Below are 144,179 nucleotides of genomic sequence, written 5' to 3'. Positions count from 1 at the left end.
TGTATTATGGTGTATATATATAGAATGTTTCTTCTGGAATTGAATCAGGACCATTATCAGTGTAATATTCAATTAGTTGCTCTTCCACTAGTTTCCACTTATCTGATTCTATTTTTTTCTTCCTTAGAGAACCAAGGGACATGCATTCTAATGTTTCTAAGAGTCCACCAATCTGCTCCCAAGTTACAATCAAACCTTGGTTTTTTATTAGCTTAACTATGCACTCTACACACTTCCCTTGAGGTGGAGAAGGTTCTTTTCTAAGCATTTGACCCATTTCAGCTGAAACACTAGTTTAGCCCTTACAAAAGTTTCCTGCTTGTCTATTTTTGTAATCACTCTATTTCTAGGTCATGGGGGCTTCTCCACTGAACTCAAAACTGTTTCAGTGGAACTACTGAGTGTAAAATCCTTAGCCACACATTGGGCACCAAATGTATTGTCCTATGTAGAGGACCAGGAGGTAAGACTCCATTCCAGGTTTTGAGTCTTATAATAACTTGGCTCACTAAAACTCCTTTATTGAAATAGCAGAGATTGCTTGTCAATATAATAAATTAATAATCTAGCGACTGAATCAAAATCCAAACACTACTCTTTGGATTAAAAGCCAAACCTTTAAATTTAGGACAGGAAAGAATATCTACAAGGAGACTAAAGGCATTTGGGAGAAAGATACCTGAGATAATGGTATAATAAACTTTACTCTGATGTATATCTCAACTATTTATAACTCTGTCTAAGTAACCAAGATCTGGGGCTTAAGGGGTTTACTCATTTACATCATAGAAGAATTTTGTTAGGCTACAGGAATTTTAAAAGAGTGTACTTTGTATCAAACCTATGAGCATTTGAGGTATATGTATATATTTATGTGTCTCATAAATAAACTTCGAAGAGTCCATAAACAGGATTTCTCTACCTGGCCCTGGTATGTCACATCCTTCATAACTACAGGATCTGGACTCAAACAGTGGTGGCCGAAGTAGGGACGGAACATAGACAGAACTTCTGTGGAAGGGTGCCCACTTAGATACGTATACAATTCAGGTAAGTGGGGAATTAAATAACAAAAAATGAGGGTAAAGTGGGGGAAAAGGTGATCACCAATAGGCACTTAATCACTAGAAACAATTTGACATTAGAAATAGTTTATCACCAGGCTGACAAAGGGGAAAGATATCAAATATAAGATATCAGATATCATATAAGAATATATGTAATAAGATAAAATTTATAAGATTGGTTATTGTCCAGCTGATATCAATGCAGTATACATATTGAATTTGGAATAAAGCAAAATCAGATAGCAAAGACTGTGAAATCTAAATGCTGGAAGAAGGGAAGAAGTAGCACCTTCTCCCCTCTCCTAGGCTTCCATTCTAATCTCTCTCATAGACACAGACCCAAAGAAAAGTCAAATTCTTATATCTAGGGAAGTAATTCAGGAAACATTTTAAAAGAGCTAAAAGAAATAGAAAGGGCTATTCCTTTTGAAACACAAATAGTTTTCTAGTTCCTGATTTAAATAATCCAATTTAAATTAAAAGATCTTAGCCAGTTTTTTATCAGTAAAGGGAGGCAATTTAAAATCCCATCGTAACAACCTGCCTCTAAAAATGCTAATGCTAATTTAAGGAGGTATTAGCTGTGGGAAAATCAAAATACCTTATTCCCACCTTTCAAGAGATTGCTTAAAAATCAGAAAAACTTAACTTGAAATATATTTTCTTTCCACTACAGACCCACTCAAGTCCACTTCCTTCTGATAAGCTAGGTCTTATTTTAGGATGCAGTTTACAAGCATTGCTAAGGTTTAAGGTTATTTTAATTTTTTAAGAAAATATGTATTTTTGCTATACCACTTCTCATCATGGTAATTTTTCTTAAATACATAGGGAGAGAAAAATAGCACAGTATTATTAATACCTTACAAAAATAGGAAAAGCACAAAAATAATTTTAAAAAGATGTACACAAAAATAAAAAAAATTGGGATGGTGAAGGGTTTTGGAAGCACAGAAAAAGGAGGTATTTTGGATGCAATCTATCACTGATTTTAGGCCAATTTTAAAATGGAAATTGGAGGGGATAATTTGGTTATTCTAAATGATTATCAGAAGTTAGTGAGGGATATTAATTGAATAAAACTGTAATTGAAATTGGGAACACATGAGTTAACAAAATTATTTCAATTTTACAAAGATTTCCTAATCCAAATCCTAAAAATAATCTTACCAAGTAAACTCGGATCAGTTGCAAGTAGTGGGAGGAGCAATAAATTCTTGTTACTTGGACAGCATGGGTGTATTTGGCTAACCAAGCTCACAAGGGCTTTTTTGTTTGCCCTCAGATAGTGGTAATATTGATTTAATGAGCTTTAATGATTGGCAAAATCTATTGCATAGGTACTAAGGTCCAATTGATAATATTTTTTAGCTACTAATTTTACAATTCGTGATTAGGGATCAATGGATATTTCCATAACTGGCTAACAAAAGTTAACCTCTTTGTATATATATTCCATCTATCTGGACTATATATTGTGCTTTAAATCCCCCAGAAAAAAATGAGTTTAAGAGGCAAAGCTTGAATAAAGCCCTAAACTTAAGATAACCCAGCAATACCAAAACTTTTTTTTTGCTTACCTAAAAGGACCCTTGTCTCTTTTTCTGTAACAACCCTCCTTAGCATAAAATTAGCAATGAAAACTCCATTCAGAATCTCTGTTTCCTACCCTTGTCTTTTGACACTATTACTAAATATGTTTTTTAATACTTCACTTGAAAATACTAGAACACAGTAGGAGTTATATGCAATTATTACTACACTGTCTACCACAAGATTTTCTTAATACTTTTCAGATACCAAATTTTTCATTTTTTGAAACAGCCCAAGTCCTGAATATTCTGCTGGTTAAAAGATTTCTTAACAATAATTTTTGTATGTGAGTATGTTCTATTCTATTATAGTTGATGCTTGTGCAAGCAATAATAAGTGGATAAGATGTTTTATATTTTTCAAGTTTATGGCATTATACAAAGTTGGGACAATTCTCTTCCATGTCATTTTTGTTTGTGTCTATGTTTGTTTCTGCACAGAATGTCCATGTCATATATATGTGTAAGCTAGATTTTGTTACCTGAAAAAGTCATAGGTAACTTGCCAGGAAAAAACCTCTGTCATGTAGTTTGTATGCTGAAAAAGTTCCTAAAAAAGAGTCTAATCTTTTTGTGTGTGTGTGTGAATTTAAAACCTCTGGCCAAAGGTTGAAAAAATGCACAGAAAAAGTGATTAGAAAATAAAATTAAAATAATATCTTACAGATTCTCAAAAGTTTTGTGAATAAAACACTTTAGTAAAAGTCTCCAGTTTTTGAGAAAATTGATTATGGAGTTTGGAAATTAGTCAAAAACAATAATTAGGAAAATAGCAGTTTTTACTAACTTTTCTTTGAATCTTATTTTGTCTGGAGTAATCTCCCACTCCAGGTGGGAGTGAGATTCCTTCTTCTGTCCAGCAATTGCTTGAGAAGAATCTGGATACCCCTGGCAGCACTCAGCATGGCAGTGTGGAGTGTGCAAGACATTCAACATCTTTTCTTTTTTGGTAAATTCACCATTCTTTATTTCAATTACAGAAATGGACTAGCTATGTAATCTCTGGCAAATTAATTTATATCTGATCAGTTTTTTGATTTGTAAAGACAACTAATGTTGATTGTTACTCAACAAAAAGCAAATGATATATGAATGCTAAATTACTTCATATTTTGATAAATCTATAGGTTTTTAGATCTGACCAATTATGCAATGTTAATATTGAGCGATACAATTTTTGGGATTACATTAAACAAATTCAACTAGACCTCATTAGGCCTAGGAAGATAGTGTATGGAATCTCTTTCTCTTTTCTTTTTCCTTCCCTGTCCTGAAGAAGGAATAAGAGGGAGAGAAATAAAATATAATTTGTTATTTGAGATATGATGATAAAAGTGGTTTAAAAGAACTTTAATCAAAGCCCATTACAGGAATATATAAATTGAAATACATTTGCATTAAATTTAGGAAAACAGAAAAGCAGTTCACAGCTAACTTAAAAACTGTCAAAAATCTTCCTGCTTTAGAGTTATCTAGAATCAGATCTCATGGGTCCAGACACACACACACAGACAAAAATACATCTTAACTTTCCTTGCTCACCAAGGAAAAATGATTTGTATAAAATTGGAAAATAATCAAAATGGATATTTAGTTTGTCAGGAACATTTGATTGATATTTAGGAAATTTCATGAATTAAATCATATAAATTTCAAAAATTTATTTTAGCTCACCAAAAAATATATGTAATCATATATATGCATGTGTGTACAAGTGTGTATCTACATACATATACATATATTGCCTTGCCTTCTTTCTAAACAAAAAAAAAAATTTAAATTATTTAAGCAATGAAAATCATCTCTGAAAACTTCTCAGTCAGCAGTTTGGAGACAGAATAGATATGGCAATTATTAAGAATGTGAAAACTCTATTTAGTCTTGTTAATCCTATCTCAAATTTTTTTTAAATGTAAATTAAGAAATTAGGTATGTTTCACTGCTGCTAGAAAATTAATAGAAAATTACAATAAAAACTATTTGATTATTCTCAAAAAATTATTTGGAGCTACTGTCATCATATTAAACCTAAATCTTATAATTATTATATACAGCATAACCCATCAAAACTTGATGAAGGGTGGGGATAAGGCAACAAAACAACTCAGCTCCTTCTCTGGGACTACCACCCAACCTTTTAATTTTAAGCTTGTCAGTTTTTTCGCCAACTTTCAGGATAGATAAGGACATCAGCCCTGAGAAAAGAGCTGGTTTAAGAGATATAGTAACATATATAATAAGGAAATTATATTAAAAAATTCTGTAAATTCATTTAATGTTCAATCCTTTACACCAGGATGAGTTTAACATATGAAACAAGTTAAACAATCTTTTATGTGTTTAAGTTTGGTAAACTTTTGGTGAACTTTGATAAAAGAGATAATTTATCTAGCCTTAAATTGCAGTTAGGAAAATTTGATATGGATGATGAAATTTCTTAGGAAAGCAACTGATATATTATTTCTGAGTTTTGAATTTGATGCCTGATCATTAAGACAGGAACTTACCACTTGAGAGAAATTTAATAAGATACTCAGAGAACTGTTACCTTGAACAAATAGGAATTTAATAGGATAAGAATTGGGAGCTTTTATTCAAAGTGAGATCTTTCTGACTCAGTTTCCCAATTCTGTGTCTTTGTTTCATACTTGATCATTCCTGAGTCTGATAAAGTAAAATTATTAGAATTGGATATCAAGCTAAACTAAGAAAGTTTTATTTTATCATGTGTGTGCTTTCAGGCTGAAGCCTGAAGAATCAGTTTTGATGGTATTATCATATCTCCATATTTTCCTTTTATAACAAATTCCCATGATAAGAGCAAATGATCAACACAAATTCATGTAATATCTTGTCGTTTCCAATATGAAAATATGTAGTCAATATATCTAAATAATTTGATGAATGAGTATTTGGCCTAGTTATCTATTTGTTATAGATACATATAAATGTTTGGTGAAATAAATTCTTTATAAGCTTCCAAAATAGTGTAAGAATAATTAATGTGATTGTCCATAAGAATGAACAAATTAATATAGATTATGAGTTAAAACAAGAATTAAACTTAGTAGAACAATCATTAATATAGTTATGGAATCATGTGAACAATTTGGAATCTCAATTACAGCAAAAAACATGGCAAGAAGCAATGTCAATGGAATTGATCCTGATAGTGTAACTAACCAAATATTTGAGTAGTTAAAAAAGATAAATCCTGTAAAAATCTGACCTCTATGCTTTTGCATTTTGTTCCTCTTGCATGTTTTATTTTGCTACTGATTGGCTTGTGCTATCAAGTATGTTCTGAAATCATTCTCAACTATGAGAACTGAAGTTCACAACTTTATTTTTAATTTAAAAAGAGAAGAATTGTAGAGGGCCAGGAAGTAAGAGTCCATTCCAGGTTTTGAGTCTTACAGTAACTTGGCTCACCAAAATTCCCTTATTGAAATAGCAGACCGCTTGTCAATATAATAAATTAATAATATAGGGACTGAAGCAAAATGCAAACACTACTCTTTGGATTAAAAGATAAACCTTTAAGTTTAGGACAGGACTGAATGTTCATAAGAAGACTAAAGGTATTTGGGATAAAGATATCTGAGATAATGGTATTATAAACTTTACTCTGTGTATTTCAACTATTTACATCTCTGTCTAAGTAACCAAGGTCTGGGTCATAAAAGGTTAATCATTGACATCATAACAGAATTTTGCTAGGCTACAGGAATTTTAAAAGACTGTACTTTGTATCGAACCTATGAGCATTTGATAGATAGATAGAAGTATAGATAGATAGAGAGATAGATAGATAGATAGATAGATTTGTGTGTCTCATCAATAAACTTCAAAGAGTCCATTAACACCTGGCCCTGGTATGTCACATCCTTCATCACTACAGGAGCTGGACTTCAACTGTCCTTGTTAGCTTTATGGAGGTTTCAGGACCAGCCTTGGTCTCAGCAGAATAATCACCACAAGAATATCAGGAACAAAGTCCAAATTCTTTATTATCTCCTTCATAGTCCGTCTCCTTCTCCTGTGGCCTGGGATAGCTCTCTGGGGAACTTCCAAATGGATCTTGGTTTCAGTAGAGAAGTGAAGGAATCAGGAGAGCCACCATAAGGCTGGTCAAGTCTTTTCTTTCTATAGCTAAGTATGTCCCCAGTTTATATACTCTATTGCAATTAAATCATTTCATCATACTGAATATAAATCAACCATTATATTAGTACTTCTTTTTTTCTTATAAATTTGTTTTTTTAAATTTTATTTATAATTTTTTGACATAATATGTGCATGAGTAATTTTTTTATAACATTATCCCTTATATTCATTTTTCCAAATTATCCCCGCCCTCCCTCTACTCCCTCCCCTTGATGACAGGCAATCCCATATATTTTACATGTGTTACAATATAACCTAGATGCAATATATGTGTTTAAATACCATTTTCTTGTTGCACATTAAGTATTAGATTCCGAAGGTATAAATAACCTGGGTAGATAGACAGTGGTTCTAACAGTTTACATTCACTTCCCAGTGTTCCTCCTCTGGGTATAGTTGTTTCTGTCCATCATTGATCAACTGGAAGTGAGTTGGATCTTCTTTATGTTGAAGATTTCCACTTCCATCAGAATACATCTTCATACAACATTGAAGTGTACAGCGATCTTCTGGTTCTATTCATTTCACACAGCATCAGTTGATGTAAGTCTCTCCAAGACTCTCTGTATTCCTCCTGCTGGTCGTTTCTTACAGAGCAATAGTACTCCATAACATTCATATACCCTAATTTACCCAACCATTTTCCAATTGATGGACATCCATTCATCTTCCAGTTTCTGGACACTACGAAAAGAGCTGCCATAAATACAGGTCCCTTTCCCCTCCTCAGTATTTCTTTGGGATATAAGCCCAATAGCAGCAATGCTGGATCCAAGGGTATGCACAGTTTGATAACTTTTTGGGCATAGTTCCAAATTGCTCTCTAGAATGGTTGGTTCTTTCACAGCTCCACCAACAATGTATTAGTGTCCCAGTTTTCCCACATTCCCTCCAACATTCATCATTATTTGTTCCTGTCATCTTAGCCAATCTGACAGGTGTGTAGTGGCATCTCAGAGTTGTCTTAATTTGCACTTCTCTGATCAGTAGTGATTTGGAACACTCTTTCATATGAGTGGATATAATTTCAATATCATCATCTGAGAATTGTCTGTTCATATCTTTGACCATTTATCAATTGGAGAATGGTTTGATTTCTTAAAAATTAGGGTCAGTTCTCTATATATTTTGGAAATTTATTGGAACCTTTAACTATAAAAATATTTTCCCAATTTGTTATTTCCCTTCTAATCTCGTTTTCATTAGTATTGTTTGTACAGAAACTATTTAGTTTGATGTAATCAAAATCTTCTATTTTGTGATCAATAATGATCTCTATTTCTCCTTTGGTCATAAATTCCTTCCTCCTCCACAGGTCTGAGAGGTAGACTATTCTCTGTTCCTCTAATCTATTTATGATCTCATTCTTTATGCCTAAATTATGAACCCATTTTGATCTTATCTTGGTATATGGTGTTAAGTGTGGATCCATATCTAATTTCTGGCATACTAATTTCCAGTTTACCCAACAGTTTTTTCCCAAATAATGAATTTTTATCCCTAATGTTGGTATCTTTGGGTTTGTCAAAGACTAGCTTGTTATAGCTTTTTTGTCCTTTGTATCTAATCTGTTCCACTGATCGACTGGTCTATTTCTTAGCCAATACCAAATGATTTTGGTGACTGCTGCTTTATAATATAGCTTTAGATCAGGTACACCTAGACTACCTTCATCTGACTTTTTTTCATTAGTTCCCTTGCAATTCTCAACCATTTATTCTTCCATATGAATTTTGTTGTTATTTTTTCTAGGTCATTAAAATAGTTTCTTGGGAGTCTGATTGGTATAGCACTGAATAAATAGATTAGTCATCTTTATTATATTTGCTCGGCCTATCCAAGAGCACTGAATGTCTTTCCAATTATTTAAATCTGACTTTACTTTTGTGGCAAGTGTTTCATAATTTTTCTCATATAATTCCTGACTATTCTTTGGTAGATGGATTCCCAAATATTTTATACTCTCAATATTTGTTTGAAATGGAATTTCTCTTTGTATTTCTTGCTGTTGGATTTTGTTGGTGGTATATAAAAATGCGAGGACTTATGTGGATTTATTTTGTATCCTGCAACTTTCCTAAAATTCTGAATTATTTCTGATAGCTTTTTAGCAGAGTCTTTGGGGTTCTCTAAGTATACCATCATGTCATCTGCAAAGAGTGATAGTTTGATTTCCTCATAACCTACTCTAATTCCTTGAATCTCTTTCTCGGCTCTTATTGCCGAGGCTAGCATTTCTAGTACTATATTGAATAGTAATGGTGATAGTGGGCAACTTTGTTTCACTCCTGATCTTACTGGGAAAGGTTCTAGTTTATCTCCATTACATATTATGATTACTGACGGTTGTAAATATATGCTCCTGATTATTCTAAGGAATAGTCCATTTATTCCTATACTCTCAAGCATTTTTAGTAGGAATGGATGTTAGATTTTATCAAATGCTTTTTCTGCATCTATTCAGATGATCATATGGTTTTTATTAATTTGATTATTAATATGGTCAATTATACTAATAGTTTTCCTAATATTAAACCAGCCCTGCATTCCTGGTATAAATCCTACTTGATCATAGGGTATTATCCTGGGGATGATTTTCTGAAGTCTTTTTGCTAATATCTTATTTAAGATTTTAGCATCAATATTCATTAAGGAAATTGGTCTATAATTTTATTTCTCAGTTTTTGATCGACCTGGTTTAAGTATCAGTACCATGTCTGTGTCATAAAAGGAGTTTGGTAGGACTCCTTCATCCCCTATTTTTTCAAATAGTTTATATAACACTGGGGGTAATGTTCTTTAAATGTTTGGTAGAACTCACATGTAAATCTATCTGGTCCTGGGGATTTTTTCCTGGGGAGTTGATTAATAGCTTGTTCTATTTCTTTTTCTGAAATGGGACTATTTAAGCAATTTATCTCCTCCTCTGTTAATCTAGGAAGCCTATATTTTTGGAGAAAGTCATCCATTTCACTTAAGTTATCAAATTTATTGGCATAAAGTTGGGCAAAGTAACTCATTATTTCTCTAATTTCCTCTTCATTGGTGGAAAGATCCCCCTTTTCATTTGTAAGACTAACAATTTGATTTTCCTCTTTCCTTTTTCTGATCAGATTTACCAAAGGTTTATCTATTTTATTGGCTTTTCCATAAAACCAACTCTTGGTTTTATTTATTAATTCAATAATTTTTTTTACTTTCAATATTATTGAAAATCTCCTTTTAATTTTTGTATTTCAGGATTGATTTTTGGTTGGGGGTTTTAAATTTGGTCTTTTTCTAGCTTTTTAAGTTGCAGGCCCAATTTGTTAATCTTCTCTTTCTCTATTTTGTTCAAATAAGCCTCTAAAGATATAAAATTTCCCCTTATTACCACTTTAGCTGCATCCCACAGATTTTGGTATGATGTCTCATCATTGGGTGAAATTATTGTTTCTTTAATTTGCTGTTTCACCCAGCCATTCTTTAAGATGAGATTATTCAGTTTCCAATTACTTTTTGGTCTATTTACCCCTAACGTTTTACTGAATGTAGCTTTTATTGCATTGTGATCTGAGAAGAAGGCATTTATTATTTCTGCCTTCCTAGATTTAATTTTGAGATCTTTATGCCCTAATATATGGTCAATTTTTGTATAGGATCCATGAACTGCTGAGAAGAAAGTATATTCCTTTCTATCACCATTCAGTTTTCTCCAAAGGTCTATCACACCTAGTATTTCTAATGTTCTATTTACTTTGTTAATTTCTTTCTTATTTGTTTTGTGGTTTGATTTGTCTAAATCTGAGAGTGCAAGGTTGAGATCTCCCACTATTATAGTTTTACTGTCTATTTCTTCTTGCAACTCTCTTAACTTTTCCTTTAGAAAGTTATATGCTACACCATTTCATGCATATATGTTTAGTATTGATATGGCTTCATTGTTTATGTTACCTTTTAGCAGGATATAGTTTCCTTCCTTATCTCTTTTAATTAGATCAACTTCTGCTTTTTCTTGATCTGAGATAAGAATGGCTACCCCTGCTTTTTTGGCTTTACCTGAAGCATAATAGATTCTGCTCCAACCTTTTACCTTTACTCTGTATGTATCTCCCTGCTTTAAGTGTGTTTCCTGTAAACAACTTATTGTAGGGTTCTGACTTTTGATCCAGTCTGCTATCAGTCTCCTTTTGATGGGAGAGTTCATCCCATTCACTTTTACAGTTAAAATTACTAATTCTGTATTTCCTGCCATCATATTATCTCCAGATTATGCTTTTTTCCTTGACTCCGCTGAACCCCTTCCCCAATATTTAATTTATTGACCCCACTTGTGACGCGCAGCCCTCTCTTTTTTTAGTCTTTCTCCCCCCTCCTTCCAAGTCCCTTCCCTTATTCCCCTTTTCCTTTTCTTTTTTATTCTCCCCCCTTTTAATGAGGTGAGAGAGAATTCTCTGAAAAACAAATATGTCAATTATTTACTCTTTGAGCTTCTTCTGATGAGAGTAAGATTCACACAATGTTTCTCCCCCTCTCTAAATTCCCTCAGATATGGCATATTTTCTATGCCTCTTCCTGGGATGCAGTTTCCCTCTTTTTATCACTCCTTCCCCTTTTTCTGATACTACGCCCTTCCCTTTACTACTTTCCCCCCCTTTTTTTATATCAGTAAAGTCAAATTATCCATGTGTACTTTCTATATATCCACAACAGAGATACAGTTCTCAAAAGTTCTGTTTACCTTTGTCTGTTTCTCTTCAGTCTTGTGGATGTAGATGAAATTTTTTGTTTAGGTGTGGTTTTTTTCTTAGAAACAAATGGAATTCTTCTGTTTCATTGAATGACCATCTTCTTCCATGGAAGAAAATGCTAAACTTAGCTGGGTAGTTTATTCTTGGTTGCAATCCTTGATCTTTTGCCTTTTGGAATATCAGGTTCCAGGCCCTTTGATCTTTTAATGTGGAGTCAGCCAGATCTTGAGTGACCCTTATTGTGGCACCTTGGTATTTAAATTGTTTTTTTCTAGCTGCTTGCAAGATTTTCTCCTTTGTGTGGTAATTCTGCAGCTTAGCCACAATATTCCGTGGTGTTCTTTTTTTAGGGTCTTTTTTCAAAAGGAGTTCGATGAATTCTTTCCATGCCTATTTTCCCTTCTGTTTCTATTATCTCTGGACAGTTCTCTTTAATGATTTCCTGTAAAATAGAATCTAAGCTCTTTTTTTGGTCATAGTTTTTGGAAAGTCCAATGATCCTCAAATTAACTCTCCTAGATCTATTTTCCAGGTCTATAGATTTTCCAAGGAAGTATTTGACGTTATTCTCCAGCTTTTCTTTTTTTTTTTTTTTTTTGTTTTGTTTGACTGATTCTTGGGTTCTCAAAGAATCATTCATTTCTATTTGTTCCGTCCTGATTTTTAATGAGTTATTTTCTTCATTCACATTTTTAAATTCTTTTTGTATATGCCCAATTGAGTTTTTAAATGAATTATTTTGCTCTATTGAATTTTTTCCATTTCCCTAATTTTTTTAGAGAATTATTTTCTTTTTCCAATTCAGAAATCCTATTTTCTTGAGACTTTTTTATCTTTTCCAGTTCAGAAATCCTACTTTCCTGTGATTTTTAACCTTTTCTAATTCACAGATTTTGTTTCCCTGAATCTCCTGTGAATTCTTTATTTTTCCCAACTCCAATTTCAGAACGTTGTTATTCTCTATCATAGATTCTCTTTCCTTTCCCCATTTTTCTTCAAACTCTCTTAACTTTTTAATATTCTCTTCTAGGAGAGAGTTATGTGATGGGGAGCAGGTATCATTCCCCTTTAGGCTGTTATCTGCTGACTCTCTGCTATTAACTTCCTCGGGGTTGGATACCCACTCTTTCTCTGTGTAGAAAGAATCAATAGTTCTTTTTGGCTTTTTACTTATGGTTAAAAAATATTTTGGATCTGTCCCTGGGGTAAGAAGTTTATTTATTTATTTTTTTACCAGCTTCCTCCCAGACCGGATGGATGCAGCAGCTACTGTGCCTAAGCTAAGAGAGAGCTCTGGGAGAGAGTTCCCCACCCCCTCCCTGGAAGTGCCTCAGAGGTGATTAGCAGGGCTGTGCTTTGACGGCGTTGTGTGTCCTAGAGACTTCCCTGAGGTTTAAGACTGAACAGTAAAGGGGACACAAAGCCCAGCCAATGCGTCCTGTGGGGTGTGGATATCAGCAGCTGACATGAAAAGCCCCTGTGCTCAAACTGGAAGTGTCTGCCCAGAAACTGCCGTCCCTATTTCAAAGGTTCCCCTTCTCTGGGACTTCAGCGGCTGAGTTCCACAGCCTCCAGCAGAGCCAGGCACTATGTGAATTAGATGTTGCCTTGGGCCGTGTTCCCACTTTTCAAGCTCTTAACTACCCCCAGGTGAAGCCCAGGCAGCAGAAGCCAGGGCACTGCCCTGCTGAGATCTGTTAAGTCACTTCCAGATTGGGGTGGTTCTGGGATCTGATTTTATATCTTAAAGTGGCTTGATTTCTCTTCTGGAATGCTGTTTTATAATCAGAGAAGAGCTAACAGCCTGTGCCAGATTCTTCTATCTCAGTGGCTTCTCTGATCCCAGAGCCCTCCCCAGCCCGATAGGCGCAGTGTGCTAGCACCTCACCCTGTCTGTACTGACCTTTTTTTTTCCTCCCCTGGGAACCGACCTTTTCTGTTGAAACTCCAGATTCTCTTCAGCTGGTAAGTCGTGCTTCCAGACCTTATGGTTTCTATCAGTCCGGCATTATTTTTGAGGCTTATTTAACTAATTGGTAATGAGGGAAGAAGGGAGCTCACAAAATCATGTGTATCTTCTCCGCCATCTTGGCTCTGCCCCCCTCTCAGGTATACTTCTCTAGAATTCTGGCTCTCTACAGGTAGTGTGACCAGGACCGTTACTTCCTTATGAACAACCAACAATGCTTCTCACCAACCTATAAATGTGACTCAAACCTGTCATGCACAGCTTTTTGCTGTAGTTGTACAATTGTTTCTGTCATGTCTGACTATTTTTTACTTTATTTGGGGTTTACTCTGTAGAGATACTAGTTTGCCATTTCTTTTTTCAGCTCATTTTACTAATGAGTAATTGAGACACACAGATTTTCCTAAGTCACAATAGACAGAGGTTGAGGCCAGATTTGAACTCATCATCTTCCTGACTTCAGGCCCAACACTCTATCCATTGGGCTATCTACATGCCCTATCATAGTAAATAGCTATTTTTTGTGGCTAACATTTAGATAGCTTGCATAGAACTTTAGGGTTTGAAAACAAATCTTTTGGACAAAACTATCTAGATAAAACTATCTACATTTAGTAATAGTTGCCAATTTCTTCCAAGTGTACCTAGTGCCAGTAAAGGATTCCGTATAATCTCATTCTGAGTTTGTCTCACCCACATTTTCAGTTGTCTAACCCACTCACTTCTTTGAGCTGAGAGATTCCAAAGCTATTGCTGCTGTTACCCACTATTGCTGCTACAACATGTGTGGGCTCTGAACAGACCTTCACCATGGTGTCAAAAATTTCTACTGATCTCTTTAGTTTTCTGTAAGAAAATTATTTTACCTCAACTTTATGTTGGCTCCACTGCTCCAACTTTTGATTTGAGACATTATTTTAAAGTTTATTGGAGAGAATTATCAGTTGGATGACCCATCTTGTCTCAGCCCTGTGTATAACCCCTATTCCTCTTGATGAATAATGCCAGTACTTTTATAATGACACTTATGTGTCCTCCAGATTTCAGATTTCATAAACAGTTACTAAATGAGCATGTGTATCAGATTTGGTAAACAGATACTAATGATATGAGTGCATATTCCCAAGATTTTGTAAATAACTTATGCAAATACTTGCTAATGAAGTTAATTTTAATTAAGTTTCCATCTACCACAAGCTTAGATAATCTAAGAACTTTAAAAAGAATTTGAAATGCCATTAGTGAGAATCCAAAAAAACACACCACCGATATTAGTTATCAGCCTGCTCCAAGACCATGACAAGAAGAGACTCCTGTGTTTCCTGAAGGAAAATTCAAAATTCAAAGATCCTGTATTCATTTGAGGGTAGGACTAATTGATGAGGGCCTATCAAAATCTCAAAGGAAACATATAGAACCTCTGGACAGACAGAGAATCTTATTGTGAGCACTAGTATGAGAAATTATTAGCCTAGAACTTTAGAAATAAGGAATTGTTTCTAGAAGTGTTGTTTTTGTGTTATTAATAGACAATATAATTTGTTTGTATGTATTGATTACTATGGAATTATTAGCTATTAATCTTAATAAGCCTATATAATGATAAATAGATTTATACATGTATAAAGCATTATAATATGTATGTCTTGGAAAAGAGAAGACCTAAGAGAAATAAATTCATTGTCTTCAAGTATATGAAAGACTAACAGACTAATAATAGTCCTTGTGCCCTATGATCAAATTTAGGACCAATCAATGATGTAAAGAAACTTCCTGCTCCAAAATGAATGGTCTTCCTCCTGGGCAGTATTATTTTTCCCATGTTTCATTTCTGCAGATCTCAAAAGAGTGGCTAAAATGACTTTGTCTTGTCTTTTGGAAAAGGAGTTCTTGTCTAAGAATGGCTTGTACTAGATGAAGTCATGATTCATTGTCATATATGACTCTTCAAAGAACATCAGAGCTACAAGAGTCTCAAGAGATCAGATAGCTTAACATATTACAGATAATAAAATAGACCTAAATAAAATAAACTTCCCTAGAGTCACACAAAAAGGGAGTGAAAATCAGATCTTGATCTCAATTCTATTGGTTCAAAGATCTTGGGTATTTTTACTATACCAAGCCAGTATATACAGTCTACTCAGGATTTAGCATGCAAAGTAGAATGTGATGTGAAGTAAGATTATGTCTACACACATCTAGAAAACCTGAGAACTAAGGAAATTGTGTGAATACTTCAGGTCCTAAGATCCACTTTCATTTGAGATAACTGTATGATTGAGGAACTAAGATTTCAGGAGGAATTTTCACACAACATGATGGTAAAACCATGTTTATGCTGCTAGAAGGTACTATGACATTAAACCAAAGAATTTTAGAGGGGAGATTTTAGAGAGGGGCTTTAGAATATGTAAGAGTGTCATAAATGAAAGGTTCACATTTTAATGAAGTGGAAATTGAGGATTGCAGAAAGGAAATGATTTATCCTAGATTACACAATAATTTAATTACACAGCAAAAATTAGGTCTTAGTCACTTTCCCTCACAAGATTTCTCTCTTGTACTGTTCTTATCTCCCAAATCTCTGGAAAATCACATACATTCCATTATCATTTTTATACAAGTTTCATATCCCTAGGGGGAAATTATGACTTCTTATCATATTGTGTTTTAGTGCACCAATAAAATTTTATTTAACTATATCTGGGCAGAAGAGGGAATAAGCACAAAATTGATATCTTATGGTTTCAAAAATAAAGAATAATCAGAAAAAATAGTTCTGAATAAATTTAATCGCTCAGTATACAATGATGAACAGATAAGACCAGGTGAAGTGAAGATGTTTGTCTGCAGTCAGCACTCATGTATTTATGGAATAGAATGGTCCAAGGAGTCATTTCAAAACTATGTTTGATGTTTTTTGCAGTTACCATAATAATTAAGTTGTATATTTCCTTGATATTGATTCCTGAAGAGAGAAAATAATTTCCATGTAGAAGTAAAGCCTCAGCACTTTCTTATGGGGGTCATCTCAAGCAACCATAGTCATAAAAGAAGGGTGAACACTGATTTTGGACAATGGAGTTATTGTTCAATATGGCTCAGTGTGTACACCATCACCATATCAATTATATGTTCCCATACAACATGAAAATGTTTATAAATTACAAGAAGATTATACACAATTGATTAGTCTAAGGGTTATATTATCTTGGCTTGCCCAGTATCCATTAAATACCAGGAATTGTAACTAGGGCAGCCAACAGGGTCATTGAAATTAACTGTGATCAATTTGTTGCCTGGCCTTTTACTTGAAAACTACCTCAGTTATGGCCCTACTATATACACCCTTATTGAAGGACCAACAAGGCTGATCTCTGTATTTGAAATACATTTAAGTAGATAATAAAATAGTAATTTGGATACAACTAAGTTCAAGGATGAAAATTTCATTTCTTTCTGATTCCTGAGTAAATATAATGATATACCCTGGGAATTATGTGGGGGAGGGTGTTTTTCTATTTCCAGAGTCATGGAATTATAAGATTTTGAGCTCAGATGGACTCAGACATTATCTATTCTATGTACTATTTCCATAAAATGCTAATTGGTTTGCCCAGGGTTGCAGAACTAGAATTTGAATACAATTTCTAAAATGCAAAATATAGCATTTTAGGCAGGATGCTAAAAAGTCATCAGGAACCACTAGTGTTTATTGAGTAGGGTAGTGATTTATTCATACTTGTACTTAGAAAAATCACTTCATAGATTATGTGGTAGATAGATTTGCATAAACCATGGATTCATGTATATTGGAAAATCCTGAATAATCTTGTTTTCACATCTATCTTATGATGTATTAATGTCTATATTTCAGAAATTAGATGAGGCAGGAAAACCAAAAAGTATGCTATTGCAATAGTTCATGTGGAAGGTGATAAGGGCCCATATGAAAGTAATGGCTAGGTAAAAGGAGAGGAGACAGGTATGACAAATGTGGAGGAAGGAGAATCAAGATTTTTCAGTTGGTTAGTTATATAGTGGAGAGTGAAAAGTTGAGGATGGCTGACACCAAAGCTTCTAACCTTGGTAACTGAAAGGAGGATGTTTCATAATAGAAAAACTTGGAAGACAAGTGGATTTGGGGTAAAATGATGAGTTCTGTTTTTGATATTTTGACATTGAATGCCTACAGGACATCCAGTTTTTAAAATCTCCCATGTAGCTAATTAGGTAAGACTGGCAACTGGGAGAGATATATTTGGACCTGGGAAGTATCTGACAATTGAAGCCATGGAAGTGGATTAGGCCACAAGTGAGTGTGGGTATAAAACTTATGACAAAGAGCCAAATCAGTCAGGAAGGTAGGAAGGAAATAAGAGAGCATCCTGGTGTATGAAATATTACAGAAATGTAAGAATAAGTATTGAAAGAAGATCATTAGATTTGATAATGAAGAGATCATTGATAACTTGGAGGGAGCAATTTCCGTTGAGTAATAAGGAAAAGAAAGGAAAATAAATATATAGCTTTTTCAAGAATTTTGACTGTGAAAGAGGAATATAGGACAAAAAAATTTAGGTCTGGTAGTAAAATACTGATTAGTGTCTTTTTTGCAACTTAACTCTCTAAAATGTTAATTGTCCCATCTTTGCCATAAGTCTTAGAATTCCTAGTCCTATAGCACTATAGTGCTAAAAGGAGATAAAAGGAAAAAACATTAAACTTGATAGTTAAGGGCAATATCAAAAGATTGAGAGGAAAGGAGAAGTGTGGAATAAAATCAACAATCTCAAATTTTCCTTTTAAAGTGTGAGGTGAGGAATTCAGCCAAGAATATGAAGAAAGAGAGACAGATGATGGGAGTTATCTAGTTTGGGGGGTTTTCTGGGGATGAGTAGTGACAGAAAAAGATAGCAAAAGATATGAAAATAAAAGACAGTCAAACTGGTTAACTAGAAGTATATGCTTGTATTTTAATACCTTGTGGGGTAATTAAGCAAACAGCTTACCAAGAAATACTTGGTAAACCATAAAAAGCTATAGATGGAATTTCAGTTATTATAACTGTCAATACTAACATAGCTAGTTAACTAGATAACCCCAAATATCAGGTTAAATTCAGGAGTAGAGTGTTCTGTGCAAATAAAGTGACTAGACCTTCTAGTTATTTCAGAGGAAACAATAATAATGATAACCACCATTAAGATAGTACTTTAAGGTTTCCAAATGAATTTTGTAATGAACCAGTGATTGTTTCTGGATGAATCTAGTATCCTGCCAACAACTTCACAGGAAAGAGAGAGAACAATCCTGAAACTTTTTTGCACTTACCAATATGCCCAGCAAAAAAAACAGATATTGAGATAGGTGACATCATCTTTGCCACAAACTGGATCATATTTCCTCAGACAAGGTCCATCATTTTTTGTGTACCTCTGACAAATACTCTGTAAGAATAACAAAGGCATAGTAACATGGAGGTCAAAGCCAGTATCTGTAGAGCATTCTGTGCCTGAAATTCCAACTTTTATTGGGATCTGATTTGTGCCAAGGATAGGAAGGAAACTAATCTAAAGCTGCATTTGGTATATACGATTATGCTTCTAAGCCAAAATGTCTCCTTTCCTATCTCCATTCTCCCCATCTGCAAAATATGAGTTAGTATATTATGTCCCAATCTCTAAGATTGCTTCTAGTAGAGAGGTTACTGTTTCTGGCTTTACACTCTATCCATCAATCAAGGAACAGTTCTAGAAAGCCTCAGAAAACACTCCAGTCACTCAGCCTTTAGTTATCTTCCCTGATTCTCAATATCTATAACTCTCTGTTACAATAACCAGTAATATTAACAACAACAAAAGGCAGATGGCAGGAAGGAGAGGGTAAGGAAGAGTTGAACAATAACTCTACCAGGATCAAAACTTTCAATATTTTTTTACACTTAACCTTAGTTGATATGGCAATTTTTTAGAAATGTCTAGATATACTATTCTCTCACCCCCACCTTAGCCCTAGCCTCAAAAAAGACAATATGTGCAGTAAATAGAACATTAAATTTAAGGTCAGGAATATCTGAATTTGAATTCTGTTTGAGACAGTTACTAGCTCTATTATCACAATTCTTTTTTTCCTCATATGTAAAATAAAAGCATTGGGCTTAATGGCTTCTAGGGTTCCTTCTGCCATTAAATTCATAATCCTATGAGTGTCAGGTTTAGTGTCAGAATTTCCTGGGTTCAAGCTCTATCTCTATTACTATACATGTAACTCTGGACAAGTCACTTAACTTTGATGTATCTTAGGCAATCTCCAGAGATTTATCTATTAAGGGAGAGGTAGGTTGTGGATCATATTGATGAAAGAAAATCCAACACCAGGAATTTCACATTTTTGTACTAATAAAATACACGTGCTGACAAGAAAATATTCTTAGAATCAAGACCCAGACAAACCTTACCAGATGTAGAAAATGACTGGGGTGATAGGTGGATATCCCTAGAGAAGAATGCCAGTTATCAAGGTATTTTCAGGATAACCTGATGCTCATTGATTGACTCACAAATGCATCCAGACTATTACTAGGATGCAGAGGAATCTCTCAATAACTGAGAGATTAGGCATTTGCAGGATGATGTCAATTGCTCCCCCACTTTTATGACTCAATGGGTGCAGCCTCAATCAAACTAAGAACTGTTTAGTTGAAGACCTTAGCTTAAAAAGACCAAAGTCTCCCATCACATCCAGGGCCATCTCCAATCATCCTGATCTTGCCACTGGACCCAGATGGCTCTGGAAGGGAAGGTGAAGCAGTTGACCTTGCACAACTCTTCTTCACTTAAATCCAATTCACTTCCATGTCATGGCATCACCCCCTCAATTTCATAGTCCTCTTCAAGAATGAAGGACAAACAATAACAATAACCACAACAGTGCATGATAATGATTATAAAGATGAAAAACAAGCAAGGCAGTACATTTGGGGCATTTATGGAGGGAGAAAGATGAATGATGAGAAAAAGTCTTTCATAAATAAGAAGTTCTAAATTTTGTGAGAATAGGGAATTTTAACTATTAAGTACATTACTAACTTTTAGTAGTCCATATTTCTTAGCTGAAGCTATTTGGACTAATAAAGCATTCAAACAAGTCAGTGTTTGCTTCATATTTTTTCCTTCTCTTTTTTATTGTAATTATTGATTTTTTTGTTTTATCGTTTTATTTTCCAAATATGTCACTCCCCACTGCCTTTTATAGAGAATGATCCCTTTATTGACAACAATTTGATTTTCATCTGATTCCATCTAAATTCAGTCTCCATTTTAGTAATTGTTAAACAATCTTACCTCTGTTACCTCAGGCAATTAATACATATTGTGTGCAAACTTTCATATTCTTGGGTTTTAGTTTGTTTTTTGTTTTTTGTGTTTTTTTTCCTAAAACTCAGACCTCTCTAAGCCTTCACTTGATACTTTGAGGACTGTGCATGTGTGTGTTTATGAACAGGTAACAATCAACTCTGCAGACAAAAAAAAAAGTATACATAATACTCTTTTAAGTTTAATCTATAATATTGACATTTTATCCATTACTTTTTTAATCTTGGCAATCAACAAAGCAAAAAACAAATCAAGTCCTGAGTTATAGAATTTGTAATTTCTGAGGTATTAATGCTCATACCAAAAAATCAACAATTGGTTCTGAGGAATGGTCCTCTTATAGACCTGCTTTCACTTCTCCTAAAGAACCATTTGTTCTAAGCGTTGCTACCCATCTCCCTTCCATTTAGCTCCTAGTAGATTTCAAGAGGAAGTGAGGAAGCAAAAAATTTTACAACCCACTTATTAAAAGTAATGAGTTAAGCAGGAAACTACCAAGTGGCTTTTTGGGGTAGGAGTGGTAAGAGTTGGAGGAAGAAGTGATTGGATTACCTCTCCATCATCAGGTTTAGGATATCCTTGAGATCTTTGTCTTCTCCACAGGATAGTACTTACCCTGCCCTTTCAAATAGCATACTGCTGAAGATGATTTTCTTACCATATGCTAAGGGCATGGTTTATAGTACTTTTATATAATGCAAAAACTCCTAGTTATGCATTTATCTATATCCTTCACTTAAGTATAAATACTATTTCTCATTGTATAGGAGCAGAGAGAAACATACATACATATATCTTGTAACATATATCATGTGTGTGTAAAAATATATCCTTCAATTAATTCTGAATTCTAGTCAAATTAGCATATACACCTGTGTATACATATATGTGTACACATTAAATATACCTATATTAACATATATACAAGCTTGCATATATGTTTATTATATGTACTGACTAAACTGATGACCCATAGATGTTGGGAGCTGCCAGTGAGAAACTTCTTCAGAGAATGAATATTGACATTTTTTCCAAAACTTATTCTGGGGAGTTTCTCAGGACCCTAAGGTATGAAAGAACTTTCCATGGTCCCACAGTCACTATGAGTCAGATGTGGTACTTGATTCTAGGTTTTCCTGATGCTAGTTCTATATCCTTGAATCACATAGCCTTTACCTTGTCTATCCCAGTAGTATCTTGTAACTCATTCTTAATTGTTTTCAGAAGGCAATCTAACCATCCCTCTTCATTCAATTCCTAAAAGGGGCAAGTGGATCTTCAACTGAAGAATGTCAGCCCTGCCCAGCCAGATTCCTCCTTTCTTGACCGTGGACAGAGGGCCCTGGAAGTGGAATTAAAAGCTATGATTCCCTTCCCTCAGCAGTCCAGGGCTCCACCCCTGCTGAGGGCTCAGGGCTGTCTGGAGTTCTGGTTCTGCCCTTGCTGCCACTGCTACCCTTGTCTCAGTCTGAGCACCTGCTGCTGCTACTGCTGCTTCACCTTCTGAGCATGCTAGTCGTTCCACTGAAACTTTTTTCTTGTCTAAATGTGTCAAATACCAAATTCAAGGAGGTTATAAGCAAAGGAATGTTGATGTACCATCTTATATAAAACTATATTTTTTTCCTGCTAATATCAGTATTATTTCTTTTTGAGACTCACTATGCATATATAAGCTCTAGATTAGGAATGAAAATTAAATCTCAAGATTTACTTACATTTTAGAAAAATAATCTTACCTTTTCCTTAGAATATCTTGTAAATTCACTGACAACTACAACCAAGATATAGAAAGCAAAAGTTAACAGGTTAATCTATCATTTTAATTCAGAAGACATGTATTAATACATATTGTGTGCAAAAAAGATAAAATCAAAATATTTTCTAGACTCAAGGAGCCTATATTCTTTTGGGGGAATCTATCATGGTCACAGATAAGTACATAAGAAAGTAATTTCAGAAGGGAGGCAACAGCAATAACTAAGGCATTCAGAAGAAAGCTTCACATAAAAAGGAAAGGTTTCAAAAAAACTTAAATGCCATCTAAATTGAGCTTTGAAAGCAGTGATTCTGAGCAATAAAGGTGAGGAAGAAACACAGAAGTATAGGGAATCCTGAAAAAAAAAAGCATAGAAACAGAAGAGATACTATGTTAAATTTAGCTCACATATAAATCTCAAGTGTAAATTGACTTGAGATTATAATTATTCTCACTCCCTATTGAAGTTGTCATATACACTTGAGAGTATACTCTAGAACAACTTTGGTTGTAGCTATTTTTGGATATCCAGCAATCTCAAAGAAATAGGTAAGATTATCTTTCTAAAATGTCAATATGCCTTTCATTCATAATCTAGGAGCATATATTTTCATGGTTGAGGGTATCAAAAAGAAATAATACTGAGATGTTGGCAGGAAAAAATATGTAGCATTGTATAAGATGTACTTCAAAACTTATTTGAAATTCCTTGAATTCCTTGTTTGACACATTTACATAAGAAAATGTTTTTCAACAAAATGGCTAACATGCTTAGCAAGAGAAGAAGCAGCAGGATTAGGAGAAGCAGTGGCAGGAGCCCAGGATGAGACAAGGATAAAAGCAACAGTAAACCCAGGACTCCCAGCAGCCATGAGCCCTGAAGCCCCAGCAGGGGCCAAAGTCCTAGACTTCAAGGGTGGGGGAAATAGATTTGCCTCTACATCCAGGGTTCCCACTGCCCAAGATCAAGAAAAGAGGAGCATGGATGGGCAAAGCTGACATTTCTCTGCAGCTGGTGGCCCTATTTGCTCCTTTAGGGAATTAGGTGGGGAGTTGCCTTCTGGAACCAATTAAGGATACCAAGGTATAGGCAAAGTAAAGATGTGTGATTTAGCAGATAAAGAACTAGCACCAGGAAAATCTGGAATCAATTATTCCATCTAATTTATAATTACTGTAGTACCAAGGGCAAGTCTCTTCACATCTTAGGGACCTGAGGAACTCTCTAAAATAAGTTATGGGAAAAATATCAGTATTCATCCTCTGAAAAAGTTCTTTACTGGCAGCTCCCTACACCAATGTGAAACATTTGCTTTTTTATATGAGGCTTTCTTTGGAATGCCTTAGTTATTGCTGTTCTCTCCCTTCTGAAATTACTTGTTATGTACTTATCTGTGACCATGATAGATTCCTCAAAAAGAATATCAAGGGAACTTTCCACAGGCATAGAACAACATCTCACAGCCTGTAACAAGATAAGGTCAAAATGAGTTCATGATTTAGATATTAAGGGTGATAATATTTAAAAAAAATTAGTAGAGAGAGGGATAGTTTACCTCTCAGATCTTTGGGAATTTATGACCAAACAAGAAATAAAGAACATTACAAAATGCAAAATAGATAATTTTGATTACATTGAATTAAAAAGTTTCACATAAACAAAACCAGTGCAACCAAGATTAGAAGGGAAGCAGAAAGCCAGGAAACAATTTTTATAGCTAGAATTTCTGATAAAGGCTTCATTTCTAAAATATATGGAAAACTGAGTCAAATGTATAAGAATACAAATTATTCCTCTATTGATAAGTGGTCAAAGAATATGAACAGGCAATTTTTAGATGAAGAAGTTAAAGCCATCTATAATCATAAGGAAAAGGGCTCTAAAATATTTTTAATAAAAGAAATACAAATGAAAACAACTCTAAGGTACCATCTTGCACCTATGATTAACTAAGATGAAAAGAAAAGATAAGGATGAATATTGGAGATGATGTTGTAAAGCTGGAACACAAATGTTGGTGGAGTTGTGAACTGATCTAGCCATTCTGGAGAGCAATTTGGAACTATACCCAAAAAACTACAAAACTGTGCAAACTCTGGGACACTACTGGGTCTATATCCCAAAGAGTTCATAAAAAGGGGAAAAGGACCCACATGTTCAAAAAACATTTGTTGCAGTTTTTTTGTATTGACAAAGAATTGGAAATTGAGTGGGATATCCATCAATTAAGGAACAGCTGAATAAGTTGTATATGAATATAATAGAATATTATTGTTCTATAAGAAGTGATGAACAGACTAGTTTCAAAAAAGTCTTGAAAGTTTTAGATGACCAAATGATGAGTGAAGTGAGTAAAACTAGGAGAACATTGTAAACAGTAATAGAATATTATGTGAGGAGCAACTGTGATAGATTTATCTCTTCTCAGCAATGCAGTTATCCAATTCAATTTTAATAGACCTTGGAGGAAAAAAATGTCATCTGCATCCAAAAGAGGGAATTGTAGAGACTGAATGCAGATTAAAGCATGCTATTTCCACCTTTTTCTTTTCATGTTGGCTTTTTCTTTCTTATCTTTTTTTCCCATTTATTCTGATTTTTCTTTCACAACATGACTAATATGCAAAAAATGTTTAATATGGAAATGTCAACAATGATCGTACATGTGAAAGAAAAAAATGGAACTCAAAATCTTATAGAAATGAATACTGCAAAGTATCTTTATACAAGATTGGAAAAAATAAAGCACTATTGAGAAAAAGAAAAGAAAAAGAAAATTTCTGTTTTGAAACCCAAAGCCAGAGTCCCCAAAGTTAATAGAAATCATATATTCTAGGTCAATTGGGTTTCGTTATATGGCTTCTGGTCCAGGAGAAGTATACCAACCAGGGTTGAGAATATTGTTCACTGACAAACCACAAAGAATCAAGATGAAAATCCATGAGAGAATTTGAGTTGTTGATGATAAAAATGCCATTTAATCTTTTTTAGATTGCACTTGATTCTCTGGAGGAAAAACAAACACACAAATAGAAAAGTTTATATTGATAACTTTTTTTACATCAAAGTAAAATTTTTCATTTTTAATTAATTTATCTTCAACAAAAACAAAAGAAAAAATAACATCATCATGTGTAGCTTTGAACATAATGGAAGATTCAAAATATAAAGCAATAAATTTCAATTTCAAGAAGGCCTATATAAAAAAATGTTACACATTGTGTTCAGAGTTGTCCATTTTTTCTTGCTTCTTTTCAGATTTTTTTTGTCTTCTACTGTAAACATTTTTATTTTATTTCTTTCCTCCCCTCACTTTCCCAACCCCATCCCAAATAAGATTACAATTCAACATTGATATACATAAACACACACCTATACACACAAACACATATATATGTACATAAATATATATATATATACACACATACCTATAATTACCCACATATATATTCATATATATGTATATATATGACCATACTATGATTATTTCCACTTATCTTTTGTTTCTGAGAAGATGGAAACCATCTTCCTTCATAATTCCAAGACTTTTCATATTTTTAAATCCACCTAATCCAATACCACAGCAATATTCCAATTTATATTGATGCAAATTGTGTACCCTTTGATTTTGGAGGGGAAATGATGGGGTGAACCCTGAAAAACTTTCCTATGGGAGAGGTCCACCCTTAGGGAATCAAGATAAGTTGTCTCGTTCAGTTGGAAATCTTGGCCAGGGACTGGTTGCACCCTCTATGGAGTTGAAGATTAGTCCAGAATCACTCCCAGTACCTTATTCAATTATAGATCTCTCTCTATCTGATAGCTTAAACTGCTTCCTAGCTTACAGGCCAAGATTTACCCACATAATCAGGAATTGGTCAAACTATTTTCCCAGAAATCTGAAAGAGGATTATGCCCTGCCAGGACTTTTGCCCACTGTTAAAAATATTCTCTTCTCACTACCAATAAATCCCTTTTGCCACACAGATTTCAGGTTTGCGAATTCATTCACATTGGACTTGTGCCTTTGATCAGAGGGAATTTCCCACCCCAATTCTTGCACCTCATTATAGCTACCACTGAACTCATCAATATCTAGTTATTTCAAATAGTTTAAAACAATATAACTGACATATAATTTAGTTTCTCTATTTTTCTCTTTTAATTAAATCTATTTTAGTTTAAACTATCTGAGATTGTGTTTGCTATACCTGCTTTTTTACATAATAAATTTTACTTCTGATTTTTCTTTTATGTTTATGTGTATCTTTAATTAAAAATGGTCTATAATTGATCAAGCTCCTTCTTTTCTTCCTTCCTTCCTTCCTTCCTTCCTTCCTTCCTTCCTTCCTTCCTTCCTTCCTTCCTTTCTACCTTCCTTCCTTCCTTCCATGCTTCCTGCCTTCTTTCTTTTCTTCTTTCTCTTTTTTCTTCCTTCCTTCCTTCCCTCCCTCTCATCTTCCTTCCCTCCTTTACTTTCTCTGTCCACATACAGTATACCTTACCTACAGATACTCTTAAAGGCATTTTCTTTTCTTTTGTACCTCTGAATCCTCCCAAGATCCTCTCTTAAAGATTACTTTCAACCAAAACCAATCTTATTTTCACAGGCCACCAATATAGGCACTAGCCAATGCTCATTCTTTGGTTCCTGATTGACTCATATTGAATGAAAATAGCACTCATTTCTGCTCTGGCCTGAAATCCTGAGGGTCTTCCTCACCCAGATTCATTTATTCATTCATTTAGATTTTCGTTGGATTAGGTGAAAAGAGGAGATTCTTTGCCTCAATTGCTACCTAGCCTTAATCAGTGAATCAGTGAATGGCTCAGCCTAAGTCAAACTGAGACCTGTTGAAGACCTTAGCTTAAAAAGGCCAAAGTCTCCCTTTGTATCCAGGGCCATCTCTAATCATCTTGATCTAAAACTTGCCACTGGACCTAGATAGCTCTGAAAAGGAAAGGTGACCTCAAACAGCCCTCCCTCACTCAAATCCAATTCACTTTCATGTCATGGCATCACCTCCCTGAAGTTATAGTGATGAGAGAGAACAAAGGACAAGCCACAACAACAATAAGATTTACTGTAAATAACATATTGCTTTGTTCAAATTTTTAATATACTATTTCCATTGTGTGGATGAATTCATCTAATTCACATTCTAAGCTATAAATATTTGTTTCTTTTCCTCCTTCCTATTTTCCTCGCTATGCTTCTTACCCTATTATTATTCCTCCTGACTCCTCTACTTTACGTCTACCCATTACCTTACTTTAGTACTGCTTATGCTTCCCCCACCTTAGGCTCTTCCTCCACTCTATCCCTCTGCCCTTCTCTTTTTATCTGAATTTAGAAGATTTTTTATAGCCTTCCAAATATGTGTTGTTCTTTACTCATTCCTATTATCTATATACCATTCTATATCTTCCTTCATCCTCATTTCTTTATTAATTTAAAGGACTTTTGTTCCCTTCCAAATGTAAATGTTGTTCTCTCTTTAATCGAAATCTGATATGATTAGGGTACTCTCTAAAAATCCTTCCTTTGTCCTCTCCCAATCCCTATATTTTATCTTCTTATTTCTTCTACCTATATACATACATGTGAATGTATGTATGTATATGTACATATGGGTATGAATGTATGTGTATGTGTAATTGCTCTCTTGAACTCATTCCTAATGAGAGCAAGGTTCCAGAACTACAAGCTCTCCTACCCCATCTAATTCCTTTGTCAGTTCTTCCTCTCATGTCTCATTTGTATGAAATAATTACTCTTTTTTACATTTTCCTACGTTTTTGCTTTTCATGTTCAGTTCTATAACAACCTTTCTTTTGAACTACACAATTACTAATGAAAATCTTAGATATTTGATTTTTATTTCCACATTAACAAGTAAACAATTTGTTCTTTTGGAGTCTTTCATAATTAATCTTAGAGATTTACCTCATATTTCTCTTGAATCTTGCATTTTTTTTACAACAAAATCCTGCAAATCTGACAACTCATTGAGTATCTTTTAGTTTCAAGATAATGCTTAACATTTCAGGGTATAAAATCAGTTCTATTTATTCAATATATGACATTCTAAGAATTGCAGTCTTTTAGTGACACTGCTGCTGGATCTTGTGTAATTCTCATTCTGACTGTGCTGTATTTAAATTGTTTTTTTTTTCTTGTTGCTTATAATATTTTCTCCTTAACCTGGAAGTTGTGGGATTTGGCTCTTCTGGACTTTGTTTCTCATCTGTCAAACACAGTGGTTTGACCAGATAGCCTTTCAGATCTTGTCCAGTATTCTATCACAGTAGTCTTATGGAGAGGATGAGAAGTGAAGAGCTTTAGAAAAGTAAGAAAAGTAAGTAAGAAGATGGAAGATTTAAGAGGAAAAAGGGAATACAGAAGAGGAATATTTTAGGAAGAAAGGAGATGAAGTGACTAAGCAGGAAAGAATTCAGAGAATTCAGGTTTAGGGCACCTGAAGAGAAAGGTCCAGAATTTAAATGTCAAAACATAAATGTGTTTTCTTTCTTTCTCAAAGATACCTCCACCTACCAGCTAATCCCAAGTTCATAGGTATTGATTTCTACTGAACATTTTATCTTGCATCATGTGCTATAATTACTAATCATACAGTCCAGTAAGTTTTCCTACTTAGTCTCTAACATTTGAGCCTATTCACCATTCTGATAATCAGTAGTTTTGTCTAAGCCCTGATGAGTTCATTCTTCATGGTTTCACAAGTTTCCTCCTCACCCCTTTAAAAACATTTCAAAATATCTTTTTTTTATTATTTCAACCATTTCCAAATGTTGTCTCTTCCTTCTTAATGAGAAATCTTATACAATAAAAAGTATTAAAAAAGAAAATTTAAAGTGAAGACCAGAAAAATTAATCAATGCACTCAATAAATCTAATATATTATTCAGTAGACAATACTATAGTTCCTTATCTTTACAAAAGGGGAAGGAATATTTTCTTATCAACTATTTAGACAAGTTTTTTTTCATGTATATGTATATGTATGTGCATATATATCATATATGTGTATATGTTCATATTTGTATGGACACACACACACATATATATACTATATACTATTTTAAATATAATGTACTATATTATATATATATATATATATATATATGTATATATTAATTCTAGATTCAGATGTCACAACTTGCTTAATCATTTCCCAGTTATACCTTTGCTATTATAAAAAGTGTTGCCATAAAACTCTGATGTATCTAAAACCTTTCTGTATTTACCCTCCTTGAACTTAACAGCTGGATCTCAGGTCAAAGGATTTTTTAATAATTTTAATAATCTTTAATAATAATAAATGTTTTAATCATTTTAATAATTTTCTTAACATGATTCCAAATTGATACACAGAATAGTGCCTACATTATCTTACCTAAAGTGAACCAGAATACCTGTCTTTCCACAGCCACTTCAGGGTTGACTATTCCTATCTTTTGTTACATTTACAAATTTGTTGGTTGTAAGGTAAAATCTCAGAGTTTGCTTTGATTTGCATTTCTCTTATTAATTATTTAGAAATTTAATATTCAGCAATTCTTTTGAGAGAAGAATTTTTGCTCATATTCTCTGTAGTGATAATCTCTTTGCAAAATAATATTATTAGATTAAGAAATGGGGAAAATGATCCTACCTTTCTGGGATATTCACACAGTGGAACAGTTGTCCTTGATTTTGTGGCTTAAGGAAGCACACCAGATGTCTTTCAGAATTGGTGAGCTATATTTGAACTAAGTGTCTGTGATTCAAAATAAATTAAATTTCTGAATCAAGAAAGCATCATATGCTCCTTTCTGTTGTTCCCTCAGGCATAAAAGATTAGTTTTACTAGTTTAGCAAAGTCTTTGCCTCAATGACCACCACCACTAGTGCTTAGAGGATGCTTCTTATGGTTACCTCTCCCAGAAGAAAATGTTTCCCTTATCTCTTCCCAGAGCAATGAGTCTTCATGAAAGTAAAACCCTCAGGCACATTTCTGAAGGCAACCACAAAGTCTTTATTGCATATTCAATGATGGTAAGGAAGTTTAGAAACAAAACACTGAGATTCCTTATGGCTTTAGAGATTTTTGTCTTAAAACCTTACTTTAGCACATTTTCAGCCATGGAGCTTCAGTATGTTTCATTGAGCTTACAGATCATAAATTTTATGCTATAAGAAATCTAAATGGTAAGCTAATTCAATCTTCCTATGTATAAGGAAACTGATATTCAGAGCAGTTAAGGGACTTACTTGAGTTGAGAGGTGAAATCAAAATGTTGGACAAAAAGTAGAGACTACTCATGTGAGGTCCCCAAATTTCCTTTCAAACAACTTTAGAATATATCTCAAAATGAATTCTAGAGAAGCAAAACCAACAAAAAGTTTGGGTGAAACAATTTTCTAACTCAAGACATATAAGAAGTTTAGCAAGAAAGTTCTGGTGTATAAGTAGTCTATAAGTATGGTATACTGAAGTATAAATAGAGTGCAGTCCAGTGAGTGTGTGTGTGTGTGTGTGTGTGTGTGTGTGTGTGTGTGTGTGTGTTTAACAAATAGTGAGAAAAAGATTGCTAACACTCAGTATAAGATTCTATTGCATTGTCCATAAGCAGTTCTGGGTCACAGCCCCAGTACAAACCTTTCTGTATTCAGTACACTGAAATGTCTGCCTACAAGGATAAAAAGATTTTAGTCAGAGTTCCAGGGCAGAGAAGAGTTCTTGTTATTAATCACATCAGGGAACAGGCTGGTTGCTCAGTGATCACATTTACCTTTAAAGAAGTAAAAACTTGCAGACTTCCAGAACTACCTCTTTAAAAAGCAGAATAAAAATCTGAAGCTTGGGATAATGCCCCTCCACCATAAGGAGTAGAGCACAATTTTGAAATGAAGATAAAAGTCAAAAAATAAATTGGAAAATGAGCAAAATCAAACAGGTAAAAATTAATATGATGGGAGGGAAGAATTGAACACAAACACAAAGTCAAAACAGCTATATTTGAAGCCTTCAAGAGAAAAATGTGAATTTGTCTCAGATCAAAAATTCCCAGAAGAGCTCATAAAAGAATTTTGAAAATTAAGTAAGAGAAATTGGAGGAAGGAGGCATGAGAGATGTCAGAAAATCATGAAATAAAAAACTTGGAAAAGAAGGCTCATAAAAGCGTTAAAGACAATAACATCTTAAAAAACAGACTAGGCCAGATGATAAAAAAGCATAAAAATTCACTGAAGAAAAGGACAGCTTAAAAATAAGAACTAATCAAATGGAAAAAGATGTGCAAAAATTCACTGAAAAGCAGAATTTGCCAAATGGAAAATAAGTACAAAAACTCACTGAAGAAACTAATTAGAACTGGGCAAATGAAAGTTAATGATTCCATGAGACATCAAAACATAAAATAATTTTAGAAAAAATTTTAAAATAGAATAAAATGGGAATTATCTCAATGGAAAAACAACTGATCTGGAAAATAAATCTTTGAGAAATAATTTAACAATTTTTTTACATCTGAAAGACATAATTGAGGAAAAAAAAGGCTAGATATTATCTTTCAAGAAATCAAGTAAGACTGGTGTAGAACCAGAGGATAAAATAGAAATCAAAAGAATTCATCTCCTGAAAGCTATTCCAAAATAAAAACTCCCAAGAAAATTATGGCTACATTCCAGATCTTTCAGATTAAGATTAAAATATTGCAAATAGCCAAAAAAGAAACAATTTAAATATAATTTAGCCACAATCAGAATGACAAAAGATTTAATAGCTTCTACATGAAAGGACTGGAAGACTTAGAATGTGTTATTCTGGAAAGCAAAAATGTTAGAATTACATCACCTACACAGAAAAAGAAAATGGAATATAATCCATTGGGAGAGAAATGGGTATTTAGTGAAATTGAAAATTTTCAAGTATTCCTTTTGAAAAAAAAAAACAGAATTGAATACATGATTTGACTTTAAAATATAAGACTCAAAAGAAGCATAGAAAAATTAAAAAGAGAGTCATAAAGGTTTGTATTAAGAAAAGTTATATGTTCGGATTCACTCCTATAAATAACGCTCTCATACTCAATTGAAAATGAAAGTAAGGTTTTAATCAAATAAGACAAGGTATAGACAGTTTAGATTTGCATAAAAAAAAACAAATAGAAATAAGAACAATTAACAATATGACAATTATAGCAGATAGAGGAAGAGAATACATCACCAATTCAAGGGAACCTCAAAAACTCAAATGGCTGGGAGCCCCGTTTCAGCTTCAATCAACTTGAATTGTGTAAAGATTTTCCCGGGCAAAGCGTCCTTCCTGCAGGTGAAGCTCAACTAGGGTTCTAGAACACAGGCTTTTTATATGTTTTCAGATAAAGAAGGCTCCAGGCCAAAACTAGCTATATAAGGTTTTTTTTGACAAGGACTTGCAACATGTGCAGTTTGTGTGACAAAACTCAATATATTTTTGGGGACATATTCATGTTGACTCATCCCAGACCTCTGAGGCTTGACATATGTCCTTGTTAACTGCATATGATCAGGGAAGAAGCCACCCAGCCCTAAGCATAAGCATTTTCCAAGAATGGCTAGTTCCTGGTATCTATTATCAAGAACATGCAGAGTTCATGGAAAGGTCAAGTTCCTATAATTTAGAAGCTCAGGCCTGTTAGATTTGAGTGAGCTTATAATTCTAATATGAAATCTTAATTTCTTATTCAAGGTTCAATAAAGTTAAACCATTTATATTCCTACATGAAAAGATTATACTTGTAACTCCTAAGAATTTTCTTATTATTAAGGCAATTAGAAGCAGTACACATCTCTTCTCAGCCTTTTGGCTAAAATCAAATGTAAGAACAGTACATACAGAGGACATCAGTGTGAGTTGACTATGATGAGATATCTAAAAATAATGAGATTAATGAGTGAGAAAGAGTGATGGCTTTAATGGGATAATATCTTTTTTTAAAAAAAACAATAAAATTAAGGAGTGAGAAAGAGGAATCCACTAGGAGAAGAAAGAAAGGAGAGATAGAATAGGGCAAATTATCTCACATAAAAAGAGGCTTGAGAAAGTTTTATGGCAAAGGTACTGGGCCTGATCCTATTCTAGCTATGGCCTTTAAGCCATTATATAAAGTAATAAGAGCTAGCAATATGAAAAACAAAGGGCAGAAAGCATTTTCTCCCATGCCAGCATATATGACAAAAGGAATTGTGCAGTGATCTATTGAAAGTGGGCTATGTGTGTGTTTCTTCTAATATCAACTATACAAGAAGAAAACTCAGTAGGCCTTCATCATCAAAAAGTAAAATGTTTGGGCTACATCTCTACTCAAATTATCAGGAAGAATAAAGTAATTATGTGGAATAAAAGAACATTATTCAAAAATGAATCAAAGAAGAAATAAAAACTACTATGTAGAAAGGAATATGATAGAGCAAGAAGGGGGGAAAACCACATAATTAAAGTTCAATAACAAATATACTACTCTTTCAATAGTGAGGCAAGTTGAACTATCTGTACAAAGCAGTTTCTCTTTTTTATTTCTTTTTTTCTTCCTTCCTTCCTTTTTTATTACAAGTAATAATGATTTTAATCCACAGGTATGATCAGGGGAGAGTTCATCCATGGCATTTGTATATATACAATCAAAGGTGATTGGGAGCTCCATTCTGATGAAAAGATAATATCTTATCTGTCAATTTGAAATAAATCAGTTGTCTATTGGTTTCTGGGGGCATATTCACAAAAGGAATGCTAAATACAGAATAGTCACAATGGTACATTTGACAGAAATGAAGTTAAAGAATGGGTGGTAATAATTTTTTAACTTTCTTCCATGAAGCTGATTTTTAAACATTATCTAAACATAAAATGATGGGTGGAGGAAGGACTGATAGAGAGACCTAGTTAATAAATATTACTTCAACTGGATGTTTTTATTCTCTTGATAGATATCTTCTGCTAAGCCACATCAAGGTATGGACTCTCTTTGTTGTTAATCATTTTCAGCAAGAACACTCTTACTGCCAACCAATTACAACCAAGGAACCTATGGATTACCTAAATTTTCACATTCACAAGATGGCCTCCATAGCCTGCAGATGTTTTTCTCTGGGTTTATACTAGTTTACCCATTGTGAGAAAACAACAAAAGAAGTAGTCTGAAATCTAGGATTAGATTTGGCTAGATAGACATAATTTTAACAGTTAAATGTTCTTGGCCCCATAGAACAACTAAAGTGAAGGAAAGAGTAAACTGTCATGGAAGAACTGAAAAAAAAAGATAGCGCAAAAGTTTGAATAATATCTGTTTGTCAGCTCTTCTTACTCAGTGGCTAAGGAAGACTGTCCTGAATCACACATACCAAGAGAAAGAAGATCTAGAAATTCTCAAATAATGAGGTGCTTAGATAGTATGTGATTAACCAGGTTTGGAAAGGATAAGCATTGTCTTTGTCCTATTCAACCCAAGCTTACACTTGTCAGACTTTTAAACCCTTACCCACTGCTGGTTTTTAAGGTGTGAACTATTGATGTGATTAAGGCTACCTCAACAAGCATCTGTGAGAGTGTGCCTATGCTTTGGGATCCTTGTTAACAGGATACCTAGTTGACCTGTGGTCCTCATGGAAGTAGGGATAAGATAGTGAAAGGGAATTTAAAAAAAAAAAAAAAAACAGTAAGCCAAAAGTTGTTTACTCAGAAGCATTCCATGATGGTTATTTGCATATGACATCCTAGATGAAGCTGACTAGATTTGTCTAAAACTAAAGGATTTGCTAAACTAACTTTTAAAAATGAACTAAAAGTTGTGTTTACATACTTCAAATATAAAATGGGAGAAACAGGTTACTATTACATGTTTAAAGCATTTGTTAATGTGTGTTTGAAAATTTTTTGTCTTAAAGTAGATCTGTGTGTGTATTGAAGTCCAGGTCCGGTAGTGAATTAAGGATGTGAAAACATTCTGTGGCCAGGTGGAGAAGTTCGAATTATGAACTCTTCAAAGTTTTTTTGATCAGAGAGACAAATATATATACCTCAAATGCTTATAAACTTATACAAAGTACAGTCTTTGAAGTTCCTATAATTTTCTCTAACAAACAAGATCTACTGAGATGTAAATGATTAAGCCCCAGATCTTGGTTACTTAGAGATGCAAATAGTTGAAATACACATCACAGTAAAGTTTATCATACCATTGTCTCAAGTATCTTTCTCCCAAATGCCTTTAGTCTCTATTATAGGCTATTTTTCTTGTGCTCAGTTAAAAGTTTTGCCTTTAATATAAAAAGTAGTGTTTGCATTTTGCTTCAGTTGCTAGATTATTAATTTATTACATTGACAGTCTCTGCTATTTCAATAAGAAAAGGGAGTTTGGTGAGTCAAGTTACTGTATTATTCAAGACCTGGAATGGATTCTTACCTCCTGGCCCTCTACATGTATGTATACATACACATATGCATATGTATGTGTGTTGGAAAAATAAATAAGTATCCTATACCTGATATTTACTTGATATATGTAACTTTTTTTTGAAAGAATCAATTTTGTTTTATTTTCAGTTTCAAATTCTCTTTTTTCCATCAATGCCTCCCTCACATATTTAGAAGGCAAAAAAATTACAATATCCAATATACATATTTCTATGCAATATACAAATCATACATATTTCTACATCTGCCATGTTCTGTTAAAAAAAAAGCAAGAAAAAGAAAAAGTATATATCATATTCTCCAAAGTCCATCAGTTCTCTATCTAGAAGTGGATAGCATGTTTCATTATGAGTTCCTTGGAACTGTGGTGGATCACTGTATTGATCAATTACTAAATTTTTCATAGTTGATTATCTTTACAATATTGCAATTAATTTGTACCTTATTATCTTTGTTTGACTCATTTTACTTTATGTCATTTCATATGTTTTCCCAGGTTTTTTTGAAACTATACTCTTTATTTCTTACAGCACATATTATTTCATCACATTAATACACAATAACTTGTTGAACCATTTCCCATTTGAAGGGAATCCCTTCAGTTTCCAATTTTCATTACCACAAAAAGAGCTATTATAATTATTTTTGTACATTTTAAGTGATTTTTCTTCATCTTTGACTTTTTGGAATATAGGTAAAAGAAATCCTGATATTGTTTGTTCAAAGGATATGCACCAATTTTAATAGCTTTTGGAGAATAGTTCCAAATTATTCTTTGGAATGGATATACTAGTTCACAGTTCCACTAAAAGTACATTAGTGTATCTATTTTCCTACATCTCCTCTAATGTCACAATAAAGATCTGTGATGAAGAGAAAACAAGATACAAAGTTTCTGAGCATGATCATTTATTTGCAAGGCTAGCAACTGTCAATACATGTGATCAGGAAAGCTTAGAGGAGACAGACCTGTTTTTTATACAATTGGTGAAAATATAGGATGATCTGGCTTACAAGAAAGGATTTCCAAGACCCATTAAATGGGTAAAATACAAAGTTAATTATCATTTTCTGCAGGGTCCAGTGTTAACTAACCCACGAGTTTTGGCCAGGCAGACCATCTTCTAATTCCAGAAATTCATCCCCCTCCTCTGAGTAGAATTATATGGGGTAGTTAATACCAAAATCTCCTTAGAGTCTTCAGTATATATAGATGCTTTATGGTCAGCTGTGGCATCAGTAAAGATGTTGGGGCCACTCACTGTACTATCACCAACTATCTTTTGAGGCCGGGTCACCCGAATAGTTTGATACAATGGTAAGGTAAGGCATGAGGAGGAGAATTTAATATCTGCCCATTGAGAGATTTGAGTCTACTGCTAATGCTCTTGGGCAATGGCCTCTCTCTCATCTGGAGAGAGCAAAAGGGAGATAAAGGGTGGGGGGGCTATTATCAGTCAGGTGTGAATCCCTTTTTAAAGCTTTTAATGTGAAGTCACCAAGAACCTTCATCATTTCTGGCAATATTTTTTGTGCTCTCCTTGGGTAGACATATTCTAAGATAGAGTGCCTTGATGTAATATTGCTATTGGGCTATCAGAATAAACAAGAGACCCTTGAATGGGCTGTTCACAATCTAGCCCACAGGTTTCAGATGTTGACACTAAAGAGACTATCTTCATTGTTGCCACTTGAGCAGTGAGGGATCCACTTTATTTATTTATTTATTTATTTATTTACTTACTTACTTATTGGTATCCCCCTTTAAAATATCACACAATGGTTGCATCAGGGAGGCTGGAATGGGAGTTCAAGCCTGGAGCCATTGTACCTGGCCAATAAGTTTCTGAAAGGAATTTAGTGTGTTAATATCTTCTAAGTTGAAGTCAGGTATTTGATTCGTAACAATGTACACATTCAGCTTAAGGCTGAGGTATGTTGTAGGATAGGAATGTTGTATTTTATAAAAGCTATATATAGCCCTGGGTAAGAGTTTTTGTGGTGCTAGTAAGGCGCTAGAGATAACTTAGAAGCTGCAGATAATAAAATATCATCTATATAGTGTAAAATAATGGCTAAAATAATTGTCTAATAGGAGTCAATACTGTAGCTATAAAAGTCTGGCACAAGGTGGGGCTACAACACATTCCCTGGGGAAGTACCTTCCAGTGAAATTGTAAGTCAGGATTGGCATTATTTATTGCAGGTACTGTAAAGGCAAACCTCTTCCAATCTTCTTTTGCCAAGGACATAGAGAAAAAAGTCTTGAATGCCTAGTATTGTTACAGGCCATCCCTTAGGGACCATGGAAGGCATCCCAGGTTGTAAAGGTCCCATAGGTTCTATAGTACAGTTAACTGCCCTCAGATCTATTAACATTCTTAATTTACTGAATTTCTTCTTTATGACAAACACTGGACTGTTCCAGGGGCTATGGGTAGGTACAATATGTCCTGCTGTGAATTGTTGTTGAACTATATCTCTTAGAGCTTGGGCCTTAAATGCAGGGAGGGGCCATTGGTGCACCCACACCAGATTCTTCCATATTAACAATATGGATTTAAGGAAAGGCAGCTGGCCCAAATCTCCAATGACCCCAACTAAAAATCCTGTGATAGTGGAATATATATAGAAGCTCCATAGGCTTTCAAAATATCTGTTTCCTAAAGATTATATCAAAGCCCAGCAATAACTAATGGCTGAAATGTGTTCTATCAGCAAAATTCCATGGCAATGGTTTTGCAGATATCCATGCATGTTACATGCCCCCCACTCCATTTACTGAAGTCCCGTTTCACATAATGACCATGAAGGGGGCCAGATATGTTGGGCTCTAAGTGACTGATCCACCCCATTGTCCATCAGGCTTTTGAAGGCCCTGCCTTTCATTGTAATTTTAGCCCATGGCTTACTATATTCAATATGTTGTATCCAATTAACATCTGCCTCTTCCCCATTAGATAGAGTAAAAGCTCGAGCAAGAATCTCCCCTTTATCCCCTTTAGTTTTATCATAGGGATTTGTAATCATAATTTGAGGGTATTCAAGGGTCAGGGTGGTAGTATGAGTTGTGATAGGAGTATATGTGGAAACACCGACTATAAGTGCAGGTAGAATCCCATCATCTGGCACTTCTTCTGCTATTTCAGGGGTACAACTCCCCTCTACTCAGTAGGTCCCTGCAGATCTAAGGGGAAACCCAGACTGCAGGGTGCTAGGTGAAGATACTCTTGTAGCAGTCCTGGCTTTTGAGTATTAGTGGCCATGATCTCTGCCTGATAACCTTGTTGTGGGGTATTCCAGGGACTCCTTTCCCCATTTCCCTGGACCTTCTTCCTACATTCCTTAACAAAGTACCCAGCTTTATTACAGTGGAAGCAGATAGCATTAGGCCTGATTCCCTGATGTCTCCTTCCCCGATTACACTGGGCTCAGAGATGACCAGATTTGCCACAATTGTAATACACTTTGATTTTTTTTGCTTTCCAGGCTTCTGTAAAATCTTTTATGAGGACCAATGCTAGGACATCCATTTGAAATACATTAGACCCTATATCCTCACATTTCATAGTTGTATAGTATCTATAAATTTCCACAAGGTCCTCATATCTATTTCTATCCCCACTTTCTTAATTTTTTTTCTTTTCCAATACTTACTGGTTTGAGACCCTCACAAAAGTTTGTCCTATTTCCTAACTTTCTACTCACTAGAGCAGAGTTCTGTCTCTCTTCCCGCCCTGTAGGCCTGCTACATGATGAGGTCCTAGCCAAGTTGTCCCTTTTCAGGCGCCATTTGTAGCATCCCCTTTGGGTTACTCTAAGTGCCCACCCATCAGTAGCATGACTAGGCTAAACTTAACAGTCTTAGGGCACCAACCCAGATCCCACAGAGACAGACCGACCAGGAGGTAGAGGTAAAGCGAAAGAGAGCTTTATTCTTGGGTAGCATATATTTATACCTTCCTGAGGATCCAAGAAAAAAGAGGTCCTCTAGGAACCTAGATGGGCAGCTCATAACAGGATTGGCCCAAGAAGGAGTGAGGCATGCTAGGCATTGAGAGCACTAAGGAGGGAGACATGGTACCTGGGGTCAAGCACTACATATTGGGGCTATACTCCACCTCCACATAGAACTCACCTGTGCCTCAGTTCCTCTCATCCCTCAAGTCCTCCCACATCCTTGAACTATTCCTTGCTCCTAGAGGCTTATTAACCCTTACAATAACCAATAACTTAAGGATCACTTTCTTTTTTCTGCAAGCCCATGTCTTGATCTCTGCATAACCTACGCTCTTCATTATCATCCTGCTTTTTTCTCCTTTCATGTACCCTTCCATGTTATAATGTAGTTCCTACCAGACAAATATTGATTCACTTCTGGGTAGATTGTCACTACTTACTGTCCATAATGCTCCTCACTACCTCTTCAGTATTATGACTCTGATGCTTTCCATCAATGTACCTCCTGGAAAGTTATTTATTTAATGTTTCTGGCCCTCAGTTTCTTCATTGTACTTTACCATGCATACTTTTGGATTTAATAAGCACATATGGAAATGAGTAGGAAATAGACATAAGTGCTGATAACAGGTCATTAACCTAACATATAAAAGTTGGAATCTTTATTCCTAACCTTGGAAAAGTAACAACTTTGGGTAAAAAAAAATACCAGAACAGGGGTATTTTAGAGAAACAGAAACTTGTATGGAAAGAATCACATTTTAATTATTTATTCTTGGGAATTAAATAGATGCTAAGCTGTATTGTTTCTACCTGCAAAAGGACTTCAGGTCCTATGAGCACTCCCTTCAGTACCCTAGGCAAAAACCCTACCTCATATACACATACACACACACACATACACAACATACATATACACACTCATTATGTTTCTGTCTAAATATGGGGAGCCCAAGGACATCTTCATGAAAGCCAGACAGCCATTTTTTATACAGGCTAGAACATGTAACCTGGGATATAGAGTCTAGATAAGTATAGCAGCTATAAAGAAAGTGGACCTCCTTTCAAAGTTCAGCATTTATGAGCCCTTGAATTAGTCTTGACAGAGAGACAGAAATACAGGTAGGTCCCATGTTTCTCAGTGATTAAATAAGCAGAATCATTAAAAGAAATAGATTTTATTATGTAAACTTTCCCATAACCAATAGAATGAATCTGGGAAGAGCTTTGATGGTCATTCTTCTAGGAACAATATCTGGGTACAATTTTTCAATGAACAAATCAAGTTATAATCACAAGGAGCTTCCTGGGCAAAAGTGGAGAAGAATTAATTGTTTTGAGGAATATGCAACGGGAAAAGATTGAGGACAGACATCTTATGAAAGCCCCAACAGTCAGCAGTCACCATAATGCATAAAGTAAATTGTCCCTTGTAAATACCTAAGGAACAAAAAAAAAAAAAAGAAGAAGAAGAAGCTAAAACCAGTGTTATAATCTATGGTTTTAATCATCTCATCTCTGAACCCAAAGAACACTTATAGTGTCCAAAATGAAAGAAGACAAAATATCATAAGAGCATAAAAAATGGAGCTAGAGCTAGAAGCAGTTTTAGAGATAATTAATGTATTCCCCAGAGAGTCACACTATCCTCTACTTTAGTCAAATTCCATCTGAAGTACTATGATCAGATCAGAGAGTTGTTTTTTTAACTGGCATATTCCCTGAGAGAATATAAATCATGTCATATGAGTAATAGTTGAAGAAACTAATCATGTTAATGTCTGAAGAAAATGCAACTGAAAGACATATAAGGGTTATTTTCAATTATTGGAAAAGCAAACACATTGAAGAAAAATAAATTTATTATTCATGATTTCATAAAGCAACATTAGGATCAAGGTAGAAAGTTACAAGGAGACCATTTTCAACTAAGTATTTTCTAAAAATTTTAATTCAATCTTAAGTGTATCATTTAAAACCATTAAAACATCCATAAGATTTTGGAGGGAAGAAGGGAGGGAAACAAGAGAAAAAAGAGAAAAGAAAAGAAAAGGAAAGGACATTATTATCCAATGGAATTATGCAGCAAGGCAAATATCTGCCTTATAAAATAGTGAATTCTTCATCAATAGAAAGGGTCAAGCAGAGGCTGGAGGACTGTAAATATTTTTCAGAGCAAAGATTCCTGCTCAAATAGGGTTGATCTCCTGAGGTTCTTTCTAGCTCTAAGATATTATAGTTATATTTCAATATTTCATATATCACAACACCTGAAGCCCTTACATGGAATTGCAATAAGATGTGCTTGTTTATGCATTCTTGTCTTCAAGGTGCTTAAATTTTAGGTACCTTTCTTACTTATGAGGGACAAGAAACACAAAAGCTAAAATAAGAAATGCAAATGTGTCTTGTAAGATAAAAGAAAGTGTCTGTGCCACTCATTGTTGATGGACAACAGAGAAAAGAAAAAAGAAAAAAAAAAAAGAATCCTGAATCTAGAATCAGAAAACTGGTGTGGAAATCTTTACTCTGATGTATTACTATGTGAAATTAAGGAAGTCATTTGTATCCTCTTAAGGCCTTAGTTTCTTCATCTGTAAAATGAGCGGGTTGGACTAGATGGCTTTCAACATCTACATTTTATGGCATTTGAGAGCAGGGACAAGAAAAGGGCACCTTAGAGAAAGGACTGATATTATGTTAGAACTTTTTTTTTCAAGTAGAAGATGCTTGTGTCAGATCAATTAGGAAATAATTACAATTGTCTATGGTAGAGGGATTGAGGCTCAGACTGTGTGCTGAGTCAAAAATGAATATGAGGGATAGAGTCAAGATGGCAAAGAGTACACAAGTTTTATATGAGGAAAAAGGATTAAACAATATGTATCTCCAAAATGAACCTCTGAAATTTATTGTTGTGAAAGGGACTAATAATCATGCTGTTAAGAAAATCACTCAGATAAGTAGTTGGACAATGTTATAGTTAGTGAAGAGATGAGAGAACAAATGCAAAGTTATTGTACCACATTAAGCTTTGGAAAGAATTCATAAAAATCAAAGTCAATATCTCTGCTTTTTTCTATTTTCCATTTTTCATTATCCAAACCTTGGTTTAATAGTTTATATTGTTTAATATTTAATATTAATTATATAACTATAATCATAATAATTAACTAATATTAATAGTTCATATTGTTGCAATTTTAACTACAGTTCTAACATGGCATCTTTTCCCTTTATCTTTTATTCTAATTTGGTATGATTCTAGTCCTTAGAGGGTGGATAACTGCTGTTCCATATAAATTCTTCATCATTTTGATTCACCAAAATTAACTATAAAGTCTCAAAATATTTGTGAAAATGATCTGTATATGTATTGAGGGCATCCTTGATGAAAATATGAAATGGGAAGAAGAGATAATTGCTAAGAAAAAAATCAGTAGCCAGTGATATCTCCATAATCAGACAATTAATGTGAATGCAGAGATCAATGTGTTTGTTAATAATAAAAAAGCAATTGGTTCCATAAAATAAAATGCAAACATAAAGGCTTTTTATCCACCAATGAATGCTGTATGCATGTTATATAAGATTTCAAGGAAACTGAAGCCACAGAGATAAATGTATTCAACAATTCTGCTTATAATCAAGTAAGGGATAATACAGTGAGATATATGTTCATTGAAGATTTTCATCTTGGAGGGCATCCAAATAGATAAAGTATTTTTGCATATATGGTGAGGTTTGTTTTTTTCAGTTTACTCCTAGTTAGTTACATGAAATTAAAAAAAAACAAGATGATAAAAATTATCTCTTGTCCAGTCTGAGAAAAATAGATTGATCAACAGTACATTAAGTCAGTGTATCAGTACAAATATATAAAAGGTCCTATAGTTGGACAATGAATTGAATGAATAATTAAATAGGAGGGGAAGGGGAAGAATAGATAAGAAAGAATTTGGGAAATTATGTTCAGATTCAATGACTCCAAGCTGCTGAAGCCAAAAATGTAAAAACCTTAATTATTTAACATCAGTGAGTAGTGCAGAGAAAACCAGCATCCTAGTCAGGAAGAATCAGATTCAAGTGCTATATATGACATCTACTGGTGGCAAGCACATAGGATGCACTTGATAAATATTTCTTGAATTGAATTGCTTGTGAGGTAGTCAGAAATACAGTAACAGGGGTGAGCATTTGGATATGAGTTTAATGAGATGCTCTCTATTGTCCCTTCCATCTCCAATAATATAATTATGGGATTGTTTACCAGTGCCTGAGTGAGCACATTACATGCTTTTGCTAATTCTTAAAAGCTCAAAATATTTTCCACATCTATATTTATTAAAACCCTTTCCATTTCTCAAGACCTAATTTAATTGCTATCTATGTACTCCTTCATTCCTCCAAACAGCACTGACTAGGAGGAGAAAGGAATAAGCATTTATACAGTGTTTATTATGGGCCCAATGTAGTGCTAAGAGCTTTATAAATATCTCATTTGATCCTCACAACAATCATGTGAAATAAATATGATTATTTTCCATCTCCATTATACACATCAGAAAATTGAGATAGAGTATAAACTTTCCCAGGGTTATATATATATATATATATATATATATATATATATATATATATATATATATATATAACTGGATTTGAACTCAGGCCCAGTGAAGTATCAATTGGACCACCTACTGTCTCTAGATTACTCCTCTTCTCTGACCTTAGGTAGAAGAATGAGTGGGGAAAGTTTTCTAAGTGGGGTCAAGAAACCTAAGTCCTTAATTCATACTGAAAAACTTACTACCTATACCACCCTGCCAAGTCAATTCAACCTGTCAGACCTTCAGGCTCCTTATCCATTAAAAGGGAAACTAATACTGCTTGACTAATAGGTATATTATGAGTAAAGTGCTTTAAAAGCCGTAACATGCTACAAAATTGAGTTATCTGAAGCCAAAGTATTTTGTTTATGCTGGTTTTTAAAACTGACCAGTTTATGATCTCTGACACAGTTCTCTCCTATAGACTAAAAGCTCCTTGAAGTTAAGGGGAAGCAATAGAGACTGAACTTGGCATTGTATCTGTACAGGAGCTTCCTCTACCAATGCAGGTCTCTACAACATGCACTCTTACAAAGTTATCTCACTCACCAAAAAGTTAAGTGACATTCTCACTTAAGTGCTCAGAGGCAGCACTTCAGTCCAACTCTTTCTGGGTCTTAGGCCAGATCTCTTTCCATTATTCGGTTTTTTCCTGTCTCATTCATAAGATCCATGAGATTTAGAGATAGAAGAGACTTTAGTGATGGTCTGAATATTGGATTTTACAAATGAGGAAAATTATTTTCTGGTTGAAATGATTTAAATTCCCACTGGATTCTTGACTCTAAATCAGGAATCTTTCTCCTTTACCAAACGACCTCCCTGAACATAAGGTTTTCAGAGCATTACATATAATAGGTATTTAAGAGACGTTGATTAAATAAATAAATGTTTGTTGAAATTAGATGACCCAAATATAGGCCTGATATTTTTGAGGTATTATTTTTCCCCAAAAAAATAGAATAGTCACAATTGAATTATTTGATCTTTTTTGCAAAGTGGATAATATTTTACAAGTCAGAAAATCAATAAAATCCATGTATAATGCCCATCAATGATCCTTTGAGTTATTTTTTAAAATTAAAAAAAAAGGAAATTTGTCCTTACTTGTATGCTAAACAGAATTCGCATGGGTTTCTGTAAGTCTGATGATTAGATGCACATATTGGGTCAACATTTGGTGAACATTTCTTTTCTTCCTTACTTTGTTTTTCAAATTCTCTCAAAAATTTTTGACACATAGGCTGGAAAAATAATAAAACATTAGAAAATAAATCAAGGAGCAAGTCCAATGGCCACAGGTTCAAATTCATCAATCTAATAGTATTAATGAGAATTAGTGCCCTTGGCTTCAATACAACCTACAGGTACAGAAAGGCTAAACCTATCTAGGCTTCAGGCTTTAATAGATTAGAGTTCAGACCCTTTTCCCCAAACCATAAAGTCCCTCTATTCTATGCAATCTCAAAGGATTTCAAATTCAACCTCTACTTGAACAAGGTAACCATTAAGAGAATGCCTGAAAAATCCTCCATAGGATTATCTACACAGCTCATTTCACTTAAGGAACATCTCAATTATTAGGATGTTTCCTCTTATATCAAACTTAGATCTGCACACCTATACACCTACAATCTCTGGTTTTAGTGTGTCCCCCACAGTCTCACAACATAAGACTAATCTTTGTTATTCATCATTTCAGTCATGTCTGATTCTATGTGACCCCATTTCTGATTTTCTTGACAAAGATATTAGAGGGGTAAAAACATATTTTCACTTCAACACATTTTACACATAGAGAAAATGAGGCAAATAAGGTTAAATGACTTGCTCAGTTTTACACAGTAGTGTCTGAGGTCATATCTGAATTCAGGTCTTCCTGACTCCAGGATTAGTGCTCTATCCACTGTGCCACCTTGCTTCCCTAAAAGTAATCACAGAATAATGAAATCTCAGAACTCAAAAGAAACTCCAAGGGCATCTAGTTTTATTAATATGCCAGTAAGAAACCCTTCTTCAACTTCCCTGAATTAGTCTTCTGGATTCAAATTGAAGATTTTTTTTTCCTTTTGCCTCACATGCCTTTCATATGATACCAATTAAAATGCTTGAAATCAAAAATTATCCCCACTCAACCCCCATAGCATCCACCTAACACAGACTACAAAATGTTGGAGTGTTAAGAAACTTTGAAAATATGATAAAGAATTTAGAATTGAAGAAGGTCTTAAAGATTGTTAACTTTCTTGTTTTATAAATGTAAATAAAAATAATGTCCTAGATTGAGGGATGGGAGTTTCCTGAGGTGAACAAGATGTCAGCAGACCTGGGACTAGAAAGGAGGTCTCCTGATTTCCAGACCAATGTTCTTATTATTAAATTATATCGCTTTCATGAATTTCACAAAATAATGAACTCCAACAACTACAAAACAAAATTTGCTATTATACAAATAAATTAGCATTGATTTCTCTCTTTAGATGTAGTTCAAAAAAGATTTTATGATACTGAAGCAGAAAGGGGATGTCATGGAAAAAGCACTTGAATGAGTCAGAAGACAAAGGTTCATATGCCTACTTCTGCCACTTACTCTTGGGCAACTATGGGCAAGCCATTTAATGACTATGGGAACTGATTTCTTCATCTATAAAATGAGGACATTGAACTAGGTGACTTCTATGCTCCCTTCCAGATCTGGATCATATGATCACAATGGAAATCTGGCCCAAAACCCAATCTGTAGATTCCTTACCTTTTGGAATCCTGAAGACTGTAGTGCACTGAAAACCTCTGCAACCAACAGAGAAGAGCAGTTAAAGAATTTAGTTTTGCACAGGAAGTCATGTCAGAGGTTAGTAGGATAAGACAATGTCTCCCTGAACAATATGGGATTTGGGGGCCTGATTATAGAAAGAGTCCATAGATTTGTAGCAAGGATTATAGGATGTACTCAGAGCAAAGAACTGGGGAATGGTACAGTCATCAGGCAGAATTTTGCAAGACTTTCATTGGGTTAAAAACTTGGCTATTCAACAGTTTCCTCCTTCTCAGGCAAATCTATATCAACTCATCTATACTTTTCTTTCCACAAAGTACTTTTACTTTGAAAGGTTAATAGATTAAAATAAGAGTTATTAAATTCTCCTTCCCCACCTCCTACCTTCTGATTTCATTATTTCCATCTAATAGCATTAGCATTCATTCAGTCTGCTTGATAATAATCTTAGTACACTCTGAACCCTTCCTTCTTCTTTACTGCTCATGATATTACCAAATCCTGTTGTTTCATTTCTGCAATGTCTTTAGCAATTGTTCCCTCCATTTTATTCCCACTGTCTCTACCCTAATGCAGTTGCTTATCTGAACTACTTCAAGAGTTGAATAACAGATCTTTCTGCCTCAGACATTTCTCTTTATAATTAATTTTTCATATCCCTGCAAGGACTATTATTCTGGTCAATCTATGTCTCTACTCAAACACATGTAATAGTGACCTCTTTCCTACTAAACAAAATGCTAATTCTTTGCCTGGTATTGAAAGTCTGTCACAATATAGCCCTTTTGGGACATAGAATTTAGTTCTTCCTGAATATAGGCCCAGAGCTTTATTCACTGAATAACCCAGCTGTGAAATCACTCTACTGAACTAAAAAAAATCATTTATTCTACATTATCTTCACTAAACCATATCTAGCTCCATGAGGTTATCTAGCTCTTCACTAAACCATAAACTCTATGAGGGCAAGGTTCGCATAAATTCCTAACTCCTTCAGTTCAAAACACCTCTCTAGAGGAGATGCTTAATAAAGGTAGATGAAATTTAGTTGCTGATAGCACAATAATTTAGTATGACGTTTGATCAGGAAATACACATTATAATGAGCATCATAGCAATTTTTTTTCTAATGGATACTCAGGCAATAGGGTGCACTAGCAAATCAGAGGCTTCCCATCCATCGGTGGCTAAGAACATGCTCACCTGAGAAAGCAGACAATTCCAAGATGAAGAGGCCCAATAAAATCTTAGTTGACAATAGGAAGAAGGCCATGTTTTCTTTTCAGAATGTTCTGCTTCTATGCAAGTTCTCTTCCAATCTCCCTTCCCAGGCTCTCTTCATATTGATGCTAAAATGGAAAACATTATCTCTCTGATCATGAAATGTTTTTTTATTAATCTGTGGATATGGCACATTAAATATATGAAACTGAACACTATAACAATTTGTACAGAATACTTTGTTCTAGCACAAGGTCAATGCAGGGAATTTAATGAAGCAACTACTTATAAATAGTGAACCTATTTCTGAACTCTATTAAACAAAATTTATAATCAATTCAAAAGGAGCCACAAATGGATCTCAAATAGATGAGAAATTCAAATTTTAAGGAAAGAAAGGTATCATATGTACAAATTATTGATCAATAGGCAGTGTGGCATGAGAGTAATTACTTTATTCCTATATGTTTTTTACTTGTTTACTGTACAACTATCATTTGCAAACTGAATCCATAGCTCCAGGGAATAGTGAGAAATGTCTGATTTGGAAAGGCTGTTCAAGGAAAATGGAGTACTCCTATTCTTAGGTTCCATTGACATCTTCTTCCCTCATCAGAGCCAAAGTAATACCTAATTGGTCAAAATATTTAATTTTGGTTGACTAGGACTAACATCATAAAGCAAATGTAGGCTATCACCCAACCACAAGACTATATATCCAATATGCTTAATAGAAATTTAGAATTGAGAATGAGGGGTTAAAAGCTCTGCTTTCCTCTGACTTCATCAGACCACATCTGAATTGTTATATTTAATTTTTGGAAAGTCTTTGCTAAAGTGAGAAATATCCAAAGAAGAGCAATTAGGATAAAGAAACTGAAGATTATGTCATGTGAAAGTTGGGTGAAGAATCTCTGAGAAATTCATGTTGGAAAATAAAACTTTGAGGGTCATGATAATTATATCAAAGTGTTTGTAAAGCTATCATGAGAAAAAAAAAAATTCAGCCTATTCTAATGTGTCCAAAAGACAGAATTGGAATCAATGGGTAAACATTTCTAAGCAGAAATGTCTACTATATTCAAGAACCTCACAAAAAATATATATATAGTCAACATACAATAAAAATAGACTACTTTATGAGGCAGTGATGAATAGAGATAATTGGGAAAAATCAAAGAACTACTTTTTGGTGCTTTATTATAGGGGACACCCACCTTAACTAGAGCATTTGATTATATAATTGTTAAGGTGACTTTCATGCTTGATCCATGATTCTATTCTTATCTGTCTTACTTTATCAGAGTATTTTTCTTTTTCATTAATATGAGCAGTTATTGATATTTTAAAAATGGAAAAATATCCTGGCCAGATTCATCAAAGAAAATGTGCTTACTTTATACTGTATACTTCCATGATTTTGTTTTATTCAGAATATTGTAAAAATGAAAGCTAAAAAATTTTCTTGTACGGTATCTGGGGAAAAAAAACAAAATGAAAATATATATTAGCATATGTATACAAATATATATATATGAGAATATTCGTGAAAACAATCATAAAATCAAATGTTTAGAACTGGATGGAACCTTAAAAATCATATATTCTAACCCCATTTTACAAATGAGAAAACTGAGGCTCACCGTTTTCAACTATGTTTTCAGTATGATACAATTATGAAATGTCTGACACAAGATTTGAACCAGGTCTTCCTAACTGAAAAATCAAGCCTTCTATCACAGCATGTTGCCACATTTTTATGAAAATACAATTTTCAACATACAATAATATTGTGAGATACAGTAAGATCAATATATTGTTCCTCTGATGAGAATGATATTGGAAACTGAACTTCAAAGGGAAAAAGGGGACTTTCCCAAGATCTTCTGGCCTATAAATGGAAGAATTTAGAATTTATATATAGAAGGGCTAAAATCTTAACATCAAAAGAACGAGCAAGAAGTCATTTTAGCAAGGCAAATTTTTATTCCCCTGAAGAAAATATTAATTGACATAAACAAGCCAATCATTCTTGCATGCCCAGAAGTAGGAGGTACCTGTCAGGGTGGCATTAGATTTAAATTTGTAATCAACTGGAAATAGCAGATAATGTTTGTTGCAGAGCATAAAAATTCAGACCATGCTGCCTGAACCTATATAGGTTAGTTTCTGGACAGATAGGACCAGAAAGTTCACTACTCTGAGAATTCAGAGACTAGATGTATCCCTGACTCAACTACAAATTTACAATGTGACTCCTACAAGTTATCTTCCCTCTCCAAATATCAGTTTTCTCCTCTTTAAATTCAAGGATTTCAAGATATCTTTAAAGGTGAGGTCCTGGGTGTGCGATTTCAGACATGTTCCTGCAACATAGTGAAGGCTAATGCCACAGTGGTGAGTAATGTTTGCATGGAAAGCAATTTGTAAGTTGAAAAATCTATTTTGAGTAATTTTAAATGACTTTTTTTTCAGCTCATTGAAATGCCTTTATGGCATATAGTTGCCTTGAGCTATCATTATTGTTCTTCCTTATCAGTATTTTGGATATGTCAGTATTCATCATGCAAACTTCTACATGTCAAGACACTATTTTTTCATCAGCCTAGGACTCTCTCTACCAAAAATAAAAGTCACTCCTGGGGAGATTGCAATGAAACTGTGAAGTAATCTCAATTTTCTTGATAACAATTTGAAGTTATGCAAGAAAAGTGATTAGACACTTCAAACCATTTGGGCACCAATCCTAACACTAGGCATATATTCCAAGGAACTGAAAGATAGGAACAAATAATCTTTAAAAAGATCCATAAACTAAGTGAGTGTCCATCAATTGGAGAATGGATAAAAAATTATGTCATGTGAATAAATGTACAGCAGTATCATTGTATAGTAATAAATGAACCAGATAAGAAATGCAGATGAACATGGGAATATCCTTATGAACTGATGCATAGGGAAAGGAGCAAAAGTAGAACAGTGATGACAATAAAGTAAATTTTAAAAGTTACTAAAAAAAAAGTAAAGTTGAAGAACTAAAAAACCTGCAATGATCACAAAGAGATTCTTATCTCCCTCCACTTTTATGAGAATTTGGGGACAAAATGTTAAGTATTGTACAACTAACCAAAGGTATGACTGTGTCATCTATTCTTGTTTAACAGTTTTTCTTTGTTACTGAAGAAGGTTTAATTTCAAACAGTCAGGTAGTAAGGAGGTTGATGCTCAAATATGTTCATGGTATAGAAACAAAAAGTAAAATTAGGGATAGGAGTCTCTTGATCCTAAATGGGACTGATTGGATGAGTCACATGATCCCTATTCCTAGAGCCAGAAGATCAGGCTTTGAACTTGGGATTCAGAAAGTCACATTAAGTTACAGGATGCACAGAAAGCAGACACTATCCAATGAAAAGTCTTGGGTCTTTTCCTATTTAACTGGGTGTTCTACTCCCTGCTGGTCTGGTTGAGTAGATGATGGGAGCTAGGGTGCCTCCTGGGTGTTCTGGGTCTCTCCTTGCAGGAACGAAATAAATGCTTTCTCTTTGTACCTGAAGATGTCTCTGATTAGTTAATTTGGGAAAGGAGCTCTAGTACCCATCTCACATAGTTTATGGAGGCTCATCCAGGATTTGTGGCTTCTCAGAGAGATTGCTGAGATCCTGATTTAAGGCAGGCTTCAGGTTGGATTTTCTCCAACTGTTCTTGAGATCAGACTCTCAGACTCCCCCTCTCTGTGAAGAATGGGCCTAGGAGAGACACTCAGATACAAAGAGAAACACAAGCCTCTGAAAATAAAGAAGCCCACGTAAGAGAGAGCCAGATAATTTAGGCATGTGTAATCCACGGGGGCACTGTCTGTGAATGTCATTGGATTGTCCTTAAGTGTCGGGGACCCTGGGAAGGGGTGAGCCAGAAAGGAGGTCCTGTTAATGACACAGGACAGTAATGTACTGCCATTGGCTGGGAAGCTAGATGACTGCTTCCAAGCTTGATCAGCCAAGTCACCAAGGGATCGACTCTGTGTATTACAGGAGGTCAGACTGTAAGACTGAATGCTCTGAGAGGCAACAGTCCTACTCAAATTTTTGAAGGAAAGAGAAAGAAAGAAAGAAGAAAGAAAGAAAGAAAGAAAGAAGAAAGAAAGAAAGAAAGAAAGAAAGAAAGAAAGAAAGAAAGAAAGAAAGAAAGAAAGAAAGAAAGAAAGAAAGAAAGAAAGAAAGAAAGAAAGAAAGAAGAAAGAAAGAAAGGAAGGAAGGAAGAAAGGAAGGAAGGAAGAAAGGAAGGAAGGAAGGAAGGAAGAAGGAAGGAAGGAAGGAAGGAAGGAAGGAAGGAAGGAAGGAAGGAAGGAAGGAAGGAAGGAAGGAAGGAAGGAAGGAAGGAAGGAAGGAAGGAAGGAAGGAAGGAAGGAAGGAAGGAAGGAAGGAAGGAAGGAAGGAAGGAGAAAAAAATGCACTTGATGGGATATATGTGTTGTGTGCAAGAAAGGAATGGTTCTCTTCCATGTAATTTTTTCCTGTTTGTGTCTTTGTGAAGATTGTCTTTGTCATGTCTGTTCTATGAGCTAGAATTTGTTAAAAAGAGAAAGTCCTGACTTTTCTGTAGATTCCTACTCAAAGTTGGAACTGCAGAAAAGTCCATTAAGAGTAATGATTGGGGGCAGCTAGGTGGCGCAGTGGATAGAGCACCATCCCTGAATTCAGGAGGACCTGAGTTCAAATTTGATCTCAGACACTTAACACTTCCGAGCTGTGTGACCCTGGGCAAGTCACTTAACCCTAGCCTCAGGGAAAAAAAAAAAAAAAAAAGAATTAGCCCAGTTCTAAACTTCATAAAAACAATGGCATAATTGGGGAAAAAATTACAACTACAACCTAAGCAGAGGAAAATAGCAGAAATGGAGAGATTAACAAAGGTTGGCAGTCTACTGGCAATGATCAGTATGGCCCAAAGAGAATTAATTAATTTCCATGTATTTGGGGTCAGAATTAGCCCCTACAGGTTCAAATTGAAAATGAGTTTTCTCAAGGTACAGAGAAATACTTGACAGGAAGAAGCAGCTCCATGAAGCAGCCTTCTTCTTAGTAATTTTTCCTCCCTCCAACCCACCACAACACAGAATAGAGTCCTTACTGATTAATGAAATTTGATGTTCTGGTGACTAGGAATCACATCATAATGCAGATATCAGTTATGTGCCAATGACATCTGAAATGATCGATTTATTTTAAGAAAAGTCTTTGCTAACTGAGGAACATCTGGAACAGGGGAACTAATATGTAAAAGATCTGAAGATTATTTCATAGGATGGTCAGGTGAAGGCTCTAAAAGACATTTATCTTGGGAAACAGAATTTAGAATTTTGTTCTTCATAATAATTTCATCTAAGTATTTGAAGGGGGGCAGCTAGGTGGCACAGTGGATAGAGCACCAGCCCTGAATTCAGGAGGACCCGAGTTCAAATCTGGTCTCAGACACTTAATACTTCCTAGCTGTGTGACCCTGGGCAAGTCACTTAACCTCAGCCTCAGGAGAAAAAAAAAGTATTTGAAGGGGTGCTATAAAATAAAGGATTTAAACTTATTTAGCATGTCTTCACAAAGTAGAATTGGGACCAGTGGGTAGACATTTCTAAGATATAGAATTTAATACTAGAGTCTTCCCCCTAAAAAATTCAGTCAACTTACAATAAAATGATTTGCCATATGAGGCACAAACTCCTTATGAATGGAGTTATTATAAAAAGTTAGGATGACCACTGCGTGGTGCTGAAATACAAAGAACTATCTGTGGTGGAGTAGCAGAATATGTGCTAAGCTTTGAAGCTCTATGAGTCCATGATTCATTCTTTCTCTGTCTGTCTTTTTCCTCTTCTGTGGGCCATCCCAGGGGGAAAAAAGCACTCCTTGGGAAACCTCCAGGGACTCCATGTATATGACACCCTCAGTGTTGAAGATGTTAGAGTTAGGATGACTAACTCTGTGGGTATGACTTTTAGCCATGCTGTGAATCCAAGGTGACACCCTGGTGACAGAGAGCATGGACTCTGCTTTGACCCTCCCATAAATGGCTGACAGTAACACTTTCAGTTGACTTCACAAGAAGCATGGACTCAACAAGACAGCATTATCAAGACATCTTTCAATGATTTTGTAGCTTTTAATGTTTCTTCTTTGCTGATTTTAGATAAAATGAGAGAACATGTATTAAGGACTTTGGGAAATTCGAAAATCATCTAGAGTAGCTGCTCTTGCTTTATTGGTTTCCCTTTAGAGAACATTAGAGATGTTTAGAGATATCTGAACATGTAAAAGATATTCCTTATTGAATACATTCATTGGTAGTAATTGATCACTAATTAAATTTCTTAAAGCATATGTCTGACCAAGTGACACTCTCCTTTATTCAGCTTCAGTGGCTTCCTATTACCTCCAAGACTATATATAAAATCCTCTTTAATTTTAAAGCCCTTAATAGGCTGGCCCCTTTCTAACCTTCCCATTCTACATTTTGTTCCCCTCTATGTATTCTGCAATCTAGTTTAAATGTCCCTTAGGTGTTCCTGGCACAAGATATTTTATATTCTGACTCTGAGTATTTTCATATGCTTTCCTCCATTCCAGGATTTCTCTTTCTCTTTATCACCACCTCCTGGTTTCCCTTCAAGTTTCACTTAAAGAATCTAGGAGGAAAATGGAAAGAATGTGTCTCAAGATTCAAAAATAATCTAAATTCAAGTCCTGCCTCAGACATTAGCTATGTAACTCTGATCAAGTCACATTCTTTTTGAACTTTTTGAGCTCAATTTTCTCAAGTGTAAAATGAGGATAATGATAGTACATACTTGACAGATTTGCAAAGATCAAATAAAAAATTGTTTTCAAAAAGTACTTAGCACAGTGCCTAGAACATAGGAGGTATTTTGTAAAAGCTAATTCTCTCCCTCCTTATATTTTGCAAGGAACCTTTTCAAGCCAGCCTTAATTTAAGTGCCTTTCTTCTGAGATTAACCCCAAAGGATTATGTGAATATATAGGTCTATGCTGTCTTTCATGCTGAAATATAAGGTCCTTAAGAGCAAGGACAATATGGTGCCTTACTTTGTATACACTAGCACTTAGCTCAATTCTTACAATACAACAAATAATTAATAAATATTTGTCTTGACAATATGCTAGCTGGGCAAAAAGATTGGATGGGACAAAATCCTTCTTAGTTGAATAAGTGCCAGGACATTGTCTCATGGGAGACAGAGACAGAGAGCTTTAGATGGGAAGTTTTTAAGAACAGAGCACAAGAAGAGTTAGGATGCTAAGTTCTGTTGTTCCTACTTGCAAAAAAGCATTTCAATTAATGTCAGGCCTCTTTATCTTCAGTTCCTTAGGGCAAACACCCTATCATCGAACTCTTGTTATGATTTTTAAAATGATGTCATATAATGAGCTCAAAAATGTCAGTGTGTGAAAGTGAGACTGTCATATATTTTATGTATATATATCATATTATCATATATATCAGAATATGTAATCTGAGAACTGAAGGAGAATCTTGAAAAGCAGGATAGGTAAGAACGAAGTGTACCTCCTGTCCATAGTTCAGGATTTATGACTCTTGACCTCACCTTGACAGCACTGAAGTTCTGGTTGGGACCACATTTCTCTGAACGATTAAATAACCAGTCATGGAAACAATTAGGCTTTATTATAGAAGTATTTCTGCAACTGATAGAGAATGTCTCTGGGGAATGCTTTAATGATCTCTCCTCTAAGAACAATATCTGAATACAATTTTTCAATTAATAAATCAAGTTACAATCATTAGGAACTTTCTGACCAAAAGAGGGGAAGAATGGATCTCTTGAGGAGCATGCCAAAAAGATAGGTTGAAGATAGATGCCATCATATGGGAATCCAAAAAAAGTCAGCACATAGCTTCCTTGACCTTCAAATATTCTGGTGGCATGTTACTAAGGAAGAAGAAAAAGAAGTAAAGGTAAATGCAGTGTTATTTATTAAGTTTTAAATAGTTCTGAATTGAAACAGTGCTGAAAAACAAAGTTATCATCTTACACAGTTTCCAAATTGAGGTAAGTACATACAGCCATGGGACCATAAAATCATAGTAATTAGAAGTAAAAAAGGAAAGAAGGAAGACAGGAAGAAAGGGAAGGAAGGAGAGAAGGAGGGAGACAGGAAGGAAGAAAAAGGAGGAAGGAAGGAAGGAAGGAAGGAAGGAAGGAAGGAAGGAAGGAAGGAAGGAAGGAAGGAAGGAAGGAAGGAAGGAAGGAAGGAAGGAAGGAAGGAAGGAAGGAAGGAAGGAAGGAAGGAAGGAGGGAGGGAGGGAGGGAGGGAGGGAAGGAAGGAAGGAAGGAAGGAAGGAAGGAAGGAAGGAAGGAAGGAAGGAAGGAAGGAAGGAAGGAAGGAAGGAAGGAAGGAGGGAAGGAAGGAAGGGAGAGAGGAAGGAAGGAGAGAGGGAAGGAAGGAGAGAGGAAGGGAGAGAGGGAAGGAGAGAGGGAGAGAAGGAGGGAGAGAGGGAGGGAAGAAGCAAGGGGAAGGAGAAAAAGTAAAGAGAGGAAGAGAAGGGACAAAGAAGGAAAGAAATTCAAGACCCTTGGAGTTAAACAACAATGCTACTTGCTAACTTGTGAGGTTGTCAATTCTCTAACAATGGAGAATTACAAAAGGCTCCATTATGAATAAGTGACAAAGGAGAGCCCCTTCAAGAACTAATATTCTACTTTCTGATGTTCCATATTCTCATGTCCTTTATAATTTTAATATTCTGCAAATGAATTATAGGAATAAGGTCAACAATTTGAAAATCTGTCAGGAGGGGAATCCTCTCCCTGAGGATAAGAAAATTAGTTTGCTTTTAGACGTATTTAATTGAAGACAATAGTCTGAAATTTTTTAAATCAAGCCCCCTAGTAATAAAAAGAATATTGAGTATAGAAGCCTAATATAAGCCTATTTTATTTACTCATTTATAATTCATTTTACCATGTAGTGCTACTGCACTAATAATTACATATTAAAAAAAAAAAAACTAAAATTATGTGTTGAAAAGGGTGACATAAAGATAAAATAATATTTTATTCTCGCAGCCATAGAAAGTCTCTGAAGTTTATTGAGGATGAGATTGATAATGTCAAGCTTCTTCTGCAGGAACACCTTAGTCATAAATATAAAGAATGAGATAGAGAGGAGAAACTAGAAACTAAATGGAAGGCTACTGTATTGTATCAATTAAGATTTCTTAAGAAATCACAACAATCAGCATCAACATCTTCATTTTTTCTATTTCTTATTTTAAAAAACAATATTTTAATATTCCCCAATTACATATAAAATAATTTTAACTTTTTTTTTCAAATTTGGACTTTCAAAGCAATTTGACATAAATTATAAAGAAGTACTCATGCAAAAGATATTTCTTTTAAGTCTTTTAAGTCTTTCTCTGAAAGAAAAATAAAATAAAATAAAAAAGTAAAGAAAAATTATTTTCAATTTGCATTAAGGATCCACCAATTCTTTTTCTGGATGTGAATGATGTTTTTCATCACAAGTCCTTCAGAATTGTCTTAGATCATTGTAATGTTGAACTATTTCTCATTTTTTGACATCAATACTTGGCTTAAGTCAGAATATTAAGTACTTTTAATTTTAGAGTCAATCTTTCCCCCTTAATCTTAGATTTTAATTTGGTATTGATTTTGATCATTGCTTTAAATAGTTAAAGATTGAAGTTGAAGAAAAAAGATTAAAGAAGTTGAAGATTAAAGGATTAGGCCCTTATACATTCTTCATTATCTTAATTTATTAAGATTCCAAATCTTTATAAAGATGAATCTAAATATGTATTGAGGGCCTCCTTCCTGAGAAAAATATATGCAAGCATAACTCTATAGTTATAAAACTGACTACAAGACATGCAGACCATTGTATTTATTGTTTGTTGATCATAAAGAATTTTCACTTCAAAATGTTAATATAGAACAAGTTTCTCCCTGAAGTTGAGTGCTGATAGAGACAGCATTTGTAATTCTTTTAATATAAGGAATTCCCTCTACCAGTGCAGGTCTACAACTTGTAGTCTCACAATGTTAATTAACTAGAGCAAGTGGCTTACCTAGTCACAGAGTAAGTATCAGAAAGAAAATAGACAACCCCAGGTCTTCCTTGATTTTAGACTAGATTGTTATCTATTATTCCCCACTGTATGATTCATAAAATCATGAGATTTAGAGTTAGAAGGAGCTTCAGTTTTGTTCCATTTCATATATGAAGAAACTAATCTAATCCCTGTGGGGAACAATTTGCTTAATATCTTTCTATTTATCCAACTCCACATCTTTGGTTCTTTTGACTGCAATAAATAGCCTCCCCACAAAAAGATTTCTGTCCATCACAAATAATAGGCAGCTAAGAAACAAATTGTATAAATTTTGAAATTAAATATCCCAAATGTAAGACTGATACTGTTGAAAGCTGTCATTGTTTTTTCAGAGAATAGTCAGAATATCTAGGTTTTTAGATTTTTCTTTGCAATCTGATAAATAAGCAAAATCCATTTCTTCATCTTACTTTCTGAGTTTCTTTGAATCATATCAAAAGATTAAGAAGGGAAAAAATATGATTCCTTCCTTACCCCTTTTTTATGCAAAATTCACACTTGTTCACAAAATTTTCATTGTCAACTGAACATACTATATCAAGTCCAGATAAACAGTAATGCAGGATTCTCTTGTTTTTCTTATCTAATGCTAGTAGTATCCAAGGACAATCAACCTGTAAAAAAAATTGAAAAACCAAAAACAAAAAACAGTGTAAATCAAATTGCAAGTTCTATAGTCATAGGAGAGTAGGCTTGTCAGAACAACAGGTTTAATAATAATTACTATCTTAGCCTTCAAAACCACCTTTAGGCAAAGAAAGTCTGGGATTGTCTGAACTTCAGGTTCCAAACTGGGTTTCCAAACTTCTACCATCCTATCCTTAAGTAACAGTTATTTGGCTTAAATTAAAAATAAAAAATTTCTCATTGGCCAATAATAAGTCCTAAACCAAGTCCCACTTCGTCATTGTTTGAGTCCTGATAGACTCAGATTCAATGTAAATAGCAGTCATTTCTGCTTTGACCAGAAGCCCTGATGATCTTCCCTAGCCAGACTCATTCACTCATTTATTTAGGTTTTGTTTTGGTTTGGTTTAGTTTTTGGACTAGTGAAAAAGGAGATTCTGTACCTCATTTGCTACCTAGCCTTAATCACCAAATAGGTGCAACCTTAGTCAAACTGAGACAGATTGAAGATTTAATGGCTTCTAAGGTCTCTTCTTTAAACTAATAATCCTATGAGTATCAAACTTAGTGTCAGAATTTTCTGGGTTAAGTTATATCTCTAACATTAACTATTTACATAACTATGAACAAGTCACTTTACATTGATGTCCTTAGGTAGTCTCCCAAGATTTATGTATTAAGTGAGAGGTAGATTGTGGAAGAAGATCCAACATTAAGAATTTCACATTTCTGTACAAAGAAAATACAGGTGCTGACAAGAAAGAATTTTTGGAATCAAAATTCAGACAAGCCTTGCTAGACTCAGAAAATGACTTGGGTAGTGTGGTGTAGGTGGGTATCCCTACACAAGAATTCCAGTTATCAAAGACTGATCAGAATAACTTGGTGCTCATTGACTCACAAGTTCATCCAAACTGTTACTAGGAGACAAGAGGAGTCTACTCAACAACTGAGAGATTCAACATGTGCAGGATGATGCCAATTGCTACCCAGCCTTTATGCCTGAATGGGTGCAGCCTCAGTCAAACTGAGATCTGTTGAAGACCTTAGTTTTAAAAGGCCAAGATCTATCATTGCATGCAGGGTCATCTCCAATCGACTTGATCTATATTTTGCCACTTGACCCAATTGGTTCTGAAGGGAAAAGTAAGGCAGATGACCTTGCACATCCCTCCCTCATTTAAGTCCAATTCACTTGCATGTCATGGCATTACCTCCCTGATGTCTTGTTGAGAACAAAGGACAACAACAACAACAATTGAGGCTTACATTATCATTACTATACCCTAGAGAACAAACTTACCATCCTTCTGATGCTAAACCTATAGAGAATAATTGACTCTGAAAGATAGGAGGAGACTTATGAGGTATATAAATCATTATATACTTAAGCAAGGTACTCACAATTGAATCATGACAATATGTTATGCTTCATTTGGTTATTATATATATGGTTATTATATTATATATAATATATAAAATATATAATTATAGATGATATATTATACACATATATATCATCTATAATTATATATTTGGTTATTATAAGTATGCTTATGATATTCTTCTGCAATTCATTTCTAGGAGGCCTGTTGAAAAAGAAAATGAAGTTAGTGTTATTTGACTTGTTCTCAATTAAACCATGTTGACTTATATTGATTGCTGTTTTCCTAGGTAAGGGTTCACCAACCATCCCTTTGATATTAAATAATAGTGCAATTAGAAATTATTGACACCTGATCTACAAGGCAACTGGTATTCACCCAATATGCCAACTAACTCTCCTTCATGTGTTATAGAACATGTACAGATAGAAAAGTTTTCTCAATTGCCTGTCATCAAGGGGAGGGAGTAGAGGGAGGGAGGGGATAATTTGGAAAAATGAATACAAGGGATAATGTTATTTTAAAAAAATTACTCATGCATATATACTATCAAAAAACATTTATAAATAAAATTTAAAAAAAAAAGAAAAGTTTTCTCACAGAGTGTGTCCCAGAGCTCCAATTTTTTCCTCAAACAAAAAAATACATATATTTTAAGATGTGGAATAAAAGTCATTTGGCTGATCATCCTCATGCATTGCACCTCATTCATTTAATACACATTCATTAACAACTGCAATGGTGGTGGAACCAAGATGGTAGAGAGTAGACAGCTTTTTTTATCTGAGCTCTTCCTGGCGGCCCTCAGATCAACACCAGATTAAGCCTCTGAACTGGTTTTGAAATGACAGAAACCACAAATATTTGGAGTGTAACAAGATGGTGTGCCATCCACAGGCTGGGGAATCTACTAGGAGGCTTTTAGCCAAAATCAGCAGCATTGGTTACAAGCCAGTGGAACAGCAGATTAGTTGTAAGACATATACACAAATACAAAAGGCAAGTAGTGAACATCTAAACCCTGGAATAACATGGGATTTGGCCACACCCACTCAGGACAGGAAGAAAGTCAGCAGCACCAGCCCAGGGTAGCATTGCCTATAAAGAAAGCTTGAAACAATCACTCCTTTGCCCAGAGAAGACGTCAACATTTTAAAAATGAGCAAAAAAGTAAAAAGAACTCTGACCATAGATAACTTTTATGGAGAAAGAGAACAGATCTTAATCCTGAGAATCCTAAAGGCAAACCATCTACTAATGAAGCCTGAAAGGATGATATAAGTTGATCCCAATCTCATATAGGTCTTTTGGAAGAATTCAAAAAAGGTCTTATAAGAGAGTTAGAAGAAAAATGGGGAAAGGAAATGAGAAATTTGCAAGAGTTTGAAAAAGGAAACACAGAAATTATCTGAAGAAACCTTCTTAAAAATAGATTTAGTGAAATCAAAAAATCATGTAATTCCTTACAAAATAGATTTGAAAAAGAAAACAATTTGTTGAAAAACAGAAATGGGGAAAAAAATCCAATCAACAAAATACCTCATTTAAAAGTTCAATTGGCCAAATACAAAGGGAGATAAAAAAGCTAAATAATTCACTAAAAATTAGAATTGAACAAATGAAAGTGAATGACTCAACAAGACTTCAAAAATCAGTCAAACAAAACCAAAAAAATGAAAAGATCAAAGAAAATGTATAATATCTCATTGGAAAAACTGATCTGGAAAGTAGATCTAGGAAAGACAATCTAAGAATTATTGGACTTCTATTATTAATCAGAGAAATACAAATCAAGACAACTCTTTGATACCACTACACACCTCTCAAATTGGCTAGGATGATAGAAAAAGATAATGGTGAATGTTGGAGGAGATGTGGGAAAACTGGGACACTGATACATCATTGGTGGATACATCCAGCCATTCTGGAGAGCAATTTGGAACTATGCTCAAAAAGTTATCAAACTGTGCATACCCTTTGATCCAGCAGTGTTACTACTGGATTTCTATCCCAAGGAAATCTTAAAGAAGGGAAAAGGACCTGTATGTGCAAAAACATTTGTGGCAGCCCTACTTATAGTGGCTAGAAACTGGAAACTGAGTGGATGCCCATAAATTGGAGAATGGCTGAATAAATTATAATATATGAATGTTATGGAATATTATTGTTCTATAAGAAATGACCAACAGGATGATTTCAGAAAGGCCTGGAGAGACTTATATGAACTGATGCTAAGTGAAAAGAACAGGACCAGGAGATCATTATATACATCAACAACAATAATATCTGATGATCAATTCTGATGAACGTGGCTCTCTTCAACAATGAGTTGAACCAAATCAGTTTGATTTCTTCAATAATGAATAGAACCAGCTATACCCAGTGAAAGAACTCTAGGAAATGAGTGTGAACCACTACATAGCAATTCCAATCTCTCTGTTTTTGTCTACTTTCATTTTTTATTTCCTTCACAGGTTAATTGTACACTATTTCAAAATCTGATCCTTCTTGTGCAGCAAAATACCTGTATGGATATGTATATATATTTATATTTATATATATATATATATATATATATATATATATATATATATATATATATATATATATATATATATATATATATATATATATTGTGTTTAACATATGCCTTAACATATTTAACACGTATTGGTCTACCTGCCATCCGGGGGAGGGAGTGGGGAAAGGAAGGGAAAACTTGGAACAAAAGGTTTTGCCATTGTCAATGCTGAAAAATTACCCATGTATATATCTTGTAAATAAAAACCTATAATAAAAAAAGAAAAGAAAAAAATAATTATTGGAATTTCTGAAAACCATGATGAAAAAAGGAGCCCAGACATTATCTTTTAGGAAATCATCAAGGAAAACTGCTCTGATGTCCGAGAATCAGAGGGTAAAATAATCATCAAAAGAATTCACCCATCACCTCCTGAAAGAAACCCCAAAATGAAAACTCCAAGGAACATCATAGCTAAATTTCAGAATTATAAAATCAAGGAGAAAATATTGCAAACAGCTAGAAGGAAACAATTCAAATATTGAGGAGTCATAATTAAGATTACCCAGAATCTAGCAGGATTGAAAGGATTGAAAGGCCTGGAATCTGATATTAAGAAAGGCAAAGGAAATTGGACTGCAGCCAAGAATCAACTATCAAGCAAAATTAAGCATTATCTTTCAGGGAAAAAGATGGACATTCATTAAAATAAGGGATTTTCATTTTTTTTTTTGATGAAAAGATCAGAGTTGAACAGAAAATTTGATCTTCAAATACAGAACTCAAGAGAATCATATAAAGGTAAAAAGGAAAGAAAAAATTAACTTTCTTTTAAAAGTTAAAAAGCTTATATCCTTATATGGGAAAATGATACATTTAACTTTCGAGATTTGTATCTCTATTATGAGTATACTTAGAGAATACAGATATAATTTGATTTTTATTGTGATAATATAAAAAAGAAACTAGAGGAAGAATATGGATTCCACTAGAAGAAAAGGGAAATGGAATTAAAATGGGATGAATTACATCTAATAAAGAAGCAAAAAAGACCAACACAATTGAGGAAAAGAAGGGAGGGAGATGAACATTGTGTGAATCTTAGTATTGTCAAATTTGTCTCAATTAAAATGGGATGAATTACATCTAATAAAGAAGCAAAAAAGACCAACACAATTGAGGAAAAGAAGGGAGGGAGATGAACATTGTGTGGATCTTAGTATTATCAAATATGTCTCAAAGAGAGAGTAGCAGACATATTTAGCTTCACAGAGAAACTTTTCTTACCCTATAAGGAAGTAGGAGGGAAAAGGGGAAAGAAAAGGGGTAGGCTAAAAGAAGGGAGAACAGAACTGTGGTGGTTTTGCAAAATGAAGTTAGTTTGGTTCATACAAATCCCACAATTCTTTAAGAGCCCTTTATGATAACCCTTTCCTGGCTATCTCCTTATGCTTCTCCAGAGTCCTGTATTTTAAAAACACACTTTACATTCAACTCTGGCCTTTTCATGATGATTGTTTGAAAATCCTCTATTTTATTGAATGACCACTTTTTATTCTGAAGTATATAATCAGTTTTATAATCAGTTTTGCTGGATCAGATTAGACTGTTTTGCACTCAAATGAACTGCAAAGACGTATTGGCTTCTCCCTTCAGATTTAATCTCCATGAGATTGATACTGGACTAATATGATATCATGAAAGGAACACTGGGATTGGTGTCAAAGAACCTGGATTTTCATTCTAATGTTCATAATTACCTTTATATGACTGTGAACAAGTCCCTTGAGGTATGTGAGCCTCAGTTTCCTCATCTGTAAACTGGGAATGTTGTACTAGGTGACCCCTAAACTCCTTTACAGCTATAGATCATACAATCCCAATAGGAAAGTTGACCTAAAACCCAATTTATGCATTTCTTACCGGTTTATAAGCATTAAGCTTCTTCCCACATAAAACATCTGAAACCAAAGGATAAAAAGATACATTAAAGAATACTTCAAAGGAAATTAATTTATAGAATAAGACAATATCTTCTCATTGTACAAGCCCTACCAGAAATCCATAGAGTATTTGTAACCATGTGATACTGAAGCCTGAATGTTAATTTACTGGCCAGGTATTTATTATATGGCTCATTGAAGCCCAAGAAATCATCAACTGTTTTTTGCTCAGGCCTCCTTCCCTGTTAGAACATACAGTCCTTAATCCTAATCTTTGTACCCCCAGGACTTGACACAGCCTTCACAATTAAGGGGCACTTGCTATATGTCTAAGTCTAAAGGGGCAAGGCACTTAATTATTTTCAGTCTTGTCAGGAAACTCTCTAACTCTATGGAACAGACATTAATTACTTATGTTTACTAGTGGAGGGGTTTTATACATACAGAAATTCCAGGAAGGAAGGGACAACAGTTTATTTAAGCTTCTTCTCAAAGCATCAAAATAACTTAGTATTTATTGCTAATTGAGTCCAGAAAGCACAAAGAGTGGCAAAAGAGTAGCACTGAGAGACTTTTTCCCAAAAAAGAATATCTCCAGTCTGTAAAGGGACAAGTAGGGCTGCCAGCTGTGAAGAAACAAGTCAGCTCAGCTCAGCCCACCCAGTCAGACTCCTTTTTTTACCTAATTCACTTTCTGAGAGAAACTATGACATTCATACTCTTCTTAAGCTTATCCAAGTTTCCTTAGGATAGGAATGGAGGCCTGGATGTGGAATCAGAAGCTATGGCTGCTTCCCAGAGTTCTGGGAGCTACCTGGGGCTTAAGCATATCAGGAGTCCTGGGTCCCCTGCCAGTGCCACCACATCCTGCACTTGGGCTTCTGCCATTGCTGCTCTTCCCACTCTTCCTCCTCTTATCAAGGCTGCTCCTCTTGTTGAGCATTCCAGCCAATCTATGTCTCTTCATTATATGCTACAGCCACATTGTCCTATAGAAACTTCAATCTGTCATTCCTTTTCTACAGTTTACACTGGGGAAGGGCTGCCCAAGACTAAATGCAATAGCAGTAGGGATGAGAGCAGGAAGCTAGTACCCAGGAATCTTCACCTTTCTACCACTCAAACAAGACAACAATGAAGTTCCATGAAAGCCTAGTAAACATCAAGTACTAAAATATTTTTTCTAGTTGAAATGCACAGAATACTAAATTCAAGGAGTTTCAGGGCAGACAAATATCAAAGTTACACCTAGAATAGTTGATTGGTTAACAGCCCAATTTTTCAGTACAGGTTTTGATGGGGATATACACATTACAACCAGCATAGAAATAAATCACTTCCTAATATGTGCTTGGGGATCCCAAGAGTGATAAGAACAGTCCAGGCCATGGAATACAGGGCACTGTTTTCTTCCAGTTCTGGCAAATTACAAGTTCCCCACCTATCACTAAGAATATTCCTTACCTGAGAACCCAAGCAATACAATGATAAAGAGGCCCAAAAAAGTCTTATTCAACAGCAGGGAAAAGGCCATATTTTCTCTCCAGAATGTTCTGCTTCTATGCAGCTTCCTTTTCTTCCTTACCTCCTGGGCTCTTTTTACCTAGGTTGTCCTGCTAATGATATTGCCATCAAAATGTCCTTTGATATCAGTTGACACGGGACATTAAATGCAAGCTGCTGAAGATTAGAACTATGTGTACAGAACATGTTGTCCCTATGCAAAGCCAGTAAAGAGCACTTAGAGAAGTGACTACTTATTAACATTGAATCCAGGTTTCTAAATTTCATAGATTAATTGCATTGTCAATGCAAAAGAAGCCACATAAACCAAAGAAATAACCATTAAACTTTTATTTGGGACTATCAGAGGGCTTCATATGTTAACAGATAACTGGCCAAAAGTCAGTGTGGTCTAAGGGAACTTATTTAATCCCTTAAGTTTTTCCAGCTATCTATTTGCCATCCATTAGATACAAACTGAATTTAAGTCTCCAAGGGATACTGAGAAATACCTGTTTGGAGAAGCTATTCTAGGAAGATGGATCAATATGCTTCTTAGGCATCATTGACTTCCACTCTCCCAGGGGACAAATCCTATCTGATTGATCATACTCTTTGGTGTTACAGTGATTAAGAGTAACAGAGGTGTGGGCTGCATACCAACCACAGGAAGTGGTTAATAGAAATCTAAAATTGAGAATTAAGAGGATAGGAGCTTTGCTTTCCTCTGCCCTCATCAGACCACATCTAAAGTGTTCTATTTATTTTTAGTAATGTCTCTGTTAAGCTGAGGAACATCTAAGGGAAATCAGGTTGGTTGGATGGGATGTTTAGCTTAGAAAACAAAACTTTGATGAAATAATAATCTCATTAGTTATTAAAGGGCTATGGTAGCATATTGCAATTAAGTTTATTCTGCTTGTCTCCAAAAGGTAGAATTCAGACTAATGGATAGAAATTTCTAAAAGGTAGCATTTAGTACTAGACTTAAGAACTTCCAAAAAATTATAGTCAGTTTACAGTAGCATGGGCTGCTATGTGAAGCAGTGGACTTTTTGTGAATACAGGTATTCTTGAAAAGGCAGGACGACTACTTCTTGGTATTATATAATACATGGGACATCTATCCTGGGCAGAGTTCTAGAATACATAATTTTTAAGGTCCCTTCCAAATCTGAAGCATTTGAGTATGTTCTTATTGATTTCTTACTCTCTGACTTTTATCTTTCTTTTGCTGATTTTCTTTGTCTCTCTCCCTCACCATTTGGCTCTTTCTCTTTATATCTCTTTTCTATATGACTTTGTCCTGTTAGATTTCTTACAAAGTGTTAAGTCACTGGAATGGATAGAGACAATAAGTAGCTAATTTAGCATGGTACTTAACAGTTCTCTAGTTCAGTAATGTACTTACTAGAATTCCACAAGAGTCACACCTTTAAAAGAGCATATATAAGGAAGAGCTTTCATAAGCCCACAGAGACCCACAATCCCACTCTCTTGGAGACGGAGTCAGATCATTCCAACTTACACCTTTGTACTGGCTGAGGACTTCGGGAGATTCAGAGCCTGGATTTACAAGTCGAGGAGTTCACAAGTCAGGTAGAAAGAAGGAAGACAGAGAAGTGGTGGCAGGAGAACACTGAAACCAAGATCCGGAAGGCCTGGAGAAAACTAGCCAAGCTCCAAGTGAAGGAGATAAGATTTTATAAGAGACAATAAAGGATTTGGACTTTAATTACTGGCTGCATTCAGGGTTATTACACTGAACTGAAACTAAGGCTGCCTCCAGAAGCTCCCCAAAAAACCTTCTCCCAGAGAACATTATACTTTAGAGAAGAGAACATTATATTGTCCCTCTGTCTCTACCTCTCTTTCTGTCTTTGAATCTCTTTATCTTTCTGTCACTCTTCCTTTTTCTTACTCTCTCCTTATTTTCATTGCCTTCTACCTATTAGAAAAACATTACTTCTCTTTTCCATTCAAATGGGAGATTCTTGATATTCCAAAAAGAGAAGAAGGTTCTGGCCAGGATCAATCAATTTGTACTTCAATTTCAATATTATTTTTGATTCTCCAATTCAAGTTGACATTAGCTTATCTGTAGTCTTTTTGAGACCTTACTCAATTTCCTTTTAAGATATTGGGGAGGCTAAAAAGGCTGACACAGTTAATGGGTATAGTTGAACAGGTGGGAGAATATGAGAAGAAAGAACTTAAAAAGATGAAAGGGGCTTGAAGAAATAGAAGGAGTGATGAAATGGGGAGAATAAAATAAAATAAGATGAAAAGGTGGGAATAGCTGAGGAGGAAAAAAATTGAAAAGTAATGGGAGCTGAAGAAATGGAAGCAAGTAGTCCGAGGGGATGAAGATGTGGAAGTAGATAATTTCTTCCTAGATTAGGAATATCTGAGAAACCTGAAGTAGCTTCTGTCATGGAGAAAATTGAAAAAGTAGTTATTGAACTAGAAGGAGAGGAGGAATAGGAAGATCTAAGACAAGTTCAAGCTAGGAAGTAAGATGAGATAAAAAGCTAGAAGGGTCCTGTGGCAGAATTACAGAGAGTAATTCCATTGCCTAACTAAATTGTTATCCCAAGAAATCCACTAGCTGAAGAAAATATCCTTAACACATTGTAGAATACTTTACTTCTGTACATAGATGAAAACTTGATTCATCACTGTTCTCTACTACCATGCCTTTCAAGTTTTGTAAGCTGATCCTGTCACCATAGGTTGTCTTCTTTGACTTCAAAGATTTTCTTCACCTCTTTCTGCCTCCTAACTTTAAAGTCCCCTTTACTTTTTTGTCATTATTTATTTCTCTTCACCCTTGTTCAAAAATGCCTCCAATCTCTTCACTCCAATTTCCTTGGTGGATCTCCTTATTTCTGTTGTTCTCAGCATTTTGGTTTCTATTATCTTCTCATTAACCCCTCTGCATATTTCTCTCATCCCAAGTACTACCTCTATATGAAGCTTCTTTTGATGCTCCCAAATGCTGGGATCTCCATAACAAACTGGCTTCATATTTATAGCATAGCCTCATTTAAGCTAAGGAAATAGTTTATTTTTCCAATATTAAAATCCATTCTCATAGTACAACACAAGGATTCCTTGAAGCCAGAGATTGTTTCATATTTATCTTTGTATCTCTAGGAACTGATACTGCTCTGGCACATAAAGGATATTTTCTATATGCCTGTCTCTAAAGCATATCAGTTGTGTGCCCAAAAGCAAGTCATTCAATTCCTCTCAATACCCCAGGTATCTCTCTAAAAAATTGGAAAAAAAATTAGCTGCATTTATGTACTGAGTTTATATGCAAAAAGCAAATGAAATTACTGTAGTGAAGTAAAAAAAAAATGCTCTTATAGAATATTATTCCATATTAAAGGTTTTCTAGCACCCAACTGAAACTTTAGCTCCTTGAGGGCAGGGATCATGTTTCAGATGAACTTTCTATCTCTTCCAACTCAAAGCACTGGGCCCTGCATAAACTAGGGACTTTAATAAAGTTTGAATGAATTTTACTGGCTGACCCCACAATTGTTTAGTATGAGTTTGATTGGGTAATGCACAGAATAATGAGAATCTTCACCAATAGTTTCCTAATGCAAACTTTGAGGGTCCCAATATTGACAGGAACATCTTAGGCCAAGTAATGGAGAGCACTATTTTATTCCTACAAATTCTGATAAACAAGAAGTTCCCACCTATGACTAAGAACATCAATCCTCTGAGAATTCAGACAAAACAAAGATTAAGGGACATAAGAAAGCCTTGTTCAGCAATAGGGAGATTGTATTTTCTATCCAGGATGTTCTTTTATTTTTTTTAGTATAGCTTTTTATTTACAAGATATATGCATGGGTAATTTTTCAGCATTGACAGTTGCAAACCTTTTGTTCCAATTTCCCCCCTCTTTCCCCCCACCCTCTCTCCCAGATGGCAAGTAGACCAATACATGTTAAATATGTTAAAGTATATGTTAAATACAATATATGTATACATATTTATACAGTTATTTTGCTGCACAAGAAGAATCGGACTTTAAAACAGTATACAATTAACCTGTGAAGGAAATAAAAAATGCAGGCGGACAAAAATAAAGGGATTGGGAATTCTGTGAGTTCCCTGAGTTCTTTCGATGGGTGTAACTGGTTCAATTCATTACTATTCTATTGGAACTGATTTGTTCCATCTCATTGTTGAAGAGCGCCACATCCATCAGAATTGATCATCATATAATATTGTTGTTGAAGTATATAATGATCTCCTGGCTCTGCTCATTTCACTCAACAGAATATTTTGTCCTCATGCAAAGATAATATAAATTCAATAGAGCAAATAATTATGAAGAATGAGCCCAGTTCTAAATTTCACAAAATGATGTCATAATTGGGGAAAAAACTACATATAGAACCCAAGAAGAGGAAAACAGCAGAAATAGAGAGATTAATGGAAAGTATCATAGATTGACCAATGATAATATGGCCTGAGGGGAATTAAATCCCATGTATTTTTCGTTGAAATTGGCCACCCATGGTAAAAATTGAAGATAAATTTCCAGAAGTTACTGACAAATACTTAACAGGGAGAGGCAGATCCTTGAAGCAAGCCTCTTTTTCTTAGTAATTTTTCCTCTCTCCAATCCAGCCCAACACAGGATAGAGTCCTACTTGATTAATGAAATTTGGTTTTCTGGTGACTAGGAATCACATCATAATGCAGATATCAGTTATGTGCCAATGACATCTGAAGTGATCAATTTATTTTTAGAAAAGTCTTTGCTAAGCCCAAGGAACATCTGGAGCAGGGGAACTAGTATAGTGAAAGGTCTGGAGATCATTTCTTATGCAGGTAAAGGATCTAAGAGATACTTCTCTTGGAAAACAGAATTTTGATGGACATAATCTCATCTAAGTATTTGAAAAGCTACTATAAAATAAAGGAGTTAAATTTATTTTGTTTGTCTTCAGAAGGTAGAATTGGGACCAATTGGTAGAAATTTCTAAGAGACATAATTTGGTACTACACTTAAGAATTTCCCAAAAAGTACAGTTGACAGTAAAAATGTGAGGCAGAAATTCCTTATGAATGGAGTAATCCATGAAAAGTCAGATCCAACACTGCTTAATGCTGTAATACAAGGGACTCCTAACTCTGATGGAAAAGTAGAAATGTGCTAAGATTTCTTCCAACCATGAATGAGCCTCTTTGAATTCATGACTAATTTTTTCTGGATCCGTCTTTCTGTTTCTCCCTATTGGGGCCATCCCAGTGACAACATAACCAGCACTTTTGGGGAAAATTCCAGGGTCTCTAAGCATATGGCAGCTCAGTGTTTGGGCTTTTGAAGGATGACTAATTCTATGGCTATGGCTTTCAGGCATGTTGTGGATCCAAAGTATTATCCTGGTGACAGAGAGTATGACTTCTGCTTTGATCTTCCCATGCATGGTTGATAATGGCACTCTCAGGTCTTCCACCACTGGTTTCACAAAAAGCATGGACTTAACCAGGTAGCCTTATTCAGGTTCCCCCCTCAATGATTTTGTACCTTTTTGCCTTTGTTTTTTGTTGATTTTAGGCAAGATCAGAGAATATGTACTAAGGATTTTGGGGATTCCCAAAGTCATTTAGAGTAGCTGCTCTTGCCATATTGATTTCCCTTTGGAGAACATTAGAGTAATACTTTTAGAGGTAATTGAAAATGTGAAAGATAAGCCTTATTGTTCAGTTGAATTAATCAGACCATAATACATTCATTGGCAATAATTGATTACTAATTAACTTCTTAAAGCATATGTCTGACCAAGGGACACTCTACTTAGTTAACTTTTGTGCTAATTAAGGATTATAGTTCTAGGATTATATTCAAAATCCTCTCTTTAGATTTTTTTTTCCCTGAGGCAATTGGGGTTAAATGACTTGCCCAGGATCATATAGCTAGGAAATGTTAAGTGTCTGAGGTCACATTTGAACTCAGGTCCTCCTGATTTCAGGGCTGGTACTTTATCCATTGCATTACCTATGTGCCCCCCCCCCTCTACTTCTATTTTAAAGCCTTTAATAGCCTAGCTCCTTTCTATCCTTCCCATCCTGCACTTTGTTCCCCTCCATGTATTCTGCAACACAGAAAATGTCCCCTAGCTCTTCCTTGCACAAGATACTTCATCTGCTAACTCTGAGCATTTTTGCTGACTATCCTCCATGACTGGATTTCTCTCCTTATCTCGACTTCCTGGATTCCCTGGCTTCCTTCAAGTCTCAGCTAAAGAATCTAGGGGGGAAGTGGAGAGTGTGTCTCTGGAATCAAAAACACCTGAATTTAAATTGAGGCTCAGACATTAACTAAATGACTCTGAGCAAGTCACTTAAACATTTTTTGACTCAGTTTTTTCAACTATAAAATGAAGATAATGATAGCATATACTTGACACATTTATGAAGATAAATAAAAAAAATTGTTTTCAAAAAGTACTTAGCACAGTGCCTAGAACATAGGAGGTGCTTTGTAAAAGCTAATTCCCTCCCTGCCTATATTTTGCAAGGAACTTTTCAAAATATCCTTAATCTTAGTGCCTTTCCTCTGAGATTACCCTCAAAGGATCATATTAATAAATAGCTCTATGTTGTCTTTTTACATTGAATTATAAGGTCCTGAAGAACAGGGCCAGTATAGTGCCATACTTTGCCTTACTTTGTATCCACTAGCACTTAGCTCAGTACCTGGATTGTAGCAAATTCTTAATATTTATCTTGATTATATGTTACTAGGAAAATATTGAACAAAAAGAAATCCTCCTTATTTGAATAACAAGGATATTATCTCATGGTAGACAGAGAACTTCGGATGAAGTGTCTTTAAAATGAGAGCAGAAGAACAAGGGAGGACTAAGTTCTGTTGTTTCTACTTGTAAAAAAAATTTCAAGTAGTGTCAGGCCTCTTTTTCTTTAGTACTTTAGGGCAAAAAAATCCTATAATCCAACCCTTGTTATCATTCTAAAAATGATAGTTATATAGAAGAGGAATTCAAGAATGTCTGTGTACAAAAGTGAGAATTGCAGCCTCATATTTTACATATATGATGACATACATATAAGGAACATGTAACCTGGGAACCTGGGTGCAATCTTAAGAAACATGGTAGGTAAGAATGGAATAAACCTCCTGTCTATATTTTATGAACCCTTGATCTCACCTTGACTGAGTTGCAATTCTAATTGAGCCTATATTTCTTTGAGTGATTAAAAGACCAGAATCATCAAGACAATTAGACTTTATTATAAAGGTTTTTCTGCAGCTGATAGGGAATGGGAAATTGGGAAATGCTTTAATGGCCCCTCTTCTAAAAAGAATATCTCAATAGAAATTTTCAATTAATAATTTGCAGTCATAAAGAACTTTTTGAGCAAAAGTAGAGAAGAATAGTTATCTTTAGGACCATTCAAGAGTGATGGTTTGAAGACAGATGTCATCATATGGGAACCCAAAAATGTCAGCATTCACCAAAATCGAGTTTATGAATTTTTAATGTGGAATTTCTAAGGAAAAAGAGACAGAAATGACGGTAAATCCAGTGTTATAATTTCAAGTTGTAAACATTTTTTAACTCAAACAATGCTAATGTTATACTCTTACATACTTTTAAAATTGAGGGAGACATAGGGCCATAGGACCATAAAATCCAAAAGTTAGAACTAAAAAGAACTTTAGAGAAAAAAAGAAAGATAGAAAGAAAGAAAATGGGGAGAAAAAGACAGTAAGGGGAAGAAACAAAGGACTGGGGAGAACGAAAAGGAAAGAGGGAGGGAGAAAGAGAAGAAAGACGAGAGAAAAAGAAAAGAGAAGGAAAAAATTTCATGACCATTGGAGATAAACAACAATGTAATTTCCTGATTTATGAAAGAGTGAATTCTCCACCACTGTAGAATGACATAAGGCTCCATTATAAATAAGACAAAGAAGGACTTCTTCAAGAGTTAATATTCTACTTCCTGTTATATCATATTTTCAGGTCCCTTATAATTCTAATATTCTGTAAGTGATTATTTAGATATAGGATAGAGAATTTGAATATTTGGAGGGCAAGAGGATCTCCTCTGTGAGAATAAGAAATCAGTTTTAGACATATTTCATTGAAGACAGTGAACTATTTTATTTTGTTTTTTAATTTACAAATTTATAATTCATTTACTACTACAAAGTACTATTGCACTAACAGTATTCACTATGAAACAAACTAAAAGTATGTGTTTAAAAAATGGGGTGAAGATGAAATAATATTTTATCATAGTTGCCATAGAGAACTTCTGAAGTTCATTGAGGATGGAACTGATGATGTCAAGCTCCTTCTGAAAGAAAATCTTAGACATGGGTATAGAGGATGAAGTAGAAAAGGGAGAAACTAGAAACTAAATGGAAAGTTACATTTAAGCTTTCTCAAGAAATCACAACAATCAAAGTCAACATCTTTTGAGGGGGGTTCCTATCTTTTATTTTTAAAAATTAAGATTTTCCCCAATTATATATAAAAATAATTTTAACTTTTTTTATTCAAATTTTGAGTTTCAAATTTTCTCCCTCCCTCATTTCCTTTCTGTGAAATGGCAAGCAATTTGACATGCTATAAAAATGTAGACATATTTTTCTTGTACAGCACAATAATTGTGGAATTAGTATAGAAGAATTGCACAATAATTGTGGAATTAGTATAGAAGAATTGCACATGTGTAACATATATTGAATTATTTGCCATCTAGGGGAAAGGGTGGGAGGAAAAGGTAGGGGGAAAGGAGGGGAAAAAATTTGGAACACAGGTTTTGCAAGAGTGAATGTTGAAAATTATCCATGCATATGTTTTGAAAATAAAAAGCTTTAATAAAAAATGAATTTAAAAAAGCGTAGTCATACAAAACACATTTCAATTTAGGTCATTCACTAAAAGAAAATTGACAAAATTGAAATGAAAAAATAAAGGAAAAATATCTTCACTCTTCATTCAGGCTCCACCAGATCTTTTTCTGGAAATGGATGACATTATTTAACAGTGGTAAGTCTTTCAGAATTGTCATAGATCATTGTATTGTTGAGCTAGTTCTCATTTTTAATATTAATACCATTTATATTTTGTTTTAATATGTCAGAATGTTACAGTTTTATCTCTATAGCCTATCTTTTCAACTCAGTCCTTAATGTGAATTTGCTAATAATTTTGTTTATTGCTTTGAATAATTAAATGCTGAAGTTTAAGGATAAATAGTTAAAGGATGAGACCCTTATACATTTTTCATCATCTTGATTTATTAAGATTCATTATAAAGATTCAAAATATTTATGAAGATGAATCTACAAATGTATTGATGGTATCCTTGTTGAGAAAAATATACGCAGACATTTGTAACAGAAGAAGAAAAAAAGTGTCTAGAGCAGACCATATCTCTATAGTCATAAAACTGACTATAAGGCATACAGATCAATGTACTTATTATTTATTGATCATAAAGAACTTTCAATTCAATATATTAATCTAAAATAATCCTCTTCCTGAAGTTAAAGGATTGTAATAGAAATTGAATTCGTGCTTTTATTAGTACAGGGAACTCCCTCTAGAATTCCCTCTATCAATACAGACCTTCATCTTGTCTATAACTTGTAGTCTCACAAAGTTACCTAAATCATTAAAAAGTTAAGTGACTTGCCCAGTAATAGAGTCAATAAATATTGGAAACTGGACATGACCCTGGGTGGTCTTTAATCTTAGACCAGATTGCTATCTATTATGCCATACTGTCTGGTTCATAAAAGCATGAGATTTAGAGTTAGAAGAAACTTCAGTTTTGCTCCATTTTATAGATGAGGAAATTAATCCTTGTGGAGAACAATTTGCTCAATATCTTTCTGTCTTCCCAACTCCAAATCTTGAGCTCTTTCTACTACAATAAACAGACTCTCCACACAAATAGTCTACCCACTGCTAAGTGCTATAGTAGGCACCTAAGAAATATTGATTGTATGAATGTTGAAATAAAATATCCTAAATACAGATTTGATACTATTGAGAGTAGTCATTTTTTTTCAGAGATAGTCAGTGTTAGTTCTTTGATTTTTTTTTTTTTTTGCAATCTGATAAATCAGTAAAAAATCATTTTTGTCTTATTTTCCAAATTTTTTAAAAAATATATCAAAAAATTGAGGGAAAAAAGAAATCTGGTTATTTCTTTACCTGTACTTTAGGCAGTAGAGACATTGGTTCCCAAAAGTTTCCTTGTCTTTTGAACATAGTGGATCATATGTAAATTCACAATATTTCCAAATTCTTGGAATGTTGTTCTTGATTGTTTGTAGCAACCATAAACAGTCAATCTGTAAAGATAGTTTTAAAATAAGAATTTAAATTAGATAATCAGTCTTATTATGGTCATAGGAACAGTCTTGTGAGAGCAGTAATATTAATGGTGATCACTTCCCAAGGTTTCATAACCACCTATAGGCAAAAAAGCCTGAGGTTGTCTCAACTTCAGGCTTGAACTGACTAGAGTTGAAGCTCCAGATCTGGGTTTCCAAACTTCCTCCACCCTGACCTAAACTAATGTTTACAATATCATGACTATGGTAAAACTTCTCATGCTAAAACTATGGAGAATAATTTACTCTAAAAGATAGCAGAAATCTTACAAGATATATAAACCATTATAACCTAACAAGGTACTCAAAATTGAATTCATGACAAGATGTCATCCATCCTTCATTTAGTTATTCTGATGGGAATCTCCAGCTTCTCAAAGGACTTTATCCCACTTTGGGAAAGGGTCAGTTATTAGGAAATTACTTTTCTTTATACTAAGCATAGATTTCCCTCCCTATAGAACTGATCCACTGATTTTAGTGTGAACCTTTACAGTCTCAAACAAGGAATAATCATCAAATAATAAAATCATAGAACAGAAAGGAAGCTCAGCAGGCATCTAATCCAAATCATAATTTAATAGGAAACTCATCTTCAACAAATCTAACCAGTGAAAATAGAATCTCAAATTGAAGATTTCTTTTCTTTTACCTAACGTCTCTTTTATGTCCTATTACTTAAAATAACAGGAGTAAAAAATTATCCTCACCTCACACCTCTGTAACCCTCATACAAGGCATGCCATTCCATGTTCAAAATTTTTCATCAACCAATCAGATTATGACATGGTTTCTAATTCTCTACATAATACTGTTCCTCATATTTTAAATATGGTTAATATATCAATGTCTTTTCAAAGTTATAGAGATCATATGTGGGTGCAATATTCCAGATATGATCTCTCGAGAGTAGTGGGGGGTATAAGAAGTGTCATTCTTATTTCTTGTGCAAAGATCACAATAACTTTTAGGACTATAAAATTTTGGTGATACTAATTGAATCAATACATCTTAAAACTTTTGACTCACTAAAATGGCCAGTTATTAGGAACACAAACTGCTGCCAAACTACTTTTCCCATAGGTAGCACTTGTAAAATTGATTCATTTTACCTATAATGTAGAACTTGATATGTATCACTATTCAGTTTTGTCTTATTGATTTTTACTCCTTATTCTGGCTTGTTGATATCTTTAGATATCATCATCATTATCAATAAACAGGGTCAGCAAATCATGGCTTGAATAACAAATTTAGGACTTGGTTGTTTTTATATAGCCTTAAAATGGGGTATATAGAAACAAGAGGCAGCCAGATTTGGCCAATGGCTTGTTGACTGCTGAGTAATATCCAGAAGAACTTATTTTATATAGAAAATCAAGATTTACAAAACACTATGTATAGAACATTCCTCTGAGACTGATGATATGGATATAATTAGCCCCAGTTTATAAATCATGAAAATGATATTTAAGAGACTAAGGTTTGCAAGGCCACAGAGCCTATTAATGAGAGGAATCAAACCCAATCATTTGAATCAAAGTCTCATTTTTTTTTCATAATACCATAGTGCTCAGTTATCAAGTTAGCTGTCATTCCCTGCTTCACATATCTCTTGAACATGACAATCACTATATATATATATATATATATATATATATATATATATATATATATATATTCCTCCATCCAAATCATTGACAGTTGAACAGTATAGGGCTAGAGACTTCTCTAAAATAAATTGTGATCTATCAATAACTACCCTCTGGGTTCAATGACTTGATCCTTTCTGAATTCACCTAAAACTATAATCTAGTACATGCTAATTTTGTCCATAGAGATGTTGAGAAAGGAAACTCTTCTCACACAGTGTGTCCCAGAGTTCTAATTTACTCTCTAATAAATAAATATATATATATATACACATTAATATATGATATGAAATAAAAGTCATTTGACCAAATGTTCTGTCATGCATTATCTCGTTCATTCAACATTCATTCATTAAGAGTTGTGATGCTTTTGCAAAATGGAATTAGTTTAGTTCACACAATTCCTACAATTCTCTAAGAACCTGCTTATTTTATGTGGGGCCAAATATTAAATATTCAGGAAGAATATTTAATATTTCAGGAAGAAATATTCAGGATGAATATTAAATATTCATCAATAAATAACTTGTGGGGGTGGAATCATAAACCACTAGAATCTGGAAAAGATCCATAAGACACAGGACAAAAATATTGAAGCAAAATTAGATCTCAGAAATACAACAAAAGATTTAGAGTTGAAGGGGATCTGAAAGATCATCCAATTCAACAGCCTTCTTTTACAAATGGCTAAACCAAAGCCTAGATAGAGAATGAATTTTCACAAGATCACTCAGAAAGATCAGGAGAACTGGGACCAGCAAAACCTCAGGTGACCTCAACTCCTTTTCAGCTATAGATCTTATGATCCCAACAGGAAATTTTACTTAAAATCCAATCTGTACATTTTTTTACCTCTGCTTTACGTGTTTTAGGTTTCCTCCAATTTATAAAATCTGTAATAAAATGATAAAATGGTACATTACTCAATTTTTCATAGGAAATGAATTTATAGAATAAGACAATATCTTTTCATGGTGCAAGTCTTACCAGAAATCCATAGTGTATATCTCACCATGTGGTACTTGAGGCTTGGATGATCACTAACTGACCTCATATTAGATGGGCTCATTTAAGCCCAAGAAATAATAACCTTTTTTTGCTAGGATAATGTCATGCTCAGGCACCCTGCCCTATTAAAACACAAGCTCCTTAAGGGTAAGGACTATGTCTAATCTTTGTACCCCTGGAACCTGACCGAGTCTCATGCTATATGCCTAGTTTTGAAACACACTAATCTAAACTAACACACTATTTAGGGACAAGGCACATAAGCCTTTTCAGTGTTCTCAGGAATTTCTCTAAGATAATGGAATAGAAATGAATTATATATATATATATATATATATATATATATATATTGTTGGAGAGGTTTTATACATACAGAATCAATCTATTGGACTAAAAAGTTATTCTGCTTTAATTGTTGTGTATATTACTACTAAAAAGCAAATCCAGAAGAGCAGAGACAGTAATTTATATAAATTCCTTATCATCCCCAGATCAAAGAATAGATATGTTACCTTGGTACTTGTTAATTGGTTCTGAAGGCACAATGAGTGAAGAAAAGGAGGAATACTCAATGACTTTTGCCAATCAGAAATAAATCTTCAATCTGCAGGTAATAATAATCCCTCCCTACCTAATTCGTCAAAGAGCAGAAGGAGCTTCTAGCTGTGGAGAAATAAGCCAGTCCAGCTCAGCCCATCTAGCCAGATAACTTTCTTCTTGATCCAATTCACTTTCTGAGAGAAATTAAAACTTCAATACTGACTCCCCCCACCTAAATTATTTAAGTTTCCTTGAAGTGGGGCTGGAAATCTGACAGAACAGGAAGCTATGGCTCCTGCCTGGGTATGAGCTGCTAAGAGTCCTGGGCCCTCTGCTCATGCCATCCCAGCCTCTACCTGGGTTCCTTCCACTGCTGTTCTCTCCACCATCATAGCTCTTGCTACTGTTCTTCTTGCTGAGTAGGCCAGCTTTTCTATTTCTCTTCCAGTGCTACTTTTCTGGACATGGGGAAACATGTGCTACAGCCACATTGTCCTGCAGGAATTGGTCCACACCCTCAAAATTGTGGACTCCAACCTGTCAGTCCTTTACTACAACCTTCATGGGGTGTAGGAAGGGGGGAAATTTGCCCATAGCTGAGGGCTATAGTGCCAGTGGTGGGGGCTGGTTAGTTCTTCTGGCCAATTTCCCATTCCTTCTATTCAACTAAGACAGCAATCAAGATCCATCAGTACCTAGCCAGCATCAAGTGCTGAAATATTTTTTTTCTCACTGAAATGCATAGAATACCAGATTCAACAACTTTCAGAGCAGACAAGTGCCAAAATACTTACTGTAATGCCTTAATAGTTGCTTGACAAAAGGTATAGAATTAAATGGCTAATAGCACAATTCTTCATTATGGACTTTGATCAGGGAATACACATTATAACCAGCATAGAAATACATATTTTTCTAATTTGTTCTTGGGGATCCCAACAATGACAGGAACAACTCCAGAACATGCAGTGTTTTCTTCCTACAGTTTCTGGCAAATCACAGGTTCCCCAAGTGTGTATGACTAAGAATAGTGCTTACCTGAGAACCCAGATGATGCTATGATAAAGAGACCCAAAAAAGCCTTATTTAAGAGCAGGGAAAAGGCCATATTGTCTCTTCAGAATGTTCTGTTTCTTTGCAGATTCCCTTTCTCACCTCCCAGGCTTTGCTGTTGATATTACCATAATTCTTCAGGTGGTAAAAATGCCCTTTGATATAAGTTGACGTGGCACATTAAATTCACATTAAATTTAATCCCTAAATTTTCTAGTTGGTTATTGGCCACCCATCAGGAACAAAATCAAGGTAAGTGTCCAGGATTACTTAGAAATACCTGATTGATAGGGAGAGGCTGTTCCAGGTAAATAGAACAATCTGTTTCTTAGGCTCCATAGACTTTTATGCTCATAGGAAATAAAGTCCTACCTGATTGATCAAACTCTTTGGTGTTAGGAGTAACATTATAAAGCAGGTGTGGGCTATATGCCAACCACAGAACATCATCTCCATTACACTTAATAGTTGAATAGAGTAGAAGCTTTGTTCTCCTCTGCCCTCATCAAACCACATCTGAAGTGTTCTAATATCTTCTAGTAATGTCTTTGCTAAGCTGAGGAATATCCAGAGGAGGGAAAGTGGGACAGAGAAGAACTTAAGAGATCATGTCATAAGAGGGCTGGCTGAAGAATGTTTAGTGTAGAAAACAGAATTTTGATAGACATCAGAATCTTACTAGTTATTGAATAGCTGTAATAGGATAAAGGAATTAAGCTTATTCTTCTTGTCTCCACAAGGTAGAATTCAGACCAATGTATATAAATTTCTAAATGGTACAATTTGGGTGACTCAAGAATTTCCTAAAAATATAATTAGCTTACAGTAAAGTGGGTGGCTATGTGAGGCACTAATTTTTTTTTTTTTTTTTTTTGTGAATAGAGGTATTCCTGAAAAGGCAAAACAACTACTTATTGATTCTATAATACATGGGATACCCATTTTGGGCAGAGTTCTGAAATATATAATTGTTAAAGTCTCTTCCAAATCTGAAGCCTTTGTTGACCTTTCTGACAATTAACTCATCTGTAAAATAGAATTGAGATAAAAAAAATCTCTGTAATCTGTGATTCTATGATCCTATGGCTTTCAGTCATGTGAAACAACCAACAACTTTCCAAATATTAGCACAGTACAGTAATGAACTCCATTGTGATGCTTAAATTCCCCAATTGTTGGAAATGTTCAGTTGGATAACCATTTATCAGAGATGTTACAGAGAAGATTGATGTTTCATGTAGGTTTTAAGATTAATAAGTGAATAATTATAAGAGGAGCTTAATTAGGATCAAATAATTAGGGCTAGATGGAACCTTAGAAATAATAGATTATAATAATAGAATAATAAATTATTCAACTCATTTTAAAAACGAGAAAAGTGATAATCAATCATATTGAGTGTTGCTCTCAGGATGTTCCATCTATTAAGTGTCTGAGACAGGATTTGAACTCAGGTGGTCTTGAATGTAATCAAGTGTTCTACTCATTATAGCATGCAGTCAACATTTTTATGGGAATTATAGTTTATAACATGCTGCCCTTACAATAACACTCTGGAGTAAGCCATACCCAATGCATGATTCCTCTGGTGACAATGTAGGAAACTAAACTTTAGAGCACAGGAACTTGCCCCAGGTTACCTGGCCCATAAATGGAAAAACAAAGACTTAAATCCATAAAGGTTAAAAATTTAAGGCTCAGTGAACAATTAAGTCATTCTCATGAGATAAGTTCTTCTTTCCTTCAGAAAATAGGGACTGAGATAAGCAGGTCTGTCATTCCTAAACCCTCAGGATTAAGAACCCCTTATCAGCATCTGTTCTATTGGAAGGGCTCCAGGGGTTCACAGCCTTCATGAAGTTGAAAATTAGAAGCCCTTTGGAAATTCCAAATAATGTTTATTACAGAATTCAAATTTAAAGGATTGTTACCCAGAACCTGTGTAGGCTAGGCTAAGTTCTGGAAAGGCAGGACTAGAAAATGTACTAACCTGAGAATCCAGAGACCTGGCATCTATCTCTGCCTAAATACAAATTTGCTGTGTGACCTATTGCAATACATTTTCTCTCTCTCCAACTGTCAGTTTCCTCCTCTATAAAAGCCAAATATTTCATCATATAGTCAGAAAAATCAGTACTTCAAGAAAATAGAAAAATCCATTCCACTCATGACTTCATTTCTTTTCAGTATCATCCTCAGCAAGTAGTCACCTCACAACTTCTTGAAGACTTCCACATGATTACTTCACAAGGCAGCCTATTCAACTTTTGAGCACCTTAATGGTAGAGGTTCTTTACCTTAAACTAATTTTTTTCTCCCAATAACTTCTAGAAATTACTATTATTCTATTCTCTGAAGATAGTGATAGAAAATGGAATATCTAATTTCTTTTTTACATGACAGAACTTCAAATATTTGATCATGTCTACAACAATCTACTTTTCTCTTCTCAGTTTAATTTAACAAGTTCCTTCAACCAGTTCAAATATATCATAGTTCCTAGTCCCCTAACCAGCATATTGATCTTCCAAAATTTAGGCCCATTTTAACTTGTTAATACTCTTTGTAAAAACTGGCCATGAGAATCAGAAAGAGATTTCCAGATATGATCTGATGTAGAGGACATTAGGAGTATCATCCCTCTTCCACCATTTTGGATTCTTTCAATAGGCTAAGATTTTGATAATTGTTTTTGACTGCTTTATCAGTTGTCATGGCAGCAAAGGCAAGTAGCTGTTTCAGTAGATAAAGAGTTCTAGTCCCAAATCTGGATTCTGATTTGTGGATTTATTTTGTATCCTGCAACTATGCTAAAGCTGTGAATTGTTTCTAGTGTTATTTTAGTTGACTCTCTAGGATTTTCTAAGTATACCATCATATCATCTGCAAAAAATGATAATTTGGTTTCCTTATTACCTACTCTAGTTCCTTTAATCTCCTTTTATGTTATTGCCAATGCTGACATTTCTAATACAATGTTGAATAGTAATGGTAATAGTGGGCAACCTTGTTTCACCTCTGATCTTACTGGATATGATTCTAGTTTGTATCCATTATAAATGTTGCTTGCATATGCATACTGGCAAGTCGTTTAATGTCTGTGTCAGCTCACTCAAATGTAAAATAGGATTACTAGCAATGCCTATTTTGCAAGACTGTGAGGTTCAAATGAGATATTAAAGTCCTTAGTAATAACTAGGCACATTGTAGGTATTATGTTATTGCCTATCCCATGTCATTCTATTGTTTTATATTGAAGTTATTTTTTTCAGTCATTTCAGTTATATCTGATTCTTCATGACCCTTTTTGTGATTTTCTTCACAAAGATACTGAAGTGGTTTTGCCATTTCCTTTCCCAACTCATTACACAGATGAGGAAACAGAGAAATATGACTATAATTCACCCAGGATCATATAGCTAGTAAATGTTTGAAGACAGATTTGAACTCAGGAACATGATCACTCTATCCAATAAGCCACCTAGCCACTCTAAGTCACTCTTGCTGTCCATATTGAACTTGTAATCTAATTGTCATAGATTTTTCATTTTTTATATTTTTTCACGTATTTTTCATACTTCCCCTATCTTCTAGTTAGTTAGTTATCTTTAGAATTGAGATTTAAGATTTAAATCAGTTTTTGAGATTTAGATGCTGTGACAGTGGGGATGAGAGCAAAAGAGTCTACATTATTGTCAACTATATGTACTATTCACTGCCCCATCAGCTTTGGCAACTACAAGTATCTTCATATTTGCCTTTATCCAATTGACCAATTAAAGTATTAAATACAACCAAAGATAAATCCTAGGATACTTTAGAGTCCTTCTTCCAGGTAGATATTGATCAATTAATACTATAGATATAGACATATCTATATCGTCATTCAAATCTGTCTTTTCCCACTAAATCCTATAACCATTTAGCCCTCTTGTCTACAATCCCATTCATAAAGATTTTATGAAACATTTTGACAAATGGTTTGTTAACTCTCAAGTCTATTGTCTATAGCATTCCACTTGAATATTCCCATTAAAAAAGAAAAAGGAAATGGGATAGGAGTGGTACAAACAAAACACCTCTGAATTATTATTCCCTACCTTGCAAATTGTTGATGACAATGCAAAGTTGAAAAAATTCTTAAAAGAACATTAATGGAATTCACTAGGGATTTATAAAATTTATAAACTGTACTATGACTATGTATCTGGGAGGAATTTAAAGGAGAGATGATTTAAAGAAGATGGGAAACTGGCTATAGTTATAAATTGAAAACAGTCCAGTTTTAACCATCAATAAATCAATTTAAAATACAATGGAGAAATAATTTAATTGTTTAAAGAAGACTGGACCTATAGAGTCAGAACTTTACATTCAAATTTTAGCTGTGCTACATACTGGTTATGTGTCCTCACACAAATCAGAGAATTTAAGCCATAAGCACATACAGTCCAATCTCCTCATTCTAAAGATGAAGCAACAAGAGATTCGGCCAGATCACACATTTAATAAGTATTCAAATCTAGATGTAGTCACTTAATTCTTAGGCTCCTGAATTTCCTAACATATAAAAATGTGAATTATAATATAACCAATGGCAAGCTGAGAAATTGCAAAGCACCATATAAATCTTTTTATTTTAGGAAATTTGAGGGAATAGGAAGGGAGGAAACAAGCATTTATTAGGCATTGTCTATGTACCAGGCACTTGGCTAAGTGCTTTACAAATATTATCTCAGAAGATGTAAAGGGTTGAGAAAAGGCAAGGGGCTGAGAGTCACTGAGCAGAAGATAGGAAAACAGAGCATAAAAAATGAGGTGGAGGAAGGAAATGAACTAGGACTTCCTCGAGAAATATAAGGAACTTAGGAAGTGAGAAGAGATGAGAGAAGGGAAGGAACTGAACAAATGGGAAGAGGAAATGGAAATAGCTAAAGAAATGAAGAGTTAAGAAATAAGAACTATTAAGAACAGAAGAGATAGTAACTGAAGGGAACTTAAGTAACCCACTTAGCATCCCATACTCTTATACTCTATCAAAGAAGTCTCATCTACATATAAAAGAAATCAGCACCAAGGTTATTTCTCATCTTTGGTGGGAGTTATTACTGACCTGCCTGAAAAGAGGAAATCTAGGCAGGAATAATGAGGTGGATTGGGAATTAATTTATAGGACAAAAAGGCAAGGAAGAAACCAATAGAAGGTTGTCTTTCATACACACACCTGCCTGAAATCCTTTATTTCTCTTTCTCCTGCCATCAGTAGTATCTCTGAGGACCTTTGGCCCTCATTTAGTATCTAAATTCCCCTTATCTCTTTCTAGTCTGCATGTGTAGCATTTTTGTGCCTTCTAAATTTTATGCTTTCTGCATTTTTCACCTTGGGGCAAAAATGCCCAACTGCCTATGGTTATTATAGATCTGAGATGGGATGATAAGAACACCACAGAAAAAAAGAGAAAGATAAAAATGGAATGGATATGTGATTAACTTAATTGACTTAGCAAGAGAGACAAGAATGGCAACTGAGGAAGAAACAAAGGTAAGGGAAATAGAAGTGAGGCAATTAATTAGAGAGACAGACAGACAGCCACAAAGATAGAGAAAAAACAAAGACAGAGAGACAGACATAACAGAGAGGAACATGAGACAGGGACAGAGATAGAGAATAGACCCAGAGAGCCATAGAAGAAATGAAAGAAACATATATTGATCTAGAAATCTAAAGAAGAAATATTAAAGAGAGGGATAGCTTAAAAATGAAAAACATTAAAGATGGGAAAAGAAACTAAGGAAATGGAAGCAATAGAAGGGAGAGGAACACCTGAAATGAAAACAGCAGAGAACAAAGAAGATAAGGAAAAAAATAATGTGAAGTATTATAAAGGATATGCTTATGAAAAAAGATTTGTTTGGAATGGAAATTGTGTTAACTGCTACTATAGTAATTGATGTGAAGAACTGATTAGGATTTGGACAAAATTGATGGGAAAGAAAAAAGTACAACTAAGACTAAATACTGAGTGAAGACCTAAAGAAATGGTGAGAGAAATTGATGTTGTAGGAAGAATTGATGAGAAATACTAAAAAACAAGAATATCTGAGAAGACAGGATTTTCTGAAATAAGAAGTGGAGGAAATACAAGATAAGTAGCAAAAACAGAGGAAAAAATCTAGAAGAGATAAAAGAAACTGAATAAATGACAAAAGGTGAGAAAAATTGAAGATGTAAGAGGAAATAAGAAAAACTGAGGAGTGAGAAGAGGTTAAGGAAATTAGAGGAACTAAATATATGCAAAGATTTGAAGGAAATGAATTTTAGGAGATTGGAGTAATTATGAAAGAGGGTGGAACAGAGGACATAGGAAAAGTTGAGGGGAAAGATTAGAAATGGAGGCAGGTAAATTAAACTGAGAAACCAGAAATAGCTTCCAGTAATGGGGACAATTTGCAATCAAAAAGTTTAGCTAGAAGCAGCAAAGTGAGTGGGAGCAGTTAAGATGTCTGGGCTAAGGAGTTTTGAAAAATTGGCAACAGAAGCAATCAGCTAGGATGATAGGAGAACAACTATGGAATAGGTGAGGAGCTTAGAAAATATAGTCCATTAAAAAGGAGATAGTGTGATGGAAACTACCTAATGCAAAAGAAAAACTGACATGAAAGGTATGGAAGTGATGCCTGAAGCTGAGGAAAAGAACATACCACTGACAGTGAGGGGTGAAGAAAAGAAAGAGAAGGAAAGGAGATGGAAAAGAGAAGAGAAAGGAAAGGAAAGGAGAGGTAAGAAATAGAAAAGGGGAGATAAAGACAGCACAGAGACAGAGTATGAAATAGGGAGGGGGGTAAAATAGGCCAAAAAGAGAAGGGGAAAGATGGAAAAAGGGGAGGGAAAGAAAGGAGTATGAAAGGAGAGGGACAAAGGGACAAAAACGGGGGGGGGGGAGAGAAAGAAAAGAGAAGAGCGAAAGAGTGAAAGGAGAGGAGGAAATATAAAAGGGAGGAAAAGAACAAGGGAAAGAAAGAGAGGAGGGGCAACAATAATATTGATTTGAAATGGAAGGGTAAATGCTGGCAGAAGACTATATTAGAGGAGAAAATTAGGAGAGAAGGTAATTGCTTGGGCAAGATTAGAAGACAAAGATGATGGAAGCAAGAGAACCAAAAAATACAACATAAGTTGGATAATGAAAAGTTTATAAAAGGAGTAATTAGGATTCAACCATAACTAGTAGTAGTACAACTACTAAATGATATCTAAAGTGCTTTCTATCACTAAATCTATGTATTGTGAGGAAGCAGCAAAAGAAATTTTAATACTGGATGGAATAGAATTAGAGACAAGAGTAACAAGAACTGAGGCTATGAAAGGATCTGAGAAAGAGCTATGAAAATGTGAGTGGTATAGATAGGAGCTAAGAAGGATGGAGAAGGCAAGTTAAAAAAGAATTAAAGATAGCAGATAAGTGGATCATTGACTTAAGCTCACTGATGTGGATATCTCTAGTGGTTCAATTTTCAGCTTATACAATCTTCCATTCAGCTCAATTCTTGTCTTTGTCTTTCCAGAAATTCCCCATGGAGGTCCTATGAAACTTATGACTGGAGTAGGAGGGAGGGGTAAAGGAAGGAGCAAAGGAAGGAGCAGTCTCCAACCTTTCTATCAGTTATTTCTACATTTTGCCCCACTTTTCTTCAGCCACACATATTTCTGATGTTTTTATACCACTACACTGCACTCTTCCACTGGGGATAAATTTGCAGCCTTCTTCATTCTCTATGATTGAGAAGAATGCATTCTCCAATGCCAGCTGGCTAGCCTGGAACTTTCATTTTTCAGAGATTGCAGCATGGTATTTCTCAGAAGCACAAAGCATCACTAGAATAACACTGATTTTAAAATATAGGCCCTTGATCCAGAGTGAGGTTGGGATGTCATCAGATGTCATCTTCTCATACAATTCTGGGACTAGCAACGCTGTTTTGACTCCTAAATGAGGTTAGTAATAAAAATAGTCTATTATAACTTTTGATAAAGGGGAAAAAAATAAAGCATGTCTGTGGTCATAATATGCAGCTGGATGAATCACACATACAGATGGCCCATTATTCACATTATTTTGAATAGATATTATTGCAGCAATGTTGCTGTTGAGTAATTTAAATTGATTTCAAATAATTAAAAATGGCAATATATTCAAGATCTCATAGGGAATCCCTCTTTGGTTTCAACTTTACATGGATCCATGATAGTGACAAATACATTTCAAAGCAAAATTTCTTGTTTGATCTATCATGAAACAAAAATGCCTCTATTGTTATCTAGTTTGTATAGTTTTGACTCAATGTGGGAGATATCTTGCCAGAAGAAAACCTGTATGATAACAAATAATTCAAATCAAATGTGTTCATAGTCAACAAGGAACAAAGTGATATTTCATATTTTCTGCACCTTTTAATAAATTCTATCACTAAGCACCTGTTATTTGTTGTGGAACATTGTTGCAAAGGCCTGCCTTTTCCCTTTTTACTTTTTCATCAAGGATGCCTTGCTGTGCATATATTGTCTCCATAAAGACTTTGTAGATGTTGGAAAAGGGATATAAATTAGTATATTGATATTTTATTAATCTTTTTAAAATGTCAAAGATCTTTTCCCACATATACTTGGTATGAACTCTCAGAAATTTCAAATCTCAGTTCCTCCACATCTTCAAAACCTCAATAAAGACCTCTTCTGCCTATATATGTTCTGATCATGCAATTCTATAAACATCTTTTTAGTGCTATTTAAATTTTTTTCATGCATCATATTGAAGATCATGTCAAAATCCAAATGTGATGACTGTCATTGAAGAGAATTTATTCCAGATAGCCAAATACCCTTTGAATGATTTTTCTTCATTCTCTCAATCTGTCTTTCAGTATTTCTTAAAACATCTTATCTCTCAGAAGTCAGAAACTATAAGCTGACTGTCCCATTTTTCTTCTTAGCAAGGAAATTATTTGATGGCTAAAGTTACTGTTCTTTTGGTCTCATATTTCCAAGTGATTTAAATTTCTTTAGGAAACTAATAGTGTTTTTCATTACTTATTTCTGATTTTTGAGCAACAGCAGCTTATTAGGCTTAGTTGCCTCAATTGCATACCATTTTTATCCTTTAAAATTTTTTTGATTGCTTTTAAGTTTATTTTTAGTATCTGTAAAGAATTCATAAATGACTCCAAATGGAGTGAATGTTTTTGATGGAGTATTAAAGAAATTAAAATCTTTTTCGATTTTTGCCTGTTGTCCTAATTGCATTCTTCAGTGCCTTTGGTGAGCCTTTCCTTAGACTTCTTAACTTTTTCTAAAGTAATTTTTCCCACCATTGCTTTTGTTTTATAAGCCATTATTTCTCATTACGCCATCTTTATCTGAAAGATTTTGTAAATTAATGCTTATTCTAAACTGACATGTTTAGTTTATTGATCTGTTTAAGAGATCAAATGTTTGCTGGCTGAAGTTTATGGACTGTTTTGGCGGCATAATGCTAAGTAATTTTACCTCATTTAAATTTCTTCAGGAAATAATGGTTTAATGTCTATTCTTTTATTCATTTCCCATTTGTATCATCAGTAATTTATATGGAATAATCTCAATCGTGCATCATTTCTTCATTTATATTCTTCTAAGTGGATACAGATTTTCTTTTGCTCTTATGTTGGAAGACACAGGAGAGCTGATAGAATACACGGAAGCCACCCGATAGGAGACTGAGCTGCAGTTGCATTGATTGTCTGACCTCTTCTTCCCTCTGCCTCCAATTTATCTCATTCCCAGTCTGCAACACCTGTGTCAGCAAAAGCTGCCTTGCAACTCCTTCAGATGTTATGAATCCACAGCTGCGGAGGCTCTTGGAGTATTGACCTGTCCCTTAACACTCTTACAAGTATTTCACTGCAGAAAGACAGCTAATTCAAGAGTGACTATAGCCTCAGTAAACTCCATTTCCTGGTTGGTAAAATTAATTTTGTGTTCTTAATGCTCTCCCAATTATCTGAGTATGCCCAACTTGGAAAAATGAATTTATAATACATAGGAATAAGTTTCTGTAATCTACAAGATTCTGATCTTTCATTTCTTATTCTCAAATCCTGAATGCTTCATGGAAATTAGATAATTTTCAGTTGAAAACATATTTGAACATAGTAGGTCCTAGCAGACTTTGCATCATGCCAGCATAACCAAAAGTCATTTCCATGCTATAATGAGGCATTGGAACACAATTTTGTAAAACATATTTGAGTGAATTAAAAGGGGGGCTTGGAAAGAACAAATATAGAATTTTTAAGGGGTGGGGCAGCTAAAAATTCAGACGTGGGCTAAGGAGGTGATAGAGAAATACAAAATAAAGTGACAGTTAAAGCAATGGAAACAAGAAATAAAAGGTAGAAATAAAGGAGGATAGGAGGAGGAGCAAGGAAATATAGAAATTGTAATGATATGAATTAACACAATAGAATGAGCTTGTGAAAGAGAAGCAGCAGAGGATGCAGGAATTATACATTAGCTAGGATGGATGCTACTGTGTTGGCATCACTTGAAAAGGAGACTCACTTTAACAAAAGGAGTAGTGTATATGGCAAGAGGTGAAAGAGAAGGAACTAAGAGCAGCAAATGAAAAATGTGAGACACTAAAGAGAGTAATTAGATGCAAATAGGTCATTATGATGCAGCTTGGGGTCCCTTTAAGAAACTAGTCCTTTCAGATTAATTTATTCCTTTCTGATTCCCAGCCCCTCCTAGCTGATGTATTATCAATTCAAGAAGCTAGGACCTTTGATTCATAAATCCTGGTCAAAAGTATCCCTTTGAATTCCAATAGAAGATCCGGGCCTTTCCCTGCCCTCCATCAGATCTGAGCCAACTTGGGCTCTACCACCCCCCCCTCGGATCTGAGCCAATTTGGGACTCCACCCACAGGCCCCTTTAACTAAATCTCTCATTATAAAAGAGCCAAGCTGGAGTCTTCTCTTTGCAGAGGGTCGAAACATGCCAGCACTATGCCTGGCACCAAGGATTCTCTGCCCACTAGAATACTGTTTCCAGTGCCCTCATCTCTTAACACCCTTTACTAACTAGACTTTTAACTTTACTTCCAAATCCCATAATAAACCTCTTTTATCAATCTAGGTTTTCAGGCCTGTAAATTCCTTTACAGGAGACTCTTGCACCTCTACTAGACCTCATTTAACTCCTTATCCTTGGGCCAAATACAAAGGAGTTATAGGGGAGCTCTATTGTACCCCTGTACCCCAAACCTGCCACTAGACCTCAATTTCATTTGGGTACCCCAAATCTAGACCTCATCAATTAGAAGCAAAGAGTGGGGTAAATGCAGACAAAATATGAACACACTGGAGAGCAAGAGGAAGTACTGGGTCCCAGGTCATCGCTTCAGCTCTCACTTGCTTCCTCAGGTGGAACAGCTATGAGGAATGTTCTACTTTGTACTCCTCAGCATGCTGGGAGGGCAAGGAAGTGATATAGTGTTGAGTTCATTAGAAAAAGAATACCATCTCATGCTGAGAGGACTCTGTCCTCTTTCAGAACCCCTGAAGAAGCCCCCATGTATCTAGGTGAGAATGTTGAGGGAGTGTGGTAAAGAGATATTGAAGGGAAGGACTTTTAAGAGATCCTAGATTCATTCCTTCTGTACATAGATAAAGCTTTGGTTTCCTCACTATAATTTCTTTCAAGTTTTAGATGCTGCTTTGTCACAATAGTTTGTCTTCTTTGACTTGACAGATTTTCTTCACCTCCATCTCCTAACTTTGAAGTCCTCTTTACTTCTTTGTTCTCAATTGTATCCTGTTCTAAAGTGCCTCCAATCTCCTCACTCTAGTTTATTTTGCAACTCTGATTGGTATTATCTTCTCATTAACCTTTGTCTCCTTTCATCTCTTTTTTTATTTTCCACAACTATTCAATTACTTCCCAATTCTCTATTATCTTTGGCTTATACTTTCTTCTCAGTTCTGTTCATTCTGTTCTTGGTTCTTTTGCTGCTCCCTTTGATTTCATTTTCTTCAACAAATTTTTGTTGAATTTCCAGATTTAATTACTTGATTAAATCCTCATTGCTTTTCTTTTTCCTTTTACAGATTTTCTGTCACTTCCCATCACCTCACTTTGGAAGTTTTTCTACTCTTGGTTCTTTGGCTGCTCCCAGAACTCAGGTTTCAGAAGCTTATCCTTCCCCCTTCTTTATAGATATTCTTTCATCTGTTATGCAGGCTCCTTCAGCTGCTATTGTGTTTCTGCTGCACTTCTGTTTCTTCTTAGTTGGTCTATTTTGAGGAGCTTCTCAATGTCCTCCATGTTCATTTTCCTTTTCTCCTTTGCCTCTCTATTTTCCTTTGATCCTCTTGATTTTTCATAACTCTTAGCCTGATTTAATTTTTACTGGTCTTTCCTCCCTTTCCTCTATATGATCCTTCAGTTACTACTCTCCTCTCTCTCTCTCTCTCTCTCTCTCTCTCTCTCTCTCTCTCTCTCTCTCTCTCTCTCTCTCTCTCTCTCTCTCTCTCTCTCTCTCTGTTGTTTTTACTAATTCCTCTGTTTTTCCTTTTAAAAAAAAAATCCTTAGTACTTAGCACAGTGCCTGGCACGTGCTTAATAAATTATTGTTTCTGTGGACTTTTCCTCAGCTGCTTTCTGTCTCTCAGACTTTTTCAACTGTTTAATCATTCTGATTCAATCTGCTCTGCTTTTCTGCTCTCAGCTCTGCTTCTTTTTTTCCTAATTCTACTTTCATCTGCTTTAATCTATACTGCTATTTCCTCCTCTTCAGATCTTTTCTGTTATTCATAACTCCTTAGCTATGCTCATTTTCTATTCCATAGCCTCTGCTCCTTCTCAATGGAACTTTATTCTTTGGTTCTTCCATGCTCCCATTTCTCTAATCCATTCTCATCAACTTCTTTCTCCTTTTTGCTTTTCTCCAGGGCTTCCAAATTGTTTTCTCCATTTGCAGCTCCTTAACTGCTCTCATTTTTCTACTTCAATCTCTTGTGCTTCTCCAATTATCTTAGCTATTGTCATTTTCCCCTAGCTTTGTTTCAAACTTCCGTTTCTCCTTTGTTTCTCCTTTCTGCATTGTTCAAAGATCCATAAAAGCTTCTATCTCCTTGGTTCCTGTATATTCTCTCTTCTCATGATTCCTTACCTTTCACCTTCAGGTTTAAATGCCATTTCCCCTTTTCATCTGCTTTTCTTTTTTCCCCAGCTGTTCAAGAATTTCCATTTCTTCTTGCTTTTCTTTTTAGTTCCTCTTTTTTTAGGACTCTTCATATGCTCCTATCATTCATGTATTCTTTTTTTGGTTATTTGGTTATTTTCTTTTGTTGTCCCTCACACTTTCAAAATTTCTGCTCCTGCCTTCTCTGCTCTCATATCCTCTTGGATGCTCTCAACTCCCTACTCCATTTTTGTCTTGACTCTTTCTGTCTTTTCTAATTTTTTTCTGACTTCAGCTATTTACATAAACCTGCTCCTTCATAGTCTATGTCCTCTTGTTTTCTATTTTATAAGATTTCTGAATTATTGCAGTATCTTTTGCTTCTTTTTCTTCCTCTCTTTTGTTCACAGCTTTTTAGCAATGTTTTGTTTCTCCAGTTTTGTTATCCCTAACTACCATCATCTCCATACATTCTCCTCTCCTGTCTTTTCATGACTTCATCATTTCCCCTCACCAGTATCTCTCTCTTCAGAGAACATAGATCTGCACAGCTATATTCTCCCTGCTCTAGTCTTCTTTGATTCTCCTTTTTCCTGTGGTCTTTCATTTCTGTTAGAGACAGTTCCAGCATCTTGTCACACTCTTCTCAGTTGTCACTTTTTTCTGTCATTCATAACTCTTCGGCTGTTTTTTATTCTACTAGTTTCAATTTCCCTCATTTTTTTTGTAATTGCACCTGTTTTTCATGGCTGAAACTATTCTGTTCTCATATCCAAAACAATCTCCTCTACATATTTTTAAGGAGCTATTCTTTTGTCTGTATTTGATAGTATACACTTATTATCCCTGTTACCAGGAAGACTGATGCTAGCAGATCAATTAAGTTCAGAAGTTCTGAACTGCAGTGGGCCAATTGGATGTTACACTAAGTCTAGCACCAATATTGATGAGCCGTTTGAAGGAGGAAATCTCCTGGTTAAAATGGCCCAGAGAAGAAATGGAGTAATTTAAAAGCTCCTATGCCAATCAGTAAGTAGTTGGGTCTGGCCTGTGAGTGACACTTCATTTCCCACTTGGGTTAGATAGTTCCTCAACTATGCCTCCAATAAACTCATCTTAAGTTGTAGTTGTTCTCTATCCCTCAGAACATTTTCTCTCATCTCCCCAGTTCCTCAGATCTTTGCTGCTTCTTTTTTTCAAAGGCTTCCAATTATTCTTTTCCACTTTTTTAACCATGTAGCTGCTGCTCATTTAGAGATTTGTTCTCCTTTTTCCTTGTTTCACATCTTACTTGCTGTTCTATGCTCTTCAACTGATGTCCAAGCTGTCCCTATCATCTTGTTCATTTCATTTTCTTTAAGTCTTCAACATCATTTGTACTTTTTGCCAGTTTGCCTCTGGACATCTGCTTTCAGGAATTTCTCATGACCCTTCATATACTCATGAATTTCCTCTACCTTCAGTTTTTTTTTCCCTATCTTCAGCTGCTCTCTCTCCAGATGTCTTTCCCTTCTCAATATCCCTTCTTGTAAGACCTAAGTTTGGAGTGAATAAGAAAACATTTGAGAGTATAGAAAACGTATTGCTTTTATTCCTTGCTTTGTCTATGAGTTCCCATCCTTCCTGACTTCAAAATGCTTCTATCCCATCTTCATCAGAGATGCTCTCCTTTCAATGAAATTATTCTAAAGATCTCATAGTTTACCTTTTTCTCTGCAGGCTTTCTTCTGTATCTCTTCCATATAAATTTGCTTCTACTTTTTTTTTCTTTTCTCCTGTCCTTTCCCCTATGTCTTTCCATGTTTGTCCTTTCTTGTCTCCTTCCATCTCTCATCCCCATCTCTGATTTCATCTTTTTCTTTTTTATCTTTTCCCTCTATTCTATTCTGTCCTGATTTATCTTCCTTTCTTTTTCCCTTAATATTCCAATCAGTTTTTCATATTCAAAAATCTATACCTTTTAGTAATTGTCTCATGTAGGTCACCAAACACATGAAACTCAGCCCCTTTTTTTCCTGGGACTCCATTTGTTTAACTCTTTTAAGTAGAAAGAGTTATTTCCTCTTCTTCTACTCACCTTTTTTTTCCTTGTCTCTAAATGACAACTCTTCACATTCATGCCTATTTCCACAATCTGAGATGGGCTGTCTCATTCTTTGTCATACTGACATACCCTCCATCTTCTTAGCCTGATTCTGTGCTGTTCCTCATTTCAAGGTTTTTAAGATACACTAGGAAATCAGGAAATACCTTGGAAAATACAGTTTGTATTAAGAGTAAGTCCTAGACCATTTCCAGAGACTCCTCCCTTCATAGTTTCCATTGCCATCTTTCCAAGCTAACAATTCCTACTTTTTGGTTTAATGCCAAGATAAGAAAATGAGACTCTCCTTTGGGTATCTCCTTATATAGTCCCTTTCTTCTTTCCAGCCCCAACCTTTATTTTTAACTTCCTTTTGACAATCCATTGCTTGCCTTGAGAAAAGGAGAGTAAAGTGTTGGATATACAGGAAAAAAAATTAGGATATAAGTGGGAAATTAATAAAGGGCCTTCCCAATCCTCCAAACTCTAATCATTAATGACAATGACTACTTATTTTAAACTGATAACCATGAGTTCTAAACTCTGCTCTCTAAATTTACTCATGATATGAAATTTGACCCTTAATTCTAAAAGGACATATTTTATAATAACAACCCTAATCCTAACCTGGAACAAGACCTGAATACCACCTGTTTAAAATTCATATTTGTTTGTTTTTTACTCTGTTAATCTCCCTGTATCCTAACCCATCACAGGAATTCCCTTCCACAGTAAAACTAATCTTAGTCCCTTGTATTATAAAGACAATCCTGTCCTTGAACTTTAAAATCTTAATACTGAAAGCACTTTCAATTCTACACTTTAATTCATAAAAATGTTCCCAACTTTTTTTCATTATGCAACCCATCTCAAGAGCCCTAAATTTTACATGATGTTAATATTTATACATGTTTCATTTGTTGGGAAGATGTAGGCCACATAAAATGGTAAAATTTCATGTAAATACTGACAAAATGAAGGTTATAGTGGATCTTTGAAAACTATTGACTATAAATTAAAATATTAGCAAGAGAAGAAGGACCTACTGGGACAAAAAAGAAAGGAAAAAGAAAAGGGGAGTTTAAGAGAAAAGAAACAAAGAAAACAGGGAAAAGATATAAGAAAAGGAAGTAAAGAATAAGAGCATGATAATAGAAGGGGGAAAGTTATGGCAAGGTTAAGAAGAAGGATGAAAGACTAGAGGGAAGAAAAGAGAGATGTAAAGGGTGTTAGGTAATCATAAAATAAAGCAATGGTAAAGACATGGAAGGAAAGATTAAAAGAAAAAATAGAAAAAGATGAAGCAAGAGGGAGGGAAAAGGATAGAGATGAAGAGAAAAAGGAAAAGTAGTAGTATGGGAAAGGAAAGAAGAGGAAAGACTGGCTATTTCTGGAGCAGAGGAAAGATTTGTTGTGGACCCTTCTCACAAGGAACAATGAGGTCGCATCAATTTTCTTCAGTTTTGAGAAAGGTTGGTAAGGAAAGGAAGCTGGAAAAGAGACAAGGCTGAGATGAATATAGACAACAAATCTTTCCTTACTGGAATTCTTACTTCTTTCCCTATCTTTTTTTGTCCATCTTTCCAAAATGTATTCCTCCACTTTTGCTCTTTTCCTCCATTCTCCTCCAAAAAGGGAGCCAAATTCAAAGTCAAAGAATGAATCTGAAAAATTGCTTCTTACTACTTGTGTGACTTTGGATAAGCCATTTGTCTTCTCTGGACCTCACATATTTTATCTATAAAATGAAAGGATTAAGCTAGATGATCCATTCCTTCTCTAAATATTTTATCTTTTGCTCTTTCTCATCTCTTCATGCATTTGTTATATCATCTCCCATCTTCTTCCCTCCTTTCTCTTTTCTCCTTTTTATTTCTTTATCTTGTTTTCTTCAAACCCTCATTTTTTTTTCTTCTGTATTCCTTTCCCTCCCTTATTCTTACTTTCTCAACTTCATTTACTTCATCTCTCTCCTTCCTCCTTTTCTTTTTATTTTAATCAATAAGAATTTTTCTGGCATTTTATGCTTCCAAAATATCTATTCTTCTTCCACTAAAAATTTGCTCAAACTCCTATTCATATCTATCCTCAGGAAATCTCAAACTCATGGGAGGTCACAGAAAAGTTCAGACTTTAGAGGCTGGTCTAAGTGTCAATGGTTTAGAACAACTGCAACTGTTAACTGACTGAAACGTTGTGCTCTGTTACAATATTCCAAGATAGTCATCAATTGTAAACAACTGCCAATACTTCGCAGCTATATCATTATCTACAAGGATATCCATTTCTCTTATTGGAAGTAGCAGGGCTACACACACACATACACATATGTGTGTACATAAGCGTGTGTATATGTGCATATGTATAAACATATATGTGTATATGTATGCATGTATATGCTTTTTAATATGTATGTATGTGTGTATATACATGCATAAATCTAATGCTCAATCTCTTTACCAAATTCTTCATGAAACTATAGCAGAGTATCTTCAATGTAGATAAAATGACTCTGGTACCTCAAAGATAACTACCTGAAGTGTATAAAAAGGTGGTCGACCACATCCTTCTATTTCCTTCTGAGTCAGCATCTGAGTCAGCAGAAGTTTAAGGAGTTGGGCATTCCTGGAGGGGACTTCGCTGGGTTTTGTGGCTGAAAGGACTCCCAAGATGAAGGTTCATATTTGTCAAGTGAACAATAATACATTAAATTTGACTACTTATGAAAATTGGGACCAAGTTAGTTTGGCTAGGCAGGTATCTGAGAATGAAGTTCTTTATGTTTCTAATAGTGAGAATAATGGTGAAAAGACACTAGGAATGAAAAAAAAAAACACAAAGATTGAAAAACACTGCCATATTTTTAAACCATATCCTTTAACACAAATATCATGATTGCACTAGCATATAAATAGAGATTGAATTCTAATTCTAATCTATATTCATCTATAAAAATTATTTTCCCCCATCTCTAACCTATATCCAAACAATAATTTTAGATATAACTTAAATCTTAACTATATCTCTTAAACCATCATTCTTAGCCTAAAACTTAATGCATTCCAATCCTAAATTCCTACTCCAAACCCCAAATATGAATTAACCCTTGAAATTTATCATCACAGTCTAATTCTGAATAAGACCCTAAGACAACTTTCAACTATAGTATAGATTCTGAAATTTGACTTTAAGGGAAAATCGCAATCTCTAACTCTATACCATCATCCTTTCCCCTAACCTTTATTCCTAATTCTATCCCTAAACTAATTATGTGGGAACTCTTTAATCTAATGTTTCCTAACCTTTAGCACTTGGGAGTGACCTACAAATCAAAGTTTTTCAATACCTTAAGCATATATATATATGCAAATTTCCCACCACCCATCACCAACAACAACAAAAAAATAATAATAATAATAAAGCAACTCACCAGGGTTTTGAAGGGATATGGGATCATACTGACAGGTTTAGGAGATGACAGGCTCTATCTTTTTCTATTTTTTTTCTTTTAGATGTTAGGAACATAATAGAAGAGTAAAACTTTGATCCCTTGTCATCTTATTCTTTTTTCTTCTTTTTTCCTTTCTCTGCCTTTTTTTTCTCATTCTTTCTGCATCTACTTCCTCTTGACTCTTTTCCCCTTTATTCTCTCTTCTTTTTCTCTCCCCTTCTCATTCTTCATGTCCTTCCCTTGCTCCTCTTCTTCTTTAAAATAGTTTGACCTTTATTTTCCCAAGGCCTATCAGCTTTGGTATCCCTAACTGCCTATATCAAATCTCCTCCAAAAATCATATAAGCTCTGACATATACACTTAGGATCACAAAGGGATTTCGGCCCAAGCACAGTCTTTCTCCAATGCCTCAGTATGAGTTGGAGGCAAGAAGAAGTTAGTGAAAAGACTGCCAAAGAAATGCAAATACTGGCAAAGTCTAGGATATCTGGCAAAACTCTCAACCTGAAAAGGCCCAGATTTTATGTGTTCCAGGATCAGCCTAGGAAAATATAGAAAGATTCACAATGAAAGCCTGTCCACTGAGTAATGGAACCGCCTACCAAAGCACAGAGAAGCTATAACCTGCATTAGGTGGGGTCTGTCCTCCACTAATAAAAAAGCAAATCTTATTAAATCTTATACATAACCCACAACTCATCTCTCCTTTAATTCATGTGTGCTCTATTTATCTGTGACTGAGCATATCTTTCTGGCTATTACTAAATATACTTGTGTTTTTCAGGGTCTATACTAATATTTCTGAATGCCTAGCTACCTGGATGTGATAATGGCTTCTTGTTAGTTTGTAGTTAGGTCTGCCTTACTAAATCTGACTGACATCTGACAATCTGAATAGCTAGGCTTGTTGACTATATGTTTGTCTGCATATATGTCTGCATAATCTGATCTGTCTGTGTATTTTTACTATATTACCTATGTCTCTGCATATGCTGGGCCAATTACTCAGTTTTTGATTGTATATAATTTGAGATTCTCAGTTTGAAGTATAACTAGGTCAGGACACCTGGGCTTTCCCTCACTGTGCCAAGATTGAGAGAATGACAAGTACATTGTCCCCATTTTCAGCTGCAGCACACACACACACACACACACACACGTACACACACACACACACACACACACACACACACACACACACACCCCTCAATGTGCATATCATCTTGCCTTGCCCTAGACACAAAAATTTTTATAGTCTGTTCCGGTTGTATCTGACTTCTCCAAATGCATCTGTCTCTATATGACTAGTCAGATATGTCTGGGCCTAACTGGATCTGATGGTTTTGCTATAAGGTTGGCTAGATTAGGACCTCTGAGGTCTGAAGCAGTAAGCAGAGGTAGTGACAGCTCCTTCAAACCATTCCTGAATGGACCATCTTCTCATCTCATCTCTGTTCCACTCTGATGAGGACCTTCCTCTGCTTTCCTGTCTCCAGCCACTGCTCTTAAGTCTCCTTACATGGGAGCTCTATTGAAGGAGAGTGCGATCACGCTTCCATACCCAATGTCCAGGCTGATATGCCTGAATCTGTAAAGAAATAAAATGAAACAAAATAAGATGAAGCTGAAGAGAGCCACAGACAGTGGGGGAACTCTGAGTGAGGTATAAGACCCTTCAGCCCAGAGGGAACTTGCTGACAATGTCTGGCTCTGCTCTCATCTTCCCTTGGGGGCATCTCAGCCTTCCTCAGAAGTCAGGAGTCTGTAACAACCTGTGTTTTACTTGAAGCAGAGAAACTTGCAGCAAAGAGGCATCTATATAATAATAACAAGGTGCTTATACATGCATAGTGTGCTGTAGTGATGTAATTGTACTAAGATATTTAAGGCTGAAAGAACTTGAAATAAATGGACTCCATGTTTGACCATCCACATGAGTTTTCCATGAGTCCTAGAATGAGGGTATATAAATATCAATCACACATATACCTCCTTCAGTAACTATGCAGACAAGCCTGCAAACTCTCATAGCCCTAAAGTCCAGCCACAGATTCCCCATAATTAATACTCCACCTCTCCTCCTCAGTAGATTGTACCTCCTCACACTCTTCCCTTGTAACCCATGCCTTCCAACCAATGGCCCGGAAGAGCTGGGCCCGAAGCCACTGGAACTTGGCACGTTGGGTGCGGTCCTGGCCATACAGAAAAACAAACATTCCATGCTTCGGCCCTTGGCGATCTTCCTCCATGTCATTGGCCAGGTATCTGTGAAAAGCCAAAAGGGGGATATAACCTTAATACCACTTTTCCAATTAGTAAGGTCTTCTTAGATGGTCATCAGAATATAACCTATCTTCCCTCCCCATACCCTATCCATGCTTTCTATAAAGTCACAGAGAACTCCATTAATGCACCAATTCTACCATGTGCTCTGTACATTCACCCAGATCCATATTTGAGACATAATTAGGTCAGGACACCTGGGCTTTACCTTAGTGTTCCAAAATGGAAAGGATAACAAGTACTTTATACAAGAACAATAAAATAGGCCACTCTAGTCCAATCTAAAATTGAGTCCCTTTTATAATTATTTCTAGTAAGCTATCAGCCAGCTTCATTTAAATATAACCAGTGACAGAAAACTCCCCACCACCAAGAAAAATCATTGATGACATAATATTCTATAAATGAAAATGAAATTTGGTAATTTCATCTTCTGTTTTGATAATTTCCCCCTCTCCTATTTCTCCTAATTCTATCCTCTGGCACCAAACAAAAGAAAACAAAACAAAAAAAACAAGCACTTAATCTTTTTTTTTTCTATATTATTGCTTTTTAAATAGAATTTTAGTATTTTACTTCTGTAAATTATTTTTACAAGTCACCTTGAAGGCAGTAATCATGTCTTCAAATCTTCCTTTCGCTAGGATAGTCTGAGACTCTCTTCTAGGTCCCTTCACCGACCTAGTTGTACTCCTTCAGGAGTCTAACATTAGTATTTTTTTTCTTTTGAGGAGAGATATATAGATGGGGCAACCACTTCTTTCCAACATAATTGACTGATGTTATGGACTTGGCAAAGATAATGATAGAAGAGTTTTTTCCCTAGGAAGGCCATTCTGAGTTCTGACACAGAAAAGTCACTGAATGCCAGAGACAGGGAGACCCTTAGAAATTATCTAATTCAGTGCACCCTTTCCCACATCTGACAAAGGAGAACATTGAGGCTCAGAAAAGGGAAAGGATTTCTAAGCTTACAGAGCAAATCCATTGCAATTCTGGGACAGAATTTAGGTCTACATATTTAAGTTTTGTCTTTCATTTTATCGCTAGCACTTAAGACAGTGCCCAGCACATAATACTTAATAAATGACTATTTATTGGCAGATAAAATTAATTAGGGCTCAGAGGAATCAAATGCTTTGCCCCAAATTCCATTCACATTAAGAGATAGAGGATAGTTGTTCTGGTAAGAGAGGGAGCTCATTGGATAAGAGGAATGAGAAACCACTCACAAAGCCAGGAAGAAATGGAGGCGTTGGTACTGCCAGGAAGGTCGGCCAGCCCGAGCAAAGTAGGCTATGATCATTGCTAAGAGATACTGATGAATAAATAGAAAGAGAGAGGGAGGGTCAGGGTCACAGTCAGGAAGGGGAGGGAATGGACAGCTAGAGAGATAATATACTCTGGAGGAGATAAGAGTTTGGGAGAGTCTGGATAGGGGAGTTTTGGAAACTGTCTAGAGTCAGGCCAAGACACTATGTTGGAAAGGATGGGTTACCAAAACAGGGAGAGAAATGAGGGGACTGTGGGACAAGAATACATTTTATAACTGAATTGTAGATATATCTATGATATTAGAGAAAACAAGGTCTGGAACAGAGGAAGCATAAGATAAAGGACTCAAGGTACAAACATGGAGAAGGAGGGAGGCTAACGCTAGGGGTTCACATTAGGCCATGGAAATTTAAGGTATTCAGGCTTTTATTCTCAGGGGTATGAAAGAATACAGAACTAGGCCCAGCAAGCCTTCTTACATGGTGGCCAAGAAATCAGGACCTCCATTCCATTTGCATCGGGAGGTAGGGGGTTGTTGGCAGGGTAGAGAATAATTTGGAGATGGGAATATCAGTGTTATCTAAAAGGGAGCTTATACATGGATATTCCCGGGCAAGCTATAGTGAGAATCTTACCTTGTCTGACACCCGAAGTTTTCTGTCCCAGGCCAGGAAGTTCTGGACAACAGGATCCCCTATGAAGGGAGATAGAGAGACATTCTATTAGGCTAATGATGAAGAAAGGTCCACTAGAACTAAGAGAAGAAGCTATTCCCCTTATGCTGTTCCCCTTTTGGAAGAAATCATGCAAGGATTGTAAAACTGAAACAAAATGAGTATTAGTGGAAAGAAGAAAGCCCCTCTGGAAGCCCTGTGAGATTATCAACATCAGCTTGCTTGAGGTTTCCCATTCCATTACTGGACAGTTTTCATTGTTAAGAGAATTATGGGGGTGAAGGGAGGTTGAAGAGTTAGGGATGATGGAAGACCTAGCTCCATTCCTACCTAGCAGCCTGTTGAAGGCCTTGTAATCCTCAGGCCGCACTGTGGACACCCTGCGTCTCTTCAACTGCATTTTGAGACCAAACATGCCCTTTACAGCCCACCTGTCTTGGGTTCCTGTAGGTATCCAGTCAGAATGTTTCCTCTTTTGGCCTTGAATCCTCAGAGGTGAACCAGGAGGTATCCAGATGGCTAAAAGAAGACCAGAAGCCGTTAGCAAACTCTTTCCCTTTGGTTAACCTTCTTTGTTCCTCTTGACCTCTTTAAGTGCCTTCTCCCATCCTTTACTTTACACAATTATCAAGTCTAAGAAATAGAAGAATATTTGAAATCCAACCCATATCTGCAGAGAAATCAACAATTATGCCTCTGCTTGAAGACTTCTCATGATGGGGAACTCACTACTTCTTGAGGCCACCATATATTCCATTTTTGATTCTAATATTAGGGAGGTTTTCCTTTACGTTGAACTGGAATCTACATCTCTGTAACATTTCCTCATTGCTCCTAGATTGGCCTTTTTGGACCAGATAGAAAAAATGAATTCACTCTTCCCCATAATAATCCTTTACATTCTTAGAGTCAGATATAAGCCTTCTCTTCTCCAGGCTAAATATTCCCAGTTTCTTCAACTGTTTTTTTATATGGCATGATCATCAGACTCTCCACCGTCTTAGTTCTTGTCTTCTATACCATGACTTCTTAAACTTTTTCTACTCATAACCCCTTTTCACCTGAGAAATTTTTATGTGATCCCAGAGATATAGGTATATAAAATAGGTATAGAAATCAAACATTTACTGACAATAAATCACAATTTCATGACCCTTACATTTAGTTATGAGACCCCATATGGGGTCTCAACCCATAGATTAAGAAGATGGGTTCTAGAATAACTCCAGCTAGTTTTTGTCCTGTTCCAACCCTTTCATTCCATCCAATCCTTCCTTTCACCCTCCCCAATATCATGGTTCCTATTATTCTCACTAATCCTTTCCTTTAACCCCCTATAAATATCTTCTTAATCAACTTCTAGCCTCTCTTTCATTCCTCCCATCTCCTGTTTTATGGTACCTTCTACTGTTAATTCACCCCTTTCCTTGGGGCTCCATTTCCCTTTCCTCCACCACTCCCTTCAGTCCCTACATTTGCTATCTTGTGATTCCATCTAACTTCCCTCCACCATTCCCCTCAGTCCATTCCACATTCTGTTCTGTGGTTCAATGATCCTCTCTCCTACTTTTTCCTCCATCTTGTCCCATTTCCTGAACTATGGTTCTTTCTAGTTTTCCTATCATTTCTAGCCCCTCTTATCCCCTGCTCTGTAACTTCTTTCTTCCTCTCTCAACTTTTCCTATTCCTTCACAACTTCTTATCCTTCCATTTCCCCCCACTTCCCATCCTATGGCCACTGCCTCACAGTCTTACCTCTACCTTTTTCTACCTCCAGTTTTGCCCTAAGGCCTTTCTTTCTTGTCCTTTTTTTTTTCCTCTCCCTCTCCCTCTCCCTCTCCCTCTCCCTCTCCTTCCCCTTTCTCCCTTCTCCCCCTCTCTCTCCCTTTCCTCTTCCTCCTTATTAGTTCCTTCTTCGTCTATGGGTTTCTGAGGAAACTTCTCCAGGTTCTACTTCCTATCATACCTCACCCCAGCCTCTAGTCCCTGTGCTTCTATAGGATTAAAAGCTGAAGGATAGTTAGGCATTATCTTAATAATGATTATTTGTTAAGGAAAGAAAGATAATCAGATTAGATAAGTGACTTGCCAAATGTCATTGGGCTGTGTCGGACTTCTGCCTTATCCTAAATCTCTAATACAGATCCATATTTAGAACCAAAGGGTCTTGACTCCCTGTTGGTTGCTCTTTTCCCTCTTTGACTTTTTTTCCTCTTAACCCTTTCTAACCTCTCTCTGCCAATGACTTGTATTATCAATTTGCCTTTCCTACCCAATCAAGTCATCTCCTCTTTGCCCTTTCCACTTTCCTCCTTACCTGAAGGTCCTGGGGCTTCCTCTTTGATCACCAGTGCTGAAGAGGGCTTTGGAGAGACAGTAGGAGTACTCCGACTCACAAATGAAGAGAAAGGGAAACATCTGGCCATGGTCTCCCCAGATAAGTCCTTCCCCCACCCACCTACCTCTTAGCTTTACTTCCCTCCCTCTCACCCACAGAATATTAGCCTCACAGCAATCTCTGCCCCTAGCTACTTCCAAATAGGAATATATTTGTCTGTGGATCAGTGTCTGCTGCTCTGAGAAAAAGAGATAACCAAGCTCAAAGGAGATGCGACTGCACAGCTCTGAGGCTTAGTCCTCACTGAGCCCCAGGGTTCCAAGTAGCTGCTACAGAACTCAGGTGACATCAGCCATTCTACCCTGGCAACCAAGCCAGTTTGAAGGAAAATGCATAGCACTACCAGACTGAGGAATTCTCTCTAGGGGGACAGGGAAACAGAACCATGAACTTCTCATTTGTTCCTTGAATTAGTCTCATGTATTTAGCTTCTCCCCAATCTTTAAGCCCTTCATATCCATAAGTGGTTTATATAATATTTTCTCCTGATTCTCCTCATGCATGGCCAACAAATCTTTCTCAGTGGAAGACTAAAGAGAAAACAATGATAATGAATAAGGTGCTAAGAAAGATCTTGAGTTCTGTAGTAAAAAGAATCAAAGAATCAGATTCAACCTCTGATACTTTCTATCTATGTAACCTAGGACATCATTAATGTCTCTGGGTCTCAGCATCCTCATTTGTACAAATGAGAAGTTTAGACTAGGTGACTTTTGATATCCCAAATCTAGATTTGTGATCCTATAATCACAGGTTTGGGCTATCTATAATAATGATGATGATGATGATGATGATGATGATGATGATGATGATGATGATGATAGCTCTAGGCTTTGCTCAAACTGTGGTATAGTGGAAAGGATACTGGAATTTGGAGTCAGAAGACCTGGGTTCAAATCCTAATCTTAACACTTGGGCAAGTTTCTCGCTAGACTTTGGTATACTATCCAATTTCAGTTGTACTATATCTTGCCATTAACCCCAGATGGCTCTGCAGGACAGAGTAAAGCAGGTGACCTTACACAGTCCTCCTTCACTTAAATCCAATTCACTTACATGTCACAGTATCACCTCTCTGATGTCATAGTCCTATTTGAGAACAAAGGACAAACAACAACCACCTCTGTAAGATAAGTAGTAATATAAATAATGGGCCTGGACTCAGGAAGACCTAAGTATAGACACTTGTTTTTAATACTATTTTATTTTTCCAAATACACGCAAAGATAATTTCTAACATTGACTTGCAAAACCTTGTGTTCTAAATTTGTCTTCCTCTCTCCCTCCCTCATCCCTTCCCAAGATAACAAGCAATCTGATATAGTTTAAAGATGTGCAATTCTTCTAAACATGTTTCCACATTTATCATTCTGCACAAGAAAAATCAGATCAAAAGGGGAAAAGATAAGAAAAAAAAAAACAAGCAAGCCAATAACAATAAAAGGTGAAAATGCTATGTTGTCATCTATATTCATTCCTCATAGTTCTTTCTCTGGATGCAGATGGTTCTTTCCATGATAGATTTATTGTAATTGTCCTGAATCTCCTCCTTGATGAAAAAAGCCAAGTTCATCACAAGTGACCATCACATAATATTATTTCTGTGTACAGAGTTCTCTTGGTTCTACTCACTTCACTTAGCATCAGTTCATATTAAATCTCTCCAGGCCTTTCTGAAATCATTCTGCTAATATTTCTTATAAAACAATAATATTCCATTACATTCATATGCCATAACTTATTCAGTCATTCCCCAACTGATGAGTATCCACTCAATTTCCAGTTCTATATCACTACCAAAAGGATTGCTACAAACATTATTGTACATGTGGATCTTTTTGCCTTTTTCAAAATCTTTTTGGGACAGGTCCAGTAGAAACACTGCTGGATCAAAGGGTATACACAATTTGATAGCCCTTAGGGCATAGTTCCAAATTACTCTCCAGAATGGCTGGATCAGTTTACAACTCCACCAACAAGGCATTAGTCAGACACTTGCTATAACTGTGTGAATCTGGGAAAGTTATTTAACTGGCTACCTGAGTTTCCTTAACTGGAAAATGGGAATAATAATAGTTATCTACTTGCTAGAGTTGTTACAAAAATCAAATGAGATAATATTTGTAAAATATTTAATTCAGTCTATATAAAAGTTTGTTTCCTACCTTTCTTCCTTACCATAGAACAATACTTGAAATTAGATGTCCCAAAGGTCTTTTTCTAATTCTAAAATCATATGATGCTTCATTGCTTCCTCATTCTCTTCATCCAACATGTATGAATATCCCCCAGGAATCTATTTCTCACTCTTATCTCTGGTCATTCTATCTATTTCCATTACACCAATGATTTCTCTAAAATGATGACTCTCAAATTTATGTTTCCAGCCCCAATTTCCCCCTGAACTCTAATCCCACATCTTTACTGCTTGCTGGTTATCCCTATCTGGAGAGTCTACCATCATTTCTATCTTGACAAGTTCAAATTTTATCTCATTCATCATATTCTTCCTTATATTTTCTTCTCTTTCCATTGTCCTTACTTTTGCTAATTAAAACACTACTCTTTTAGTCACTAAGAATGACAACTTAAGTCACTATTAATTCTTCTCCTTTAACCTCATATCCTTATTGGTTAAGTCTCCTATCATTATCCACATTCTCATTCAGCCTAAACATATACTTCACTCCATTTCATTTATACTATTATGATAAGTTATTAAATGATCTCATCACCCTCAGACTTTCCCTTCCCTTTATAATAGCACCAAATGGCTCTTCCACAGTGCAAAGATCTAACCAAAGTGAGTACTCACCCTAGCTATCCCTATTGCCTATAAAATAAAATGCAAACTTTTTAGATTAATGGTTAAGGTTACTTTTCTGAGTTCATTTCCTAATACCTGTGGTACCTTCTCCCTCATCATCATATACTTTGTTTCAGCCAAACTATATGACTTTATAGTTCCCATTCTCACATTGCCCTTTCCTTTATATCTGAAATTTTCAAGGCCAATCCTCATAACTACTTCCATGCCTTTACTTACTGAAATTTTTATTTTCTTTAAAGGCTAACTCCTATTGAAATACAACTTCTGTGAGCAGACAGGATTCGTCATGGAACACATATTGCTTTGTTTATCCAAAGTGTACTCAGAAGGACACATATCCAGGATTACTTTTATTCTGGGAATAGAGAGATATAGCTAAGGATCTTACACCATAGCTCTAATCTTTTTTTCTCTAATTTGACACTGCCTTTGATACATATCAGTATAGACCTGCATCACTTCATACCTGAGATTATTGCAGTAACCTCCTAAATAGTTTGTCAGCCTCAAGCATGAGCTCAATTCAAGCCATCTTCTACCCAGCTGTCAAAATGATTTTCCTAAAGCTCAGGTTTGATCACATCATGTCTCCACTCTTCAATAAACTTCATTGGCTCCATATCACCTCCAAGAGCACCATTTGACATTTAAAATCCTTTATAACTTAAACCTGTTCCATTTTCTCAATCTTTTTATACATGTATCCCCTCTGTTTATTCTGTTGTCCTATGACACTGATCTTTCTGATAGTTTCTCAACTACCAGATCTCCCACCTCCATGCATTCCCGATGCCTATTCTGTCTGCCTGTAACTCTCTTCATCCTCATCTCCATCTCCTGGCTTCCTGACTTCTTCAAATTCTCATATAAACCACATGATCTACATGAAGCCTTTCCCAGTCTCCCTTAATGCTTGTTGCTTCTCACTGAATTTTCTCTAATATCTTATTTTTACATAGTTGTCTTCATATTGTTTCCTCCCATTAAATTGTGATCTCATTAAGAGTAGACAGTTTTTGCCTTTCTTTGTATGAATAACACTTAACACAGTAACACAGTTACTTAAGAATTGCTTGTTGATTTCACTTAAGAACCCCTAGTCCCATAACCAGAATAATCCTTTCCCTACCTAATGGGAAAATTAAATAATATAAATAAAATTAAAGTAAATAATGCAAAAAATGACAAGATCTACAGGTACGTGGGTTGTTAGTATTCCATGCAAATCCAATTTGAGGTAGCAGAAAAAGGCTTGGATTTAAAGACATAACTGTATTTGAATCTTACTTGACATCTCTGACAAGAAAGCTTGCCTTTCTTCAGTGATGGTAGTCTGCTCTCCGGAAGCAGTTCTACTTATCAAAAAGTTCTTCCTAAAATTGAGTTAATATCAGTCTTTCCACAATGTTTCTTCATGAGTCTTCCTTCTATTCACTGACTTTCCTTCTTATTACTGATAGATTATTAGCTAGGCCTGATTAAGTTCTTCTCCTGATAATTTAAGGATCATAGTAGAATGAACAAGCAATTAGGTAGAATCCTGGAGTCAGGTAGGCCAGGTCTCAGAAAGACTCATCTCCTGAAGTTCAAATTGAGCCTCAGATACATAATAGCTGTGAAACCCTGAACAAGTCACTTAACTGTTTGCCTTAGTTTCCTCATTTGTAAAATGATTTGGAGATGGAAATGGTAAACCACTTTTGCCAAGAAAACCTCAAAAGGATGTCATGAAATATAGGACATGACTGAAGTATTTGAACAACAAAAACAGTGGAATGAATAAGATGCTCATTCAATAGTTATCGGGGGGGGGGGGTAATTTATTTGTAGGAAAAATGTCACTCAACAAGAATAGGGAGTGAAGACATCACATTGATTCAGTTGAGCACAACTTACTATTACTAGTCAGTAGCCTCCAAGTAGTCCAGAACTCCAGATTAGAGTTCTTTGTGGCCTTTTGTACTCAAGTAACTGGAAACTCATATCATGGAAGTCATGTCATAAACATGAGCTTTTCACCTTAATCAATCAAGTCTCATAAGGGAAAACAACTAGTCCAACTTCTATGAAATAGGACCCTAAAAAAAAAGGCCAGCTACATGCCAGGGATTTAGAAAATTTTGTTCCTTCCATACCAACCTCTCTAGGACTCAGTTTCATTAACTGTAATAATAGTAGGTTAGAATAGATGGTCTCTAAGAACTCTTTCAGCCCTCAATCCTGTGATCTATAATCCCCTTTCTTTCTTCTTCCCTTTTAATCCCACTTTTGATCTCACTTTTAGCATAGTTGTCTTGCCCCTCCTGGTCCTTGTCCATTATTTTTTTGTATGTTCATTGATTTTATTTTTCTCACATACCAAACATTTATTTTTTTCTCCCTTCTATCTCCCCTAAAAAAAGAAAAGAAAAGAAAAGGAAAAGGAAAAGAATTCTTATAATCCTTAACACTTTGCCTCCATAGTTATACAAAACAAATCCTCATGTTTACCATGTGCAAAAATGTGTCTTATTTTATATATTTAATCCATAACTCCCTCTGCTGGAGGTAGGCAGCATTTGTCATTAGTTCTTTAGAATCGTGGTTGATCATTGCATTGTTCAGCTTTTTTAAGTATTCAAAAAGTATTCATTTTGCAATATGCATAGTACATATTTTTCTCCTTATTCAGCTCATTTCATTCTGTTTCATTCATGCAAATCTTCCCAGTTTTGTGTGAAATATCTTTCATCACTTCTTACATCAGAATAATATTTCATTTCATTCAAAGAAATATCTTCAACTCACACCCAACTGGTCTCCCCCACTTACTTTCTAGTTATTTGCAGCTATACTTTTTTAAAAGTTACTCCAAATGTTATGTACTAATAATACTTTTTTCCCCTTTTTTTAAAAGTCTATTTGGGGTACTTAGGTGGCACAATAGATGGAGTGCTAAACCTGGAGTCAAGCTTTGAATTCAAATCCAGTCTCAAAATCTTAATATCTATGTGAACCTAAGCAAGTCACTTAACATCTATTTGATGCACCTCAACTGGAAAATAGTAATATATTAGCACCTACCTGGAAAGGTTGTTATAAGGATCAAATGAGATAACAACTTTAAAGTTTTTAGCACAGTGCCTGGAACATAGTAAGCACTACATGAATATTAGCTATTATTTGAAATATAAATATTTATGAGTGTATATATTTGTAATGTATGTATGAAACTTTGTGGAGGTTGAGATTTAACAAAAGGCAAGCAGAAGAAATTCTCTGAGCAAGATATATTTTATTAGCAGGGACATGCAACCCATCAATATAAATGTCAATCCTTTGCCTTCATTTTGTGCCAAAAGATTCAGATATATAGTTAATGGATATGATTTGAATGAAGATCTAGCAAAGGAGGGCTATAAAGGAGCAATCAGATAAATAGGAGGATGGCCAGGAGAAAGTAGCATCCTGAAAATCTAAAGTAGTGAAGCAAGATGCAGAAGGTATCTAAGTGAAAGGAACTCCACATATTACTGATCCTTTTATGTAGCATGAAAAGACCGTCTTCCTCACCATTCTGTTTACCACATTTAGAATGCTTTCTAACTTGTCAATCTTTATTAAGATTCCTTTCTAAAATTAGTGTATGTATTGGACAAAATAATCTAGATGTGATCCAACCTGGACATAGATTTGCAAGACTATTCTATCACTTCTTCCAGATATTTTGCTTCCATTCCTAGAGCTTTCTGATAATTACATTTAAAATGGCATCAGTTTTGAAGTTTCTGCATAAAACTATTAGTTTGTATTAAACTTTAATTCCAGTAAAACCAATATGACTAATATATTTCTAAATACTTCTTTCTAGTTAATCCTTTGTTCACTTAGTTCTACCATGCCTCATCCACCCATCCACCCAATGCTGTATTTGTACAACTAATTGTTAGGATCTAAATGCCTTTACATTTATTTCTATTTATTAACTTTTTGGTTTCATAGGTTGAATAGCATGGACATTAAAAATACCATTTAGTCTCAGTCCAGCATTGTTATTTTATGTATGGGGAAACTGAGGCCCAGAAAAGGGTAATACTTTCCTTAAGGTCATATAGGTAGAAAGTGACAAAGCTACTTTTAAAACCAGTCATCTTTCTATTAGGCTGTTTATTCACTTAATATTAATGATATCTTGACTCCATCAGGATTCCATTCTTAACCAAATTACTTCAGACGACAGAAAGTAGTCAATCTGTGCCAGTTCTGATAACTTTGGCCCACTACCAAACCTCAGGTATAAAATGTAAGTACAATAAAGGTTAGATTGACAACATGGTCAAGTCAAATTGATTTGAGTACAAGTATGACATTAGCTCAGCTGTGTGACCTTGGAAAGTGTGCACACACATAAACAACTCTACAACATAATACTAATTCCTACTGCCATGGTATTTTGAAGAGGACAATGAGTTTCTCCTACAAGCTAACAAAACCTTGAACTTTATCCTTCCTCATCAGTGCCTCCCAGCTTCCCCTTTTCTAGCCTTCCTTCCATTCCCAGCTAAAATCCAGTCTTCTGCAAGAAATTTTGACTAGTCCTCCTTTATACAAAGATCTTAGGAGCCCAGGTCTGGAGTCTTGTACTAGACCAAGGATTTCGGAGAGGGAGAGCTTGCTTCTGACTAGGATGATTAAGAAAGGATGCACAGAGAGAAATTTTGTCTAGACTGGCCTAGGCCTGGACAGAGTGTGCTTTGTTTAGCCAAGGGAGACATCCCCACCTACTGAAGTCTCCCTCCTTTTCCAGAGCCTCCCAACCATTCTCAGAGCTCCCTCTGCACCCTGTTCCTTTTCTGCCTTAGTTTAGAGATCTATGGGCTCTGTGATCTGAGACCAATGAAAAGGGAGGAAAATAGAAGAGGAGGGGAAGGAAACCAGGACAAAAAGAGGGTGTTCTGAGTGCAGATTGTGAGCCATAGAAAAGGACTGTGAAGGCCGAAAGGTTCTGTGCAATATTTGAAAATGGAAAACTGTTGGAATTCTACTCTTATTAATTATATGATTGGGCAGAAATACCTGTCCCTCTCTGGGCCTCAGTCAGTTAATAATCAATTATTAAATGCTCATTTTATGTCATCCCTCCAGCCCTTAAATACAACTCACTTGCATGTCATAGCATCACTCCCTGATGACAGGATCCTCTTCCAGAACAGGACAAACAACAATTAAGTGCCTACTTTATGCCAGGCACTATGCTAAACTCTGAAGATACCAAGAAAGGACAAAAGCAATCTCTGACCTGAAGGAATTCTAATGACAACAACAATGTACAAAAAAGAATTGTTTAGGATAAATCAATCAAAAGAGGAATGGCATGAAAGAAGATTAAGAAAGGCTTCTTGGAGAAGATAAGATTTTGGCTGGAAATTGAAAGAATACAAAAGGTCAAGATGATAAGGAAGAGAATTTCTGGCTTGAGTAATAGCAGGTAAAAATGCCAGAAATTGGGAAGGAAAAGTATCTTATGCAAGAAACAGCAAGGAGAAGTTGGGAGTGGGGGGATAGTGTCATTGGATTTCAAAGACATAAGTAGAGTGGAAATTTAGGTAGAAGCTCAAGTTATAATGAGCTTTAAAAGTCAAAGAGGAATTTTCCATTTGATGCTGCAGGTGATAAGAAGCCACTGGAGTTGATTGAATAATGATGCTGTGCAATTTCTATAGCAGATGTAGCAATGATCCTAAGACCACCTGGCCTTAGGAGTAATGTAGTTTTATAAAACAATATATTTCTTTTCCTATCTTCTAGGAAAGATGTAGCAATAAACCTGAAGTCCCCTTGTTAGAAATAGCACTCTTGACAATGAAAATAAGATATTGAGGAAAATTTATTAAAAAAGAATTTTAAGGAATCATCTTAATGTTTCTATCCAGAAGCAGACCCCACACCTCTTTGGGAAGAGTATAGAAGTATACTGAGTATAGACGTGTGGGAAACTTTATCCTTGCTCATGTGATACACTTCCTTCCTTCAGAGAGCATATTGGTCCATTTTATCAGGTTGCAATGTTTCTGATACTCCCACTACATGTTTCCCTTTAATATGTGTAAAACATGCCCCCCCATCATACATCCCATGTTCAAAAATGTCAAAAAATTCCTCCTCTGGGTTGTGTTGTTTATTTAGCCTATTAGCAGGTGCAGTAGTGATTTGGTCAAGTCCTGTCATTGAACCCAACTAGTTTGGGCTGGATGGGCTATTAACTTAAGGTTTTCTCAAAACGACAAGTCTTTCTGATTGACTGAATCCACCTGTGCCTTCCTAGCCCCCCAATTCCTTGTTTGCTCAAGGCTTCTATTGATCACTTAATTGTTCTGTGAATCCTATTCTTCCTTAACCTCTCACATTCTGAAAACCTCTTGGTCAGTGGTATCCACTATCCCATACTACCTTAAAGTTTGCAACACTGTGGAAACCTAACTTTTTAGCATTTCCTCACACTCTGACCTTGAAAGTGCTGTAGTTCCACAAACATTTAAGGCTGTTAGATAACAAGTTGTTGATCAATAACCTTAAGGTCTCTTGGCCTTGAGAGTGTTATAGTTCCACACACACTGATGGCTGTCAGATAACAATGTGTTGCTCAATGATAAAGTTTCTGAGAAAATAATTAGAGGCATACTAACCCACTCCTCAAATTCTAAGCCTCAAAATTAATCGATCAGTGACAAGTAGCATCTGGTATCTTTAACTTGTTCCTATAAATTTTTCTTGCTCCTGGTTCCTTGCCAAATTGTTTTGGAACTTAGCCTGCATTAATTAGCATTACAATTGTAATAAACTTTGTCCTTGGCTTGGAGATGGGTCCAAGTCTGAAGATTCTTTTGAGATACCACATAAGATCAGTCTGGGACCCCAACTTTTAGGGGTCTCCTTTGAACCCCAACAATAGGAAAATGATACTGTCAGACTTGAACTTAAGAAGATTAGTTTGGCACCTGAGTAAAAGATGAACTGAAGTGAGGAGAGACTTGTGGCTAGTAGACTCACCATCAGCCTATTGATAGCAATTGTCTAAGCATGAGGTGATAACTTGCCCCAATGGGGAGGGGAGTATAAAAGGAGAGAAATGGGAGTATACAGGAAATATTACAAAAATAAAATCAATAGGATTTGGCAATGGAAGAGATACAAACAATGAAAGAGGGTGAGAAGCACAGAAAAGAATTTGTTGTGTTCTAAAATATTTCTAGAAGCTATTCTTTTAAATAGCTTTTTATTTTTTAAATTCATGCAAAGACAGTTTTCAACATACACTCATACAAAACCATGAGCTTCAATTTTTTGTTCCCTCCCTTCTCCCCACCCTCTCCCCTAGATAGCAAATATTCCAATCTAGGTTAAATGTACAATTCTTCTACACATATTTCCACATTTATTATGCTGCAAAAGAAAAATCAGATTAAAAAGGAAAAAACAAAAAGCAAGCAAACAACAACAAAAAAGGTGAAAATACTATGTTATGATCCATATTCAATCACCTCTCTCCACTTTCTAGATACAAATGGCTTTCTCCATCACAAGTCTATTAGAATTAGTCAAGCAGCTCTCTTTGTAATGCCAGAGAACTAAAAATTGCAGCAATATCTGTCACTTGTGGAAAGGCTAAATAAATTGTGGTATATGGTTGTGGTGAAATACTACTGTGCTATAAGAAATAATGAGCTTGATGATATTTTAAAAAAATACAGAGAGGCTTGTACAAAGTAATAAAGAACAAAATGAGAAAAGAACACTGTATATATAGTACTGACAATATTGTTTTAGAGACAACTTTTGAGTTTTATCATAACTAAGGTGCTGCAGAGAGAGGGTGGAAATTTGAGGGAAATCCTGGACTTGTTGAGACTTTCAAAGTTAAAAATAATTTCCATTGTTCAGGTAGATACTTTTCCCCTTCACTATTTTTAAAGGGAAAAGGGGGGGGGGGGATTAGTTCATTATGTAAAAAAATCAGAAGGCTAACAAATATGGCACGTACTAATGTGCCATGTATGTATACATGTGTATATGTTTCAATCACTTATTTCATAAGTATAAAGAATTCCCAGGGTCGAAAACTACCTAGCTCTGTAAATTCTAGGGTTTGGGTGGGAAGAACAGAAAGGCTTGGGAGTACTGTGAGTTCTTTGAAGTATTAAGGGATTAAGTAATTTAGCTTAAATTTCACAGAGAGAATACACAATGTCTTTGGACAACAAAACTGATATATTAATTACCAAGTGAAGGCAGCTAGGTAGCACAGTGGGAAAAAATCTATACCAAAAGTCAGGAAGAACTGAGTTTTAAAGCGGCTTTGGACATCAGACCTGGAGCCTGTAAAACCTAAATTCAAATCATGCTTCTTGGCATTCGCTACCTGTGTGACTCTGGGAAAATCATCTAACATGAGCTTCACTTTCCTTTCTCTCTAAAATTAGATAATAATAGATAATATCAGATAATAGTAAATAATATTATATAATATAGATAATAATAGAAAATATCAAATAAAAAACATATAAAGTACCTTATAAATCTTAAAGCATTATATAAATGCTCATTGTATTACTAAAGATATCATTAATAAGGATGAAATCATACTACTAGTGACAGAAATAGGATAACTAAAATGTGTCCCAAGATTAATCCTAATTTATCATTAATTTTTTCCTAAAAGTTCACAAATATATCTCTTTCTTTGATTAGCAACAATATCTATTCCTATGTCATAGAGTAAAATCAAACTCTCAGAAGGCAAATGGTTTAACTAACTTCTAACCCCCCCCCCATAAAAAAATTTCATCTACACTGTCTTATCTACATCAATCCTGGAAAATAATCATCTCTAGAAGTCCAAGTAACTGGATCCTTCCCTTATCTCCTGTGGTTAGTTCTCAATGCTTTTCCTAATGAAATGGGTCTCCCTAAAATTGGTTCGCGTACTTTCTGGTGACAAACAAAAAGGTTGATCCCTCTGCCTCTAATAATTCAAATACATGACAAAGTGATCAGGTGTGTCAACACTAAGTCTTCCCTTTTCTGGGCTAAATTTGCCCAATTACTTCAACCTAACCATGTATGAAATCCTCAGTAGCTAATGTCTTCAAGATCTCTAGAAACAATGATGCTGTGTTGGAATGATGGTGTGCAACTTCTAGGGGAGATGTAGCAATAAACCTAGGTTCACCTGGCCTTAGGAGTGATGTAGTTTAAAATGATATATTTCTTTCCCTAGTTTCTAGGGAAGATGTAGTGATAGCCAGGTTTCCTGGCCTTGGGACTGCTGTAGTTCCACAACATTGATAGCAGTTAGAAAACAATTTATTGGTCAATAATACTAAGGTCCCTTGCCCTTGGGACTGCTGTAGTTCCACAACATTGATGGCTGTCAGATAACACTGTTGATCAATGATTACAAAGTTTCTGAGACAATAACGAGGGGAATGCCAAACCACTCCTCAAATCCACTTCTAAGCCAAAAAATTAGCCTAGCAGTAATTTGAAGCTCCTGGTCTTTCTAACTTTTTCCTATAAATTTACCATCTTGTTCCTGGTTTTTTGCCAAATTCTTTTGGAACTTAGCCCACTTTAACTGGTGTTACAATTACAACACACTTTGTCCCTTGACTTGGAGATGGGTCTGAGTCTGCAAATTCTTTTGAGGCACCTCATGACATCAGTTTGGAACCCCAACCTTTTTGGGGTCTCCTTTGAACCAGAACAGGAAGAGACAGTCATGGTATCAGAGACAACCAGGTGATAAAGAGCTGGCTGGAATCAGGAAATGCAGTCTTGGATACATACAAACTCTGTGACTCTGGGCAAGTTATTCAACTCTGCATCAGTTTCATCAACTCAGTTTCATCAATTATAAAGTGAAGATCGTTTTAGCTCTTATTTCTTGGGATTATTGTGAGGGTCAAATGAGATAATATTTCTTGAAGTACTTCTCACACTGCCTGGCCTATAGCAGGCACTACTAAATCAATGTGTATTCTTCTTTCCCCTCCCCTCCCCCAATCATAGAATGGGCACTATTCTCAGACCAAAGAGACCTAGGTCCAAACTCTGCTTCTGATGCTTGTGAGCCATGTGACTGAGCAAGTACTGGTTTCTTCATCTGTAAAACAGGGACCATATAATACCTACTTTGTTAAGAAAAAAGAGACTTGACAGCCTTAAATCAGTGCAGAAATTGGAATGATTGACCCTCACAATAATCCCGAGAAATAAGAGCTAAAACGATCTTCACTTTATAATTGGTGAAACTGAGTTGATGAAACTGATGCAGAGTTGAATAACTTGCCCAGAGTCACAGAGTTTGTATGTATCCAAGACTGCATTTCCTGATTCCAGCCAGCTCTTTATCACCTGGTTGTCTCTGATACCATGACTGTCTCTTCCTGTTCTGGTTCAAAGGAGACCCCAAAAAGGTTGGGGTTCCAAACTGATGTCATGAGGTGCCTCAAAAGAATTTGCAGACTCAGACCCATCTCCAAGTCAAGGGACAAAGTGTGTTGTAATTGTAACACCTGCAATGTTCTGGCCACCATTTCTCCAAATACAGTCTGACCCGAGGACATGGAGCTCTCATCTCTCTTTTTCCTACCAAAATATTATTAGCCCGAGTTATTAACACATAATAGCATAGGACTGAATAAACACCAACCACATACAATTGCAAATAACTGGCTCACTATCCAGAAAGTTCCATAGGATTTGGGCTAAATTGGAGCATAGCCCATGGGCTGCCCCTTCCCCACTAATGGGCCAATAACAAAGGTAGAATAATATTTCACAACCCCCCAATAGCTTCAATAAATCCAAATTTACTTCAGACCCCAGAGTCCACAAAAGCAGGAGAGTTTGCATGAAGTGTTCCAGAGTTAGGAGATCCACTTCCTCCATCATAATGACTACATTGGCCTGGTCCTCTTCACTCTAATCTTTCTATTGATCTTAGGTGAGTAACTATGCCCCTGTTCAGAACAGAGTTGGGGTTTTTTTGTTTTTGTTTTTGTTTTTTTGGAACTCTCCAATCCCTTGGCATCCTTAGAAATTAGATTTTACTAACTGGAATCCTAGACAAAACAGAATCTAGCTTTTCTTCTCAAAAACTGTTTCCTTAGATGTAAAATCCATGCAAGAAGAGAATTCAATAATAAAATGGAAAGTAGTACTCCAGGGAAGGTTGATACTAATTAGAAATACTACACTATGACTTTTTTCCTTCTGCAACTGATTGTTACAGACAAATCCACACAGAAAGTAGGATTTAACAGCTATATGACTCTCCACTTCAGTTCCCTTGTCTGTAATATAGGAATAATAACAGCATCAACCTCTCAGGGATGTTGTGAGGTCAAATGGGATAATATGTAAGGTTCTCTGAAAACCTTAAAGTGACATATAAATGCTATAATACTAAAACCTAATCCATTGTGTATTTTTTTTAAAGTACTGAACTTGGAATCAGTAGAGCTCGTCATAGTTCTAATAATTTCTTAGCTGTTTGGCTGTGTGTAAGTCATTTAACTTCTCTCAAATCTAGTTTTCCTCTTTGATAAAATGAGCTCCCAGAACTGGAAGATTTCTAAATTCTCATTGCACTCTAAATCCTAATTGTGTAGGATATATCATTTCCATAAACCACAGTTTGCTCATCTGTAAAATGGAAATAGTGCTTTATACTATGTACTTGTGAGCTTGTGGTAGGAAAACACACTATGAATATTTCAGTGCCACAGAAAGGTGACTTCTAAGAGCACAAAGGAATCCCAGCTTTATAGTGCTCATAAAACTATAAGACCCGGATTCATTTCCTGTCTTTGAGTCTCAATGATTCCTCTATGCTTTTTACTACAACTCCTTTCTCCTGTTCACACTTGATTCACATTGTGCTGTTCTCTTCCAGACTTAAATCAACTCAAAAATAAATCCCCCCAAAAAACACTCCCTTATTACCTGAATAGAGTCTGTTTACAAAACTGAAGGTTACTTAAGAGCCTGCCCCCTTCCCCAGGAGCCCAGTTTCCCTAATCCCTTGACAGGAGCTATAATTCACCTCTGTTAGCTTTTTCTGGATTGATTTCAACTAAATCCTCCCAGGGCAGCTCCCCACATTCAAGGTCAGACTGCCTTAAGTCCCAGAAGAAGAATAACCAAATCTTAGAAGGTTGCCACATACCCCACCAGTCATTACCACTTCACTTCAATTATGAGCTATATAGACTATTCATTCTCCTAGGACATGAACCAGTTTTTGCCCAGCTCTGCCTCACTGACCCGAGCAGTCCTTCTAATTTAACCCTCTGACCACACTCACAGAGCTGAAAGGCACCTGACCTAGAGGACATGATGTTCAGTCCTTCTGTTTTACTTTGGGAGCCTGAGACTAAGAGAAGGGAAGGAGCTGGACCAAGATCAACAACCAGCTAAATGGCAGGCTTTTACCTAAAGGTAGATCTTCTGATACCAGGGCTTGTGTTCTTTTCACTTTATCTGCAATAGATGCTATAGAGGAAATGAAAAGATTAATAAAAAGTCTGGTCCTAGCCTCGAGAAGCTCATAATAGTTTGTGGGGAAAGGGAAAAAGAAGATACATACATCTAGAGCTTGAAGGAAACCTAGAAACCTCTAGTCCAATAACACACATGAATTAAGTATCAATTAGGTCATAATGAGTCATAGATAGAGCTGGAAGGAAACTTAGAGACATTCTAATACAACCTCTTCATTTTGTAGATGAGGAAACTAAGGTCCAGATACAGGCAGTACGTGACAGAGGCACATGGACACATATAATTTGAATATTAGGTAGAATGTGTGCAAAGTCACAAGAGAAGAAAAGCCAAAATACTACAGGAGGGTAAAAGAGAGAGAGATTACTTTCTTCTGGAAAGAATCAGGGAGAGTTTTATGGAAAAGAGAGCAATTTAACTGGTTTTCAAATTTAGGGAAGAACTCTGATAAACAGAAGTAAAGACAGGGAGGATTAAGGGGTATAGAATGATCAAAGACAAAATAGCTTTATGGTCAGTGTGACCTAGGATGTTGGTTAAAGTCTCTAAGCAGCAGGTAGAGGTTGTCCAGCTTCCCAGGCATACAAGGATAGGTTCAGAGAATGTTACAAGGCTTTCTCACAATTCCCACAATTGAATAAAGTTTTCTCACAAGACAGAAATTGGACTAAACCCATAACTGAACAGCAATGGAACTGAGCCGACTCTAGAACTGAAAAACAAGATGGAGTCAGTGTGGTTTACTCAGTCCTCACTACTACTTGCTATTCTAATCTTCTTAAAGAGATATTGAGCTAGGTTGGCAGTCCTGGGATACAGACTTTTAAAATGAATGTGAGAGAAGAATGACTCAGAACATTTAGAACAAGAATATAAGTATATTTAGTTCAGCTCTTTCATTTTACAAATAAGGAAACTGAGGGTCTAGAGAAATTAAACCCAATACCCCACAGGTAATAAAGAGAACTATAGTTTTATGTCATTCCCTCTAAAACTCATACATTTGTCACCAATATCAACAAAATTAGTTCATTCTTAAAAAAAAAAGAAAATCACAAGATTTCAGAGAAAGAAGGGAATGGGTGTTGAAATACACAGGAGAGCTGCTGAAATACACAGGAGCCACCTAGAGTTGCTGGAGATCCAACCCAAACCTGCAGAATGGATCTTTTGTGAGAGCATGATACAAGGAGACCAAGAGGCAGTTGCTGTTCTCTGACTGAGGGCCCTTTGCATGATCTGACCTCTCTCCTTTTCCCTCTGCCTCCAATTTATATCATTCTTAGTCCTCAACACCTATGTCAGCAAAGGCTGCCTTGCAACTCTTTCAGATTCTATGATCCATAGCTGTAGAGGCTCTTGGAGAATTGACCTGTCCCTTAATAAAAGGTTATTTTGTCAAACCTACAGAATATCTCCCACCAATTAATAATTTGTTACTGTTGTTCAGACATGTTTAACTTTTCATATTTCTACTTGGGTTTTTTGGGTTTTTTTGGCAAAGATATTGGATGCTTGTCATTTAACTTTTCAGTTCATTTCACAGATGAGGAAATTGAGATAAACAGAGTTAATGACTTATCCAGTCACATATATAATAAGAGTCTGAGATAAGAACTCAAGAAGATGTCTTCTTGACTCCAGACTCTGTGCACTGGCACCACTGAGCTTGCCCTCCAATTGATTACATAATCGCCTTTTGATTATATCCAAGGATGGGTGTCTGATTTCTTCAGAAGCTATCCATTCCACTTTCCAACAATCCTAATTCTTAGGAACTTCTTCCTTCCATTTTCCCTCCAAGATCCTAGTTCTGCCTTATGAGATCAGACAGGAAAATTCTAGTCCCTTTTCTTCAGTGTAGTCCTTTCCAAAAATATTTGAAGACAGTGATCATACTCCTTTCAATTCTTCCCTTTCCAGGCTAAATTTCCCTGTTTCTTTACCTTATCTTTTTATGGCATAGTTTGCTATCCTTCATGTTATATGTCCTTCTTTACACACTTGTGGCTTATTAGTGTCTCTCTTAAAATGAAGCTCTGAAAACTAGACACAGGATCCAGTCTGCCCCAGAATAAAGGATGGTAGGGAAGCCATCAGCTCCTTCATCCTATGTATTCTGCTTCTGCTGATGGGCCGATATCAATATCCAGGACTAGTGAGAAGTGACAGCAAGTTCCACATATTCAATGTACACTGAGGCTGGAGGCAGACACTCTTCCCAGGAGAGACCGCTCACCATCAGGCACTACAGATTACTTAAGAATTTGTGTGACCTCAACAAGTCAATTAATTTCTTTAACCCTCAGTTTCCTCATCCATGCAATGAGAGGCTTACATGAAATTATATTTAAGGTCTCTTCTAGTTCTAACTATGTAAACTCACTACAATATGTGTTTATTAAAAGCACATACTATATCCAAGGCATTGTGCTAGTCCTTGGGAATAAAAAGACAAAAAAAAAAAGTCATCTTGGAGGTTACATTCTAAAAATTTAATGGTGTAGGGGGAAGATATTACATATGCATAAATAAATACAAAGTACATACAAAACAGCACTACATAGCTAAAAACGAAAAAAACTAATAACTGGGGTATCTGGAAAAGCTTCATGTAGGAGATTATATCTAAGGAGACATCCCTAGGGACTAATGGCAACCACAGGATTTGTTCAATCAGCTAATGAAAATTTATTAAGCAATACTCTGTACCAGACATTGTATTAAGCACTAAGAATACAAAAAGAAATAAAAGATAGTCCTGTTCTAAAGAAGCTTATAAAGTGACAGACAACATAAAAAAATCATACAGACCAAGCAATAAGCTGAAATAAGGAGGAGATAGTTAACAGAAGGAAGGCATTAAGTTATTTGGCACTTTGAAAAAGTCAAGGAAGTCAATAATTAGAGTGGAGGAGACAGAGAGTTCCAGGCATGGGGGACAGCCAGAGAAAATGCCCAGAGCCAAGAAATAGAGTATCTTGTTTGTGAAACAATAAAGAGGCTGGATTAAAGAGTACATGTTTAAAAGTGAAGGTTTATGAAAACTGGAAGGATAGGAGAGGGCTGGCTGATAAAGAGCATTTTGTATTTGATCTTGTAGGCAATAGGGAGCCAATGGGATTTATTGATTTGGGTGATAGAAAGCAACATGATTGGACCTATACTTAAGAAAATTATTTTAGTGGTTAAATGGAGGATGCATTGGAGTGGGGAGAGACTTCAGGCAAGCCAACCTGCCATTAGACAATTGCAGACCAGGAATGAGGTGATGAAGGGTCTATACAAGAGTACTGGCAATATCAAAAAAGAAAAGAGGGCATATTTTTGTGATATTGCAAAAGTGAAATCCATAGGTTTTAACAAGTTTGATGGAGGAAGCAGAGGAACAAGATGAGAGAGTGAGGAATTCAGCCAGGATGACTCCTAAATTGGGTGCCTGAAGGATTGGAAAGGTGGTGTTGTGCTATGTAGTAATAGGGGAGAAAGGAGGGAAGTGGGGAGACTTTCAGGGTAAGATGAGTAGCTCCATTTTGGACAGATTGAGTTTAAGGCACCTCCTGAACATTCAGTTGGAGATGACAGAAAAGCAGTTGGAAATGTGAGATCAGAGGTCAGCAGGGAGATCAGGAGAGGTAGACCTGTGAATCATCACTACACAGAGGGAAATTAAATTAATGGGATCTGATGCCATTCACATCAAGTGAAGTAGTGAAAAAGGAGAAGAAAAAAAAAAAAAAAAGCAGGACCAGGACATGGCCCTGAGGAACATTGACATTTAGGGGACATGATCCTGAAGGGGATTAAACAAAGGACACTGGGGCCAGGTCAGATACATATCTGGAGATAAGAGGAGAACTAAGAGAGTAATGTCATGAAAGCCCAGAGGCAAGAGTTGTCAAGGAGGGGAGTGGTCATTAATGTCAAAGGAGGATGAAGACTGAGAAAAGGTCATGGATTTGGCACCTAATTTTGGAGAGAACAATTTCAGCAGAATGCTAAGGTTGAAAGCCACATTATAAGGGGTAAAGAAGAAAGTAGGTGAGATGATAAATGGAGATGGAAGGATCAATTGAGAATTTTTGTTTCAGGAGAGGAAAATGGATGTGTTTGTAGGCAGTAGGAAATGAGCCATTAGATAAAGATTAAAAATAAGTGAAAGAGTTAAGGTGACAAAAGGGACATTCTGCTGAAGAAAATAGGATGGAATGGGATCACTTAAACCTGTAAGGTTAGCCTTATAAGGCATAAGATTACTTAATGTGAAATGGTTGAAGGAAGATAACATGGCAGAAGGCACCAGAGTGATAGAAAATGAGAAAGAGGTGAGAAGAGAGAGTTCACACTGAATGGCCTTAGTTTTTTTTTCTTAATGTATGAGGCAAAATTCTCAATTGAGAGAGTAGCAAGAAGGGGTGCAATGAGAGGTTAGAGGAGGAATGAAAAGGTTTGGAAGAGCTGCTGTGGAAAGTGGGATACTGAGTTGCTAAGGAAGGTGTAATAAGATTGCCTAGCAGTAATGAGAGACCTGGCGGTTATATAACATAGATTTGTAATGGAACCCTTTAGAACAGATTTCTGATTTTCTCTACCTTTGTTTGGCATATAAAGAAACAAAAGGTGGGAGGACTGATGAGAACAGAAATGAAGAATTAGGTATTGGAAGGAATATGGATTTGGGTTTGGATGATGATTTACAGGAGCTCTTACTTGCTGGTATGTGAAGAATATGGACCAGGTGTGAGAATAGTCATTATTGGGGCAGCTAGGTGGTGCAGTGGATAGAACACCAGCCTTGAATTTAAGAGGACCCGAGTTCACATCTGGCCTCAGACACTTAACACTTCCTAGCTGTGTGACCCTGGGCAAGTCACTTAACCCCAGCCTCAGGGGAAAAAAAAAAAAAGAGAATAGTCATTATTGAGTGAAGCTCCACATCTTCTACCTTCAAAGGACAGGTTTATAGGAGATGAAATGCCTAAAATCAAAGGGAGAATTGCTCTTTGTTAACAAAATGTCTGCAAAAAACAAACAAACAACAACAACCAAAAAAAAACCCATATATATATATATATATATATATATATATATATATATATATATATATATATACTCATCTATGAGTGTATGTGTATGTATATGTGTGTACATATGGACAATGCACATATAACTTATATCTAATCTATCTATATCCATATATGTGTGTAAATAGATATAGATAAATTGATAGATCTTCAATCTATTGTTGTCTTAATCTCCAGAGCAGCTCTCTTATCTGTGCCATCCTCTCCAATCACACAGACACTGTCTTAGTCCAGGGTTCATCACCTCTTGACTAAAGTGTTATAATTGTGCCTTCTCCTAATTTGTCACCTGCTTTTCTTCTCTCCTCTTTCTAATTTATCTTCCAAAAGTTTCCAAATGAAATCTCCTAGAACATAGGTCTATCAATTACTCTGCTCAAATATCTTCAGTGGCACCATACTTCTCCTAGGATAAATGCAAACTCCTACTTTAATAATTAAAGTAGCCCAATGTGGAACATAGAGTGAAACTAGCCCATCCCTTTCTTTTCAACCTCATTCTTTTCAACTATGTTTTGAGAGAGCTAATTGAGAGCCAATAGGAAGTTTCTTCAATGGACTTCCTCTTAAGCAAAAGAGAAAAATCATTTTTTAAAGAAACAAATATTTTATTATAATTTTTAAAAACAAACAGAAAAAGGAAGGTGTAGTAAGATTGCCTAGCAGTAATGAGAGACCTGACTGAGGTTATTTAACATAGATTTGTAATGAAACCATTTAGAACAGAAATCTGATTTTCTGATTACTACATCATCATGTGCATAGCAGAACATAAGAGAAGATTCAAAAACTGTGAAAAATTTCCATTTCAAAAAAACATATATAATAATAGAACAGTGAATTCAGAACTATCAATCTGGTTTTTTGTTTTTTTTTTGGCTTCCGTGTAAATTTTCTATTGTCCTCCGTGTAAATTTTCTTTTGTCCTCTGCTATGCCCTTTTTACTTTATTCTTTTTTCTCCTCTCTTCCCTCTCATTTCTCTCAAGCAGACTACAATTAAGCATGGAAAGAAAGACAGATAGATAGATAATGTGGATAGAGGGTGAAAGTATATATATGTGTGCATAAACACTGTATATACAAATATGCATATACATATATATACTTAATTACACATATACACATACATATATATGCATTATTTTTTGCTTCTTATTCCTCTTTTGCTTTATTTCTAACCACTAACATAGCTATTACTTAACCTCCCCTAAAAAAACCCTTCCTTTAACTTCTCCCATCCTTACCTTTCCTTTTAATTCCATTCCCATTAATCTAATATACTTTATTCCACTCCAGCTAATCTCTATATCTTTCTGTACCCTATTTAAACACGCTTATTTCTTTATAAATTTTGGAGGGTGATACATCCTTCTTGTTACATATTGTGTGTGTGTATGTGTATGTAATTCCCTCTGTAACTCATTTCCATTGAGATTTCAGGTTTGTTTGTGAGAAAACTCCAAAAATATGACAGTCATTGAATTTCCATTTTTTTTTCCATTCAGTAATATACTTAATTTTACTGGATATATTTTTTGGCTTAACTCTAATTCTTTTGACTGTCAAAATATATATTCCAGGACCTGTGATCTTTTATTGTAGTCAGTGATGGGCCTACTGTGATTTTAATTATAGTTCCAGTATATTTGAATTGTCTTATTGTTGGCTTGTAAAATTTTCTCTTTGATCTGGGGGTTTTGAAATTTTGCAATGATGTTCCTGTATGTTTTCCTTATAGTATCTCTTTCTGGTGAGATTAGTGGATTTTTTTTTCTATTTCTATTTTTCCCTGTGGTTCTATCACTTCAGGAAATTTTTCTTTGATAATTTTTATATTATTTTTTCAAGGTTCTTTTTTTGGTCATAATTTTCAGGTAGTCTAATTATTTTTATGTTTTGTCTTCTTGATCTGTCCTTCAAGTTTGTTCTTTTTTTATAGAAGTCCTATATTCTCTCATAATGTTGTATTGTTTATATTTTGTTCTATTATATCTTAGTATCATAACAACTAGTTTCCCCTTCTTCAAGTCTAATTTTTTTCTTTTTTTTTTCCCCTTTGAAAAAAGACTAAGAATAAAGGTAAAAGGTTGGAGCAGAATCTATTATGGTTCAGGTGAAGTCAAAAAAGCAGGGGTAGCCATCCTTGTTCAGATCAAGCACAAGCAAAAACTGTTCTAATTGAAAGAGATAAGGAAGGAAACTATCTTGCTAAAGGGTAGCATAGACAATGAAGCAATATCAATACTAAACATGTATGCACCAAGTGGTATGGCATCTAACTTCCTAAAGGAGAAGTTAAGAGAGCTGACAGCAAAACTATAATAGTGGGAGATCTCAACCTTGAACTCTGAGAATGAGATAAATTCTTATTTATAACTAACAAAATCCAACAGTTAAAGTTACAGAGAGAAATTCCATTTAAAGTAATTACGGCTAGTATAAAACATTTGGGAATCAATCACCCAAGGGAAAGTCAGGAACTATATGAGCAAAACTACAAAACACTTTCCACACAAATAAAGTCAGATCTAACCAATTGAAAAAATATTAAGTGCTCTTGGATAGGTCGAGCAAATATAATAAAGATGACAATACTACCTAATCTGTTTGTTTAGTGCTATACCAATCAAATTCCCAAAAAAAACTATTTTAATGACCTAGAAAAAATAACACCAAAATTCATCTGGAAGAACAAAAAGTCAAGACTTTCAAGGGAACTAATGAAAAAAATCAAATGAAGGTGGCATAACTGTAGCAAATCTAAAATTATATTATAAAGCTGCAGTTACTAAAACCATTTGGTATTGGCTAAGAAATATACTAGTTGATCAGTGTAATAGGTTAGGTCCAAAGGACAAAATAATCAATAACTTTAATAGTCTAGTGTTTAACAAACCCAAGGACCCCAGCTTTTGGGATAAAAACTCAATGTTTGACAAAAATTGCTGGGAAAATTGGAAATTAATATGGCAGAAACTAGGCATTGACCCACACTTAACACCATACACCAAGGTCAGGTCAAAATGGGTTCATGACCTAGGAATAAAGAATGAGATTATAAATAAATTAGAGGAACATAGGATAGTTTATCTCTCAGACCTGTGGAAGAGGAATGAATTATGTCCAAAGAAGAACTAGAGATCATTATTGATCACAAAGTGGAAAACTTTGATTATATAAAATTGTGTACAAACAAAACTAATGCAGATAAGATTAGAACGGAAGCAATAAACATTTTTACAGTCAAAGATTCTGATAAAGGCCTCATTTCCAAAATATATAGAGAATTGACTCTAATTTATAAGAAATCAAGCCATTCTCCAATTGATAAATGATCAAAAGATATGAACAGACAATTTTCAGATGATGAAATTGAAACTATTTCCATTCATATGAAAGTGTCCCAAATCACTATTGATCAGAGAAATGCAAATTAAGACAACTCTGAGATACCACTACACACCTGCCAGATTGGCTAGGATGACAGGAAAAGATATAATGTGGAATGTTGGAGGGGATATGTCTTTCCTGTCCTTGCTACCTCTATAATTAAAATTCTGCTTCATAACTTGCCTTGTTTAATTTCCCCTTTCCCAAGAATCCTTTCTTTTTTTTCTTTCCTCACCCTTTGCTTCCCCATCCACCCATTCTTCCTATCTTATTTCTTTATAGATTTTGAAGGGTGCTATATGCTTCACAGTGTATATGTAGTATCACCCACTGCATCCATTCCCAATGTGAGTAGATTTTCAGAACTACAAGTTCTCCCCCCAATACCTTTGTGTCTATTCCTTCCTCTGTACCTCATTTGTATAACATGGTTGTTAATTTTACCTTAACCTTTTTTTAAGCTTTTTGTTTTTCTTGGATGGTTTTAATTTTTTCTTTAGTTTTTCTTCAATGTCTCTCATCTGATTTTTGAATTACTTTGTAAGTTCTTCTATAAATTCTCTCTGGGTAGAGAACCGTGTCACATTAGTCTTTGGGAGAGAAGCTTTAAAAAAAACAACCTAATGTGTCCTCCTTTGAAGATGAATCTCAGACTTCCTTGTTTCCATAATATGTTTCAGTGGTGGGCTTCTTTGTTCTTTGCTGGTTCATTTTTTTGGTTGTTGTTGTTGGGTTTTTGTTTTTTGTTTTTTTGGAATAAGAGGTATTAGTGTAAGCACCACTACTCATGAGCTGGAGGAATGGTGTCTCAAGCTTCCTTTTAGCTCTCCACTCTGACCAGGAAACCCAAACCAAGACCTTCACCCTCCTGCAAATCCCTACAGCCAGCAATTCTGCCCCATTGTTTCTGCATTCATCAGGAGCTGGTTCCTTCTCTTCCCAGGACTGAGTCTCAGTAGCACAGGTGGGCCCAGCGTTTCCAGTCAGTTGAGATTTCCTCGGTCTTATCGAACTCAAATCCTGACTCCATAAACAGTATGGGAGGTGAAAGTGTCTGTGGTTCCTGCTGAGGTTTTACTCATACCCAGCTAGCTTGAGGGGTCCCTGCTTGATATTTCTGAGAAACTAGCCCAATGCTGTTTGCATTTCACACAGATTAATCCCCAGGCTGAGACCCTTCTTCAGATCTTCTCAGGTTGTGTCAGGAGGACGCCAGTTCTGCCCCAGGTTTTCTTGATGAGTCTATGTTTTCCCCGAGGACAAATTTGTTCTATTTGTGGAGGAAATTGGGAGAACTTGAAATTTACTAACCTAGACTGTCATCTTCCCAGAATCCTCCCTTCAAGTCTAATTTTCAAAGAAGCTGGTTGACTTCTTTTAACATTCTTCTTGTATTTCTTGAGTTGTTCTTTGTTTTTAAAATTTTTCCTCAATCTTTTTCATTTGATTTTTAAAATCTTTTTTGTGCTCTTCTATGAATCCTTTTAGGGCAAGTAACCACTTAACATTGCTTTTTGGAGTAGGAGAGACTTTTTATACTTCAGTCTCCTTCTGTGGAAATGAACATTGGTCTTTTCTTTTTCCTATAATGAACATTTTTAATGCCAGAATATTCTGTTCTTTATGCTATGTGGCTATTTGAGCCTCAGTTTCCTGATCTGTAAAATGAAGGAAATACTATTTCCCTTTCCTTTCATGGAGCTACTACAAGATTAGAGCTTTATAAAACTTAAACCACTATAGATAGAATACAAGATAATATTTATCTTATGGTCTCCAATTGCATATGTTAACAATAACTGACATTTATTTAACATTTTAAAGTTTGAAAAGTACTTTCATGGTTTCATTACATTTATTAAGCTACTATTATATGCCAGGCACTGCTCTAGGCACTGGGTGTACAAATATACAAATGAAATAGCTCTGACTTTAATGAGTTTATGTTGTAGTAGTGAGAGATAATACATATTAGGGAGTAGTGGCCAGCAAAGACAGTTTAGATCTCCAGAATGGTAGGAATGAGGAGTGTAGCCTTAGGACAATCAGTCATCAGGTTCTGATGAGAAGCAGTGTTAATGTATGGATATGGTTATTTTCCCCAGAGCAAAAGGCAGAAAACTTGTAGGGCAAGAGAGAAGACAATAAGATGCCCAAGGTCAATAGTATGCAAATTGACCTGGACCTAGCTAGATAAAATCTGCCCCTTTGTGTTCCAGGGAGTGCTCTGAGGATTGGGAAGTACCACTTCTCCCTCATGCATGCTCTAGCAGCATTCCACCATTGTTAAAGGGCCCCTATTTAGGCATATATATATATATGTATATTATATATATATGTATATATGTATATTATATATGTATATGTATATATATGCATACATACATATATATGAATATATATGTATATGTATATATATATATATATATGTGTGTGTGTGTGTGTGTGTGTGTGTGTGTGTGTGTGTGTGTGTGTTTTATTATAAATTGGCTTTTACAAAAGAATATTTACTTCTAACATATGGGAAGAATCAATGTACAAACATCCCTCTCTCCCCACCCTTAGCACCCTTATAGCATAAATACCAGATGAAACAAAAAGGAAACAGCTGAAGCTGGTAGCAAGTCAACATTTATTAAGTGACTGCTTTGTTCTAGGCACTGTGCTAAGTGCTGGGGATAAAAATTTTTTTTTTTTAAAAAGAGAGAGAGAGAAAGACAAAATACAGTCTCTGACCTCAGGGAGCTTACAATACATTGGAGCGGACAATATGCAAACAAATATATATGAAGCAAGATATAATAAGGATAAATAGAAAATAATTAATAGAGAAAAGGTATTAAAAGACACTGGAAAAGATTCCTGAGATTTTAGTTTGGACTTAAAGGAAACCAGGGAAGATAATAGGTTGAGATGATGAGGAAGAGTATTTCAAATATGAGGAATAGCCAGAGAAAGTGTTTGGAGCCAAAAGACAGAGTGTCTTTTTTGGTTTTGAACACTAATCAGAGGAATTTATATTTGGTGCTGCAGGCAATTGGAAGCTACTAATACTTATTGAGCAGGTGGGTAACATAGACCTGCACTTTAGAAAAATTACTTTAGTGACTGGAGGATGAATTGGAATAGGGAGAGACTTGAAAAAGGCAGATCTACTAGCAGGCTGCTAAAATAGTACATGTGTATGTTGAGGTGGGCCTGAACCAGAGAGGTAACAGTGTCAGAGAAGAGAAAGGGACATATTAGACAGATGATAGATAGAAAGGTCAGTAGGGACCATCTTATGGGCTTTGAATGACATGTAGAGCTTTTTATATTTGTTCCTAGAAGTAGTACAGAACACTATTTTATCAAGTTCAGAATAATATAATTTGGTCAAATAATGGGAAAATCATTTTGGCAGCTGAAAGAAGAATAGATTGGAGCAGGGAGAGATCTGACACAGGAAGATTAATCAGAAGGATAATTGTCCTAATACTACAGAATAGATGATGTTTCTATAAACACATGAATTCACTATTATTGAAATTTCTGCTTCCCCTTTTTTTTTCTTTCCAGGAAAAAGAAAAGAAAATTTGGTCTTCACCATAAGGAAACTGAGAAACCTTATCTGTGGAGTTAGAAACAGGACATTAATGTTTTCTTTATTTTGCTAGGACACAGAAAAGTAATAACTAAAAATTCTTCTCTCTGTTAATCAGCATAGTAAAAATTTTAATATCTGTTTCTATAATTCTTTAAGATTTACAAAGAACTTTTTTCGCAACAAGTTTGTAAGACATCCTCATTTTGCAGATGAGAAAACAGAAGTTAAGAGAGATGTGATATTGTCCATAATTATCCAAGTAGAAACTATAACCAAGTTCTCCTGCTTCAGGGTATCCTAAAGAATACTGGATTTGGTGTCATCTGGTCTGAAACCAGCGCTACTGCTACTATATACTACTTTATCTCACTGAAACAAGGGAATTAGACTAGATAAGCTCTACAAATCCTTCCAGCTATAAATTCCATGATCTTAGAATTCTTAATCTCTTACTTTATGGTAAACCATGATGTTTCAATTGTTTCCATGCTGTTCATTTAGTAAGAAACTACATGAGAATAGTTCCTTACTCAGGCTGAAATATATGGAGAAGATGTTTTCCCTACTACTGAAGAGCTTGTATTTTCATTGCATACTATTTCCTGCAGGCAACTTTGTGAATGACATTTTCTCTGCTCCATGTTAGATTTTTCAATAAAATCAATTTGATTTTATTGAAATCAATTTTTCAATATTGGGAAATACTTTGCATCTTTATTTTTTACTTGAAACTGGAACTTTGGATCCTTTGGACCATAGACTCCATTGTCTCTCTCTGTCTTGTTCAACAATATAGTCAACCAATATTTACTAGGTGCCTACTATATATGAAGTATGATGTTAGTGACAAAGGAGGATATAAAGTGTAGCTAGGACATGGTTCTGATTTTTGCTAAACTTACCATATGGGATTTCTTATAATTTTTCAAAGTCAACAATAAATTACTTTGTTCATGGCCTTTGCATCATGATCCTATTAAATAGCAAGGATCATTAGATATGCTGAAGAACAATCCCTTGGCCCAGCTTTCAGGTGCATCAGCCAACAACTGAGCAATCAGGGCTATATCAGTCACAGTGTTTAGGGCTTCTCTCAAGTTATATTTGTCTCTTTGCCTATGATTCACATAAAAGAGATGCAAAAGAAAAAGCTTTCACAATGGGGAAGACAAGGGGAAAGAGCAGTAGACAAAGTTTGAACCTTATTATAATCAAAATTTGATCAAAGAAGGAATAACATACATGGTCATTTAGACATAGTAAGATATCTTAATTTACAGGGAAGCAATAATGGAAGGGGATTAAAGGAAGTGCAGATTAAATAGTGGTCAGAAGTAAATGTTTAACACTTCTTTTCTTCCATTAGCCCCATCTCCTTCTTTTATCCCCCTTCCCTCCGCTCCTTTTTTCCTAAAAGGGAAGACAGATTTTTGTATCCAAATAAAGATGTATTATTCCCTTTTTGAGCCAATTCCAGTGAGAGTAAGGTTCAAACCTTGCCTGCCAGCACCATCTCTCCTCCATTGATTACCAACTCAATTTTCATTTCACCAAGCTTTCAACTCTGATATATAAATGAACATGTTGCTTCCTTCTTAGCAGAATTTGGGACTTTCCACAAAATAGCAAAGCCTCAAGGCTTCACTCAAAATACCACCTAGAACTGGCCCATTTCACAACTCAAAGAAATTAGTTTCTTTTTTTTTTTTTCAGAATTACTCATCACTTTACTTATAGACACACTTAGCCAACTGGATAAGCTTATAAGGATAGCATAGGAAGAGTGTTAAAATTCATCCTGTCTCTTACTTTACAACTTGTTCTTCTGTTCTTTTGCTTATCTTCAAACATGCACTTCAAACATGACCCAGCCAAATATTTTCTAGTCCACCTTCAAATGAAATGGTCATTGTACTGGCATTAGACAACTTTGGTGTGCTGATTCTTCATAAGGAAGTTCCATGAATTCTTTCATACTGCTTCTGTGTTTATCTTCTAAACATTGGTACTCATTTATGATGCGAAAGAAGCTAGAAAAAGGCCTCCAGAATGTTATACAGTCTGGGTCTCTTCCTCTCCCCACTCCTCTTACCCCCTGCAACAGGCCCCCATCTTATGTCAACACCTACACTCCCCTCCCCCCAAAAAACCTTGGTTTTCCTGGAGAATAATACTTATTTATATAAGCATAAAGTCACAGATTTAGAGCTAGACGGTACCCTAGAGATCACGAGGTCAGACCCCCTTATTTATTTTTAATGTATTTTTAAATTTAAATACAAAATTAAAAAAAAAACCTAGAAAAAGAAAAAAAGACACTGTCATGTGCAAAACAAAATGTAAGAGAAGATTCAAAATATGTAACAATAAATTTCCATTTCAAGAAAGCATATTTAATAATAGAACATACTATTTGGGACTGTGCATCTTTGCTCCTAGTAGGTTTTCATGTTATTCTTTTTTTGGCCTCTTTTCTCTCCCATCACCATGCCAAACAAGCTACAGTTAAGCATGAGTATATTTATGCATATATATATGCATAAATACATGCATACATACAGATACACATACTCATACATATGTAGATATACATTTATACATACATATACATCTAAAACTATATTAATATAACTGACAATATAGATTTCTCTTTTTTGATTAAATCTTTTTAATTTTGACTTAGTCTGATATCAATGATTACTATTCTTATTTTTTCCTAATAGATTCAACCCTAATCATTATTATTTTGTTTGTGTATGTTTTGTTTCCTATTCCTAACTCCTATTTTAATTTATACACCTTTCTGTAATCTGCCTTATCCTATTCCTTCCCTCTTTCCCTTATCCTCTTCCCCACTCTTTGTCTCCCTTTTTATTATACTCCCATTGAATTTTTACCTACATACACCTACATTCTGACACAAACAAACACACACACACACACACACACACACACACACACATATATATATATACACATACGCATTATCTCTTATTTCCTATCTCTACTAATTCTTCTACTTTACTTCTACTTGAATATTTGCCTTGCTATTTACTCAACATCCCTCCCTCACTCCAGCCCCAAGAATTTCTCCTGTTTCCTCTATAACTCTTTTATATTTATCTACTTACTGTATCCATCTTCTGTCACCTTTCTATACCCGACCTTATCCTATTTCCTCCCCCTCCTATTTCTTTATAGATTTGAGAATCTGCTATAAAGTTCTAGGTATATGTGTTTATATATTTCCTTCTTTAATCCATTCCTGATGTGAGTAGAATTTCAGAACCATCAGTCTTCTTTCCCTGTCTAATCCCTCTGTGTCAGTTCTTGGTCTTGCACCTCATTTGTATCCATAATTATTGCTTTTGCCTTTCCCTACATAGTTTTGCTTCATAAAATCACATCATATTCAGCTCTATCCCAATATTTTTTTTGGACTATCTAATTACTAATGACAATTTCAGATATATGGTTTACATTTCAATGTTTAAACATAAATTGTTCTTATTGAGTCCTTTGAAATTAATCTTTCATGTTGGCTTTTATATGATTTTTTTTTTTACTTAATTCAGATTTGTTTGTGAGAAAATCCTGAAAATCTGACAATTCATTGAATTTCAATTTTTTTCATTCAATATTATACTTTATTTTGTTGGGTATAATATTTTTTACTGCAACTCCAGTTCTTTAAATTGCTGATACATATGTATTCCAGGATCTGCAGTCTCTTGTGAGACTACAATCTAATTGTAGCTCAATCATATTAGAACTGTTTTGTTGTTGTTACTTGTAAATTTTTCTCTTTGATCTAGAGGATATGAAATGTAGCAATGATGTTGCTATTTATCTTCCTTGTAAGATCTCTTTCAAGTATTATTCAGTACATTTTTTCTATTACTATTTTTCCCTCTTGCTCTATCACTTAGGAAAATTTTCTTTGATTATTTCTTATATTATTGTATCAAAGTTCTTTATTTAGTCATAACATTCAGGTAGTTCAATGATTCTTATGTTTTCTCTTCTTGACCTGTTGTTCAGATTTGTTCTTTTTCTTACAAGAAAGGTTTTTTTTTTTTTTGTTCTTTATAATTTGTTTTATTATTTCTTATAATTTAGTGGTTTCCTTTTGCCCAAGTCTAATTTTCAAAGAATTGTTTTCTTCCTTAAGCCTTTGTATCTCCTTTGCTGGTTGACTTTCTTTTTCTTCTTGATTTTCTTGGGGTGTTCTTTTTTTTCTTCATTCTTTCTCTTTTGATTTTTAAAATCTTTTTGAGTTCTATAATTTTTTTCTTGGGCAGATAACCACTTAACATTCCTCTTTGGGGGTTGGAGAGATTTTTTTAAAATTTCAGTATTCTCCTCTGAAAATGAACCATAGTTTTTTCTCTTCTCATTGGAACTTCCTATAATGGGGCGCTTTCTCTCATTCTGTAAAAGATTGTTTGCATAATTACCTCTACTACTGAGTTAGTGGGAGGAAGAGGAGTAGTTACAGTGTCTCTTGCTTCAGGTCTTCCTTAAGTTCTTCCTTCTAGCACAGAAGCCAAAACCAAGCATTCCACCTTCATGTGAGCCATAGCTTTCCTGCCCCAATGCTTCTTCACTCTTGCGCAAAGCAGTGTCTCAACAGGTAGGCCTGGCATTCCTTGTTCACTGAGGTTCCTTCTATCTTTCCAGACTCTGACCCCCCAACTCCCCACACTGTATGAGATGAAAGTTCCTGTGGTTGGACCGAGGCTACCTCAAACCCAGCTAGCTCCATGGCTCCAGACTTGTGAAATTAGGTTGGAGGTGTTTAAACTTCACCTGGTCCACACCTCCATTCTGGGGTCATTCTTCAGATTTTCTCTGATTTCCCCAGGAAAACCCCTATTCTTCCCCAAGTCTTATTTGTTTTTCTTGGGTTTTCCTTCACCCAGAGGCACAATTTTGTTTTGTTTATGGGAGAAATCTGGAGAACTTGGAATTTTCTGACCTTCTTTGAGTACTCTGCTATCTTCCCAGAATTCTCTCCTCCTCATTTTATAGATGAGGAAAAAAGGCACTAGAAAAATGGTGCAACTTTTCTAAAATCATACAGGTTATAACTAACATGAATTTGGCTGTAACTTATTAATTTGTTTCCATTCCATTAGAATTTATTGAGTGCCTACTTTGCACCTGACATTATACATATGCAGTAAAAATCATAAAATAAAACAATCTCTACTTGAAGAAGCCAACATAATATTGGTGAGAACAACTTCTACAGAAAAAAAAAAAAGTAATTCATAGTAAAGGACAACACTTTGTGGGTATTAAGAAAAGATAATTTGTGGGGGGTGACATTTGAACTAAGTCTTGAAGGGAATGAAGAATTGTAAAAGGCAGAGATTAAGGGAATAGAGCATTCCAGGCCTAGAAGACAGCCTCTGAATCTAAATATAACTCTTTTTAATAGATCTTGCTGTACCCAAGAACTTTATATATAATATCTCATTTAATCACCATGGCCAGAATCTGGATCATTACTCATTATATCTTTTTTTTATTTTTTTTATAATGAAGTTAGAACTCATGGAAGTTTTATGCTTTGAGCCAGTACTCAAATCCAAGTCTATTGACTTCTAATCTCTTATTCTTTCCACTGAACCATAATAATCTGAAGATCACATTGATCAAGCAGAGCCCACAGAATGTAGAATAGAAGGGACTTCATAGAGCACCTGCTACAAACCCCTCACCTTACATATGAAGAAACTGAGGGCTGATGAGGTAGATTAACTTGTCAAGGTTATTCTGAAATTGAGTGTCACAGCTAAGGTTGCAATTCACTTTCTTCCTCAGTCCATGTTGTTACAATCATCCCACTCTAGGGAATTTGATGTCTTCTAATCAATGTGATCTCTCTATTCTTTTCTTTTTTGAACTCATGGTGATTTGTATCTTCTTCAGGATTTTGTCCACTACTCTGTCTTACATGAATCCATGGATTCCTACCCCTAAGTATACCATAAATTCCATAAAGACAGGAATGATGCATTTGAGGTTCAGCATCAAACTGATGAAATTCATGTAGGTTCCAAAGGTTGGGGTTCAGTCATGTGAATTGTGACTGTCATTTTGTTCAGTCATTGTGAATTCTTCACAAAGGCCTTTCTCTTTGGTAAAAGGTAGGTTTATTTATGAGAAGAGGTTATAGACAAAATAAAGAGCTACAATAAAAACCAGGAAGAGTAATATGAAAAAGAGTTGGGATAGCAATAGGATGGCCAAGGAAAGGATTTTTAACTATTAATAATTGAAAAGGCAACTTCCCTCCTGGAAATCACAATTAACCAAAAGAATGGAAATATTCCATGAGGTAGGAGTATATCATTGACTGGCAGGCTAAATCCATAGAGGAGTTTAGCACCTTAAAAGAGTTCCTTAGCTCTAAGAAGGAAACAACCAATATGAGGCACAGTGGGGGGTGGGGGGAGGGGAGAGGTGGAGATGAGACAAAGACACTCTGAGGCATAAAGGAGTGAGGAGAAAGTCACCAGAAAGCAGAATGCTACTATGATGAGCTGACACAAGAGATTCACCAAAGATGATATGGACCATGGATAGATTTATAAGAGAAATTTAACCCTGAAGCTTTGACATTGGATTTCTGACTAGACACAACAAAGTGGGATTACCCATGACCTCAACAGAAAGTGGGACTGTAAGGTTGAACTGATTCCCTTTAATGCCCTTCCCTACTTGCTTCAGAGAGTAATTTTATCAGTACTTCAGGCTTTCTCTGCCAACCCTGGTGACCTCATCAGTAAGACTATGTTATTCATCCCTAAGTATTCCATAACAGGAGGTCATATCCAATCATCCTGCTCTATGTCTTGGGACTGAACCAGATGATTCCAGAGGAGAGAGTGAGGCTGCTGACATTGAACAGCCTTCCCTCACTTAAACCCAATCTACTTGCAAGTTACATAATCACCTTCCTGATGTTATGATTCTCTTGGAGAATGATGGACAAACAACAATCTGTGAAGAGTAGTAGTTGCCCCACTGGAGACCTAACTGATCAATTCCACATAGGCAATACAGCTTCTTCCCTCTTTCCTTTATTCTCTCCTGTCCTTCCTGTTCCTCTGTCCACATAGGAAACCAAATCCTTACCTGAGGATACTCTGCCCAAAGGAATATAAATTTTGATCACTGAAACCTCATAAGATACCTTAGAATTTACAGGTTAGGTTCCTTGTTTTAAGGATCCTGCCTTAAACTCAGATCACTCTGGATCACAACAATAGTTCCAATCACTGTCTCATTTGGTCATTGTTTGGGAATGTAAATAGCATTTGTTTCTGTTTTGGCCCAAAACCACCGACCTTCCCCTCCCAGATTGATTTTTTTTTTTTTTTTTTTTTTTTTTTGTCTACATGAAGGAAACCATTCTTGGTCACATTTTGTAACTCAACTTAATCACTTAATGGCATTGTCTCAGCCAAACTGAGATCTATTAAAGACCTCAGCCTTTTTTTTTTTAATTTTATTTAGAATTTTTTTCCATAGTATATATGCATAAGTAATTTTTTTATAATATTATCCCTTGTATTCATTTTTCCAAATTATCCCCCCTCCCTCTACTCCCTCCCCTTGATGACAGGCAATCGCATACATTTTACATATGTTACAATATAACCTAGATACAAAGACCTCAGCCTTAAAAGGCCAAGATTTACCACTGCATCTGGAGCCATTTCTAGATATACTGATCTATATCTTGCCACAGGACTCAGATGGCTCCTGAGGAGAGAATGAGGTTGGCTACTTTATACAGACCTTTCTCACTTAAATCCAACCTATTTGCAAATCATGACCTCACCTTCCCTGATCCTCTTGGAGAATGAAAAACAATTAAGGTATAATTACATCTCACACCTGGTTTGTCACATATGCTTAAAAAATATATGTGAAATAAAATACTGCTATCAAATTATGGTTAAAAAACCTGAGTGACTTATTATTATTAAAATATTTCTAATTCTATAGTTGCTAATAATAATGTTGATGATGCACATTGCCAATGATGACCTTGGTTCAAAAAGTATCATATTAGTCAGGTGGAAGAAATAAGAGGAGAAAAGAAAGAAGGCAAGTCATAAATTAACAGTGAGAAACTGTCTTTTGTCACTGCCCAGATGCTACACTATAACCTCAAGAGAACCATAAAATGTTAGACAATAATCTCTGGATTCTTTTCAAACAATAATAGGAATCATCCAACAGGATGTGTGGAAGAGTTCCAAGCTATGTCAACAGAGGGTGATTGACAAGCATGAGATCATGGATCAGCCACAATACCATAGCAATGTTTGTTTGTTTTTTTTTTTAATCATTAACTCACATTATGTAGGACTTCTTTAAGATTTCAAAGCATTGTCATCACTATACCTCCATGAGGAAGTAGTAGGAGTAGTGCTATCACCATCTTATAGGAAAAGATATTGAAGATCAGAGATAAGAAAACATGGCCCAGAACTATACCTGTATAGATAATCACATCCAGGAAATTGGACATGGGTCTTCTGAATCCATGTGCAAGTTTCTTTAAATATCATACAAAACAAACATCCAGAAAATGGATGAAATCATGAGAAAGTGAAGGACAGATAAAGAGAGGGAGAAAGAATAAGAAGCAAAGGAAGGGAATGGAAAAGAAACAAATATAATTTTTTAAAAAAGTAGAAAAGAAGGTAAGGGAGAAGATGATTCAGTTCTCCAATCTGGTACCCATGTATTTGGCCTCTTCTTGAGTAACTTATCATGCCACAATATTGTGATTACATTTACAATGTGACTTTGATCAAGTCATTTTACTTTAGAGATCTCAATTTCCCTCTCTATAAAATGAGAACTCAAAACTAGACCTCGAAGTTCCCTTCTACCTCTACAATTTGATGACTATATTTTTAAGTTCACAATACTAAATTTTGTTCTAAAAGAATAGGGAATGGGGGTGGAGATAAAGAAGTTAGTTGACCAAAGGACAATAGAAAGTTGATAACAGAAACCTGGGGCACATCACCAATAATGACTTTTTTTTTTCCTAAGTGTCACCAAAAAAAAAAAAAAATCATCAAAAATATGTATGTTCACAAAAGAAGTGGATTGCTCATGTAGTGAGAACAAGGAATAGCAAATAGGTATCCCAAACATTATAGTATTAACTTTGTGATGGTAAAAGAAAAGGGAAAGGAAGTCTCTTAGAGATATATTTGAAAAGACTTGGACAAGGTTTACACAAGATAAGACAGTTCATATAAAAGGCCTGAAAGCTATACCTCTGGAGAAAGTGTACATACAAGGAAAACTATAGATAAAGCTAAGAATCTGTATAACAATGGCTCACATTTATGTGGTACTTTTTATTCACAATGCATGTTCAGAAACTTTCACTCTTTCTTGGTTTTGGTTTTATTTTTTCCCAACAATCTTTTGACTAAAGAAAGGAAGAATTTTTTGTCTTATAGTTTATAGAGGAATAAGCTTCTTGACTTACCAAGTGGGGTAAAGTAACAATAATGTTGGCAATTAGAAATAACAATAATTAGATAATCACATGTGATGTTCTTTTTCTCTAAATTATAATTGTTCTCTGACTAGAAATCATTATTGATCACAAAATAGAAAATTTTGATTACATCATATTAAAAAGTTTCTGCACAAATAAAACTAATGCAAACAAGATTAGAAGGGAAGTAACAAATTGGGAAAATATTTTACAGTTAAATGTTCCTCTAAAAGCCTCATCTCCAAAATATACAGAGAATTGACTTTAATTTATAAGAAATCAAGCCATTCTCCAATTGAAAAAT

At 35.3% G+C, this 144,179-nt stretch overlaps 1 protein-coding gene and 1 long non-coding RNA gene across 2 annotated transcripts; both read right to left on the bottom strand.

Moving 5' to 3' along the window:
- Positions 1–16,310: 16,310 nt before the first annotated feature.
- Positions 16,311–30,500, bottom strand: LOC141553574 (uncharacterized). Its single transcript, XR_012485531.1, has 5 exons — positions 30,344–30,500; positions 25,554–25,673; positions 22,647–22,681; positions 18,863–18,978; positions 16,311–16,496 (listed from the first exon to the last, which is right to left on the bottom strand). It is a non-coding gene; the product is annotated as an uncharacterized LOC141553574 (long non-coding RNA).
- Positions 30,501–56,374: 25,874 nt separating this feature from the next.
- Positions 56,375–106,924, bottom strand: SPDYE4 (speedy/RINGO cell cycle regulator family member E4). Its single transcript, XM_074284808.1, has 11 exons — positions 106,816–106,924; positions 104,829–105,017; positions 104,460–104,518; positions 103,782–103,867; positions 102,363–102,531; positions 100,245–101,854; positions 99,349–99,628; positions 79,763–79,803; positions 77,077–77,216; positions 59,343–59,482; positions 56,375–56,661 (listed from the first exon to the last, which is right to left on the bottom strand). The coding sequence occupies exons 1-6, from the start codon at positions 106,922–106,924 to the stop codon at positions 101,795–101,797; spliced, it is 672 nt and encodes a 223-aa protein (XP_074140909.1). The 3' UTR covers positions 56,375–56,661; positions 59,343–59,482; positions 77,077–77,216; positions 79,763–79,803; positions 99,349–99,628; positions 100,245–101,794.
- Between the last annotated feature and the right edge of the window lie 37,255 nt (positions 106,925–144,179).

Source organism: Sminthopsis crassicaudata, chromosome 2, assembly GCF_048593235.1.
Source record: "Sminthopsis crassicaudata isolate SCR6 chromosome 2, ASM4859323v1, whole genome shotgun sequence".
In the NCBI taxonomy this organism is placed as follows: domain Eukaryota; kingdom Metazoa; phylum Chordata; class Mammalia; order Dasyuromorphia; family Dasyuridae; genus Sminthopsis; species Sminthopsis crassicaudata.
The sequence above is the reverse complement of the archived record's forward strand: the minus strand, read 5'-3'. Positions and strand labels throughout refer to the sequence as shown.

Excerpts from the sequence above, each read along its gene's own strand:
- SPDYE4 (XM_074284808.1), bottom strand. The coding sequence starts at position 106,924 with ATGGCCAGATGTTTCCCTTTCTCTTCATTTGTGAGTCGGAGTACTCCT. Across the intron at positions 103,868-104,459 it reads AACTTCGGGTGTCAGACAAG|TATCTCTTAGCAATGATCAT; the intron begins GTAAGATTCTCA and ends TTTATTCATCAG. Across the intron at positions 102,532-103,781 it reads CTCCATTTCTTCCTGGCTTT|ATACCTGGCCAATGACATGG; the intron begins GTGAGTGGTTTC and ends GGCTTTTCACAG.